This window comes from Colius striatus, chromosome 5 (assembly GCF_028858725.1).
Source record: "Colius striatus isolate bColStr4 chromosome 5, bColStr4.1.hap1, whole genome shotgun sequence".
Taxonomy (NCBI): Eukaryota; Metazoa; Chordata; class Aves; order Coliiformes; family Coliidae; genus Colius; species Colius striatus.
The window spans coordinates 56,799,166-56,942,174 of NC_084763.1; the positions used below are offsets into that span (position 1 = coordinate 56,799,166).

The window sequence follows — 143,009 nt, forward strand, 5'->3', positions numbered from 1 at the left end:
TGGCTTTACTCAGAGGAGCTATTTTGATAGCACTCCTGTACTTAAGAAGAGAAACCTTTGCAGGAGCAGAGTGTAACTCAGGAAAGGCATCCATGGAAGCAGGAGGCAAAAATCTATGGTTTTAGGTGATTTAAAAACAGTTTTGCCAGCTCTTGGGAACATCAATTAAAAGAGATGTCCTTTGCTGCCAGAGAAAACTGCCTGCACCTGAAGAGAAGCATTTACTGGGCTTTGTATGAGTGGGAGACGTTTCAGTTTTTTAATGATGGAGAGCAACTGAAAAACCAAAAGGTTTGGAAAGGTTTTATCTCACACATGCACATGTGTAACATCAGCAAGCCCTGAGGCTTTGGGTTCAGGCCCGTCAAAGCCTTTTGAGGGAGCATCACTGAGTCATCTTCCCCTTCCCCCCTCACTGCAAGGCCTCGTTGCCCTTGGGGCTGCAGCCCTGGCTGTGACTTGCTCATAGGTTCACCTCATCAATGGATGCAGACATCATCCTTCACCACCACAGCAACTTTGTAGCCCAGACCAGGAATCCAGAAAGCGCCCATAAATGAGAGCCATGTCTGCTGCTGAAGCCTATTAAAGCTTCTTTTGGTCAGACTTGCCCTAATTTGGGTTTATTGCAAGCCTATGTAGGTGCTGGGTTATCACTCCATTGCTCATCACTCCAAAGACCAAGAGCAAACATCCCAGGGCACCAGCAGCTCCTGTGGGTCAAGGTTTACACGTGTGCCTTGGGATGTAGGAGTGCAAAGGATGCACAAGGAAAGACCATCCACCTTTGTGCACAACTGTGTGCAATGCTCATATGCCTCCTGGGGGAAGCCTGTGCAGCCACCTCGATACAAAGAGGTGATGAACTTGGTTCTTCCTTCAGTTTAACTTGCAAGCAACAGCCTCTTAAATTAGAGGAAAAGAGGTGACTGCTCCTAAAGATCTCTCCTTGCTCTCTTCTTGCACAACATGCTTCCAGAGTATTTTAATATGGGTCTCATGAGTAACTGAGAGAGGGGATCTCTGATGGGAGAGAAGTTTAGGGAAAACTGTGGCTTGTTGAGATTAGATGTGATGGGCCCTGCTAGGGGTTGGTCCCATGGCAGCTTGTTGCCCTGGCTTGACTGCTTTTTCCATCAGATTGACTCATTTTGGGGTAGATTTACAGAGGAACAAGCAAGAATTGAACACGTGTAGCCCAGTGAGCTATGGCTCCTAGTCCAGCATGGTCCCCACATGCAGATGGATCTCAAAGCTGGTGGCCCCTGCTCCCTTCTGCAGCTGGGGACACACACACAGCCTTACGAGACCCCCACGTCCCTGCACCCAGCTCTGCCCTGGATGAGAGAAGGGAGCTCTGTGATGGACAACTGCTTGCAGGACAGTCAGGGCATCACAGGCCTTGAGCAATGCCGAAGTAAAGCATTGCAACTGGTTTCAGTGCCTCTTCCTCACTGGGAAAGGTGGGGAGACGCAGGGCAGCAGTGGGGTGATTCGCACGACGCAGAGCTCTGGGGAAGCAGGGATGCTCTCAGCCTGGCTCTCAGCAGCCCAGCTGAAAGCAATAGGCATCATTTTGACCACATGACCACATCTCTTACCCCTCAAAATCATTGCCCTTGGCCAGAGGCCTGAGTCCTGTCAGGATGGAGGGAAGGGATGGAGGGATAACCCACACACCACGCTGCCTGGAGCCCGGCGTCGTCCCCGCAGTGACACTAACTGCCTTGGAAGCCTGATGGAAAAAGAAGTGAGAATCTGGCTTCCAGCCTGCATGTGATCACTTGAAGGGAGAAAACACCCTGGAAGCCCACGTGGTGGTGAAAAAAGAGTAAGTGGAAAGGAAGGCAGCAGCAGCAGCAGCAGCAGGGGGGGAGCGAGGTGGTGGAATAAGCGGCGTCCCGTGGGCAGGGGCCGTGTCTGTTATTTCAGACGGTATCCGGAGGGCAGAGAAATGCCAGGCCCACTTCTAATTAAGGCAACTGAGGAAGGGAAATGTGAGTGGCTCGTCTCAGAGGAGATCTGTGGGGAGGAAACGCAGCTGAAGGCTTCTCAGCTATCCCAGCCCAGCCGGAGCCCGGTGAGGTCCCCACCTCTTGCTTGCTTTGCTTGAGTTACTCCCATATGGGACAGAGTGCCAAATATCTGGTGGGGAACCCATGCAGGACTGGCAAGGAGGGGTGAATGAGATGACCTCATGGGTATTTTCCTTCCCTCTTGCACTCCTGTGACTCAGTCACCCCGCTGAGCTGGAGTCGCTGCCCTGGTTTGGTTCACGCAGAGACACCTCAGCGATCTGACCTGAGGGTGCTGCTGGGAGGGCAGCAAAGAACAGCAAAGCCATAGGGAGGGAAAGGGAGCCACAGAGGTGCTGGTTTCCCTGCAGAAAACCCCCATGATGAAGGTGGTGGTGAGGGTTGCTCTGTGTGGGGAAGCCTCTGGGGCGATGCCAGTAGGCTGAGCCCGGCTCTCCACAGCTGAGTCATGGGGAAGGAAAACTTGAAGTCACCCTCCAGATCCCCCATGGTCCAACGTGCCTGGGAAGAGCCTGATGGGGTGGCTGCAGCCTGAGGATGTCCCATTGACTGCTCTTTGGCTGGCATGGGTCAGTGTCACCCGTGGGGCTGGGAGGAAGGGTGAGCCCTGGCAGTGGGTGCAGGATGCCAGAGCCCTTTACTGAAATCATAGAAGCATTTTGATTGGAAAAGACCATTAAGCTCATTGAGTCCAACCCCTCACCTCACCCTGCCAAACCCACCACTACCCCATGGCCCACAGTTCCATGGCTTTGGGGTCCCTCTAGGGCTGGGCACTCCCCCAGCTCCCTGGGCAGCCTGGCACAGGGGCTGACACCCCTCTCTGGGGAAAAAGTTCTTCCTCAGTTCCAACCCCAACCTCCCCTGGGGCAACTTGAGGCCATTTCCCCTTGTCTTGTCATTCATTACTGGAGAGATCGACCCCCACCTCACTACAACCCCTTTTCAGGTGCTTCTAGAGAGTGATCATGTCCCCTCTCAGCCTACTCCAAGCCCTTGCAGGTCACTCACCACTGTTCTGGGTGCAGGAGCAGGATAGAGAAGCACAACAGTGGGGTGAGGGTTAGGGGGAAGATGCAGGATTTCTGCTGACAACCACCCTGGGGCTCCTTGCCCAGCTTTAGCATTGCACCCTGGCATCTTTTCTTGATCCTAAAGAAAACAGCATGGTTCTGGCAGTGGCACCATTCCCTGGCGAGGTTATAGCCCTTTGCAATTGTCACTCCAGACTTCTTGGCCGTTTAACTCTGGCCATGGTGTGTCCCCTCCACCCTGGATATGAGACACCTTGCTCAAAACCATCCACCTAAAAAGCAGAGCAGAGGCCAGCGGGTCCACACAGCATTGAACAAGGCAACCCTGTGCCTGTGTGCCACTGCCCTCTGCTGTCAGTGGCCGTGGGGACGCTGGTGGGGACACCCTGGCTTGTGTCACCCTGGGGACTGCTGAAGGACCTGCAAAGAGCTGCTGAGGGAAGGATGCTGTGCCCAGGATGTGTGCCTAGTCCCCAGGAACGCCAAGCCCTGGAGGAGTCAGCTCCTGCCCAGGCTTCCCCTTCTCCCTGGCTGAAAGCAGAAGTGGTGACTATTTTTGGTGCTGTCTCACTTTGGAAAGAGTGGTGCAGGGCCCCAGAGCATCAGAGCATCACCCTGGCTACAGCACCTCGCTGAGGGCAGAGGAAATGAGTCACGGTGAGGGTCGTGCTGCCTTTCCATGACCTGGCTGTGTGCCCCAGACCTCTGCCCTGGGACTGCCTGGTAACTGGAGTTTCCTTCCACATGCTGGGCATACCAGCTGCTTGGGGATGTGCATGAAGAATGACTCTTAAACTGCCTTTTTCCAGCAGAGAAACACTCAGGCAAAGCCTCCCAATGATACATACAGAACTTTCCTTGTCTTCCATCCACAGTCCTTTAGTGCATTACTTTTCAGGCTGGGAGAGCTCAGTGGGAGGATAAGGGCAACCAACGACCCCAGAGCTGGTCCTCATCTCCTGAAGTCTCCTCAATAAAAGGCCTCTAGATGGGGCTTTAATGCAATACTGCTGCTGGCCTCTACCAGGCTTTGATTGCCTGAAGAGCCCTGGAGGAAACCACTTGCTGGATTGGATTTGACAGCTTCTCCCAGCATGTTCCAGCCCCCACCCCAAAGGGTGCTGAGGTTTGTGATACAGAGCTGCAGTGGGAGCCTCTAAACCCCATGTACCTCTGTGGGCATCTGGATGAGCAAAGCTTTAAAAAGCTTTGCAGGCTGCTCTTCCACAAGCTCATTTTGCAAAAGAGTCAGTCAGGGACTGGGCTGGGATGTTTTACACAGGAAAAATTGAAGCAGCTTCTCCCCTGCCTGCCTCCCTCCTCCAGCTTTTGGTCTGAAAATAAGCAAAACCCAAACAGCTTGCACAGTGCTGGGAAGGCTGGAATGCATGGTGAGCAGTGAGAATGCATTCACTGAGCTCCCAGTGTCTCTCCAGGAGCTATTCCAGGGCAAAAGGTTCATCCCCATTAACCTACCCCTTGGGTGGTTCCTGAATCTCTTTGCCTGCAGACCGCAGGGGTTAGAAACACAGATAGGGATTACCCGAGGGACTTGCCATCTTGTATGGACCCAATTGTCATCTGCTGGGCACAGCTCTGGGAGCTGAACACCTTGAACCCCTGGGGATGGTGGGATTAAAGCCCAGTGCTTGTGTGTCCTCCTGGCTCTGTCCCCATGGTGACATGGGGCTGTTCAGCAGCATCACACACACACACCCAGGAGGGAAAACCTTTTTGCTCTTGGTGCAGAAATTACCTGGAGGATGATGACAAGAGTGACACTGGAAGTATAACAAGGCTGCCACTGAGCACCAACCCCAGGGGCTGACATTTAGGGTATTAACTACTTCCCAGCTGGGGTGTTCATTGCCATTGTCCATAGGCTGGGGTCTCTGTGCTCCTCAGCACCACACCACTGATCACTGGGGTGCACTGCTCTCACACAGGCTGGGAGTGTGTGTGCCTCTGCCTTTCCATGTCCTTTCCTCCACACCACAGGTCAGCTCCTGCATGCTGCATCATCAGCCCTTCCCCATCCAGCCCTTGAGCAGCAGGTTTAACCCTTGAACAACCGTCCAGCCCAGTTCTTGCATGATGGAGCAGCACTTGCAACTGCAGCCCTTGTATGACCACTCATGCTTAGCATTTGCATGGCCCTTGCACATCTGGTCCGTGCACAGCTGATCAGCCCTCTCACATCCAACCCTCATCTGCCCAGTGCTGGTGTGGCAGTTCAGCCCCTGAATGCCTGGCCCTTGCACACACAGCCTTTCCATGACTGCCCAGCCCTCGCTCAGGTCCCCAGCTGTGGCACATCCATCCCTTGCACATCTGACCCTCCCTGGCACACCCACTCCATCCCTAGCAAATCCACCCCTTGCACATCCAGACCTTGTACAACCTCTTGACTCTTGCCCAGCTGCCTGGATGTGCCACATTTACCCCTTGCACATTCACTCCTTGAAATCACAGCCCTTGCCCACTCACCCCTGGCACATCCATCCCTTACACACCCATCCCTTGCACACTCACCTATTGCATGCCCAACCCTTACACATCCGGTTTGCATGCCCACTCCTTGCACACCCACCCATTGAACACATACCCCCTGCACACCGTCCTTACACATCTAGTCCTTGCATGCCCACTCCTTGCACACCCAGCCCTTACACATCCAGTCCTTGCATGTCCACCCCTTGCACACCTACCCTCTGCACACCCAACCCTTACATATCCAGTCCTTGCATGCCCACTCCTTGCACACCTACCCTCTGCATGTCCAGCCCTTACACATCCAGTCCTTGCATGCCCACCCCTTGCACACCTACCCCCTGCATGTCCAGCCCTTACACATCCAGTCCTTGCATGCCCACCCCTTGCACACCTACTCCCTGCACACCCAGCCCTTACATATCCAGTCCTTGCATGCCCACCCCTTGCACACTTACCCCTTGCATTCCCAACCCTTACATATCCAGTCCTTGCATGCCCACCCCTTGCACACCTACCCCCTGCATGGCCAGCCCTTACACATCCAGTCCTTGCATGCCCACCCCTTGCACACTTACCCCTTGCATACCCAACCCTTATATGTCCAGTCCTTGCATGCCAACCCCTTGCACACCTACCCCCTGCACACCCAACCCTTACATATCCAGTCCTTGCATGCCCACCCCTTGCACACCTACTCCCTGCACACCCAGCCCTTACATATCTAGTCCTTGCATGCCCACTCTTTGCACACTTACCCCCTGCACGCCCAGCCCTTACACATCCAGTCCTTGCATGCCCACCCCTTGCACACCTACCACCTGCACGCCCAGCCCTTACACATCCAGTCCTTGCACACCCAGCCCTTACATACCCCTTGCACACCTACCCCCTGCACACCCAGCCCTTACACATCCAGTCCTTGCATGCCCACCCCTTGCACACCTACCACCTGCACGCCCACCCCTTACACATCCAGTCCTTGCACACCCAGCCCTTACATACCCCTTGCACACCTACCCCCTGCACACCCAGCCCTTACACATCCAGTCCTTGCATGTCCAGCCCTTACACATCCAGTCCTTGCATGCCCACCCCTTGCACACCTACCCCCTGCACACCCAGCCCTTACACATCCAGTCCTTGCATGTCCAGCCCTTACACATCCAGTCCTTGCATGCCCACCCCTTGCACACCTACCCCCTGCATGTACAGCCCTTACACATCCAGTCCTTGCATGTCCAGCCCTTACACATCCAGTCCTTGCATGCCCACCCCTTGCACACCTACCCCCTGCACACCCAGCCCTTACACATCCAGTCCTTGCACACCCAACCCTTACATACCCCCTGCACACCTACCACCTGCACGCTCCCCTCGCACATCCATCTCCTGCACACCCACCCACTGCACACCCACCTTTTGCACACTCATCACCTCGCACACCCAGCCCTTGCCCCTCGCACACCCAGTCACACACCCACCCCTCGCACACCGCACTCCTCACGCACACCCACTCGCGCCCCGTCGGGCCGTGCCACCCGTGCCAGAGCCTCCCCCCCCGCGCTCCCGCTGCCGTTCCCGTCCCCGCGCGCTCTCCCCGCCCCCGCCCGCGCCGTTCCCCGGCTCCGCCCCCGGGGGCGTGTCCCGCGCCGGCCCCGCCCCGCGCCGTCCCGCCCCGCCCCGTCCCGCCGCGGCGCGCGCTGGAGCCGCGCTATAAGAAGCGGTGCGGGCGGCGGGGCCGCAGCGGGCGCGGCGCGGGAACGAGATGAGCAGCGCCGGCGCCGCTGCAAGATGCTGGATGGACACGTCCTGCTGGGATGGCTCTCCTCCTGCGCGCTCCTAGGGCTGCTCGCCTGCGCCCCGCGGCCCTCCGCCGCCTACTTCGGGTAGGTGCCCCGCACTCCTCCCGCTTACTTTTATAGCTTACTTTGGTTTTCGCTCGGTTCGGTTTGCACCTTGGCCGCTCGTCCCACCCGAAGTGCAGATGCTGCCGGCAGCCTCCTTTCTCTCAGTGGGCGCGGACATCCCCTGCGCCGGCTCTGGCAGAGGGAGGGGTACCGGGGACGGACAGTCCCTGTGCCCGCGTCTCCTCCCCTGCCCTGCTGCTCGCAGCCGGGGTCCCAGCTCCTCTGGGCCCGCTGCCCGCCGCGGCCGGGCTCGCCGGGAGCTGCAGGTTGCAGCCTGCCAGGGGCTGCTGCTCTTCTCGCTCAGAACTCTGCGGGCGAAGAAGCGTTTCCTTCTGCCCTTCCCCGACGGAGCGGCGGCGGTGCTCCGCACGGACGGCACCCGGAGCGAGGCAGCCGGGGAGTTTAGCCCCAGGTGCGTGCTTTAACCTCCACCAGCATGACACAACACCCCCCCTCAAAACCTCCCCTTTCGCCCCAATTTAAGCGCATGCTTCAGCACCAGGCGCTGCCACAGCGGCTCCCGACATCCCCCCGTCGGCCTCGCTCGGGGTTGTTTTTCTCGGGGGGGCGGTGGTGGGGGTACGTGCCGCTGTTTTCAGCTTGGGGCGGTGTGAGGCTCGTTGGTGCGGAGGGGTGCCGGTGCCGTCGGGGCTGTGCGGGGCTTGGTGCGGAGCCGCCGCATCCCCACGGCGCTCACCTGTGCGCGGTGCCGGGGCGCGGCCGCCAGGGGGCGCCACAGACCCGACGCGCGCCTCGCAGGTGGCTCCCGCTGCCTCCCATCCCCTTCCCCACCCTCGCTTTTTGGGGGGATTGAGCTGGAGGAACCAAATAACACCCTCCCTCACCCTCTTTCCTTCTTCACAAAGCCCCTCCCGTCCCGCAGGCGCGTTGCAAACTGCAGGGTCCCGCCGGCTTTCCAGCTGTGCAGCTCCCCACCCGCCCCCCTCCCCCCAACTTTTTGGGGTGTCCCTGGAGCTACCATCATCTTATTTATAAAGGCTTGCCCCAAAATGGGGTCGTTTTGCGAGGGGAACGGGGTGTGAGCACCTGGGGGAGAAGTTTCGGTGGAAGTTGACTCGGGAGTGATGGCTCTTGCTGCTTTTTTGGGGGATGTTGGGTTGTGACCGCTGGTAGGAGCCACTGGACCAGCCCTGGAGAATGTTTTAGCAGACTTCAGGGTTTTTTTTTTTTTTCCTCCCCCCACCTCTCCTCTTTCCAGTAAAACAAATCCTGGTGTTGAGGCTTGTCCATTGCTTGTGGTCTGGCAAAGTTTTCCAAACAGTGCTACTTAAATCTTGTGTTTCCAGCTCAGAACCGTTTAACTTCCTGCTGCTGGGGCTGCTTTTCTGAGGAAACAGCCTGTCCTGTGTGTGCAGCTTTTTAGGAGAAGCCCTCTTCTCCCCCAGCAGCACGCAGAAGGCTGTACTGAGCCCATTAGCTCACATGTCTGCCCAAGACCACCAGCACAGTGCAGTTGTACTGTGCCTCAGGGACTGACAGGGCTTGGAAAGAGGCTTGGCTGTAGCTCTCCTGTTAATCCAAGCAGTGCTTGGTATCTGCTGTAGTGGCAGCAGGTAACTCATTCCAGTTGCTTGCTTCTGGGGTTGCTCCCCCTGTCCTCGTGTGGCTGGTGTAGATCTGAATTGAAGCATGTGCATGTTGAGCCAAGGGAGGTGTGCTGCTAGGTCTGTCCTGACCACTTTAGGTTATCCTGTCTTGGTACAGCTGCTGTTTCTGATTTGAGACTCCCTCTCTGGCAACAAGGAGGGGAGGGGAGTTGCTGCCAGATGTGCACCCAGCCAGATGTGCACTCCAAGTGCTCCAGGGCTGCTGTGCTGCACAGTGAAGTTTGCTTATGCAAAGCATCCTGCTTTCTGGTTAAAGCCATGGTGAAGCAGCAGCATCTGCTGCTAATCTCCTCTTTGTTCTTCCAAGAGGCCTAAAGCAGAGGTTGCACTTGCTGAGCTTCCAGGGGGAATAGTCAGTGCTGAGGTCCAGGGTCCCTGCTAATCCCCAGTGATATGTGATCTAACAAGTGTGTGAGGAGAGCTGAGCCCTCCTTGATTTGGGCTTGTGTATATTGGTAAGGAAAGAAGTCTTTGTATGTTCCTGCAGAACTCTCAGGGCCTCTGCAAGTTGCCCTGAAAGCTGGAATCAGCCCTTGATGCCAGAAAGGTAGCCACATGTTCAGAGAAACTTCTCCAGGTGAGGAAGACCTTGATGCCTCACCCTTTGCTCAGGAGCCCAGTTGAAATAGGCTTAGTTAACACAACCCCCTTTCCAGCCAGGGGAAGGGAATGCTCCTTCCCAGCCCCAAGGCATCATCAAAGCCTCCATGACACCTTTTGGGTGGGCTGTTAGACCTTCTGCTGTGGGTGCTACCCTCCCTGTCAGAGGTGGTGAGGAGCAGAGTGTAGCAGGCGGCTGTGTTAAGCAGATGTCGTGCTGCAGCTGAAGTTTAGCTGCTCCATTCTGTCTGGTGGGGGATAGGGACAGCTGTGCATGATCTCTTCCCCCTCCTCAACCAGCTCCCCCCTCCCCAATCCCCAATGTCTTATTTCAAGGAAAGAATTCAGTGTCTCCAAATGTGTGGCCTGGCAGGGAATTAGTGCATGGGGACAGAAATCAGGCATGGTTACATGATAACAAGGTTGTGTCAGCATGTAGTTATGTCTGTGGCTGTCCCACTGGGAAGCCAGTGAGCAGGAGGGGATGCTGGGGTGGGCAAGGTCATGGCTGGCGGCTGCTGCTTCTCTGGATGTCTGGTTCTGGCCCTTTCAGAGGGAAGCATAAGCAACCAGAACTGATAAGTGCCCTCAAGAAGCAGAGTGTATGTGAGGATGCACTGGGAGCACTTGCTGTCTTGCTCCATCCCCAAGCTGCCTGGTTAGGACACGTGCTGAAGGTAACAAGTTCATTGTTGGGCTGAAGGGAGGCACAGGCTTGTCCCTCACTGAGAGTTGCACTGGCAGCCTCAGTGCTGCTCCTTGCATGTTGCTGACCTCAACGATGCTGGAGAGAAGCAGGAGCTTTGGTACACAGCAAAGGCAGGACCTGAAATGATGCAGAAGTAGCAATGAGCAGAACTGAATCCCTCCAGGCACCTGCTCAGTAGGGGTTTGCCAGCCCTGTTTCCTGGGAAGCAGCTGGAAGAGGCTGGCTCCAGGGGGCTGTGGTGATGGTCTTCCAGCTCCTAAGCCTCATCTGCAGCTCTAGCTGAAATGCTAGAGGGGAGAGAGCATGCCTGCAAAGCTGAGCATGGCTTGTGGGTAGGTTTAGAGTTGCCCATTGGGATGTGTGATGATGATGATGGCTGTGTTTTTTGGGTAGGAGTACATATGGGAGACTGTTACTGGCTGAGCCCACACCAGAGGGGGAAGCATTGCCTTGAGATAAACCTCAGCTGAGAGGCAGTGGCTGCTCTAGCAGTGAGGCTGCTTTTATGTTCAGCTGTCTCCCCTGCAGCTGGGCTGTCTGAAAACTAATTTGCACCGTATTACAACTGGCTGATGGGGATAGTTTGGAGCAGTCCCAGGCTGCCAGGATCCCTGAGAAAGCATTGCATTTCACTTTTCTTCCCTGCTCCCATTTTTCCTGTGCCCTACAAGCTTTTGGGTGTGGGTACCTCCCCTCCTTCCCTTTCCTTTCTGAAATGTGGCTGGGGGTGGTGGAAATCCCATGGTAGCAGCTGGGGAATTGTGCTTGGTCTTGCACTACTGGGCTTTGGAAGTGGTGGGTGACAAGATGAACCATGCTAGGAGGACAGGCAGCCTGATTAACTTCAGTCCTGGTGCTAGTGGGAAGGCAAATCAGCCTGGAGGAGCTTGCTGCTTTCCAGAGCTGCCTGGTCTCTGGATCTGAGGCTGAAACCTGTGCAGACCATAAATCAACCCCCCTCTATTTCTGGATGTTCTGATTTATAGTCCCATTCAGTTTTGATGCACTTTATTTCCTTGCTGGATGAAGTATTGGTTTCTCTGCAAGTTGGGATTTGCTCTCCTTTCCTCCAGCAGGGGCCAAGCAGCTCTGCCCCCTCTCCAAACACTTGTCAAGACAGTAGTAATGTTACAAGTGGCTCATGCTTACATAGTGTTTATATTGACAGATTGCAATGTTCTTCATAAATGTAACTGATCTGGCCACTGCACGCAGGCAACAGGAACCCTGAAATGCTTGGGTGGAGGAGAGGGAGGGAGGGGAAGCATAGCTTGCCCTAATTTACCAACACACTGCTGGGGAGGGCAGCTTGGGGTGGGTTTGATTTTAGTGTGGGAAACACACTACAGAACACAATCCATTTGGTGTTCCTGCTTGCAGATGCAGGATAGTTGCTCTGCTGTGCTTTAGGTGCTGCTGGGGTAGATGCTTTGCAATTCAGGGTGTGTTTGTTAGCATTTAGGTGGAAAGTACCTGGACACAAGACTTTGATGTTGAGAGGTTGTGACCACCCTGGTGGGGTGGGCTCTGAAAGGGATTGAGTTAGCACGAGGGTCGGAACTCCTGGTGCCACGAGCGTGTGGCATCAGCTTGAATGTCACCTCCACTAAAAGCAAACCCCACTGGCAGGCTTTTGCTGCATGGTTTCCCCACTCCCCCATCCTGCTAGGACAGGCTAGGTGGGCTGTGGCACATCAGGAATTTCTGTACCTGTCACTTGATGGTGATGTGGGGAGGGGGCACACGCTCCTGTTTGCAAGCTGCCCCCAGGAGCTGCTGTGTTGTCAGGCTTGTTGGCTTCCCTGACTGCTCTGGTGTGTGTATGTGTGTGAGATGGAGCAGCTGGTGCTCAGCACAACCCTAAAAACCAAAACCTGGGCTTGGGTGGTGAGGGAGGAATGTGGCATGCAGGCAAACACAGCTGGAGCGTGAGGAGGCAGCTCCTGGAGCTGGCAGGGTGGCTTTGCCAGCCCACCTGCTACTCTGCTGCCTGTTCCACACAGTGATGCTGCTCTGTAAGGTGCTGGAGCTCCTGGTTTGCCTTGCAATAGGGTGTGCCCAGCTTGGTTGGTTTCTTGTTTCCTACTCTTCCTTGCTTCTCTGGAGCTGGGTGAATTGTCATGCAGAGACTGGTGTGTTTGAGTCCTGGCTCAAGTCATGGTTATAGAATCGTTTTGCTTGGGCTTAAGATCATTGAATCTTAAAAGCCTGAGTCTTGGAAGCTCCTTCAGCCTGTGGTGTAATCAGAGGATGGAGCAAAACACTCCACAGACAGGGATTAGTATGCTTTATGTCCTGGATTGACCATGTTGTCTGAGACTTGGCAACTGTTACCTCGTGCCTCAGTTTCCTTGGAAAGACACTGGGGCTGTTTCTCTCTAAGCTCAGCTTAGTGGTGAGCACTGTATGCAGCCAAGTATTGTGCTACAGATGACTCCCTGAGGGAGAAGATGGCTTGTTAGGAGAATATTGAGTGTCTACTTAGCAAAGCAGGAGGCCAGTGACTTTCTTTAGTGTGACTGGTGATGCAAAACTAGAGACCAGGAATCTATAGGACTCTGGTCTCCTGGTGAAAGGCCTGGTCAATGATTAACTTGCTTTCTGGAAGCTGCTGACGACAATAAAAGGGAGCCCAGCTCCACAACCCCACCACAAAAAGCCTAGGAGTGTTTAATAATTAAAGGCCCTGTGCTTTATCATGGGTTAATGAGAATCACCTTCAGGCTTATTCAGTGGTCGATAATTGAATTAGGTGATGAGACTGGGAAGGTTTAAGTGGAAGACTGCAGGGAGAAGCTGGTGGGATGCTGCTCAGGTGGAGTCTTTCTGACTGGGCTGGGCTTTGTGTCTTTGCCACTTCATTCTTTCTGTCTGTTTAATCTGCTGTGCTGGCAGATGTGCTCTGAGGTTCCTGTCCCAGGGATGCTGCACTCCATCCCCTTTATTTGGGGAGATGCTGACAATGGTTTTATTCCTGGTGTTTTCAAGGGGGGAAATATTGATATTCAGAGGCTCCTTGAGAGTGTTTTTTGGTGAAAAAGCCAAGCCAGAAGACAGTGCTGAGCTATGATGCCTGTGTTGATGGAGTCTGTCTAGCCAGAGGAGGCACTGAACCAGTGAGCATCTGCAGTGCTTCCACTGTGAGGCAGTTTCTGATGCAGAGCTGCCCCAGGGGTGGACAAACCTGGGAAGCTCATCTCAGAATGGGTGAAGACTGGATTTGCTTCCCTTGTGTGCCTCATGTCCCTGTGCATTGCCACTTCCTAAGAGGGACTCAATGTTGGAAAGGGGGTTTGAAGCTGTGTTTTGAGTCTGAGGAGATGCTACCTTGGGATATGCCATGGGGGAGACTGTCTTGAACGTGATCTCAAGGCACTGGAGGTGGAAGGAGTTCTGCCAGAAGCCTGCTGTTGATCCTCTGCTCCAGTTTGTGTGGTACTTCAGGTTCTCTGGACTACAAACGGGACAGCTCATCCCAGTGTTTGCTTTCTGAAGGCATCTGAGAGAAGGAGGCTCAAAGCACTGAAAGAGTCTTGACCTGGTGTGTGTGAAGGCTCTCTCTACACCTAACCATGCAGCTTAACAGCTGTCTGCTGGAGCAAGCACACTCCTGGGTGGGATGGCACTTGTGTTGTCCACACTAAAAGCCCATGTTGGACACAAACTTCTTTACCTCAAATTCCTTTGCTGTCCTGGTAGCAACCTGCCAGCTTCCCAGTGCTTCTCTGAGGGTGTGTTGAGGCAATCCAAGAAATCTCATGTACCTGGCTCTCTGGACTGCAAACACGCTGAGCCTCTGGCTTCCCTCCATAACAAAGCAGCCTTTCTCTGGGCAGCCAAATAAAAACTCTCCAGTGGCTCATAGTGTGTTAATGCAATTGGTTTTCCCCATCTGAGCAGCCCTCAAGCAGAAGGCCTGTTGCTTGTGCTGGTAAATGATGATGGGAGGCTCTGCTCCTGCTGCAGAATGTGACTGCAGGAAGCTTGGTGCTGCAGGTCCTGCATCAGCACAAGGTCTGTCTGGCAACACAGGTAGGGGATATGCTTTCCTAGCTTACTGGACCCAGAGCTGGGGAGCCAGCTCAGGTCAAGCTGAGTAGGAGCTAGAAACTCTTATGATGCTGGGTGGAAAGAGTTAACCCTTTAGAAGCTGGTCTTTGATGTTGAATCTCAAGTTTCTTTCCTCTTCCCCCTGCTTTTTTTTTTTCCAACTGTGCATTTTAAGGTTCCCTCAATCATGGCTTTAAGTGCTAATGAGTCTTATCTCTTGAGATACTGTCATAAAACACACTTATGGAGTTTATCAGCTCGGTAAGCTTTACATTTGATTGTAACAGTGTGTTTGCACTGTGCTAAGTGGAACAGGGAGTATTTTGACTACATGGATAAACACAGCAGTTGTGGAATTTGCTTCAGCTGATAGAAAAAAATCTATCCTGGCTCTTTTTTCCTCCCCTTAGCAGTTGCAGAGAGCTCTGTTTCAAATGGCTCAAGCAGCTCCTGCATATGCTACGTGGTCTTCCATTCTGCTTGTGACCTTAAATCATTTTCCTTCAGTTGCTGGAGGATTTCTTTTGGGAGAAAGGGAAGTGACAGGTTAGAAAAACTTGAACTCTTCCTTTGCAAAGAACACAGAGCAAAACAGCTCTTCTATATATCCACTAGAATGAGTGAATTCAACAGGATCTGACATTAATGCTGAGCCTGTGCTGGCTTGGGAGGCAGCATGGTGTGTGCACTTGATGCTGATGGGATGTCAGGCTGCATGGCAGTTGGCATAAAGTGGTTTTTTTTTGAGCATATTCACTTGGCCCAGCTCATTAAAACAGCATTAATTGGATAGCCAGATGCTCAAGGAGCTTGGAAAAAAAACCCCAAAACCCTAGCTCGCTGTGACTTCTGCATTTGCTGTCCCCTGGATGGACAAGTTTCACAACTGTAGCAAAAGTTTCCTTTCTTGGAAAAACTGCTCTGAGCCTTCCAGAGACTGAAGCAGCAGGATAATTGTCCATTCACTGGGCATAGCAGGAGGTAGCTGCTTGTGCTGTGGAGCAACATGTGATTTCCCCTAGATGTGAATGAAGCACTGAGATGCCCATAGGAATATCTGAGCGTTGCTTTAAAAAAACCAAACCCTGTCAAATGGCCTTGGCTGGCTGAGGCAGTCCTGGGGGGAATGGGCACAACTTTAGCCCACAGCCTTGGTCTGCTGTTGGGAAAGCTCTCAAACCAAGCTAGAGCAGCATCCCCAAGCGAGTTGGGTCAAGCAGCTTGCTTTCAAGGCCAAGTCCTTTTGGAAGAGGTCAGCTGATGAGCACAAGAATTAGCTTCCATTGCCTCTTAGTACTTATTTCTTTCCTCTATATTTTACAGTCTAGGGAAACTAACAGCTTACTTTGGTACAGAGTCTGATCCCTGGGTGATGCCTTCATCATGCAGGTAGGTGAGCTGCCAAGATTAATTGCTTTGCACAGAGTCCATGTCTTGACACTGGGTTTCTTGCTTCTATCACTTAAGCACATCTTAACTTCTCAAAAGGGACTGGTCATGACTTGGCTCTGAAATCACCAGTCCTGCTAGATGAGCATCTGCTGAGGTGGACTTACACTTGTCTTCAAGGATACCTGTTCTGACTTCCACCCTGAGCAAGTTATTACCCTTTAAATGCCACCTGCACAAAATGCCTTATGTTCCCTGCTGTCATCAATCAGCTGTATGTGACAGCTTCCCCAGCTCTGAAGGAGAGCACTGCTGTTATCTGACCCCTCAGAAGGTTTGGCTGGAGGGGATATTGGTGGGAGACTGCAGGATCACCAAGTGCCTGGGTTAGAGGAGCCCATCTGCTGAGCTCTGCTGTGCACAGCCTGGCATGACTTGCTGTTTTCTTTGTAGGCTTCTTCACCTGGTTGCTTCAAAGAAACTGCACAGAGGCATTGCCATGCCCTGCTCGTGCCTACAGTTAACTCTGACTGTAGCTCTTGCTGTGTGAACCTCTGCTGAGTTGGGTGCATTGAGCTCAGACCTTTAGATATCCTCATTGTGTTGTCTTCTCTGCAGGCTGATTAGGGTTTTAAAGGAATGGTGATCTTAAGCTTGGTGTTGCAACAGAAGAAAGCCAGGGAGTCCTGAGGGGCATAAACACTACTGAGAGACATGGCAGCTGCAGATGGGAGGTGAAGCTGGTTCTGCATGTTGCTGAGCACCTACTGTGGGGCTTTCCAGCTCAACCTTTTAGCATTACCCATAAAGAAACACCTTGCTCTCAAGTTGCCAAGATGAAGTGTTCAATCTTTTGGGTGTTGAGAGTGGCTCCTTGGCTATGCCTGAAGCTGAGCTTCACTTCTTAACAATACAACCCCTTGCTTTTGATCGCTGGACACCTCTGGTAGCTGGCTGCTGTAGGTGGGTGTATTTTGGTGGACATCTCACCCTGCTTGCCTGTAACACCCAAGCCTCTCAATCTGCTTGTGGGAAAGGTGTCTTGCCTGCAGGAGATCTGCCAGATCCCTTCCCAGATGACTTGCTTCCTCCTGACCTGGGAGTGATCAGCCTGGGAAAGAGGAGGCTGAGGGGAGACATGAGCACTCTCTGCAACTCCCTGACAGGAGGCTGTAGGGAGGGTTGGTCTCTTCTCCCAGGTCATGAGTGGTAGGACAAGAGGTGAGGTTGGAGCTGAGGCAGAACTGTTTCCCTGAGAGGGGTGCCAGGCTGCCCAGGGAGCTGGGGGAGTGCCCAGCCCTGGAGGGAGCCCAAAGCTGAGGTGCTGATGGCCATGGGTTAGTGCTGGGCTTGGCAGGGTGAGGGAAGGGCTTGGACTTGATGAGCTTAAAGGTCTTTTCCAGCCAAAATGAGTGTGTGATTCTATGAGGACCCAGCTTGGGCAGATCCTTTTGGGCTGGATCCAGGGATGTTGTCTGCAGGAGCCCATGATGGCTTCAATGGAGCTTGCCTAGCCTAGAGACACTGACTGCAGCTTACTGCTCTGCTGCAAGCCCTGCTGTGCTGCAGCTCTCCAGGGCAGCCCATCTCCTCTGACCAGAAACCCAATCCTGGAGCCCAAACCCCTCTGGGGACAGTTCACCAGAACTGATACTTTATTTAAAAGAACTGACTTGTTTTGCTTAATCTTGACAAAGTTCTTTTCTAGCCCTAATCCTCTCCCAGTGTAAGGTGAGATCTTGAAATACCTGGCAAACTTAGAGCATGGTTCTCTTTCTGCACCTCTGGGCCTCTGTAATCAAAGGTGAGGGGGGGTACAGGGATGTTTTCAACCCCTGCCAAAGAGCAGTATCCTGCTGGGAGCTAGCAGGGAGCTATTTCCCAGTCTGTGGTTAGCAAGTTGATCTGACAGGCCAGAGGTGAAACAGCCACTTGAGCTAAATTACAGGGTCTAACCCAAGATCCAACACTTCCTTTGGCTTATTAGCACAGCTGTCTTGCATCCCTGGTGACTATTTCTATCTTCTGGCTTGTCCCATGTTGACTCTGGAAATCCAGAGGCTTAGCATGGGTTTGAGGAGAGGGCTGAAGCTGAGGAGCTGCTCTTGGGAGAGCGTGAACTGGACCAAACAAGGTTTTGAGCAGTCCCTGTGGCCAGTGTTGCCAGCCATAATCTCCAGGCTGGGTTTTGTAGCTGATGAAGATGTGTTTGTAGGCAGAGATGTGTCTCTGCAGGGTGCAGGATGCTGAGCCAACGAGATGGTGGCATTTGGAGGGGAGCAGGACCAGGCATAACCTTGTATTTGTCTCCTGAGCTTGCAGAGGGATCGACAGCCATGCAGAAGCCTCTCACTTATTGTAGTGCAGAGACCTGCAGTTGCTGTCTGGGAGGCTTGTGGTCCCAGTCTTCTCCAGGGCATGGACTGGGATTCCTGTGAGGGAGGTACCAGAATGCACTGGTAGAAAGCCCTCCTTTCCAGTGCTTTCAGTTGAAGTGGCTCTAGAGCTGGTGTGTGATCTGCCTGGATGTGTTCAGGAGCCCCAGGCTAAGTTTTTACCTTGTTGCTTCATGGGAGTGAAGGGAGCAAAGAGATTGCCAGGCACCTGCATGGCTTTGGGCATGTTCCTTACCCTTGGGATACTTCAGCTTGTAAAACAGCTGTTTCCAGGGGGAACAGGCTGTGAGCTGAGCTGGGGACTTGATGCCTGTACCTTGGCTCTTCTCAGGACCCCCAAGGGCTGCTAGAATATGGTTCAAGGCTGAAAGTGTCTTCCATAGGTGCCTGATGAAGCAGAGCCATCTGGCTTGCAGTTCCTGCCCTTGTTGCAGCAATAAAGGGGAGGGTTCACAGACAAATGCATGGCTGATGGCTCAGTGATCTCTGAAATGCTAGTGAGCAGGAAACCCTTAACTTCATCCTGCAAGATCTGGCTGCAAAAGAAGCTTCATCTTAGGAGTGCAGCGTTGCACTTGCTGTCCTTTCCCAGAGCCTTGCTGGGAGATACAGGGCTGGATTTCCTGATGCTGCTCTTGCACAAAGCACCAGCCACACATTGCTCATGCTACTGTCAGCTGCTCAAGTGCCTCTGTTTATATATCTAAATCTTGAAGGCTGGAGAAGGGAGAAATCTGACCAGTGCAATGGAAACCTTCAATTCCCTGCGGTCCCAGGAGGAGAAGAGTAACTTCAGGCTGGAGCTAGGAATGAACTCCATTTGTACACTGCCTTTTCGCCTCTCCAGGGGGATCCAGCCAGGAAAAATATCAACAGTTCCATTAAAAAGTCTGCTGGTTTGCTTAAAGTAGTGGAATAAACATACCTGTAGGCACAACAGCCCCAACCACACAGGAAACATTAACTGGAATGAACACACACAGGCTTGCTCCCTCTCCCCCTGTATCTCTAACAGATAAAAAACACTGTGCATCCATGGTAATGTGTAAATCAAACAGCAGCTGGGGGGATTATTCTTAGCTGGGGAAGCAATGGCTTAGATCAGAGGAGCTTGGTGCTTTCCTAGAAAGGCAAAACCTGTTCTGAGACTGGGCTGGGCAGGGCTGGAGGGAGCTGCAGTGGGAACTGGGGCAGGATGGGGTTTGGGGTGCTTCTTAGCCTTCAATTCATCTTTCCCTTTCTTAGCTGCTTTTTCTGTGGGATCTGTGTGGGGCTGAACTGGTTTTTTTCTTGCTCTGACAGGTTGAAAAGCTGGGAGATGGAGACTGGTGGGAAGTGGGTCTAACACCCAGGGAGCTGGCAGAAAAGGGAGGGTTGGATGTGATAGTACTCAACAGAGAAACCAACCACCCCCAGCCATCGATGTAGGGTAGAGATGATCCCTTCAGTCCTCCACTGAGCCCATAATACATCTCCTGACCTCTCTGGGAGGGGAGAGTGGAGATGTGCAAACCTGCAGCACCTATTTCAGTGAGGGGATGTGTGTTTAAAGCCTGGCTCAGAGGGGAGTTGCTGCCAGCACTTCTTTGGAGCAGCAGCTCAGCCCCTGAGCTGCCCATAATATCCAGAGCCAGCCTATATGGCATGTATAGAAAATACAAGTGCAAAATGCCTTCAGTTGCAACCAGATGGCACCTGTCAAGCACAAGTAGACATTTCTATTAGTGCTCTTATTTTTGAGGGTCTTGGCCCTCTCCCAGCCTCTGGATAGCAAACTAGCTCTGTGTGAGCTGTCCTCCCAGAGTAGCTCCAGAGGCAGATTGATGTGATTATTGCATGCTGGAGACAGTCCCCCCAGTGCTCCCAGGCCCCATCTGCACAGCCACTTAGCACAACTAATCTGAACTGACTTTTAAAGTGGATTAGTTCAATTACTCTTAACTAGCCCTGGTAGAAACACTCTCCTTGGGGATTAAAGATCCTTAATTCACTTCAACATACTTGATTTCGATGCAAATCAGGCTGAACTGAATTAAGGGCACTTCAGAGCCCTGTGGGGGAGGCACTCCTTCCAAACTGATGTGGTTTAACCACCCCATCTTGCATTCCTGGGCTGGGTTCATTGCAGTTAGCACTGCTGCAGTGTCCCCTTACAGATGACTAATAGAGGCAGCCTCTCAGATAGAAAGCTCCAAACATATTACCTAGGCTTCATGTGTGAAGTAGTTCCTGTGAGGAGCTGCATCTGCTGGTTCAGTGTGCCCAGCTGGAGCGTTTTAGAGGTGTTTTCTCTCTTTTGGGTGGGTTTTTATTTCCACATCTTGTTGTTTGGATTCTCCACACCAAGCTTTTTGGCCTTTTTTTTCTTTGTTTTCTTTTTTTCCACTTGAAACTGCAGGGCAGTGACTCACACACCAGCTTCATATTTTCTCTGCTGTCCTTAACTCGCTGGATGAAATGGGAGCACTTCAGCAGTGCCCTCATCCTCTTAGCTCAGTCATTGAACCCTCCAAGGGAAGATGGGATGTGGTGGTTTGGTTTGTTTTTTTGAAAGAGATTGGCTCCTGTTTGCCTGAAGCTTGAGTGAAAAACAGTCATCACATGAGATGCCCTGGGCAACCAGGAAGGGATAACACATGTTTTGGAGAGAGCTGGGTGGGACAGGGGTTTTCTGCTGCGTGTTAAGTGTCGGATGATGTGTGTCTTGGAGAAGAGGGGAATCCTGACTGCAGAGAGGGAAGGGAAGATCCCTGGGCTGGGGTGGAGAAGTGGAAATGGTCCCAGCCTGTTTTTTTTCCTTCCAGCTGACCCTGTTTTGTCTCTGCTTTCTGAAGGGGAGAGGAGGTACCACTGCTCCCTCTGCAGATGAAAGTCTCCATCCCCCTGCCTGTATCCCTGCAGTCCATTAACTGACTTAACGACCATCCTGAGACCCCTGTTTTGCTGCTCTGAGCTTAAATTCAAACCCTGCTGAGCAGCTGCCAGCAGACTGGGGAGGAGATGGCTGTTTGGCACAGCTTTGCCATCTTTCCCAGGGATGGTGGCCAAGGAAAGGAAGAGTTAAACCCACTGAGTGTCGACTCAGTGGTACTGCTGCTTCAGCCTGCCAGAGCAAAGGTTTATTTTGCTAATAGCCCTGTGTAACTTCACTCTCCCTCTGCTTATAATATGTCAGCTTCTCTTAGTTTAGCATCATTTGAGAAATAGGTGAGCAGTTTGGATGGTGAGAGTTGAATCTGGCAGCTACATGAACTTTTTTTTTTGAGGGGGGAAACAAACTTTCAGTTCCTTTAGCTTCAGTTTTTCATGGCTCTCACCAAGTCCCTTGCTGCCCAGTGGGATGTAGAGAAGGGAAGAGTCATTGCACACAAGTGAGATGTGGATGCTGCTGCTGCACTGAGGCTGTGAGACTGCTCTGTGCTGTAATGCTGCAGCTCTGAAATCCCTCAGAGGACCCACTGTGCTGCCTTGCAAAGTCTGCATCTTGCTTATTCCAATCTCAAGGGCTGGAAGGGAGCTGGAAAGCTCATCCACTGCAACTCCCTTGCCAGGGCAGGACCACCTAGAGTAGGTCACATACGAACTCTGGAATGTCTCCAGAGAAGGAGCCTCCACAGCCCGTCTGGGCAGCCCCTGCCAGGGCTCCCTCACCTCAACAGGGAAGAAATGGCCATGGGAAAGGTGGAGGAAAGCCATGCCCAAAGCTACTGGCAGCCTCTTTCTAACCAGGTGTCTGGAGATGATGTTTGAGGTCTGGGTTTTATTTTGGGGAGGTTACAGCATCCTGCTGCAGATGAATTAAAAAGAGAGTCTGGAAGGGCCCCTGTTCTGAGCAATCCCTGCAGGTACTTTCCCACACCAAGCTTTCAACTGCACAATGAAAGATGCTCTGCTGGGAGCCTGGCTGCTTTCTTCAGTGCTTCACTTCCTAGCAATAAAGCTTTTTCACCTCACAGGTGATGGAGGTTTCTTTGTCTGAATGATGGTTTGATTTCTTTCTCACCACTGAGGAGCTCCTCTCTCTCTGTAGCATCTTGTGCATGGCTGAAGAACATCACTGTATTACTCTTCCGTTCCAAGATGACTCCTTTGGGCTTGATTATGAAGTGGACACACACACATACAACATGGATGTTTGCTGATGAAGTTAAGCACTAAATCTGGTTTCTCTGGATAAGTTTCCTGGAACAACAATATAAATCAGTGCCCAGGTTTTGTGAGGGTTTTGTCCTCTCAATCTTGCTCAAAGTATATCCTCAAAGGAGTACTCAAGAAGATTCTCTACCTGCATAGGAAAAAAGCCCAGCCCTATAAATTTATCATATCCTTAGGGTTTTAATTGCCTGAGGCAAGATCTCTGTCTTGCTAGGTTTTGGTGGCAAGCCCTGATGAGCTTAGCACCATGAGGTGTTGATATTTCCTTCTCTTAAGACATGAGGCTGATCTTTACCATCTCCCAAGGATTTTCTGGAGCCTATTGCTCTGGGCAGTACTGCAAGCAATATGCTGAGTGAGAACACCTCACTGTGAGTAAGCAGCCAGCTTTGTAATTTCACTACTGAGAACACCAAGGTCTTGCTGAGAGGCAGAGTCTCACCTGGTGCAGATTTCCCCTTGGGATTGATTCTGCCTCTCAACCTCATGGTTTATGTAAAGGTGCATTAATTCATCCTGCCAAACTGCCATCTGCAAAGCTTTCTCCTCTCCTAGAGAGGCCCTGACAGACCTGAGGGACCCTTCTAGGATAGATCTTTGAGGTCATGCTTGTATGAAGTAGGCTTTTCAGTGTAAGCTGACAAATAAGGGTGCAGGTATTGGAGAAAAGGTACCCCAATAGAAAAGAGAGGCCACTCTGTTGTGTTGGAGCAGCCTGGAGCTGAGGGTCTGCTTTGGCTAATTATTGTTGTTCCCCAGTCTCAAGGATATAAACTTTTACCCAAAGCTTGTGGCCTAAAGACCTCAGAGCTCAGTGGCTGAAGGCAGCTGGCATTTGAGTTTGTATCATCTAAAAGGATGCAAACGAGCTGCCTTTGTGCAGCAGGACTTGCTCACATCAGAGTCACCCAGAGTGTGTTTTTAACATCCCTCGTGGCTTCCTAAAGCCACAACTTGCCTGTAGGGTTGGAAAGGATGTGCTGTAGAAGATGCCCAACTCAAAAAAGGCACAAAAGTGTCAAAATTGACAGGAATGGATCCAAGGGTTTATTGGTGTAAGGGTTTCAGGGCTTTTCGTGATTCCACAAGTACAAACCTGAAGCTGAATTCTTGCTGTAATGAGGTGATAAGTAGGAAGAGGGCTGGATGGAGGAGCTGAGCAGAGCTAAATCTGGAGCAGTATTGAGGCTGCTACCAAGCCCTGTCTCTGTGGCTACAAGGTCTGGTTTACAGGGTATGCAAACAAGGGAGTTATTTGCAGCATCATCTCTTGTCTGGTTAAGATAAGGAGGCTGACATCTTATCTGCTACTTAGAAATGTGACTTTAGCAGAAAGATGGTGTAACATCACTGACAACTCTTAACATCAGGTAAAAGCAAATCTCTGTTGTGGGATTTTTATGCATCCTGCTTAAATGGGTTGAGCCTGGAACACTTCTTCATCTCCCATTGCCCTGTGTTCAGCAGCCTCTGGGGGCTGTTGCATTTAGATGCCAATGTAATTCCTTAAGGATTTGGCCTTTCTAACAGTTTCTTTCCCACCTCACTTTCTAAAGCTACTCTAATTCCACATTGCCCTAATTGTGATACACAAGTTTGAAAAAGGAAAGTTGCAGCCAGTGTGTTTTAGGATCCTTATGGGCAAGCAGCCCCCTGCTTAATGTGATGAATTTGGGCAGCTTTTCTCTCTAAGGAAAACAAAAAGCCTTCCAAATCGAGGAAATTATGTAAGCAAATCCGATGAGTGCTCTCTAAAATTAAACCTGCCTTGCACAAACTCTGGGGCTTTTCAGTGGGAAGGCAGTGAAGGTTAGCTGGGGGAGGCTGTAAAGCCTTGCCTGGGTGTCCTGAAACTTTCTTCCTCTCTCAGTCCACTCACCCATTTCTTTCTCGTGGCCAAGTGTGTGGGAATACAAAACCCTCAGGGACCATCCTTGCCCAGGACCAGCTCTCCCCATCATCCTAAATGAGCCACAAAAGGTACTGAGCTGAGGAACTTCACAGAAGCAGTGGATAACTTGTCCCCTGTCCTCATGCAGCTCTTGCCAGGCAGCATCCTACTCAAAGGCACGGTTGTAGCTCAGCGTGACTTTGCCATGGTGAAGCAAAGTGATGTCTCACCTGTGACCAAAGGTATCTGGTGTGAGCTTCCTCACCCTGGAGTCTGTGAGCTGTGCTGTGTTTACTCTGCAAATTACAGTTATCCTGTGATGAAGGTGGCAAGCTGAGTTAAAAAGGCTTTTCCTTGTCTTGCCATAAACCCCTGTCCTCCCCACTCCACGTGCCTGGTGAGGGATGCCTTTTGCTGCTGTATCTGCATCCTCCATCCTTTTTGTGTTACCTAAACTCTTCTCTGCCTTGTGGTCACACCAAACACGTTTTTCTGTGGTCCATGGCTGATGATGAAACCCTCATCCTCATGCTGCAAGCTGTGCTTGGACAAGGTCAGTTATCCTTCAGGGATTTGAATGTTTCCCCATGGGGACTCTGGAGCCAAACTCCACTCCGGTTTGGGGTGGGAGAAAGGAAGAGCCTTGTCTCTCTGCGTGTGGTTGCTAGCACAGTATCTCCAGACACAGTGGGAGTGAGTTGACCTCCTTGGTGTTTATGCTGAGACAGCTTTGGGCTGTTAATAGGTTGGGGTGATCTTAAGGGGTTCATGGCACTTCTCCTGCCTGAAACCAGGTAGAAAACCGCTTGGGAAGTCTTAACAGCGAACAGCTCTCCCATTGTGCTCTTAGTTCTCATCGTGCCTAATAGATCTGTCAACTCAGCCTCACGAGGTATTTCCATCTGGGGCAAAATCTCCTCTGACTTTGTTTGACTCTTCTTTGCAGCCTGATGACAGGTTTCTAGCAAACATACAAAGCATTTGTTAGCGTTGCTCTCCTTCCCCTTTGCCTGAGATGTTCTCTTTCTTCCTTGGCCCTTGGTCCTCCCAAGCTCTTGCAGCCAGGAGACACTGCAATCACAAATGTGCAGAAATACAGGATGGATAAACATCTTAATCTCTCAGATACTTGAATCTAAATGTTTTCTGAGGCCCTCCTTCGAGCAGGATTAGCTGGTAACAACGCCTGAAAGGTCGCAGCCTTGCTTTGACTCGAGACGCTGAATGTGTGTGAAAGCTTCAGCAAAAAAGCCTGAGATGCCATCACTGTTCTCTTAAGGCTCCAGGGAGCATCTGTGTGTCCTCTTGGGCTTTGGACATTCGTCTTGGAGCTCTGCCTGTTTGTATAAGCCATTGTGATAGCGTTGCCTGGAGCGCCCAAATGTGACACGTATCAACTGGCATTTTGGCTGCACAAAGTGTAAGATTTTTCCAGTGTAGGTTTATATCTGTTTTGGTGAAGGGGTTTTTTTTTTTGGTCTCTCAAGTGTGTGCATATTACTGTTGTGATTTATTCTCGGGCTGTAACATTGGTTTTATCACTTGAAATACTTTGGAAACTTGGAGGGCTTTCTTTTCATTAGTTGCAAGCCCTTTCTAACTTGGAGGGAAATTCCAGCGTGAGGAATGCTCTGGGTTCATAAAGAAATTGTTACAGAGCTCTGGCAGAAAGGTTTCCTTTCATCTTTGTGTTGTTTAGGCCTTACTTTCCTCCTTGCTTTGATGAAGTCGACTTTGCTTCTCCACAGTTCCTCAATAGAGCAGTTTGTTATTGTAATGTCAGTACCAACGTGGGTATCCTTTGATTGAGAGCTGGGTGGGAAATCATGAGCTTGGGACATCAGTCTTGAGTACTTGCTTAAATCCTTTGATACAGGGTGGAAGAAATTATTACAACTAGAGTTGTTTTGGTAAGCAAGAGCAATAGCTGTGTGGTAGGATGGGTTTTACTTGCTCCCTTCTCTCCTGAGATCTGCTTAGAAGAGCAAAACCAAAAGTGAAGGTCTCCTGGTTGTTCCTTTGCTATAAAATGTCCTTCCCTGATTTCAGTTTCAGTATTGCTCCAGCTGCTTATGCAAGTTAGATGCTGTTTGGGACCTTTCAACCGTGGCTATTTTGGGGCTGGAGAGGGGTAAACGAAAGGGATTCCTTTCTTCATCGCCACCGAGGAAAACAGATGTCACTCTGGGGACTGCGGTGGGGAGAAAGCTGGCAGAGCAAGGAGAGCTCCTGCCACTCTTGTTCCTGTGGTTCAGCCTGCGGGACTGCAAGTGGAACCCGCGCTCGCCGGGGTTTCAAGGAAGTGAGATGTGAGACTTGTGGGTTAGTGTCCCTTGGGGATGCTGGTCAGGGGATGCTGGATGCCTCTGTAACCTCAGGGAGGGCTGGAGGCAGCAGGGGAGGTGGGTGGAAGGAAGGCTTGGCAGAAGGCACGTGCTCTTTGCAGGGATGAGACACCAAGGCTGGGGGTGGGACAGTTTTCTTGACACGAGGCCAACTGGAAAGTCTCAAGTGCAGACGAAGGAAGGGGATGGGGAATGTGATCCCATCTACCAGGGAAGGACGTAAAACCTAAGAGAAGGCCGTAGCCAAGTTTTCTCGCAGCGCTATAGGGTTTCAGCTGCTGCTTCAGCAACACTGGCGCGCAGTGATTTGATTAAAAGGCTGGCAACTCTAGCTCAGTTTGTACAAGAAGCCAGAGAGAGAACTCATCTTGGTGTATGCATCTGTTTAAACTTCAGCTTCCTTGAATCTCCTGATCACTTCCCCTCAGCTTGCACTCACACCCTTCCTTTCCAGCACGTTCTGCCACCAGATTGAAAGGAAAGCATAGCTCGCTCTACATCAGGTACAGTCAGTGGTCCAAGAACAGCTTTTCATTTCTTCTGTGCTTATTTTTGTCCTCTGCATGATAATCTAGTATGGAGCAGACAGCTCTGGTCCTGCCTACCTCCTATGGTGAGAGAACCTGCTGCAGAGACTTTTCTTGGAAGCATGAGTCTGTGCTCTTGCTCCAGCATCACGATTCATTTGGGAGGTTTTTGCTGTAGAGCTGAGTGTCTTCGTGACACATGGAACCTAACTTAAATCCTTATGGTTTTTATTTGTGAGGGGTTTTTGGTTTTAGTCCACAGGCTCTAATCCTGATAGCTTCCATGTGGCTGTGCCCTGTATCGTCCTGGGGCTGATGACTCAGTCTCTAGACCCACTGAAAGAGGTGGGATGTGGGAATTGTAAAGCGAGCCCACGTGCGTTTTGAGGACAGATGGAAACTCCATCTCAGGCTGGAGCTGCTCTGGTTGTGATTAGCTCTAATGAGCATCTGTTGATGGAGTAGTGCAGGGAGGGGGTCCTCGGTGTTCTTACAGCAAGGATTTGGAGGACTAAGCTGAAAAGGGAAGATACAGGTTGTGTCTGTGAAGACTCACAGCAAAGCTGTCTTATGGAATACGCCCAATGTGGGTTTTAATCTTCCTTTTCCCTGCTTCTTCCACCTGCACTGAAACATCATCACAAATAGATCTGTCCTTTGTTTCTGTATGTCGCAGGATTTCCCTGATGTGTCTACACCCCCCAGGTATAGGCTGGAATTTGCTTGTCCTTTGTAGTGCTGCACTCAGTTTCTTGCAAATGCCCGTGAAAACTGAGCATAATTAGTCAAGTGCATCTGCAGGTGAATCCAGAAGTGGTGTGGTTTAATGCTAGCACCTCAAGTACCTGGAGGTATCTCTTAATACTTGATTACTGCTAATGGAAAGCTTCAGAGTTTAACTGGGGATCCTTCAGAGCCCCTTCAGACCCTGGATCACCTCCTTTGTTCATGCACACTGCAAGGGAATCTTGTTTCGTGGCTGCACACAAGTTTGTTCTGCAAAATCCTTGCCTCTTTCAGTGAATGGGCAATTACTGAATGTTTCTCTTTACTGTTCTTATTAACTGTGTGGCCCCAAGGCTTATTTAGAACACATTACCCAGGTTCTGTACTCAATGAAAACCACATTTGGTTCCTCATGGGTGTTTTTAAGGATGCTGTCTGAGACACAGCTCAAAGAGAAAGCTATCAAGAGCCCACTTACCTACATCATTCCTCCTGATGCTGAAAGTCAGCTTCCTTTTCATTACTTCTGAGTACTTGGAGTTATTATAGGTCATCCCATGTCTAGTTGTTGCACTGGGGAAACTCAAGGAAAATGAGGCATGCTGATGATTTGTGAACAACTGTAAGAGCTCTTTTACTGAATTCACCTTCTATTGGGGCCCTGCTAGAAAGAACTTTAATGCTCAGAAATGATACTCATAAGATCAATCTGCTCCCTCCATGGTCCCCACTGCCTCCTTTGCATCTAAGTGTCCTGCAGTAAAAGAGACAAGATGGGAATCTGGAAAAGAATCTCTCTCTCTTGCAGTGCTCCTTTGCAGCCACATAAGCTTTTCAGAGAGAACTGATTGCCTAGTGCATTGCCATAATTATTCTGATGCTTCCTCGAGTGCCTGGATTGCAAATCATTTGGAAATAACAGCTTTATTCCTTTTGTTTCTTCTACTTGTAGCTCTCAAAGGAGTTCACAAGGAATAGTCTTGGTGCACAGCTTTCAAATGTCTTCGTCTCTGTTTTGCAGATGGGCTCTAAAGCATTCTGAATTCACCAGGAGTTTAGGGTTGTAGGTCATAATTACCTCAAACGACACGCCAGAGAAATGCCCTTGTGAATCTGGGGAAAACCGATCATCCAGCTCTGGCCTGAGAGATGGATTTTCAGACCATGCAAACAATTCATGTTGCAACCCCCAAAATGTCAACCTTGGGTCATTCTTGTAGCGTTGAGTGCAGAAAGTGCAGCCCCTGTCCTTCCCTGTTTGGATGTGTAGGGTGACAGGGCATCTCTCAGTTGGAGAGACCTTGCTGTGGTTTCTCACAGTCAGCTGGAACTTTTTGCCATTCATGCAGTTGCTACTTGATAGCTGTTGTGTTTTAAAAGCAGAGATTCAAATCCTACACTGTAGATTTGTTGAAGGGAGTGGACTTCATGACGTTTTGAGGGGCTAAGGAGTAAAACATGGGGCATGGTTTAGCGATGGATGTGCTGGTGCTGGGATGGTGGTTTGACTTGATGATCTTAAAGGTCTTTTCCAACCTGAATTAGTCTATGGAACTATTAGGGCAATCAGAAACAGGAAGCATTTTCCTTTTTGTCATGTTCTTCAGGGCTGTATACTGCGTTACCCACCTGGACATGTTCCTATGTGACCTGATCTAGGTGAACCTGCTTCTGCAGGAGAGTTGGACTAGATGATCTCTAAAAGTCCCTTCCAACCCCTACCATTCTATGATTAGGCACATGGTCACTGTTTTCCCCTTCACTCCTTGGAAATGACCATTATGTGGAGTATTGAAATGCTACACCGTGGCAGTTTTATATGTCTCCTGATGATATTCAGTAGGTGAAGACAGGACATCACACACAAGCCAGTTGGCCTTGTTAAAGCAACTGAATGAGGTTCAACAAGGCCAAGGGCTGGGTCCTGCACTTGGGCCACCCGAGCCCAGGCAGTGCCACAGATTGGGGCAGGAGGGGCTGGAAACTGCCTAAGGGGAAAGGGTCTGGGGGAGTTGGTGCCAGCAGCTGGTTGTCAGCCCCTGTGCCAGGCTGCCCAGAGAGGTGGGGGAGTCCCCAGCCCTGGAGGGGGCCCAAAGCCATGGGGCTGAGGTGCTGAGGGCCATGGGGTAGTGCTGGGATTGACAGGGTGAGGAGAGGGCTTGGACTTGATAATCTTAAAAGATCTTTTCCAACCAAACAATTCAATGATTCTAACCCATTGAGCTCGTAGCTTACCTGCACAATGTCTGTCAGTAACCAATGATTTAAGGACTGTCTTTCTGCTCTTGCCTGCTTTGCTACCTGTTGCTGAGTGTTTCAGAAAATGGGAACTTGCACAAAGTGGTTGACGGTGTCCTGGATGATGTTTGTGTATCGGGATAACTCTGAGCCTTTGGATCCTCTTTCCATGAGATAGTTGTCCCTCAGGATGCTTTCTAAGCATGTTTTCTTCAAGTTAGAAATCAAACAGCTTCCTTACCTCTTAGGTCATGTTTTATAGGCTGTAGTTGTAACTCAAGGCTTGCTCTGAGCTGCTGCTTGGAATTGAGGTGAAACTCCCAGCTTCAGGAAGCGTGTCCCGTGGAGCTGGGGAGCAGTTCCCTGCTAAATGAATGTGGATACAGCTGTGGCATCCCATGGTACTGCATCTTTGCATCCAGTCTTAAAATGAGTCTCTGACCCTTCAAAAGTAATTAGAAACCTGTCAAAATGCTGTGAAGAGCAGCTTTCACATTTGTTGAGGATAAACCTACTGTAGGGGTGAGGGAGCCTTGGCCCAGGCTGCCCAGGCAGGGTGTGGAGGTTCCTTCTTGTGGGGTTTCCAAACCCACCTGGACATGTTCCTGTGCCCCCTGAGCGAGGGGAACCTGCTTTAGCAGGGGCTGGATGAGCTCTGGAGGTCCCTTCCAACCCCCACCATTCTGTGATTCTGTGATTGGGCTGGCAAGGTGCAGTGTGACATAATATGTCTTTGCCCTCCATAATCTTTTACCCCTTCCAACATCCAGGCACACAAGAGCCGATTCAATTCTTAATCTTGGTGTAACGAAACCACCTCGTGGTTTCTGTATTTGAGTTGCTCTAAATTGGGATGGCAGGAGTTCTTGAATCCAACAGCTTTAGGCTATTTTAGGTGGTGAAAATCTGCCATTGGCACTATGGAAGGCATTTATAAGTAACAAGCTAATTATGTAAAATGCACACTGTCCACTTGTTAAGATCTTCTTAAAGTTTCATAATCTAATCAGAATTTGCTATGTATAACACTTGGCTTGTTGTCCTCCCCCTGCCTTTTTAATGCAACTTAGTTGGGTGGATGGATGATCAATACAGGAAGGAAATGCTTTCCTTAATACTGGTTGGTTGAGTGTGCCCCACAATGCCTTTTTAATACAGTGCACAAAGGGTTTTCCTTTGAATTGCTGAGCACAAATGCGTTGCTTTGAAGGCGAGTGATGCACCGTCTTGTCTGCTCAGCAGCTCTCATAAAGACAGCCCTGGCTCTCCCAGGACTGTTGTATTTTGGTTAATACGACTCTTCTTCATGTAGCTTCTATATATCATCATAAAAAAGATGCATATTGAAGTCACCAAGTGTTCTGAGGGTATTTACCCACAGTGTTGGCAAAGGTAGGTCTGGATGAGGTCCTTGCAGATATTCTGTAGTCCAGTCACCTTCAGAAGGTGAGGGTCCTGCCAGCAGCACGTGTCTGCTAAAGACATCATGGCAATAAATATCACTTTGTTAATCAGCTGTGATTAGCCACTGTTAGCTGTGCTTCCCTTCCACAAAACTGCATGGATTCAGTCCTTTGATTGATGGTGTGAGACCTAAGCCTTTCTTTGATGGTGGTGAGTGGACATCAGGAGACTGATGTCAGATGTTCACATTGTTCTTTCCCTGTTTCCACTGTTGTTCAGTGGATGGCAGTGAGAGAAGGACCATGCAGTGCCCTCTTTGCATGTGGAGCAGAGGACAGCAAGGTTTGTGACGTTTGGCTTCGTGGGAACCTGTTCTAGGACACATCAGCAAGAGCACAGTCTCTTGCACTGGTGGTTTATGCTTACCTGATGAGTTTGAAACCTTGCCCAGGGCTAGTTTGTTTAGCTGGAGATCTGATCATTGAAGTTTCATTTGAGGCTTGTAAAACCTCAGGACTGCAAATCTCCTTCAGAGAGACATTCACAAGGCACCTTTCCTCACGATGTTCACGCAGAGCCTTTGAGTTACTCCTGTTGAGTTCTCCAAGGAAACAGCCTCTACATCCATCCCCACAATCTATAGGGCTCAGAACAAGGATGAACTTCTCCAGTCCCATCACCACAGTGTCTCATGCATCCTGCTCTCTCCAGTGCCCAGAAAGTTTGTTTTTTCACCTGTTTAGTTTTTAAACCTGCCACGAGGATAATATGACATTAGAGTGGAAAAGCTATCGCTGCTGTGCAGGGGAGGAATTGCAGAGCCGTAAACTGCTCCCAAAATAGACCAGATGAGGTGTCAAACCGCCCAACCATCTAAATACTCCACGAGCTGACCTCCCTGCGATATATAATAGGGGCTGGGTAAAATGTTTGGAGGGGAAGGGGGAGGTGAGAGCCTTCTTCTGCCTGAATCTGCATGGATGTTGTCATATGTCCAGAAGTTAGTCAGAAGCCGGTCTGCAGCCAGCTGGGACCTTCAGCTCCTGAATAGAAAAGCTGGGGCAGTAGTTTTCTTCTGTCCCAATGAACTCGAGGAGCTCTTTGCATTCAAAGGTTCAATCTCAAAGCTGCAGCTTCTGAGATTTGTGTTGTCTGAAAAGCAACCTTTGTTTTCTCTTTAGCCGTCGTGCTACTTGTATATATGTGTGTGTGTGTGTGTGTGCGCACAGGGATATCTGCAGGCAGCAAGGGAAGCTGCAGTGTTGGCTACAAGGAGTTTCTTCCCTGGCTGCCAATATCTGTGGTCTGGGCAAGGACAGCTATGTAACTGCAGCATCTGCTGAGAACAGACCGTGCAGTGTTCGGGAGGGACAGCACGATTTATCCCACAGACGGGGGGGAAAGGGAGGAGGGGGGAAAAGGCACAGGCCAAGTCCTGCTGTCTGATGTGTGCTACGGAGCTGTTAAGCCTTTATCTCCCAAATTTAACAAAAGGGGCTGGCTGAGGTGTTAGGGAGACAAATGGGCGATTCATTACAAAGTCAGATGCGTTCCCTGGCAGGGGCGGGTGGGAGAGACTGACACGGACACATGGCTGCTGGCCTGGCCACGTCCCGGGGCTGCTGCGGGGGAGAGGATTGCTGGGGAGGTGGGAGGATGGCTGGGGAGGTGGGAGGATGGCTACTGGGACCACAGAGGTGGGGGTTGCTGAAAGCCAATGCAGCAGCAATAGCTTCTCGGAGGAAGGAGAGGGGTGCTCTGGATGTACGAACCCATCAGCCCGGTGCTGCAGCGTGCTGGCGTGTGGCATGTGCTTGGCACTGCTGGGCTGGGACTTGCTGTCATCCTGAGGGTTGGTTGCTGTCACTTCACTGATCCCTACTTCACTACATCCTCCTGTGAGGGAGTGTCAGAGTGCTGTTGTCTCCCCTCAGGCTCTTCTTCTCCAGGCTCAACACCCCCATTCCCTCAGCCCCTCCCCAGCCCCTTGTGCTCCAGCCCCTTCCCCAGCTCTGTGCCCGGCTCTGGCCACGCTGCAGCCCCTCAGTGTCCCTGTGGCAGGGAGTGAGGGGCCCAGCACTGACACAGCCCTGGAGCTGCAGCCCCTCAGTGTCCCTGTGGCAGTGAGTGAGGGGCCCAGCACTGACACAGCCCTGGAGCTGCAGCCCCTCAGTGTCCCTGTGGCAGTGAGTGAGGGGCCCAGCACTGAGCACAGCCCTGGAGCTGCAGCCCCTCAGTGTCCCTGTGGCAGGGAGTGAGGGGCCCAGCACTGACACAGCCCTGGAGCTGCAGCCCCTCAGTGTCCCTGTGGCAGTGAGTGAGGGGCCCAGCACTGAGCACAGCCCTGGAGCTGCAGCCCCTCAGTGTCCCTGTGGCAGGGAGTGAGGGGCCCAGCACTGACACAGCCCTGGAGCTGCAGCCCCTCAGTGTCCCTGTGGCAGTGAGTGAGGGGCTCAGCACTGACACAGCCCTGGAGCTGCAGCCTCCCCAGCGCCCAGCACAGGGGACAATCCCTGCCCTGCTCCTGCTGCCACCCCACTGCTGGTCCCAGCCAGGCTGCCACTGGCCTTCTTGCCCCCCTGGGCACGCTGCTGCCTCATCTTCAGCCTCTGTCAATCAACACACCCAGGTTCTCTTCCACCAGATGTCTGTCTTGGTGCTGAGAATATAAGTGCCACACAGGATTGAACCAAAGGTTTGTTCAGCCAGGCATGGGCATCTGGGGAAGCCAAGGAGAAGTGGGACAAGTGATGTATCTCCTGGCATGTTCTGCATGCTCTGGGCAGTCACTGGTTTAGAGGCTTCCTGAGCCAGAGGCCACGTTCAAGCCCTCATGTTTCATCACCCACCTGGGTGAACCTCCCTTTCCTGAATTTGTCTAATCCCTTCTGGAATCTATTCATAGCTTGTGGGCTTCACAGCACCCAGGGGTGATGAGCCTTGCAGTTTAACCACGTGCTCTTTGGAGAAAAGGCTCCATTCTCAGAGTGGCTAGCATTTCTTTTTCCTTGTGCTCTGCTGGGCCTGAGTCAAAAGGTTTGATCCATGCACTGCCCTGCGAAGCTCCCAGCCTTGGGCAGATCTGCAGCTCTTGGGGAGGTGTCATGTCAGTAGCTTGAGCTGTAGAGAAGACAGAAGGAGGGATGAGAGGTGTTTCTGGGAGCTGTAACCACCTTTGTCAATGAGTATCCTTACCCAATGAATGATGCTTTCTGATGCCTTCAGAAACCTCCTGGAATAAATACAAAGCATCAGCAGCATCTTTGTTTAGATTTCAAATGCTAAATATCCTTTGTGTGAAGCACCCCTCAGATAAAGACCCTGAAATTGGAACTAAAGCTATTTACTGCAGGGTTATGGCACAGGTGACTTGAGGCTTCATGGTAGGAGCAGATGCAACAGAGTTTGTTTGTGGCTCAGTTCTTTGTTGAAAGAAAATCGTGCCATTGAGCACCTGGCCCGTTGCTTTTGGTCTGCTGGCTTCAAAAAATGATATCAGTCCTTTTTCTGTAATCTTTGTGTGGAGGCTCCTTCCTTGGAGGTCTTCAAGACCTGCTTGGACACATTCCTATGAGACCTGATCTAGGTTGACCTGCTTCTGCAGGGGGGTTGGACCAATGATCTCTAAAGGTCCAATCCAACCCCTTCCATTCTATGAGTCTATGATCTGTTACATCTGGGGTCTTCTTGTCCTCAATCCCACCAAAGACTGTTCAAAAGAAAGGCAGGAGGAGGGATGATTATCTGTATTTTCTGCCACATGATGTAGAAATGTCCCTTTTTTCTGTGCTGTGTGGAACTATTAGACCCAATTCTAGATGGAACCAAACTAACCCCATGTCAGGGATGGAGCTGAGCTGGTTTTTACTGCAGCAGGGATGTGAGATCCTGGGGCAGCAGGATTTGTAGTGGTATAAAAGAAATCAACCCCCCCCCCAAACACCAACCCACCAAAAAACCCCACAATGATCAAACCAACCACTGTACCTTCTGGTAGCTTTGTCTTTTTGCTGCAAGGAGTTACTGTGGAGCACAGATATGTTGTGCCTGAGCACATCTCTCTCACCAATTCATCCTAGCATGGAAAATACTTGGAAAACCTCTTCCCTCCTTCCATACCACGTGGAGCTAAATGGGTTAAAACAAACCTTTTTCTTCTCTGGGCTTATGTTTTCACCCTCTTCCACTGCATTGCACTCCACTGAACTGCTTCCTTGCACCAGAACTCCCAGCTCTACGTTGCCTTGGGACTGGTGGGACTCGTGCCAAAAGAAACGACGTGAAGCTAAAAAGCAATGAAGAAACATAAGCAGTGGGTGAGATAAGGAGCAGTGGTGGGGTGGGGGGGTCTGGTTGGGGGTCCAGGAGGTGTCCAGGCAGAGATTGAGGTGCTGGTGGGGGAGATAAATCCTGGCACAGGCTGCTAAGGGCAAAGCTAATGCCGTCTTAAATGGGGAGTGAAAGCCCCTGTTGCTGCCTGGCCCGTGCATTCCACTGGCACCAAGCTTCACCACCCGGCTTTAAGTTGGGTTGAAAATCCTTTGTAAGTCTTGCTGATTGCTGTTTCATTCTTGAGAGGATGAAGGGGAGAGGAAACAACCTTCCCCTCCTCTTCCCCCTCCTCCACACCCACCCTCCACCCCACCTCCCTTCTCCACCTCCGCTCTATTACAGACAAAATGGGTCGTTCTGATGGAATTAGGTCTCTGGCAAGCTCTTGGGGCTGAGCTACTTGGGACCTCTCAGCCAAGGGCAGTTTAAATAGTCACTGAGTTGTAAAATCTGAGCACTCCCTCCTCAACAACCCAGCAGTGTTTTCTGAAGGTGGGTTGGTGCTGGGAACCGTTCAGCACAAGCCGTGGAGATTGCAAGGGAGTGCTGCAAATGCCTGTAGAGCTGGTCATGGTGTTTGCCCTTTCATTGGAACATGTCCATGCTGGTGATTCTTAACGCTGCAACTGAGATAGTTACCTAAACTGAAACTGTCTTTTGCTGTGATGGGCTGGAAGCTCCCTGAGTAAGGTTTGTTGTAAAGAGAGGGATGGAAGGAGGAGAGGGTAGTTCAGCAGGCTCAGGCATACCACCAAGTGCTGAAAGACCCAAGTTTTGATTCCCTCCTGTGCTCTGGGGTTTCTCTGGGATTGCTGATGCCTTCCTCGCTGGGGGAAGGGAGGCAGAAGGGAAGGCAATGCTTTCTTGCTTCAGTGGAGTGCTATTAGCTGTAATTCCTAACCTGTGTGCAGGTCTTCTCCCATGCATGTGTGGGAAATGCTGCTGCAGCAGCTTGAAGTGTTTGCTTGTGGTGCTTCTGATTGCCACAGGGCAAAAAATAGCTGTTCCTCGTGGCACCTGGATCCCATAGGTCCCAGCAGGAATGCACCAGAACATCTCCACATCTGAGCAGAGTCACGTATTCCCTGCTCGTTCGCTCGAGTATTTTTCCTTTGGTTGCTAATTTCTGCCCTCATATACTGTGTGCCAGACTTGTGTTTTTTTGGTGATCTGTACAGGAGAAGTTGAGGGCATGTTTTGGCAGGAAATGACAAGGAAGCTTATTTATACATGTTGCAACCATCCTATATCTGGGATGCAACCATCAGGCTCGTTCAGAGGAAAGAACCCTTCTGAACTGATGTGGCAACTCCTTTGGAAGGGTGTTGGGGTCCAGCTCTCTTCTCAATGCAGGACAGCAGGCCTGGGGAGATCTCACTTGCTTGGATTGCTGCCTTCAGCAGCCAGAGAGAAGCCCTCTGACTTGTGCTGAACTTTAGCAAAGGCTAAAATGGGGAGCTCAGGCAGAAATTATCTCTCTGGTAATACCTGGCCTGAAAGGAACTTCATGATTTGGGATCAGGGTATGCTGAAGGTATCCAGAAAAGTGCTGGAAAACAAAGAGCAGCAAATTCCTTCTTGGAAGCAGCTGTTAAATTGTCTTTTTGCTGAAAGCTGGAAGTAGCTGCTGGTAACACCCTGGGCAGGGATGTGTAGCAGGATCCTTGTATGCCCATTCCTCCATTGCTTTGCCCAAGATGCTCAGAGGAAACCACTGTATAGCTCTATCCAGGCAGAGGGGTGGCTGAGGACAATTTGACTGAAGCCTCCAGGAATCTGCACCTTTGTCTCTGAAAAAAGGAAAGTCAGAGCACACTTCATCAGGAGTCTGATGGAGACTGGTGCTCTTTCCTGGTGAGTGAGATCTGTTGGAAACACCCTCATGCTGTAGCTTTCCTCTAATTCCCACCACTCAGGAGCAGATCCAAGGACTGGAAGGCATTTCTCTCTGTGAAACACACGCTGTCTGTTGGAACGTGAGTGTAAGGTCTGGCTGCATGCATGCAGGGAGGCTGCAAGGTCCTGTTGCTCCTACCATGTGTTGTTGGAAGCATGAAATGATCTGGTCTTTGAGGTGGGGGCTCGTTTATTGCAGGTAGAAGCTGCAAGTGGGAGTTGGGCACTATTGACCAATGAAAAGCCTGTGTTTGAGGGGTCACTACCTAAAGAAAAGCTCTGGGTATGTGTACCACGCTATTGAGAGGAAGACTGAGGATCAAAGTAGCAATTAGGACGTAACTGTGAGGGGCTGTATTGGTTTCTTGAGTTTCCAGATGCTTGGGGTTTGTTTTCCTTTGTTTAATGGTCTCCAAATGCAAGCCACCATTGTTTGTGGAGAATGACATGGAGAGCAATAAGGAGAGGTCAGCACAAAGCAGAGTTTGTTGGGAATGCCATTGAAGGAAAAGAAGTAGCACATCCGTGAGGGGCAGTGGCCTGGGGATGATGACAAGGGGAGGAAGCCTTGCAAAGTGTCAGGTTAGATGGAGTTTTAGCAAAGCTGCTTTTGATTTCTAGGTAGAGTGTAGGCTGTTTAGCTCTGCCCTGGATGGTCTACATTTGCGCAGGCTTGGAGAAACACTCTTCCTCCTGTCATCCTTTTAAAGCCCCACAATGTCACAGTACTATGCCAGAGGAGATGGGTAGAACAAGCACACTGAGGAAGGGTTGAGCTGGAAGTGAGTAATGCCAGCAGAGCAATCTTCATGAAGGAACTTGGCACTTACTGAGATGGCAGAATATTGTGGAGGCCAAGAAATCCTTGCTGGGGTTTGGAGAATACCTCGTGTTACTTCTTTTTTGTAAGGACTTGGGGGATTTGGGGACTTTTTGCATGTGTGTGTATCCACCCAAGCAGGAAACCTTTGGCATTGTAGATCAGGAAATGGCAAGAGAGCTTTGAAACTAGTGTGTGTGGCCTTGGATTTTGTGGTCTAAGCAAGGCAGCAGTAGACATGAATGCCTGAAGGTGGGGGTGAGCAATCCCATCTTGGGTTCAAAAATGCTTATTTCTGACTTGGAAGGGTAGAAAGAAATAGAGAACTTAATTATTTAGCAGCAAAGAGAAGAGAGCCTTCTGACAACTGTGGAAAGTGAGGTTGGCGAGAGCTCTCCAGTTCTTCCAAAGGAGATTGAGTCAGTGTGAGCACAATGGTGACACCTGTATGTAAAACCAAAGCAACACAGTGCTGAATGAGGTAGCTGATTCTTCAATGGCCAACTCTTGCTCCAGATACCAAGTCTTCCTCACTCCCTGTGCAATTCAGAGTTTGCTTTGACTTTTGGCTCCTTATACTCAAAGAGCAATTAGCCTTTGTGGGATGAGGGGGACCATGGTAAATCAATTTGGGAAGGCTTCTTTGCAGTGTGGGAGTGTGATGGTGGGAGAGAGGGCAACTGAAGGCTGTTGGACTCAAAAAATAATATAGGCCTGGTGTTCAGCATAACTCAGTCTGACTTATTGGGCTGTGGAGTCATTAGTTTGGGTATTGCAGTGAAGAAGGTTACTGTTCATGCTGTCAACTTTTCAGAGACTCTTTTTCATTATTAAAAGAAAATAAAGAGTGGTGGAAGGAAGGAAAAAAGTGTTGGGACAGCAGCAATACTGCAGGAGAAAGTACTGCAAACATTGGAAATAGAATCAATTTGGTCATTGTACAGATGCACCAAAGAGAAATCTCCTGACAGGGAAAGAGGAACACAAGGATAGGAATGCAATATTTCAGCAGGCCTGTCATTCCAGGCGGGTACAGCGAGGCATTTCCTTGCAGGAAAGCAGCTCACCTTGGCTCCTGTCTCTGGCAGCACTTGCAAAGGAAACTCTTGAGCATGTCAGAAATGAGAGTGCACTCACAGGTCTCTGCAGGCGCCTCGCTTGTGTCTCATCCTCCTCAAGCTCATGTGGGGAAGACCCCCAGTTAAGGGACAGTGCAAGGAGTGAGCTGCTGAGGCAATAAAAACTCTTGACTTCTGAGGTGAGCTGAAAGCAGGACCCATAATTATGTCTCTGGAAGGGCAATAATTTCATGGGTGTACAGATTAAACTTGTCTGTCCAGCTGCCAGTGTAATTTGTGCAGTGTCAGGGGATGTCTTTGGGATCTGTCCCAAACCTGGGTGACTGGAATCTGAACTCCAGGAGAGCAAAGCAGTTAGCAACGTTGGACATGAAGTTCACAACCAAGGCAGGCGAATGCCACTGGTGTTGTATGTGCAAACAAGACAGGTCTTGTTGTTTGCACCTGGTGATAATAAACCTTCTGGTGTCCTGCCTTCTAACTTGGAGACAGAGGGAAATGAAAGGGGGAATAGTGCCAATGATGTTGCAAAGGTTCCTCTCAGGCAGGTGAGTGTGGCACTGAGCAACCAGGTCCTTCCTGAGGTCTGGACAGTGCAAGTGTGCCACTCAGAGCTGAACCCAGGTGAGGTGCACAGAAGATTAGGCTGAGGTCAGAAGCAGTCTCTTGACTTTGTAGGTTCACACTGCTCTCATAGAGGCCAGGGTTGATTTCCAGAGAGTTAAAGCTTCCTGGGTTGTGTGCAATGAGCTGTTTGGTCTCTCTTCAGGTTCCTCCTGGACAAACACAGTTTGATCTCGCTCTCAGCCCCTCTTGATACAAAACAATGCAATTGAACAGAGTTCAGTCATAAGTGTGTGGATTGTGTGTGTGTGTATAGAATAAAAAAACCCACACCCTCCCTTCCTGAAAAATGTCCTGGGGAGGAACAGCTTGGTCTTTGTGAGGAGCTGAGAAAGCATCAGTCTGACACCGTTGCCTTACGGGACCTCACTCAGCCTACGTTGCATAAAAGGGCTTTATAGGATTATAAAGGTTCCATGCAGTGGCAGCTCCAAGGCAGCATTTCAGGTGGGGGCACCGGCTCTCTCTGGCTCTGCTTCTACTTATTATTGATGCCATGCTCTGAAAAGTGTCACCTCGTGCCTCTTCTGCCCTGGAATGTGTGCTGCATCAATCCCCCCTTGCTGAAACGGGCACACATCCAGCCCTGGGGAGGGACAACAGATGTGTGCTTGCACGTGAGCTGCTTTTGCCCACGGAGATCTTCACCTGGAAGAACTCCTTTCCCCTTAAACTTACCCTTGTCTTGTTTTGGAGATGCTTTCCTCATTCACTTTTGCTCTGATTCAGAGCAAGCCAGTGAAATGAACCTGTGAGCAACACAGCAGGCAGGGATGGATGGGTCTGCATTCAGAATGGCTTGTGTGTCGCCAGTTTGGACTTTCACGTCCCCCTTTCTCTGGTGGGTGAGGACTGAGCAGAGCTGAGCCAGGAAACAGGAGGTGGGAAAAGGAGGGGCTGTCCCCTCTCTGTAGGACATCATGTTGGCATCTTGTCTTTTGAGCTGTTTCCTTGGGAAGGGGTGAAGTGAGTATCTGCATGCTGGCCCAGCTTTCTCAGCTCCCCGAGGCTGTTACCCACGTCCCAAATGTCAGAGCCACTGAACTCCTACTTTAGCCTTTTGCACAGAGCAATGAAAATGGACGTTGCTGACAGTCAGTCCACTTAATGCTTCAGTTTTCTCTTGTTTCCCAGGACTTTCCATCCCCTACCTGTAACTGGCTGCTGGAGGCCTGTCCTCTGGCACTGTGCAGCACTGAAAATCCTATTTTCTACCTTCTCCCTATCCCTGGCTCTTCATTTTAGGGAGTTTTTAAACGGGGTTTTTACTGGAGATACACACAATTGGGTTGTGCCAGCAGCAAGTTTGGCAAGGCTGATCTATGGGAAACTGTAGTTTGAAGCATCTCAGAGCCAAGCACCTAAGGAGGAGGATGGGGAATGTGTTTAAAGTCACCAATTACTCTGCAGAAGGCAGTGGGATCGATTTCTGGATCCCTCCTCGTTGTGATAGCCATCTGCTACATGATACTGGGAGCTTATGTTTTCTAGAGTGTTTAGATGAACAGTGCCTGCTCAGTTGGAAAGGTAAATTGGGGAGGGGGAGCTGAGGAAAATGCTTTCATGCCTCCCTCTCGTCTTTGCCAGCTGAGGATATCTCTTGTGCCAACCGTGGAAGCTTGCAGGAATGAACCTTCAGAGCACAAGTATGGATGATGAAGGCCAGGAATTCATGTCCTGGAGATTTTGTTACAGGTCTTTACTCCTGTGAAGTTCAGACCAAGCCATCTCTCTCACAAACAAGCCTGCTCAGAGCTCTGCTTAACAAGGCACCAGAACTGGGTGATGTCCTGTGTCTCTGGGGAGCAGTCAAGACCAAATCCACACTCTGTTCCAGTTGAGACAGAACAAAAACACAACGGCTGACATTAGTCAGAGCTTGCTCTTCAGTCTCTTGGTTGTTTTCATCACCTTGGAAGAGCAGAGTTTGACTATTTATTTGGGAAATTTACACAGGGTTCCACTAGTTCTCCACAAATCACTCTGAGCCTTCATTTTTACAATTGCAGGGGTTTTTTCCCCCTGGAAATCTTAATGATCTTGAAGATAGCTGAAGGAGAACATTCAAGACCCTCCTGTACATGTTCAACCTGATCTAGGTTGACCTGCTTCTGCAGAGGGGTTGGACAGCATGATCTCTAAAGGTCCCTTCCAACCCCTACCATTCTATGATTCCCTTTATTTCTTTGTCCTCCTAAAACATCCAAACCCCACCGTCTTTTCCCCCTCCTTTACACATCTGCTGTTAAATCACCTTCTCAAATAATCTATAATGCCTGGATCTGTTACTGGATGTTGGTGGCTGTGGCTCTCAGGTCAGGATTTTGTGTGAGGAGGTTTGGGAGTTTAAAGCATCCTCACTGCTTGGCCTTGGGAACTGTGCTCCTGGCAGGATGCATCCCACTGATTAGAGAGAAATCCTCATTAAGAAAAGAAACAATAAATCACTGTTCCTGCAGGACAGGTGGGGTTTTAAAGGGTTTGCAGGATTTGTCTACATTCAGTGAAGGGGGCTGAGTGAGTGCTTCCCTCCCTGTGCCCATTGCTCCATTGCTGCAGGACCGCTGAGGGAAATCATAGAAACATAGAATGGTGGGGTTTGGGAAGGCCCTGCAGAGCTCATCCAGCCCCAAACACCTGCTAAAGCAGCTTCCCCTGGCTCAGGGGGCACAGGAACATTTTGGAAGCCTCCCGAGAAGGAGCCTCCACAGCCTCCCTGGGCAGCCTGGGCCAGGGCTCCCTTACCTCAGCACCAAAGGAGCTTCTCCTGTGCTAGTGGCACTGCTTGTGTTCCAGCTTCTGTCCATTTTGTCCCTTGTCCTGTCACTGAGCACTGCAGAAAGAAGTGTCACCCCATCCTCCTGACACCCACCCTTTAAGCACTTGTAAGTGTTGATGAGGTCACACCTCAGCCTTCTCTCCTCCAGGCTGAACAGCCCCAGGTCCCACAGCCTTTCCTCATAAGAAAGATGCTCCAGCCCCCTGATCATCTTGGGAGCCCAGCGCTGGCCTCTCTCCAGCAGTTCCCCATCCCTCATGAGCTGAGGAGCCCAGCACTGGACACAGGACTCCAGATGAGACCTCACCAGGGCAGAGCAGAGCGGGAGGAAAACCTCCCTCAACCTGCTGCCCACGCTCTTAGTGGAGATGCCTGAGCCTGTGCAGTGATTGCAGTGTTCCAGCATATGTTCAATCCTGGCTTTAAGCAATTCTTCCTTTTTGGCTGGGGAAACACATCTTAGGTCCTTTGCAAAGCCTGCATAGTGATTCCCATTGACTGCGTGGACTGGCACCTGGCCGGAAAAGGGCAGAGCCAGGAGAGTAGGGTGCAGGCAGCCTGGCCAACCAACAGCTCATGAGCCCAGCAGATGTTCCTGCAGCCTCTCTGTTCCCCGGGGCTGATGCCAGCCCGCTCCTTTTCCAGCAGTCACTTGACACCGGGAACAGTGCTCTGGTTTCTTTTGTTGCACGTTGTATGAGTCAAGGACCTTGTGTGCAGAGAAGGGAGGGGAGAATGCAATGGGACTTGCGTTTCTTCTGGTCTTTTTGGGGTTTTTTTGGTGGTTGTTCATTAGGTTTTAGGCTGATTTTGCCTTGTAAAAGCTTTTGGCAGTGTTGCCTGGAAAGTGTGTTCTGCACTCAAGCCTCAGGCTGTGGCTGGCTGAGGTTTGTGTCAGGATCCCTTCTGCTGAAGGGCAGAGTGGCTGTACGTACTTTCTTGGTGTGTCTCTCGGGGTCTGGTGGGACAAATCATCCTCTGTCCCTTCCCATGGTGGTTCTGGCTCTGCATGATGTGCTAAAATGATATATTTCTTTGTTTATGTGTGTGAGTGACTGTGGTGCTCTTGTATTTATCCTAATTTCCCAAGCTCATACAGTTGGGTACCTTCAATTATTTCTTCCCCATTTCAGTTTTCAACACAGTCCTGTGGTGGAGATTGCCAAGGTCTTGTGTCTAAAGCAGCTTTGTGACAACTAGCAGAGAGCATAAATCCATATTGCTTCTCACCCTTCTACTCTTGCTCCCACACACTGCAAGGAGCCTCTCTGTAAAATAACTCCTGGCACAGAGGTCGGTAAATACTGTGTCCAGTTCTGGGCCCCTGACTACCAGAAGGACATTGAGGTGCTGGAGCTTGTCCAGAGATGGCAACAAAGCTGGAGAAGGGTCTGGAGAACAGGGGTTATGTGGAGTGGCTGAGGGAGCTGGGGATGTTTAGCCTAGAGAAGAGGAGACCTGAGCACTCTCTACAGTGACCTCAAGGGGAACTGTAGTGAGGTGAGGGTTGATGTCTAGTAACCAATGACAGGACACAAAGAAAAGGGTTCAAGTTGTACCAGGGGACGTTTAGGTTGGACATTAGGAAGACTAGGTGATCTCTAAAGGTCCCTTCCAACCCTACCATTCTATGGTTCTATGAGCTTCTTCACTGAGAGGGTTGTTAAGCATTGGAACGGGCTGCCCAGGGAGGTGGTGGAGTCAGCATCCCTGGAGATGTTCAAAAGACACAGAGGTGAGATGCTGAGGGATGTGGTTTAGTTTAGTGATGGGCTCAGCAGTGTGAGGTGAGTGGTTGGACTTGATCTTTTCCGTCCATAATGACCCTGTGAAATCCCACATGGCTGCTCACCCCACCGCGACCCCTATTTCCCCCATGGACCGATTTCTCTCTCCTCACCACCGTACCCATCCTTTCCTCTGCAGGCTGACGGGGAATGAACCCCTGACCATCCTCCCTCTGACCTCAGAAATGGAGGAAGCTGCCGTCAAAGCCCACTACAAAGTCTGTGACCGCCTGAAGCTGGAGAAGAAGCAGCGCAGGATGTGCCGGCGGGACCCCGGCGTGGCTGAGACCCTGATGGAAGCCATCAGCATGAGTGCACTGGAGTGCCAGTACCAGTTTCGCTTCGAGCGCTGGAACTGCACCCTCGAGGGTCGCTACAGGGCCAGCTTGCTCAAGAGAGGTGAGCAGGGTGGGGGTCTCTGCCTGGAGGGTGCTGGCACCCCCTGCGCCCGTTGGTCTTTTGCAGAGTGGGCATCCCGGTGCATCTTTTGCCCAGTTGGGGAGGTCCCCACTTCCCCAGAGATCCAAACAGAGCTTGGTAGGTGTTAAACACTCCAGCCAGGCTCAGCTCATGCACATCAGGCAAAGGATGTGCTGTGTACGGTGGTAATTGATGTGCTTGTACTAGTGAAGCAGCTCCTATCTGCTTCCCCTTGCTGGCTGTGGCTCCTGGACGTCCCAGGGACGTGGGTTAGTGGTGGGCTTGGCAGTGGGAGGTTGACAGTTGGACTCGATGATCTTAAAGGTCTCTTCCAGCCAAAATGAAACCTCCTTGGAGGCTGGAGATGCTGGTGCATGTGTCTGCAGGCAGTACCTATGGCTTCCCCTCTCCTCTGCTGGAAGCTGAGCTGTTGCTGAAGAGGAAGGTGCTGAAGTTCCCAAAGCTGTCTCCTCTTTTTATTACTTTGTGGGTTTTTTTTCCTATTTATGTCAACCTGTCAGGAAAAAAAACACTGAGAAAGTGCCTTGTTAGAGGAAATGAAGCAAAAGGGACTGTTCAGTGCTGCCCTGTTAGTGAGGGCAAGAGGAACCCTATCACAGTGCAGGGCAAAACGTGCAGATGTTTGTGTCCCGGTCTTGCTCTGCTTGGGGAAACGCTCCTTTGGATGTGAGCAGTGGGTAATTCCCACACCCCTTCCCAGCAGCTCAAGTGGAGATGACCTGAAGCTGAGAAGAGAGCACTGGAGGAGCAGGTGGTATTTCTTCCTTTATGCTCCTCCTAGCTAGACTCTTAGCAGCAGTCTAGAAATAAGAACTGGATTTTACCAACAGTGCAGCCAGGACCATTTTACAGATAGCTTGCCTCAGTGACTTCCAGCAAACCCCACGCTCAGCAGTGGAACCTGGACCTAGAAACTCAGGGTCTGACACGCTCAAAGATAAGTGCAGAGGTTTGCAAGTTGCCCTTGCTGGCTGATTAGCAAGGAGGGGTAATTCAGAAGCACTAGAGCTTAACTAGTGCACTGTCACTGTGGTGGAAACAAGGAAGGTTCTTATGAAATTCAAGAGGTCTAGCCAGGGCTGCAAGACATTTAAAAATATCCTTGCGTGCCAGAGGAGTCCCTGGGTTGCTGGTGCCTTGGGAAAGCCAAGCACTTTCTCTTGCTGACACCTGGAGGCCACAGCTTGTTCCTTCAGATGTGCCTGTCCCCATGGGCAGCCCTCAGCAAGGGGCATTTCACAGCAGCCTGAAGCTGAGCTGCCTTAAAACACCATGGAGAACTGCCCCACGCCCGCCCCCGCCGTGTCAAGACCCATTGTGATAAATGGTAGCTCTGAGGGTTGCAAGGCTCTGCCTGCTGTCTCATTCTTCCATGTTTTATGCCCCTGCAACATCTCTGCCCTCCACCGCTGCTGTAAATCCTTCAGATGTTGTCCTGCAGCATAACAACGCTGCCCTGTAAATCTTTCTCCTCCTCTCCGGGAGCTGCTGGTTCCTGGTTCAGCATTGCAGCAAGTGATACCCCAGGGCAAAGAGGCACATGTATCACCCACTGAGACACAACTGTTCAAAGGCATCAGTGTGGGCTCGCTTCCTCCCCTCCAGGACCACAGCAGCTTTTCAAGCAGGGGAGTGGGGAAGAGACTCACTCCCCTCGCTTCCCATTTCGTTTAAGGAACGTTTCTCCCTCTATCTTTCCACTTGTTCCCCAGAACAACCTGGCTGCTGGTTTGCAACTTGGGCTGATTTGCAGCCTGTGTCTTAAAATAACGGGGGATTGTTTAAGGGACTCGTTATCCTCTCTGGATCCTCACGAGCAATTTTGGAAATGGCTGAAACTGGATAGCTGCGGACGGCAGGCTGTCGATGCACCGGAGGGGTTAGAATGCCTGCATTGATTTAAAGCTCATTATCTTGTTACAAAATATCTTGGTGCAATCAAATAGTGCGTGGCAGAGATGGTTTTAAACCTGGCCAGAGCCAAATGTCACATGGACTGGGTTGGAAGCCGCCTGAGCTGCCTGTGGGAGAGATGATACCCGTGCTGATGGGCACCGGGAGACTGTGGAGCTTTTGGGGATGGGGAATGAGGAGGAATAGAGCTGAAGCTGATGGGGAGATTGACAGAGAGTGGAGGGAGGATTTGGCAAACGAAGTGTTCTTTCTCCCTGGCTTGCTGTCAAAGCCTTGTGGTTGCACAGCACTGGCTCCCTTCTGGGACTTCACGACTGCTCAGTGCTCCAGACCAGGAGCACTTCAAGCAGGTTGTAGATCTGAGCTGTCTCCTAGACCAGACCACATCAGGCTCTTTGCTGCTAGATGCGGTGCCTCAGAGTCTCAGAGGAGGGTTTACACACCCTCATCCATCGAGGACTTTCTGCAAGAGACAAATTGTACGGTCTTACATCAAATTATATCTCCATCAGGAAGCACAGGGACTTGGAGCATCTGTCTGTAGCAGAAGCATCCCTCTCATAGGTGTTTGGGCAGTTTGACCTGGGGAGGAACCTAGAAAAACCTGAACTAGCCTAGAGAAAATGAAAGCTGCTTACAAGGCATTTTCTACCCAGAGGGGTTCAGTGGTCTGCACACCCATAAGTTCTGGCTGTGGGAATTAGGTAAAGAATTCTCTTACCACTCCCAGTGAAAGAGTTTGCAATGCTGGAGGTGTTTCTGGACTAACAGAGGATATGGTCTAACATCAAGGAGACCAAATTTGGTTTCTCAACCTTGACCACTCTTTGTGCTGTCCTCAGTGAGTGCAGAGTTGAGCCCTTTTTTATTTCACCCTTCCTTCCAGTAAAGGAAAAGTTCCTGCTCTTCTTTTCCAGGTGAGCAGCAGATCAGTTGGACAATTCCTACCACAACCTGGTTTGAGTCAGCCCCCTTGAGAGGACCAAACCTCAATCTCCTGGACTGGATTGTCATTGTTTTTCTGCTGAAGTCCAGCATCCTGCAGCTGGGAGTGCTTTGGGGAAGGCAGGCTCTGAGGATGGGCCAGGGCTCGCTTGGGCTACCATGAGCCTCCCAAGGAACAGTTCCAAAAATGACCTGGCAGTGTCTCTGCATGTCCTTGCTTGACACACCAGCTTACAGATATATCCACTACTGTCACCATCCACTTGAGTTATTTTTGAGTGGGGGATTTCTTGAGTCTGGTCCAAAGCTGTTCTGGAATTGCATCCCAAATATGCAGTCGTTTACAGCTTCCATAGCCAGAGAATGAGGGGCTATAAATACAGCCATGTTTGCTTTTTGTTTCTGACTTGTATCATTTGGATTAAAATCGTGGGTCTCTCTGGGCCTCAGTTTACCTCTTGGGGTAACAGATGCTGTCACATCCCTGTAGGTGAGGATGGAGGTGTAAAAAAGGGTTGTGTGTGGAAGGTTTGAAGCACGAGCTGTGTTTTGAGGCGTTTGAGTGAGATGCTGTAGGTGATGGGCTGGCTGCTGTGTGCTTCCCAGTGCTCAGGTGCCTCCTGTTAACAGTCCTGTTGGACTGGAGTACGACCCAGTGATTTACTCTCTTTTAGGGGGAGAGGGAAGAACAAGGGGCACTCATGGTTTTTACACCAATCATCAAACTGGAAGTCTGTGCTGGGTTCCTGCTGTTTGGTGTCTTCTTGGTAGCAGTGTTTCTGTACTATGGTAACGGTTCCTTCATGGCCTGTCCAGCCCTTGCTCACCTCTGTGTTTGTGAGCAGAGGCTGCCTTCAGAGTGACAGACACAGAGATGGCCAGATTTTATTTGCATTCTTTGAATCATGGAATGGTTTTGGCTGGAAGAGCCCTTTAAGCTCATGGAGCCTCTGTCCCAGCCCTATCAACCACCAGCCCAGTGCAACACCCACCCTGCTCTGAAACCCCTCCAGGGACAGTGACTCCAGCAGCTCCCTGGGCAGCTGTTCCAATGCCTGACAGCCCTGGCAGCAAAGAAATTCCTCCTCACATCCAGCCTGAACATCCCTGGCACAACTTGATGCTGTTTCCTCCTGTTCTGCTGCTTGTCACCAGGGAGAACAGACCCACTCCCACCTCACTACAGCTTCCCTTCAGGTAGTTGTAGAGAGCAAGAAGGTCTCCCCTGAGCCTTCTTTTCTCCAGGCTCAACAGCCCCAGATCCCTCAGCCCTTCCTCCTTTGAGTGCTGGCTCGACCCATCATTCCTTGGTCTCCCCTGCACCCTCCCCACCGTCAGTGCTGCGCATGGAGCTTTTGACGTTGCTCAAACTCTTCCCACGGTGGGTTTTGCCTGAATTCCTTCAAGCCTGTCGCTCCTGTCTTGCAGGTTTTAAGGAGACAGCGTTTTTGTACGCGATATCCTCGGCGGGGCTGACACACGCCATGGCCAAGGCGTGCAGCGCGGGCCGGATGGAGCGTTGCACCTGCGACGAGGCCCCCGACCTGGAGAACCGTGAGGCTTGGCAGTGGGGTGGCTGTGGGGACAACCTCAAGTACAGCAACAAGTTTGTCAAGGAGTTCCTGGGGAGGAAACCCAACAAGGACCTACGAGCCAGAGTAGACTTCCATAACAACCTCGTGGGCATGAAGGTACAGAGGGAAGACTTCTTGGGGTTGGTGGGTGGGAGTTTCGTGCTGTGGGGAGGGTTTGTGGGGGCAATAAGGTGCTGTTGCACTAGGAGCGTTGGATGGAAAATGCACAGAGTGATTCTTCTGCTGGAAGGGTGAAGTCTCAGTTATAGGATCATACCCTGATTTTGTCGCTGTGCTTCAAGAGTTGTGCAAAACTATTGGAGGGAGAACGGAGGGGAAAGAAACAGGGCTGACCAGGTCCAGAAGGCATGAGGTGGGGACAAAGATTGCTGGCTTTCCACAGGGAGGAGAGGGTCTTGCACTATAAAGAGCTGGGAAGACAGGCTCTTCAGGCTTACCTGAGGTAAGACAAGGAGGAAGGGATTCCTGCTGCCCCAACACAGGTTGAGGAATGCTTTTGTTGCAGCAGTTCAGTGGAGTAGGGACAGTAGCATCTCCATAGCTGGGCTTCTTTAAAACTGTCTGGACAAACAGCTGGTGAAGAACCAGGGAGTAGATGTTACTGTCTGACTGATCTCTGTCCTAAAAGTCCCTTTAACCTCGTTTCCTGACAGAAGCCTTCCATATCACCCAGAGCTGATGGATCCAGAGCTGACAGTGCTTGGGTGTATAGTCCTTATTTGTTTCTCGTGTTTTTCCCCATCCTTATCCTCTCTGCTGAAGGACTTTTTGCTCTATTCCTCACATCCTTCTCACAAGGCTTTGCCCTCCTGCCTGGGGGCCTCCCTGCAGGACTGATGTAAAGGACAAAGTGTCTGCAATTGCTGGGTCATCTCAGCAAGGGAGGGTAACGGAAGGGGCTTTCCACCTTCTGCCATAATCTGCTTGGCTGTACCTAGCCTAGAGTTGCTCAAACATGAAAATCCCTCAGATTGGCCAGCACAGGTGCTTAGGATCAGTGTTTCATTGCACCAACCTCGAAGGGGGACATACTGTAAGGCTATAAATAGCCTTTGAGCCTTGTTATTGTCCGTGTGATTGGATGGAGGGTTGAGGCTGGGATGGGGGGACCTGAGTCTCCAGTTTCCCAGGCAAATGCAGCCCAGCCAGTTGTGCATTCTAGGAATCACCACCCCAGCTCAGTTGTTCCTGTGTGTATGCATAAAATGTCATTCCCCATGACAGAGTCAGGGCATTGGAGAATGCCACCAGTGCTGGCCAGCAAAAAAGTCTCCCCCACTCCCCACCACCAGATGCTCCTAAACAGCACTGAGATCAGGATTAGAAATATCCTGGGTTTAGTTGGTGTCTGGCTTTGAGAGCTTTTCTGCCTCTGTGTTAAAAGGCTCAGTGCCTCTGAACTCCCGTTGCAGCTCTTTGGCGCGTGAAACAGGCTTTGCAGGGTGATGAAACTTGTTTAAATCCTCATGGCTGGTTCTTCCCAAGGGCCTGTCACAACTCTCTGGAGCTATGAAGCAGGTGGGACTGAAAATGGAGAGAGAAAGTGGTCCATGGAGACTGTGATTTCCTGCTGGAGATCGCTATGAGATGTCTCAGCTCTCCTTCCTTTCCAGAGTCATAGAAAACAGTCTTGTCAAAACTTACAAGGCTGAGGCTTTAGGTGCCATTGACATATTCTTCTAACTACATGACTATCTTCCAACAGTGGTGTGGCTAAAAGGGTTGCCCAAGGGATTGAACCTACCTCCCAGTGCTCTCCACCCCAGTAGCTGCAGTCAGGATGCCCATGTGGCTGATAGGTCTTGTATCTTGCCTTTAGGTTAGGTGTCCTTCTTCATCTCTGCTCTATACTGTCTCTGTGACTTTGAGCTAAATGAACTCCGAGGATGAGAAGGAGGGATTTCCCTTTTCTTCCTGCCCTTTCTTGTCCTGATCTCATTGTGAGTTAGTTCTCAGGGGAAGGGGAGATGTCACGGACTCTCCTTTGCCTCCACTTTGCTTGGCACAGCCAGGCTCTGGTCATCAGCAGCCCTTTCTAAGCAGCAGTAGTGTAATATCTGCAGCTAAACAGCTGAGTAACAGTTGTGACGGTTGCCCAGACAGAACCCTCATGGCAATCCAAGTCCAAGACCTTTGCTGCAGGTCAGTGATCCAGTGTTCCTATTTTTGTCCACCCACGCCGTGTCTGTCGAGTCGGTATTGCTGTCTGACAGCTTTCCTTGCCTATTTGCAGCATCAGTTGAAATGGTCTCTTGGTTTATGCTCCTGGAATAATTGTGCCCTAGTCTGAAGGAAAAGTCAGACAAGCAGCCCACGGGATTCACAACAATGCCACAAAGGCAGGCAGGGAGCAAGGGAAGTGCACGCTGAGAGGAAGCTTTTAGGAGGATGCTGGTTCAAGATTGGGAGAACAGACATCCATATAGTCAAGGTATTTGGTCCTAAAGCACTGGCACAATGTGATGTCATGAAGATGATGACCAGAGATGTTCAAGTCAGAGATGGCTTGAGTATCAAGGTCTTGTTTCGATATTTTGGAATCTGAAGCTGTTTTAAAGCCTGAGCATTGACCTTCTTTGTGTGACTGATGGGTTGTCTCTGGCACCGCACACACTTGACCCTGATGTTAACCTACACCCAGTCTGCCCCTTTCCTCCTGGTCCCCCTGCAAGCACAGTATTGGTGGAGGGGGATGTTTCCCTTGATGTTTTCCTTGGTGAAAGTGGGTTAAACATAAAATTTGGCTTGTTTCCTCTACCTTCTCCAAAGCAGCTGCCCATCAACTAACTGCTGTTGTGTGGACTTCCCAACCACTGAGAAATGGGATGCCAACCTAGTATCTGTGACAGTCTGAACTAACCTGGTTTGGTTACTTAATCACAGAATCTTAAGGGTTGGAAGGGACCTGGAAAGCTCATCCAGTGCAACCCCCCTGCCAGAGCAGCACCACCTAGAGCAGGGCACACAGGGACTCATCCAGCTGGGTCTGGGATGTCTCCAGAGAAGGAGCCTCCACAGCCCATCTGGGCAGCCCCTGCCAGGGCTCCCTCACCTCAACAGGGAAGAAGCTTTTCCTTGTGTTTCTTTGGAAGCTCTTCTGTTCCAGCTTGTCCCCATTGCCCCTTGTCCTATTGTTGGACATAATGGAGAACAGCCTGGCTCCATCCTCCTGACACAATAACTCATATGTATTTGATTTGATGTGAAGCAAAGTCAATACAGAGGTCCAGATAGCCTTAGTTTGTGCCATTTGGGAACTGAACCATTTTGAACTGGATTGCTCATAAAACTAAGATGCTCTTATGTCTTCTAATGTGTTAAAATGCTCCTGTGGGTTCCAAAAAAAGTGCTGGCCATTTCAAGCAGCAGCTACAATGCAAACTGAATACCTTCCCCAAGGTCATACAGCAAGCTGGTGATGGAGCAGGAGGCTGGAGCCAGCCCTCCTGAATTCCTGCTCAGCACCCACTGTGGTTTTCGCCCCTAACCAACAAGCAGATTCTATGTCTGTTAGCGAAGCCATACATGCACGACCCAAAACCTTTGCTGCACCACAGGCTGCTTTTTGGACTGGGCTGAGAATGGACAAAAGATACTTTCTTTTCCGTACTTTGTTTTGCCACAGGAGCTTGCTGCAGTGCCAGCCTATCTTGGTTTACTTACAGTCTACGTATGGATGTGCCATGTGGAGAACTGCTATAAAAGACACAGCACAAGCTTGGTGGTCTCTCCCTGATTCTTAACGACACATAATCCTTCCTGTCTCGTTACTCCCAACCATGACAGAATGTATAAACAGTCCCTTGAGGCCCAGCAAAAGAAGGACCTTTGCTTAATTGACTGGTTTGGCAGCCACTAGGCTGTATCCCTCTGGTCAACACGGCAGTTTCTCCATGGTGTCACAGGAGCAAGCAATCTGCGTGGCTCAGCGAGGGTGACATTATCCCATCCCGCCTAGTTTTAATGTCTCTTGGTAGACTTTCTCATTTAATTATGATTTTACTTCTGGGTTGTGTGGTGGTTTTTTTTTTTACAACCTTGATGGGCTGACTGTAATTTTGCTGCCACCAATGAAATAAGCCCTGAACATGTTGTGCCTGTGATGGCTCACAAAGTTATATGATATGACCTCAATCGTTAATGAAAGGGTGAGCTTGTCTGGTGTGAGGATGGGGTAATTAGACCAGGACTTCTCCAGCCTTCTCTTTATTGAAAAGTAGGAGCTCTGAATAGACCACTTATTAAAAAAGCAATTTCCCTTCCTTTGCCAAATCTACTCTTACTCATTCAGCTATTCTTTTAGAGAGGGGTCTTGGGTGGAGAGGGTGTGTGTTGGGGGTGGGGGGAGATGTGTGTTTGTGTCAAGGGGATGGGGGCGGTGGTGGTGGTGAGAGAAGTCAACTGTATTAAAGCTCTGTTGCCAGCAATGAAGTTTCCTGGTTATATTAAATGAAGCACAGGCAGCCTTGCTAAAGCTCCCTCTTCTCTGTTTCCTCCCCCCTTTTTTCCCCCCTGAACACACAAGTGCAGCCCTCTTTTGTAACCCATTAATGAAAAGTCGGAATATTAGAGCACTCAATTAGTTCCACTGGGCTTGAGTAAGTGATGTTTTAATTAAATTTGCCCAGTTTCTCAGCAAAGTATCATTAAACATGACTTTCCAACTCCCTCTCTGGAGCGTTGCTAAGTTTCTTAATCCCAGGAGTGCTGACCTCTTCCAGAGGTATGTCTGGTCAAGCATGTCTTACAGATCCAAGGGGCACTATTAAAGGGGGCTGCTCCTACCCAAGAAGATGAAAAAAACCCAGTCATGCTCTCATTCCCTTTTCCCTTTATCCTTCCAGAAGGACAGACACAAGCTTTTACCTTCAGGACTTTGAAGTCAGGGGTATAACCACAGTCTTCATGAGCGTTTAGTGCAAAACTATTGGAGAGCAGATATGGAGAACAAGAACATTTTCTCCCCTGAAAGGCCTCTCTTTAGGCATTATAACTGGTTGCCTTCAGGAGGCTTAGCAGTTTTGGCACAACATTAACCCATAAGTTTTGGTCTGTGCAGGCTGTGTGCATGTTCCTGAAGAATCCTTGTCACCCTTGTTGCTGCAGGGTTCAAATGCAGAGACACCTTATGCCTGCATCTCTGAAACCACGTGGGATGCTCTGGAGAGGATGGTGGGAGGGTTGTGGACTTTTCCTTGCTGTTGACTTGCTTGCTTTGGAAGCCCATGCAAGGAGTGGCTTTTCCCCTTAGGTGCTGCTGACAGGGATCTATCTCAAGGCTTGAGCGTGCCTCCTGTGCTGTGGCTCTCCATGTCAGGTAGATGCTTGCCCAGCTATCATCTGTCTGAGGAACTCTGGGAGCTATCACATAACATGTTACCAGAGCATACCACCCCTCTCCGTTTTACAGTGAGGAAACTGAGACCCAGCAAGATTAAGTGACTTTACTAAAGGTCACACACAGGCGTAGCAAAGCAGAGACTTGCCCCCTGGTCTCCCTTTGCAGAGACAGTGTTTACAAGCACTGCCCATCCTGTCTGGGACAATTCCTCCCATCAAACGTGATTCCAGTCCAACTCCAGGGTTTGTCAAACTTAAATGCCAAACCCCTCTGTTTTTCTACACTCTCAAAACCAGTAATAATTGCTCTTTTGGAGACAAGTCCATATGAGCTTCCTAATGCAGTTGGGGAGGGAAAAAAGAGCGCTAATGCATCCTTTAAGCAGTTTCTTTAGGAGTGTGTTTGGAGCAAGAAATCTAGCATCACACTTCTACCAAAGTACAAGTCAACTCTAGCAAACAGCCTCGCTGAGACTATCTGTTTCCACGCAGACATGAACTTGCAGGCTCACCACTAGTGTTGGTCACTCCAGGTTATGATGGGTAGGAATTGCATAAGCATGCTCCCTGGATTTCCTCCCCACCTTTCAGGCTGAGATTGGCTCAGCCCAAAGTCTTTCTAAGACCTGGAAATGATCACTGTGGAAAAAATTGCTTGCTGTGTCCCATGATTACAGTTAGTTGTTTGTGTGGAGCTTTCTTTGCATGTGGAGCACACGAGGAATATTGGAAGTGGAGGGGAGGGGAACACTTCTGAGGCTCTCAGTTTAAAGTAGGGTTATGTTATTCTGTTTTATCTTAATGCCCGTTTCACTAAGATACGAGTGTTCATGTTTTTGAAGAAGGAAAGGAGAACTTCTGGAAGAAAGGCTCCAAAGAAGAGGGTTTTTTCTAAAGACAGAAAAAGGGAAGGGAAGGAAGAAAGAAAAACTTAAATCTGTGAAAATTGGGTAATTCAAGTAATGGCCCATGTTAAGGGACAAGTCTGGTCTTCCAGTTGTTTGGGCAGTCTGATGGAATGGGGACTGTGGCTGCTGTCCAAACAGACATTAATCCTGGGGCTGAGAGAATAGCCGAGCCTGTTTAAATGGAGAGAGGGTAATGCATATGGAGGATGGAAGAGATTTGACCTGCAAAGAAGCGCCCTCAAACCTTCTGAAGAAAGAGAAGACGAGGGCAGGCTTTTTCCTGGATGAGCTGACTCTAAGGAGGCTCATCTGCTCCCTCCTCTCCCCCAAACCATAGCGAATGGTTTGAGGCCTTGGAGCCTCAGACCAGCCATGACGACAGCGCGGCTCTAACCGAGGAATTCCCACGGCTGAGCGTCCGCTTCGGGCTGCTGCTGCCCAGACAAGAGTTGTCTGAAATAACCACTGCCAGAGCCCCGTGACCCAGCTGGGAATGAATGGGAATCTGTCCTCGGCGTTTCAGCTAAAACACTGAGAAATTGTGTGTTGCAGCATGTCTGAGACCGATCATTACGGGGGCACTTAGTCTGAGCTTCGTAGCAAACCATTGTTGTGAGGAAGGATTACGTGTTGCATAGCAATGCTCTGCTGTGATCCCTTTTCCCTGTGGCTCTTGTAAAGCTATTTGGGCAGGCGGTCCTGCAGTGCTATCTAATTTCCCCTTAGCAGCAAGCACTGATAAAGACAGTTCAGGCTTGCCTCCATCGTAATTGTTTCCCTTCTTGTGCCTTGGTCGGTATTTGTTGTTCTCACGACAACATCAATGGCAGTTTGTGTTCCTGAGTCAAACTAGTTTGCTCAAAACTCGATATTCCTCTCAAACTGCCATTCCTATTTGTGGCACTACCACAATTTCAAGGTGTGATGCTGTCCCCGAGCACCGATTGTCATCATTCAGTGTTACTTTCATGGGAGAAGCTCTCAACAAGGATTCAACTGCACACTTGTTCTTACTCCTGAGTTACTATGAGTCTGATGTGTGGTAGCTATGGCATTTAGCCCCTGGGGAGCATGGAAGGTGCTTTACATTTCAGCTAATAGGTTTTGCTTCATGGCTGTGACAACATAGAAGCGTGCACGTGGTTGCTTTGCCATAGTGTAGATGAAATATGGTTGTTTAATAATTGGTGAGGCTGTGTGTGTGTGATCAAGTCTATGTAGGATGGTGGCAGATGAGGCTCTGAACTGCATGATGTGCCTGGAAAAACCAACCAAGAGCTACCTGTCTCTCTTGACAGGACAAGCTTGTGTTAAAAGTCTTATTCTCCTCTAGAGTGTTTTTGATTTATAAAAGCTAAGTTACTCTAGCTTGGAAGTTCTTCCAGGTCTGAAAGCATGATCTAGACATTTAGCCATTTGTCTCAGGGCCCAGCCAGGAGAGGTTTCTCCAACACTGCTCCAAGCAACCTGCTGACTTGGATAAGTCTCGCTCCGTTTCCTGAAGGAATGGATTTAAGAGTCTGACAGGAGCCTGCAACAAGAGGAGGAGAGTTCTCCTGGAAGAATGGGGGATGAAACAGAAGGTGTTTGGCAGGATTCATTTTGGCTCATGGGTGGTTAGGGGCATGCAGGCAGCAGTTCTCCATCACACATCACCTTGAGTTGCTGCATCGTGACTGACAGCAGCAGGGGAGGCTGCCTGGGGAAGAAGTTTCTCTAGGATTTTTACTAGAGCTGCCTCATAACATTCTTGAGCCCTTCCTGGCCCTCCAAGGAGAATGTTTATGAGGTGGTTGGGGTGCACCACACATGCAGTGGCCAGAAGAAAATCCACATGCTGGATTTTGTGAGCTAGTGTGTTCATGAGAACAGGGACAAGGGAAACCTTTTGTGCTTTGGTCCACAGGTACATGACATCAAAGCTGTCCTAGGCACTGCTTAACGAGGAGTTAGACTGACTCAGGAAAAAGACAGGGATTCCTTATGGGCTTTATTCACCACATATTAAACTCAGGGAGAGTGGGATTAGTACCAACTGAGAGACCTCTGTGCACCTGGAAGGGCAGCTGGTAACAAAGAGCAATATCTTACAATGTTGGAAGGGACCTCTAGAGATCATCCAGTCCAACTCCCCTGCCAAAGCAGGTCCACCTAGATCAGGTCACACAGCAACGTGTCCTTCCCTCCAAGGAAGGAGCCTCCACACCCTCCCTGGGCAGCCTGAGCCAGGGCTCCCCCACTGAAACAGCTTTTCTTTATGTTTAAATAAGGCTTTTTGTGTTCCAGCTTCATCCCATCACCCCTTGTCCTAGCATTAGGTACAATAGGAAAAAGTGCTGCCCCAACCTCCTGACATCCACCGTTTATACACTTATAAGCATTAACGAGATCCCTCAGTGTCCTCCAGACTGAGCAGCACCAGTTCCCACAGCCTTTCCTCATCAGGAAGACGCTCCAGTCTGAGATCTGGATGATCTTCCCCAGCTTGCTGATGGTCTGGGCGTGAAATCAGGTGTCAGAGCTTTGTTTCGCATGACCACTCTCACTTGTGGCTAACCAGTGAAACGAGACTTTCCAGAAGGGATGGTTTGGGTGAGGTTGTCTGGGTTGGTTTTTGTCCCTTCCCCCCTGTCAGTATTGAAATGTGTTCTGTAGGCTCTTGTCTAACAGTGTTGGCTAGACACTTTGGCACACAAAGCGTGACAGCCCCTAACCAAGCCGGCCCAGCTGAGTACTATAAGCAGCAACACATCCCTCTCTGTAACCCGTCACTTGTTTGAACGCTACTGTGTATTATTGGATTGCATTTGGAAAGGTCTTGGCTGTCACAGGAATGAAGTGTGACCATTGGCTGGGCTTTGCTGAAGGCTGTATTATGCTCACTGTCGTTCTAAAAACGTCTCCGTAATATCAGGATTGGGCCAGACCCCAATTCTGAGCCCGTGACCTATTGAACATTTGCACATGGTGCTCAGCAGGACTCATGCAGCCAAATCACTCAGAACCGGATGGTCAGGGAATGGACTGGAGCCAGTCCTCTGCTGTCATGGGACTGTAATGTAGGCAGATGCCATCATGGGCAGAGGGAGGAGATTGTTTTTCTTTTTCAGCTACCATAGATGCCCAAAGGAAGGGCACTTCCAGTAGTACCTTGACAGGAGGCACCTCTATAAAACAAACTCTGTTCTAACTTGCTGTTTTAAAGGGAGAATAGAATAGAATAGAATAGAATAGAATAGAATAGAATAGAATAGAACAGAATAGAATGGTAGGGGTTGGAAAGGACCTTTAGAGATCATCCAGTCCAACCCCCCTGCAGAAGCAGGTTCACCTAGATCAGGTCAAACAGGAACATGTCCAGGCAGGTCTTGAAGCCCTCCAAGGAAGGAGACTCCACAACCCCTCTGGGCAGCCTGTGCCAGGGCTCCCTCACTGAAACAGTGAAATAGTTTCTTCTTATGTTTAAGTGGAATGTTTTGTGTTCCAGCTTCATCCCATCACCTCTTGTCCTGTTGCTATCTACTATAGAAAAAAGGGATGTCCCAACCTCCTGACACCCACCCTTTAGATATTTATAAATGTCAATAAGATCCCCCCTCAGTCTCCTCTTCTCCAGACTAAACAGCCCCAGATCCCACAGCCTTTTCTTGTATGGAAGATGTTCCAGTCCCCTGATCATCTTGGTGGCCCTGTGCTGGCCTCTCTCCAGCACTTCCCTGTCCCTCTTGAGCTGAGGAGCCCAGAACTGGACACAGGACTCCAGATGAGGCCTCACCAGGGCAAAGCAGAGAGGGAGAAGAACCTCCCTCAACCTGCTGCCCACACTCTTCTTGCTGCCCCCAGACTGCCATTGGCTTCTTGCCCACGAGGGCACATTGCTGGCTCATATTTAGCTTATTATCAACCAGCACTCCCAGGTCTCTCTCTGCAGAGCTGCTCTCCAGCAGGTCACCCCCAGCCTGTGCTGGTGCGTGGGATGGTTATACCTTTCCCATTTACAGTCAAAGTGTAACTTATTTCAGGGAGTGAGGAGGGAGAACTAAAACTGCAAGTATCTGTTTCTAATCTATGGACAAAAGGCAGAGTAAATCCTGGGGCTGCTTTAAAGCACCTGGAACTCCTGAGCCCCTCACACAGGGGTTTGTGTTCCATTTCTTCATCTCTTAGCTTTTCAGAGAAAGGGAAGGCAGAGAAGACTTAGGTGGCAGCCTTGTGCTTCACCCTGTGTGAAAATGTGCTTCATTAAGCACGTGTTTGGCCAGCAGGCAATGGCACTCAGTTTCTGAAAGCACCTACAGGCTGCCTCATTGCTAGCAGAACAAAACTTGTCCTTTTGAACTCACTACCACGCTCTGGAATAGGATCCTGAAGACAAGTTGGCCAGGAGGATGTTGTCTGGGTGTTTTTGGGAGCTGCTGGTTTCAGTCATGGTGATTCAAACAGCACAGTTTAACCATGTTTCCACTGAGCCTGTGCTGCTAACTGGGAGCTCTGCAAGTCTACGGTGGTATGGAGAAAGTTCCTGCTGTCCACGCTCACGTTCTGGAGCATGTACCTCACCATCTGTGTGCTTTTGTGTGTGTTAGAGCAGCACTCTCCCTCTTCCCTCCACTAGACTTATTCCTTCTGCTTTTGTTACATCTTATGTCTTTGTTCTTATTGGATAAATAGGTGTTAAATGATGTGTTAATCTCTTAGTTGCATCACAGCTTCAGACCTTTGTCTGCAGAGATGAATACCAGCACCAAACAGCCGTTGCACACCTTACTGGTATCATTAACTAGCCAGTAAAGCAATATTGTGGCACACAAATGTCATATTCCTGGAAAACAGGCCCTGTTGACACAAGTATTTCCTGCAATATGTGTTTTCTGTCCTCGTCCAGCGGTTAAATGTTTGTGTTGTCATCCACTTTGTGTTCCAGAGGTGTCTCCTAGCGAGTGGGGTTTGTGGTGGTTGTTTTGCCGTGGCTTGATTTCTTCCCCCATAACTGATTTATCTCTTGGGGCTCTGTGTGTGTCTGCAGGTCATCAAAGCCGGAGTGGAGACAACCTGTAAGTGCCACGGGGTGTCTGGATCCTGTACTGTCCGCACATGCTGGAGGCAGCTCTCTCCATTCCACGAAATAGGGAAGCAGCTGAAGCAGAAGTACGAGACGTCGCTCAAAGTGGGCAGCACCACCAACGAGGCCACGGGGGAAGGAGACATCTCCCCACCCAAGAAGTCAACCCCTGGTCACAGCGATCAGATCCCAAGGACTACGGATCTCGTCTACATTGACGATTCCCCGAGCTTCTGTATGATGAGTAGGTACTCGCCTGGGACCTCGGGAAGGAAATGTTACAAGGACAAGAACTGCGACAGCATCTGCTGCGGCCGAGGGCACAACACGCAGAGCCGGGTGGTCACCCGGCCGTGCCAGTGCCAGGTCCGTTGGTGCTGCTACGTGGAGTGCAAGCAGTGCACCCAGAGAGAAGAGGTTTACACCTGCAAAGACTGAGCGATGGGCGCCTGCTCTGCTCGATGGCAACCCTCGGTGACGGGCGACGTATGGAGACAAACAGGGTTTGATTGACCTTCTGGGATCTGGAAGCTATGTTGAGACATAAGCACTTTGTAGGGTACAGGTGACCCAGCTGTGTTGCTGTTTTTTCTTTGTTTTGTTTTCTTTTAGACTGAGTTTGAATGAGGTCCAACCACGTGGAAATAAGTGCCTGTCACACTGGGGTTAGACACCAGTTGACCTTCACCTTAGTCGTCTGCACAGTCCGACGGATCGTTTGTCCTCGGAAACGTCTCGATCGTTTCACCAATCCTCCATGAACTCCCGGGCTAATGTATTCTCTTTGGCATAAATAACCTGTGCTACTCTATCCCTGCAGCTTACCCAACTGCTTAGAGAGCTAAGCAGCTATGAAAGAAAGATCTTCCTGCTTTGAAAGCGATGGCAGGGGAAGCCAAGTCGTTGATTTCCCCTCCTCAGAATGAAGGGAGGTGTGTAGGGTGGGTGGGAGCAGCCCTGATGCTTCCTCCAGTGGAGTTTCTGCACGTTGAGCAAACAAAGCTCTGACAAAGAGACCCCCTGGGAGGGGTGAGCTTCTGATTGACAGCTCCGTGTCCGTGTGCTTTGATCACCAAGTACAGCTCGGAAAGCCTTGGGTCCACCGTGTTGGGAAGACAGTAGAAAACCAGATGTGCCTGTCCCAGTCCAATCATATGTTCCTTTTCAATCACTTTCTTCTGATGCAGTTCCTTTAGCACTACCCCTGTCTTAATTTTGATGATGTTCTTTAACAAACAACCACTAGACCCTTTTGTTTTCACTTGGTGTGCATGATTCATTTTTTTCTCTCTCCTCTTCCCCCCTCTTGTCGATCCAAAACATTCACCCTGTGGTAGCTGCTTCAGAAATCTGAACTGGAACTTGTGGGTCTTTTGCCAGCTGAATTTGGACGTGTGTTTCTGAGGAAGGAGAAGAGAAACTCGAGTGCACCCAGGAATGCAGTGCTGTCGTGCATTGCATAGCAGGTGCTTTGGACTGGGTCAGACCTCTGGAGGAGTTGACTTTTTCTTTTTACTAGGTCATCATTCCATTTACTCTAAACCATGGCAGTGGTGCACGATACAAGCTGTATGCAAACCCCTATGACCTTACGATTTAATTCAGTTTTATTGTTTTTAACCACTAGATTGAGAACTGTACCTTAAAAATACAACTGGTCACCAGCTGTTGGATTCGGAACAACCAGAGACGGGCTCTCAAGTGGCCAAAGAAGCCAGGAATTGACTGCAGTGGTAGATTGCTCTGATGCTGTGAAATAGATGGCAACCTTCAGCATTTCTTCTTTATTTTTCCTCTGAAGAGGATCCTTATGACCCAGGACTTGTTGCAGCAATATCCTTCAGTCGTGGCAAAGTGGATTGGAAGCAGCTGGTGAATGCCTCAACGAAGCTTTCTAAGGAGACGCTGCAGAGAGCTGAGGGCATTCGAGTTTCTTTTTGGTAGTAGTTTTTGGTTGTCCGGTAGTAATAATTCCCACCTGGTTTTATATAAAGCCATTGGTCTGATTCTCAAAAAGAGGAAAGGTGGCTGGAGTTTTTCAAGTAGGAGTAGATGTTAACCAAGCAAAAAGAGAGCAGTTTGCCAAGATGGACCATTGCTTTTCAAGGTCATTTAACTTTTTTACATCTTTTATCTTTTTTCCTCTCTTTTCTCTTTTCTCTTTTCTCTCTCTTTTCTCTTTTCTCTTTTCTCTTTTCTCTTTTCTCTCTCTTTTCTCTTTTCTCCTTTCTCTTTTCTCTTTTTTCTTTTCTCTTTTCTCCTTTCTCTTTTCTTCTCTCTTCTCTCTTCTCTCTTCTCTCTTCTCTCTTCTCTCTTCTCTCTTCTCTCTTCTCTCTTTTGTCTCTTCTTTTGTCTCTTCTTTTTTCTCTTCTCTTCCCTTTTGCCTCTCCTCTTCCCTTTTGCCTCTCCTCTTCCCTTTTGCCTCTCCTCTCCCCTTTTGCCTCTCCTCTCCTCTCCTCTCCTCTCCTCTCCTCTCCTCTCCTCTCCTCTCCTCTCCTCTCCTCTCCTCTCCTCTCCTCTCCTCTCCTCTCCTCTCCTCTCCTCTCCTCCTTTTTATTATTATTTTCCCCCCAAATAGTAGACACAAATATTTAAACCTGTTCATGTGCATCTACTGGGAGGAGAAAGGATTTCTTTTTCTTGGTAACAAATAGCTGCAGTCCAGCATTGGCATCGTTGGCATCACATCTTGAGGTGGGAGCATAGGGAGGGACGGGATGTTACTGTTAACAGCTCTGTGGTTCTGCCAAGTGAAGTGTGCTGTCTCTTTTTGGTTTAGTTGGGTTGTGGGGTTTGTTTGCTTGTTTGCTGTGGAATTCTCGAGGTTGGGGTGGTGCTGCAGAAGGAGGAATCCACACAGGGTGTTTGCCCCTTCCGCCGTGGGAGGTTGTTGGGAAGGTGTCGCAGCTTCTGGGAGATGCACTGCTTTGAAAAGTCACCCACCAGCAGTTTATCTAATGGTTTAAAGAAACCAAACTGACTAGAAACCTAATCTTCAGCGTGTGCATATGTGTGTGTGTGTCTATACACACACACGTGCTGACACGTAAATATATATATAGAAATATTGAACGAACATTTATTTATTGTAAAGCCCTTCAGAAGGACCTTCTTATGGTTTCAATGTGGTATTATGTTAAATTCTCCCCCTGTGTCTCCTCTCTCTCTCTCACACATATGTGCAAACTCACTGTTACATTTTTGTGTGTGTGCTAGAATAGCTCTTCCCCTCCCAAGTAAGGCTTGATCCAAACCTGCTCGAAACAGGAGGATTTTTTGGGTCAGAATTACTATTTCTGGCTCTGTTCTTTTTTTTTCCCCCCGCCTCTGGATTAAAGATTGGGCCACAATTTATGTGCATTATTATTATTATTATTAATTATTATTATTATTATTGTTATATTTAAACCATGGGCCTCATTTTCCTTCTTTTCACTGGTGTCTCTGTCTCCATTGACCTCGCTGGAGTAACTCCACATTGCACTGGTGTGAGAGGAGAATGAGTCCCTAGATGCAGAAGAGAAGGGGCAGTGTTGGCATAGACATGATGGCAGTGAAAATGCCCGGGTCAGATGGGATAGGATGCCTTGGTGTGTTTGGCAATGGGAGGAAGATAGAGTTGGGTGGGTAGGAAGGCAGACTGTCGAAGCTTGGCTAGAAGAGAGCAGCAAAGAGTGAATGAACTACTGAGTGAAAGAGCTCTTCTGTGTATTATAACTCACGCACTGAAGCCTGGATGCTTTCTGTAAGTATTTAAAAAACACAAAAAGAGAAAAAAAAACCCCACAAAAAATGGTATTTATGTTAATGTGGATATAGTACTTGCCTGTTATATATTGTAAATAGCAAGGTTTATTCTCCTGTGGTTAAAAAAAACAAAGTTATAAATAACTAAATAGTAGAGAGGCACATGTGTTAAATGTATAGGCAGTGTATAAAATATACTAACACTCTGAAATCAGGAGAACTTGTCTTCTTGGCCTTTGGACCTAGGGTGGTAACACATATGTGGGTTATTTTCCTTCTTCCTCTCACCACGCTGGGTGTGCTTTGGGTGGTGGGGGGGGTTTAGTTCCAGAGTTTTCCAGTGTTTTGATCTTTAAAGAAAGAATTGTGGGGGGAAAAAGCCTCATTTTGGAAAAATCCAGTGGAGCTTGAACAGGATTAAAAGAGCAGCTGGTAGAAAAGGTGTCAGAACCTCTCAAGTGCCTGACCTGGGTTTTCTGCTGGTGACAGATGTTGGAGTTCAATGAACCCATGGAGAGGGAGCTTCTGCTTGTGCTACTCCATACATGAGTTCAGATAATCCTAGGTGGGAGAGACCCTGTGAATTCATCTCTAAAACTTTGGGTGGTGTCCTGTAAACCCCTTTTTTTCTGGTGTTCCAGCTGTGTGCAATTGGATTTTTCCAGAGGGGCTGATTCTTCCACCACACCACTGGATCTCCAGTGCAATTCCATGACAATTGTATCATGTAAAAACTACTACTACGAGAGAGAATTTGGGTCCCTGAATATTTCATGGTGTCATTTCATATTTTATATATATATATAAAAAAAGAGAAGTGCAAAGCAACTTTTACCCTTTTTCTTACCCCCAGACAAACAGGTTTTTTTTTGCAGTAGATGTAACTGGAGAAGGATGGATGGGTGTAGGGGGGGGGTCTCTGGTTTCTCACCCCCTATCACCCCTTTGTTCCCCCCTTAAAAGTGTCAAAGTGTTGGTTCTCCTAAGCTGATCCAGCAAGACTTGCCAGATCAGGTTTTGGGGGGGTGGGCTGGGGGTTGGGGGGGGTGCAACCATTATTTATATAACTTTTTTATCGATTTTCTTTTTTAAAGGAAAGAGAAGTTAGCTGATGGAAGAATATTTTTATTGAATAGTGCATTTAGTTATGTCAGAAATATAAGAAGCAAAGATGATATTTTTGTAAACGAGGCAGACTGAGACACGTTTGCTGTTTTATATCAGAATTTTCTATTAAAAAGAAAAGAAACAAAAAACCCACACAAATAATTGTTGCACCCATCATCTGTTTTTTTTTAGAACAAAGCTTGTGTTCTGTGGGACTCGCTCGTATGATGCCAGATGTGGGGACATGCAAAACAAGTCCTAAACGTTATGTTCTCGTTGTCTTCCAGCTCTTGCAGTTAGTGAAACAAGCAGTGTTTAATCAAAGGGGCTTCTCTTTCTTGTTTTCTTTGAGTCTTGACACTAAAAATGAGTTATGAAGTAGCTTGGAATTAAAATACAACCCCTTCTCCCCTTCCCCTAAACTTCAAGCTTACCCTTTCTCAGTGTTGCATCTTGGCTCTAGATGGAGGAAAGCCAAAAGCTATTTGCAATAACTACATGTTTGCCATTGATCTAGGTGAACCTGCTTCTGCAGGGGGGTTGGACTACACCTCTGAAGGTCCCTTCCAACCCCTACCATTCTATGATTCTATGATCTCAGTTGGTCTTAGAAGAATGACTCTTGAAAAGGTGGCTGGGGAAAAAAAAAACACAGGGGAGTTGATCTAGATGATCTCTAAAGGTCCCTTCCAACCCTTGCCAAACTGTGATCCTGGGGAAAATACATGTCACCTGAGCACATGGGAAGGTTAAATGAAGAGGACCAAATTCCAGGCTTGATCTTAACACAAGCAATTTCTGTCTGAGCAGTGTAAAACTGAGGAGGTGGGAACTTGGTCTGCTGTGGTTCAGGAAGCCTATCATTCACCTTTGGAAGCAGGGGATGAGGTATGGAGCCATCTGCTTTAAAAAAGAGCTTTTTTTTGGGTGAGACCTGAGCAGAGACAGCATAATTGTTAGGGATTTTGTTCTTCTTGTTGTGGCTGGCCAGCTCATGCACATCTGCCTTCCTTCATCCCAGGTCTTGGCTTTCTTTGTCGATCGTTTTTCAGCTGCCCCACTTTAGGCAACGTGGATTTAGGTTGGTTTGGCTGTAGCGTAGGGTTGGTTGGATGAGAACCCAGATGAAGGGGCAGATTTCTCAAGGGTACTTTCATGGAGTAGAGGCTGCTTAAGGTGATTTTCTGGTGGATTACAGTGCCTGTGAAAAATTCCTCAGTGGATGTTGCAATGAAATTAGGTCTGTTCTGTGCTCAATAAAACAGGTGCAGCAAAGCTCTTGGTTCCCAGTTTATTTGGTCTGAGTGCACATCTGTTGGGTTGAGTCTGGCTTCCATGGCCAGCTCATCCTAGCTATGTTCTCAAGATGCTAACTAGGTGATGACTTTTTGGAGAGCAACGTTGTCCTGCAAGGGGAATAGTGTGTTTTATGACCATTGCTGCTGTTGGAACTTGAAGGAGAGGTCTCAGTACAGAGCTAGAGCCGTGGATATGGCCATGGAGCAGCTTTTAGCTCTGTTTGTCACTGATGAATATTGGATTTGACCAAGCTATTCACACATTCCACGAAATGGAAAGATTGAACGTGCAAAAAGGGAATCTCTAGTATTTGTGGGTGAGGAAGAGCAGCAAATGGCTATTGCAAGCATCATGGTAGGCTTCCTGTAACTACATGTCTTCAGGAGCAGGGAGTGAGTAGAGTGTAAGTTCAGACCACAAACCATTCAGACACACAACATATTCATCAGGCTATCAGGGGATAACACGTTTTTCTCAGTTGTTGCTGAATGTTATCAGAAATGGGCAAAACCCTCCTCAGTAGCACTGGGCAAGGTGACCCAAAGGAACAGGAGAATCATCCCTCTCATCACAGGGTTGCTCAGGAAAGGTGGGAGAGATGTTGCCCTGCTTGGCATTTGCAGTGGGTGAGCCTGGAGTCATCCTGCCTTAGATAAGGAGCCTGTGGTCTCCAGTCGATGTAGCTACCACTAGAAAGTGTTTTGGCCCAAGGTGGCGATGCCAGTTTCTTCCTGCTGGACAATATAAGGGGATAAAGACATAGCCACTGAGGTTGATAGAGGTGGGGATGAATCCAGGACTAATCAAGGCACGTGTGGATAACCCTGCCAGCTCCCCTTGGCCATGGACCCACCTACAAACAGCAACCACCAAACAAGCCCAGAAATCTTCCCTCGTTCCACTCCAGCCTCTGACCGTGCCCTTTGAGGCCTGAATGTAAAGTCTAGGATTTGTTTTGCACACTTGGGATGGCATTTCCTTTTAAAGGGAGGTGGGAATACTAACATGAAGGATTAGTATTTTTCTTTTGGGGTTGGTTTTTTTTTAGTTTGTTTTGTTTTCCAATGTCTTATGGGAGCCTAAGTTATTTTTCTCTACCTCATATGTACAGCTTGTAGGTATAAATCTGATTCTGAGTGACTGTTGAGAATGTATTTAAGTTATTTAACATCTTTGTATAACAAAAAAAAAAAAGAGAAAAAAGCCAGAACAAATGAAACAATAAATGTATTTTAAATTATACTTGAAGTCTGCTTCTCTTTCTTCACACCTGCTTGAAAAAGGGCTGTGTTTAGTGGTTGTGGGAGCTCCTGGGGCTCCCTCGGCACTGCTCTGGACCTCTGGTCCTGCAGCCAGCCTGTCCCTGTGGCTAATGGAAGCCTGAAAAGCCCTCAAAGCCTCCTAAAGTGTTGCCTAGATGAGTAGAATGGTGTGTTTTCAGCCTGAGGTCATGGCATGCCTTGAGAGAGGTGAAATGATCCTCACTGATTGGTTGGGTGGTGGAGATGCTCATCCCTTTTGGGCTCATTGCAGTCTTTCCCTGTTTGAAAGCCACCAGGCTTTCAGGGGAAGGGGTGCTCACAACCTTTGTAGGAGAAAGTGTTCTCCTTTCTTTAGTCATTATACTTGCAGAAAACAGGCAACAGCTCAGATAACAGGTCCTTAACAAACCCAGCTTTGGCAACAATTAAACCTTGCCAAGTGAACTGTGAGGGTGCAGTATAGGGGAGTTATCTCCCTCAATGGCCAAGTAATGTTAACACAAAGCATGTCCATGGTGTGGGGTAAGGAAAAGCACGTAACCAGTAACAGCAGTTCAGGGGGTAACTCCCTACCCTGCAGTGACTCCATGGCTATCATCAATGTGCCCAGGTACCTCTTTCTCATCACTTTGGCACCCTGTTGATCCAAATGATTCAAACAAGCACACAGCCAACCCATGTTGCTTGGCAGGCTGACTGGGCATGTGATGGCAAAAACGAGCTTGGAAAGAGCTTTAGCTTCAACTGTCCTTTCAGTGTACCCTCAATAGACATCTGTACATCCCAAGTTAGACTGTTAGGCAAGGGCTACTGTGTTCTTGATGGTGTGCTGGAGGACTTTGAGAGCTCAGGCTTGTGTCTCCAAAGTGCTTCACAAAGTCAGAGTTGGTTATCCAGTTCTTCCTGTGCATCTGAATTTCTTGCACTTTATCTTACCTCCAAACTCATTTCCTGCTGTGTGGCACCAACTGCACCCAGGCCATCAGCCAACCCTTTCAGGTGTAGCTCCTCAGTGTGTTCCACACAGAATCACCACTGTCCAGCCTCAAACAGAGATGGGGGTATCTTCATCCAGTGTTGTGCTGATGTTGGTGACATATCACACTGTTGCACTCCTCTCAATATCTGCAGCATCCCCCTAGGGGAATGTTTACTAAATGAGATGCCTGCACCAGTGCACATCCTGCTTTTGGTTTGCTTTGCCCCTTCTTATAAATCCTTAAAGGGTGGGTGTCCAGAGGATGGGGCCAGTCTTTTTTCTGCAGTGCCCAGTGAGAGGACAAGGGAAGAAGCTGGAACATGGGAAGTTCCACTGGCACAGGAGGAGAAAGTCCTTTGGTGCTGAGGTGAGGGAGCCCTGGCCCAGGCTGCCCAGGGAGGGTGTGGAGGCTCCTTCTCGGGAGGTTTCCAACCCCACCTGGACACGTTCCTGTGCCCCCTGAGCCAGGGGAAGCTGCTTGAGCAGGGGGTTGGGCTGGATGAGCTCTGCAGGGCCCTTCCAACCCCCGCCATTCTGGGATTCCATGATTCTTCTGATATAAATGTCACGTCCAAGACCCTTGAGGAATCAGACAGATACTTTGGTTGATGTTTGAGTAGTTTTAAGCAGGAAGGTGATGAGACTGGAGATGGGGATCCGCAGAGCTACCGCTAGTCTACCTCCCATCTAACCTTGCAGCATACCTCCCTGCCTTCTTCAGCTTCCCAACTGGCCTTGCATTACAGTCCCTGGCAGTTGGGTAATGAGAAGTGGCAGGCTTGAAACCTCACAGCCAACCTTCGCCAGACCCTTAAAGAGCTGCTAATGTGAGTCGTAAAGCCGCAGCAGCCTGAGATGGAGCAGCGTTTTGACAGCTGTTCCCACAGAGGAAGTGGGGGAAGCTAGAATGTACATTGTAAGGGTTTGGGAGTAAGAAAAACAAGAAGTATCAAAGGAGAGACTGCACCTTCAGAAAAATAAAGTAGGTTTCCTTCTCCCTTCTCTCCCATTGCTTCCCTCAGGGCTACTGCTGAAGGTGTATCTGTGGATGGGCTGAGCATCAGAGGAGCGTGGGAACTAAGGAAGATCCAATAAGTAGAGATGTCTTTTGCCTAGAAAGAAGCAAGGACTTGCCTGAACCTCTTACAAGCTTCTAGCTACACATCTGAGAGTTGTGTTTTGTGTGGAACTGTGTGTGATCCATCTTAGAAGCTAATGACTGAGCACAGGTCAATGTGCAAGAGCATGTGTGTGAGTGAGAAGAGCATGTGTGTGAGTGAGAAAAAAACCACCACCACCAAAACAGAATGAGGAGGAAGAGAGATAAAATAATGAAGGGATGCATTTATATACAGAGCTTCCTCTTAAATAGCCATGAAAGATGAAAATCTGATGGTTACATGGACATGAGTTAATTGCCTAAAGATGAGATGAAAGAGTCAAGTCAAGATATTAGGTCATCACTGTAATTAAAATAGCTGAAGCTGTGTATGTTCTCTTAACCATCTCATTGTAGCGCTCCCAACTGAGTTATTCAAGAGGCAGATGCAATGCCTACTCTCTTTCAGTCTAAACAGAAGTATGGACAGAGTCCTTCACTTCTGCCAATTACCAGTGTTGCAGTGGGAATCCAAGCTGGCTGGAGATGATGCTGAACTATGAATCCCTCGTGCACCGTTGGCTACAGAACCGGTGGGATGCAGCCAGGATGATGAAAGTTGCTGTGAAATGCAAAAGACAACGTTTTCCTCAGGACCTGGGTTACAGAGATAATGAGAGGAGATGCTGCCAGTTGCTTGGAAAGAGGAGGAGCCATTTCACACTCTACATCCTCTCACGGGTTATCTCTGCTCCTTCTTCCAAGACTCCCAATGCCACTATAGGGAGTGGATTAGACTTTCTGGCCACATCTCCACTAGTTAATTAAATGTAGCTCTCATACTGATGCCACTTGTCATAAAACAGCCCACATCCTACCTATTAAAGCTTCTTGCCTTCCAAACCGAGGTGGCTCTGTGCAAATGTTGGACCAAGTTCCAATGCACAGGAATGTTTCCTTGCTGCTCTTTAAATCTGGGAGATTAGATGCAGGGATCCAAGTGCTCTGCAAATAGTTCTCACACAGTAAACCATTGGTCAGCTGTCTCATTCTGTTAGTGGGGATGCCACACCTCAGCAAAGGCTGGCCAGGACTAAAGTAAGGAATAAGGCCATCACAGCTGCTTCAGTACATCAGCCTCCAGGTACCCCTGAAATGATCTCTGGAGTGATAGCTATAATCAAGCCTCCTCACAAAACTCATCACTTTTTGGGTAAACCACAGCCAGATCTTGACAAAGACCTTGTGCCAAAAAGCATCTAAAGTGGGGGCGATACATTTGTGTGTTTATCACTGTCTGTAAGCCTTGCATGGTCTTCTCCTGCTCCACTCAACATGTGCAAGCACTGAATAGCCACAGCTTGCTTTAATTATTTACCAAGGTACCTATATAAGGAGTGTAGGTTGTACATCTTCCACCTGTAGCTAATGGGGAGGTAGTCACACCTAGAGAATTGCAGAGAAGGTAAGTGGTGTCTCTCAGCTCAGTGTTTGTGCCTTGGGTTATCTATATGGTCGTGTATATTTGTCTGTGCTTGTGGGCGTAGTTTTATATCCACATGCCCTATAAATTGACTGGCTGACAGCATTTGTATCCAGCAGGAATTGCCTACTCAAGGCACTGATACAAAACCTTCTGGAGTCAGTAGAAAGACCCCAATGGGCTCTGAGCAGTGTGAAATCCCACAGTCACATAACTGATGTTGGAATATCAGTTATGAGTGGTACAACTCGAGTTCAGAGCTTGTGCTTCAGTCTGTTCTCCACTTCTCCTTCCATGAGGAACTACCCATACTAAATCTTTGGTACTAGCCCTGCTTTGCTGGGTGTACACTCCTCAGTATCTCCTGCCTTAAAGATCTTGACATTGCATCAGATAAAGCAAAGGAGGAAGAGTTTGAGAGCACAGAGGGGCCTTCCTCACGTCCCTAGGCTATGCTATCCCTGTCTTCCACCAGCTCCTGCTGACTTTAATAAGAATTTAGACTTAGCATCAGAATGACCCTTCTGTCCTGGCTACTCTTTCGTTTCTGGCCTTCTCAGCTTCCCTAGGCAGAGTTATTTTCCAAGGTGCTAATTACAAGGGCACTTATCATAAATTATCACTCGCTTCTCCTTCCCCTCCATTTGCATAGAAGAATCCCTCAAGGGATTATGTTCATTACAGCAGGACCAGGCTCCCTGTGAGCCATGTCCCAGGAGAGCTGGCAGCCTGCTGAGAGAATAAAAACAAACCAGAGTTGGTTGGCCACTGAGGTGTAAACTGGAGGGACCTAGGAAATGCCCCAACATCTGCTGAGGAAGTCTACCAGCTGACTCTACTTGATGATTTAGACAGAGGACTTGGCATGTGTGAGATTTGCAAGGGTTAAAGATGAAAAAATGAGCTTAGTTGCTTCTGACAAGGCAGCACTTCAGTTGAAATACTGGACATAGCTTATAAAGGGGCCAAAAGAAGATTCTGAGGCACCAGTGAGTGACTTTTACCTGCCTTGGTGCCTTAATTTGCAAGTTTGGAAGACTAACTGTCCCAAACATTGAGGCTACTCGTGTTTTCCACAAGCAATCTCTCTCTTATTCTTTGGTTTATTGTCTCCTGAGGCAAAGAAACTTCATCAAACCCAAAGTTTTCTCTTCCTCAGGTGTGGATGACCTCCCTTGTGCCTGTGTTAGCCTGTCTTTCTTCCTTGTGACAGGTCACTGGGCTATGTACCCAGCTCAGGAGCACAGGCTGGTTTTACAAGGATGCAGCAAAGAGGGTGGATGTTTATAACAGACTTTTATTCCTGGATTGCATTGGCTATTAACTTTGAATTTGTTCTCTGTTAGAAAACTCTCACCAGCCAACATTTGATAAAAACGACCACCCAAAAACCACAAATAAACAAGTTTTAGCATATTTTGATGCACTGAGCAGCACATTTCAAAGCCTTGGTGTGATTGTGGTCTTGCTCAAATCATGCTTGGTCAAGTCTTCCCTGCTGGGCTGGCTCATCTCAGTTACCATGACTGAAATGTCACTGAAGTGTAATTAGTCACCTATCATCAAGAGAAATTACTTTACAGGCAGTTAAATCATTTGTTTCCTAATGTCAAAGCCTGCATGGAGGCTGCATGCAAGTAACAGCACACATGAGGATGCTTGTCCTCAATTGCCTCTCCATTGTGGCAATCTTCAACCAAGCAATCCTATGACTGTGAATCCTGTGAACTCTTCCCTTGTCTTTGTTGAACCTCATGCAGATAACAGGATCCTCAGAGAAGATCACCAGTGTAACACTGAAGTCTCTTGATTCCATCTCTTGGCTTCTGTTGCCAAGATCAACCCAAGTCTGACCCTACCCTACACCACCTCAGTTTCACACCTGGTATCATTTGACACAGGGATGTGCCAGAGCTCCCTCAGGAAGTGAAGGCTGTTTCCATGTGAACCCCTAGTTCAGTTTTGCTTTGGGATTCCTGATTGCTGAATCCTGCCAGAGCCCATTCTGCCAGGTTATGCTCATTTGAGGTGTGAAACAAGCAGTTGTGTCAAAGGCCTTACAATCTAAACACTTGAGTTACAAATTGAAGGTATTCTCCATCTTTTAGGGATTATTTATTGTTAAACAAGTAATTCATTGCCTTAAAAAAGCATCTTGGGTTTTTTTCCCCCCCCCCAAATAAGCAGTTGATTCCCAAATAAGCAATTTGGAATGATTTTGCTTTTGACAAAGCTCTCACTTCACTGTTTAAAAGTATCTGTCTGGTACATTTGCTGTAGGAGCTGCCAACAGAAGGAAACAGATGCTGTGATGTACAGTTAGTCCTGATCACTTTGAGGACAAAGTTCTGCCCTTGTGAAAAGCATAAAGTGTGAGTAGGCAGCTAAATGCAATGATGCTAAATGCTCTCCACCCCTAAATGCTCTGTCAGGTCTGGCTCCCACCTGAGCTGGAGCTCCATTAGAGCTTATGGCAATTATGGAACAGCCAAAGGTGCTTTGGAATGAATGAGCAAAGGCTGACTCCACCTTGGTTGCTTCCAAGCACATTGACTGATTCTGGTGTTAGGGGACACAGTGTGGCTCTCATCATTGCCTTTTGGGGTTGGTTCTGGGGACAGCTTGATTCAACATCTTCATCAGTCACCTGGATGAGGGGACAGAGGGACCAAACTGGGAGGACTGGCCGATTCACCAGAGATTGAGCTTGCCCAGTCAGTGAGAGGTGACCAGGCAGAGAGGAACCTGCTGAGGGTCACCAAGGGCAAGGGCAGAGTCTTTCCCTTCCAACCCCTACCATTCTGTGATTCTATGACATCACCTTGTCTTCTGTCCCAAAAGTGTGGATTTGGTGTTGCATCCCCAGGGCTTTGCTGCTGCTCACACCAGCACCTCTCCCTGCCCAGAAGGACCTGCCCCAGGGGGTGGAGGACACTGAGGCACAGCAAACTGCCCTTTGGGTGGAGATTAGACTGAGACATCTGCTCTACTGGTCTCCATATGGCTTTAGCTTAATACATGCTCAGGAGGTTTACAGAATAAGCAGGATTCCAGTGAGATCCAGCCTTTTTTGAAGTGTTGGCAGCATGGCTTTGCTTCCCCTTTCCCCCTTTCTCCCTTGTGCTGTATTGTCTCCATACAGCTTCATCACTGTTTCTCAACCCAGCATTAGCTCTCTAAAGCTCCTGTAACTGCCCTACAAAGCCTTCACTTCTCACACCCTGTGTTCTCACAGCAGTGACCTCAGCTCCTGGCATGTGCAAGCCAGGCCTGTTACTTGTAAGCTAGGGGAAGATCCCTAAAGGATACACACAGCCTTCCCCAGAGCATCTTCAGCAACCATAAATAACAGCATTTGCAATCTGCTTTTGTGTCAGAAGCCAAAATCTCATATGCTTGGGTCTGTAGCATCTTAATTAGCTATGATCCAGTCTCAGGACATTTTTTTGCCAGATCATGAGTTTTGGTAATTTTTAATGTTTAGAAATTGGAGGTTTAATTTTAAGGGGGGAAAAAAAAGACTTTTTAGTCTTCATTCTTTTTTTCTCTCTGTTTTCCCAGGAAATATATTCATTGCTGTGTTTTAAATATCAAATTGCTAGCATTTGGGACAGCTGTAATGAATTCCTGCTTTTAGGGGAAGGATGCTCTGCATTTGGTCTGGAACTGCTGGGATTCTCTTTGTTTTCTTCTTCCCCTCTCCTCCTTGGTTTCTCTCAGAAGATGACATAGCCAAAACCAAACCAGGCCATGATGTTGATACTCTGATTGTTATAGCTGGAGAAACCTGTGGTAAGGCCTGGCCTGAGCTGTATTTTGAACCAGGAGGTGGCCAAATCCTGGAGCTATCTTGATCAAGAATTGCTATGAGACTCATCCAAAGGGTCAAAGCTTTGAATGGTCCTGGACTAATATAGTGCAATGTGGGGATGTCTGTATCTGATCTTCATTCATCATTATGGCCAGGTCAAGCATAATGATGGAGCTGAAGGTATCTCTACCAGCATAAGGTAGCAGGGAAACTTCCAGTCCTTCATGTGAGAAGGAAAGCAGGACAGGTGAGACACTCCAGGTCATCTCAAAGGTCATGAGATGCCTGTGACTGGGCAGCTGAGTTTGGCTTTAGACCTCCTAAATGCCAAGAGTGAAGATATGTCTCTTACAACCATGCTCAGAGAAGGTTCCTGGCTGTCTTTTGTGATCTTTGACATCCAGGAGTGGTTCAGCCACAATGCAAACACTGCAAGTGGCTGTCAGCAGTGCCTGGCTGATAGATGAAGGCTCCCTCAGCCTTCTTACCTCGTGCCTTCCTCCCAGCTGGGATTCCCCCACTGCATCCCACGTGCAGGAGGCTGAGTTGGCTTACCTGTGCAGCCAAGGGCTGTCCCCAGCTCAAGAGAGGAGACAACCACACATCACTCAGGACAGGGAGCACTCGTGCAAAATGAACCAAATTCCTGTCCTCTTGGAGACCTGATGCCCACAGCAATAGCCCAAAGGTCCTCTTTGCCAGCAGGTGGAGCTGGGGGAGAGCTCCTTGGAAGAAGCCAGCTGGCAACACCCTGGGACATTGCACAAACCCCGTGGCTTACCAAAAAGAGGCATTTTTCTTGGGTTGTTTAGTTGTGTTTCCCCATCCTCCCAGCCCAGGACAGTCATGTCTTTCTCACAGAGAAATTTCCCTCCTGACAATCCAAGAAGGGAGAAGCGTGTGTGGTTTCATTTTCAATGAATGAACTCCTGCTGAGAGGTGAATGCAGCCAGTGTAGTCATTCCTTGGCTTGGCTGACACTTGGCTGGGAGGAACACCCAAGGCAATGCTGTTGTTGCTGTTTATCTCATGTGTGGCTCTTAGGCTGGCTCAATCACTCCTGGCTGTGGGCACTTTGCAGCTTGGGCTGGCCACCCAGCATTGCTGGGAGCAAGGATGTGTTCAAGTTAGTCTGAGTCAAGCTCATCTGCTGGAGCGTGTCCAGAGCTGGGGAAGGGTCTGGAGCACGAGTCTGATGGGAAGCAGCTGAGGGAATTGAGAAGAGGAGGCTGAGGGGAGACAGGAGCACTCTCTGCAGCTCCCTGGCAGGAGGCTGTAGTGAGATGAGGGTCAGTCTCTTCTCCTCAAGTAATGAATGACAGGACAAGAGAAAACAGCCTCAAGTTGCCCCAGAGGAGGCTGAGATTGGAGCTGAGGCAGAACTGTTTCCCTGAGAGGGGTGTCAGCCCCTGTGCCAGGCTGCCCAGGGAGCTGGGGCAGTGCCCAGCCCTGGAGGGATCCCAAAGCCTTGGGGCTGAGGGTCATGGGTTAGTGGTAGGCTTGGCAGTGTGAGGGGAGGGGTTGGACCTGGTGATCCTGAAGGTCTTTTTCCAACCAAAATGACTCTATGATGGAGCTTTTGCCCTCAGCAGCTGCTCAGGTGAAGGCTCCAGCATTGCTGATGATGTCTGTTATTTCAGCCCCAAGCCAAAGCGTGTGGAAATGCTCTTCTGATGCACTTCTGCCATCTGCAAGAGGCTCTTAGCCACAGTAGACACTGAGACAGCTTCTCCCACTTCACAGCTTATAGGAGCTGCTTCAAGTGCTGAGCCTCTCCTTTCTCTTTGCTGTGTGTTTTGCCCTCTGTCCACACCTATACCACTGTGCTTGTCTTCAGTCTGACGTTCACACACAGGCTCCATTTGCAGGAACAAAATCTATTCTCTATTGACCTTGTGGCATTGAGGAACCTTAATGAGACTTAGTACCAATGTGCATTATTAGCAGCAGAGGTGTATTGCAGGAGGTTTGCCAGGTCTCCACAGGTGAAGTCAGCTCATATCTATCTGCCCCAGCAATGTGCTTGGGGAGGTCAGATGGTAATGAGCTGAAAGCTATTTGAACAGGTGAACATAATGCTGCATCTCTGCTAATATGAGCCTCTGAACAAGGCTCATTCCACAAGTCACATGTGTTGTAATGTGATTATTTAGGGCCCAGAAAGGACCTGATTCACCTGCAGCAGGTCAGAACGTGGGTCCATTGCTTGTATGTGCTGTTAGGTGTTCATTGGATGGATGAGGGCAAGCAGCTCAGCAGGTTTGACTGGTGTTTGGAGCCAGGATTGTGGTGCTGTGTTCAAGGCCATTCATGAGCTGGAGCTGGAGGAACCAAGGGTGAAACCAAATGAAGGTTCAGGGCAGGTGGATGGGTCTAGTTAAATGTCAGGAAATAATGGAAGGGGATAATAAAGGGGAAAGACAACAAAAGTTCCTGGTCCTGGGATGGACTAAAGGTCAGCAAATACATTACCCAAGGTCAGGAGCAGGACGTGGTGCAGGGGTGGCTGAGGCAGGGTCAGGTATTGGAGATCATTCAGAGAGCCACTCTCCTCTTACCCAGCTTCTGGCCAGGCAAACCTCCATTCCTCTCTGGGTAAAGCAGTGGCAGGTTCCTCAGCTGATGGAGAAGTGATGCACAGACACTTGCATGGGTCTGATGTGCATTCTCAGACAGGGGAGACCTCACCCTGACCAAATGCCATTTGTCTGTCTGGCACATGGGGCACGACATCCCACCTGCCTCTCATGGGTTTTGATTTGGGCTCCATGTGAAACAATAACACAAGTGACTTGTTGCTGAACTGATTCCTGTGTGTTCTTTGCTCCAGGAGCAGGCAGAGCCTCTGCTCTTGTAACACAGGGAATGAGACGAGTCATCTGATGGCTGGTTTTATTGTTTTAAACTGGACTGACTCTGAGATCTCTTGACTTCCCCTCACCCTGGTCTGTTCCCCTCCCTGCTCTTTTAGTTTCTAAACCTTTTTATTTTCATGCCAGTGGGATTTTCTTGCCTTCTGTTACAGTTCTTTTAGTGCTGTTGAGCTTCAGTGCTCGCTTCATGAGCTCTCATTTGAGCTCATAGGTGATCTTAGTGCAAAGAGGTGGAGAAGATGAGCTCTAATGTGGAGATGAGCTCAGGGGAATAGCTGTTGGAGCTTGCCTGGGCTGCAGACCACCAGGTTTTGTGTTTCACACCTTATGGTCGTATCTTGGGCACAGCCAAGTGTCCAAATTTTGCAGGGATAAAAACACTCAGCTTTGAATTTGGCTGAATGCCATTTGTGGGACTGTATCCTCTGATGGCACTGCAGGATGGTACTTCACCAAAAAGAACCATAGCATATCCCACATGAGCTGGCTGACAGGCTCTGCTTCACAGTGGCCTGACCCTCAATTTCTAGGGGAGCTCACACATGAAGCAGGGCTGGTGACCTTCACCCATACGCAGTGCTGGCAGTGGCTGTCATGATTGCTCCTGGAGCAGAAGCTGTGCTGATCCTTCAGAGGAGCCTCTCTAGCTGAGAACTTCCCACTCTGCAGCCTGGTCCCAGGTTCTTTCCCATTAACACATCTCCATCTGCCAATGCTCAAACAAGTCTGTGGTGCACACATTGTAAGGGAGAAGTGGGAGGTCTCTCTGCACCTTCCTCATCACCAGTTCAAATGACACTGCTCAGAGGAGGGAAACATTTCCTCCCAGGCTGTCCACTCAGTTTTGCTTACACCCAACCTGTGTGCTTCTAGCCTGTGTGCTTTGGGAGTTTTTTTCATGTTTCACCCAGCTGTGCCATTCTTTCCTCAAGCTGGTTTATTTCTTTTCCATACTCTGGGAAGGCTTTGCAAGCTACCACGGAGGTATCATAGGTAATAAAATACACGTTACCAAATGCTGTGCAAACAAGTGAGGTCACCATGTTTAGTAAATCTGTTTTTCCTCTGACTTGTTCACTCAGAATGCTGGAAAGTCTAATGCTTTCTCTTTTTTTTCCTTCCCCCTCCTCTCCCTTTTTTTTCCCTCCTTCCTTTACTCACTTTTTATTTCCCTCTTTCAGTTCCCCTTGTGAGTATCCCACCTATTTACCCACTGCTTGTTATTGTTGTTAGGTAACTGGCAAAGACCAGTGTTTTGGTGAGCAGCCCACAATACTGCCTTTTTCTCAGCCCCAGCAAAGAAGCTGAGGACCACTAATACTACCTCTATTTTCATTGGCACTTTGCAGAGCTGGAGCCACCCAGTCTTTCCTTGCAGAGTGCTTCTTAATCAATACGAAATGGCTGACAGTGCAAGCAGCTTCCCTCTACAAACAGTTATTAATCAATGCTGAGGGACTCAGTGAAGGGTGTGCAACAGGCTCGGGGATGGGAGTGAAGGAGAGGTTGCACAAATGGAGTTTTGGCAGAGGGGATCCGTGTTTATGTCAGGTATGGGCTCACACCATCTCGAGAGCAGCAGAACTGCCTCGTGTTGGTCTCCAGGATCTGCTGTCACTTGTGCCAATGTTGAATAGGAAAGATTCCTGTTGGGTTTGGGGTTTTATGGTTTGTTTTCTTTTGTGGTGATGTGTTTTTTTTCTTCTTCCTCTCCCTTCCCCCCCTCCCTTTTTTTTTTTCTCTTTCCCTTCAATCCACATCAAGCTCAGAGTTGATTTTAAGTTCTGGAGTAGCTCAAGTTGTGTGTTGACACGTTCATTAATTTAAGGAGCGTTTAAGTTCTTAAACTGGATGTACACACTCGGAAAACAACGGCTGCAAGGATTAAACTTCTGAGGAAAGCAGAAAGAGTTGGCTCTACCTAAGCACTGTTTGAATTGAACCTGAAGGCACTGATGAAAGCAATCAAACTCCCTCCATTTCAATGGAATCCTTCAATTGCACTTTAATCATTTTCTGTGAAATGCATCTTCTGGGAAAGGAGTAGTTGGGCAGTTTAAATTCTTGGAGAGCAGAAACAAAAGCGCCCTCTTTTCTGACCTTGATATTGCAGAGGCCTGTCTGAAAGCCAATGGGAAAGCTTTCTGAGGGAACGTTTTCCTGTTGGAAAAAGACAATTGGATAGAACTGAGGTGGTTTGCAAAACATTCATTCTGATGAGCTTCCATTTCTCTTTCCAGTTTCAGAACGTGTTTTCACTTCTCTGCTCAGTTTGAGGCGCTGCAGCATCTCGGTTGTACAGAAGCAATAAACCTCAAACTCACCCCCAAAAAACTCGATGTGAATGTTTTTATCAACTGCAAGTGTCCTTTTCTCTCAGAACTGTGTTTGTGCAGGAAAGTTTGAAAGTATTTCGCTTCACTTTGCATCCAGATATTTGAAAGCATGGGATTTACCACAGGATGGAAAACACAGTTCCTCTCCAGCTACGGTGCTTGCAGGTAACAAGCCCTTGGTGATGCTTTTTAAGAAGGATATGTGAACAAACTGTGGAATAGTCTTTCCAGGAACATGGTAGAACCCCCCCCCCCCCACCCTGTTGTTTGAGGAATGCTGAAGCTGATTTGAAAAAGCCCTGGAGAATATGTTCTTGAGGGCAATTTGGTATTGGCAGGCAAGTGGATGGGTTGACTTAAAACATTCTTTATGCTTCCATGAAGGGAGGACAAAATGTTTATTTTGGTTTCAGGGTTTAATAGGTTTGGAGACATTTCAAGCTACTGGAGTCTTCAAAATTGAAGTATTCAGCCCAGAGACTTCTGTTTTTTTTTTTTTTCCCCCTCTTTTCAGGAGAACCAAGAGCAATCTGGGCAGTTAAAAAAACACCCTACAGTTATCTACACCAAACCTTTCTCCTGTTACACTTGGAGCCACAAAGTGCTTTTCCACCTGAAGAACGAGATTTTTACAGGGGAATGTTTTCTCCTCTCCACAACCACACTGTTGAATTCTCCTTCAGCCTCCACTCAGATTGCCATGGGAAAAGTCTAATCAGGGGGAAAGGAAATATCTCAAATGAGTATTAATCCACCAGTTGTTTTCTACAGTAGGGATGGTGTCTCATGGCTTCCTCGTCTCCGTTTCCATTGGCTGTTGGCACGTCCCTGGGGCTGTGTTTTCTTCACAAGGTGAAGACTTCCCTGCCTTTGGGTTTCTGTCAGGAAGCCAAAGTCCTTGGAAATGTCGACTCAAAGGGGAAACAGGTGATGTTGAACTCGCCATGAGTAAGGCTGGAGGGTGGCTGCAGGACTGTGGTGTTCCAAGAGCTCTCTATATAAATACCCACTTGCTGGAGCATGAAATTACCCTGCTGCTCTTTTGCTTTTTTCCCCTTTCCTTTCCTGCCTCTTTTAATTGTGTGTGTCCATGTTGCTGCCCAGTGTGGGTTGTGTGTTTTGGATAAGGAGACACCTCCCGCTCTCTCATGTGATGGGATTCAAGGAAAGGTCCACCAAGAGCATGAGGAGAGCAGATAAAACCTCGGGAAACCTCCGAATCCAAGTGTGAGTCATCAGAGGAGTTGATCTGAAAGGGACAGCTGTACTAACATTGACTAAGATGCCTATTAAAAATATTGGCAGCCAAAGGAGGATCACTCAGTGTTGGATCATCCAGTTTGGAAATTAACAAAACAATCTGCAGAGATCCTGAATAACATTTTCATGTCAAGATAAGGGCTTTTCATTTGGGGCTGTTTCCTTGCAGTTTACGATTTCCTCCCAATTTCACTCAGGAAACGGCAGAAACACAAAATATCCCTTCTTTGGTAGGACTGATATTTGAAACAAAACCAGAAGCCTAGGGTATGTTTTGTAAGCCTAATTATGATTTTCCCCTATGATCCGTTATTCTTTTTATTAGCCTGTGACAAACTGCCTGAGGGTGCTGGGAAATGAGCAGTTAACTCCACGTCCTCTGGGGCTCAATTTGTGTGTGTGGTTTTAGTGCCTGGGTAATGCACAGGGCTTTTGGGGGCAGTTTGTAGCCTTTCTGGGAAAACCCTCGGTGAGGAAGACCTCTTTCTCATGGCACTGAGTGGATATTGCAAGGTGTGTCCCATCTCCAAAAAGCTCCATGTTCAGGTATGTTTTACAGGATCACCTCACGAGGTTTGAGCTTGTCCTGTTGGCTGGTTCTAAACTCACATGTGTTTTACTCAATGCCAAGTCAGCTACAGTGTCCTTTCATTCAGAGCATTATTATAGCCAAGGTATGGGGCAATGTTAAACTTCAAACCCTTGGAAACAGGAGGCTGTTTTCCTATATCCATTCCATGGTGGGATGAGTGTGGTCTCTCCCATACTCAAAGACAGGTAGAAATGCAGAGCAGAGGGTCAGGATGACTTTGGTGAGGAAGGACCTGCAGCCAGATGCCTGGGAGCAGGGTGAGCTTCAGGCAAGGGATTTTCCCTGGGTTTCCTTCCAAGGAATCCCAGCCTTCAACCTCTGTCAGTTGATCCTTTCTACTTTTCCCCCTTAATGCATCACCCTTGCCAGAGTGGGATGCAGCAGCACAGAGGCTTTGCTCACTGCAGAGATGTGGGAGGTGTCAGGGCTGGAGAACTCTTGGGATGTATAGATGTAGCATTTCTATGCTGGCTCGTATTTCCTGACACATCTCCTGTATTCAGGGCTTATTGGACATGAGAGTTGCTTTTGTTGTTTGTTTGAAGACAAATGAACTTTACCTCTGCTCTTGTAAAGACCTGGTCCCAGCATTTCCTTCACTGAATGCATTAAAAAGAATGAGTGTATTTTTCCTGTGACTCTCTAGTCCATCCTTTCCAATTCATTTTCATCCTTTCTAGTTCATCCTTTTCATTTTTCCTGTGATTCTCTAGCCCATCCTTTTCATTCACCATCATGTAAACAAAAGTGTAAGGAAGAAGGTTCTCTAGACCTGTCATGTTATGACAGCCAGCCTTGCTTATACTTTGTCAACGATCTTACAGTAGCTCAGCTTTCTGATGCAAAAATAACCTGGATGGGCTGAGCTCTGCTCAGTGCATGGAAAACTCAGCAGAAAGAGGAGCACAGGTAACATTTCTTTGAGCTCAGTGCCATCAAGACCTGGCCTGCATGTTTGTGTGAGGCTGTGTGCAAATGAGAACAGAGCGAGTTTAAATCACATGAGCAGGAAAATTGTCGTCTTCTTTTCGAGTGCCATAGGTGTGCTGCTTCTTTGTGAGATGTCCTGTGTTTTTCTTAACAAAAACTGGAGCTGGAGTGTGTCCAGAGATGAGTAACAAAGCTGCTGAAGGGTCTAGAGAACAGGTCTGATGAGCAGTGGCTCAAGGAGTTGGGGATATTCAGCCTGGAGAAGAGGAGGCTGAGAGGAGACAGGATCCCTCTCTACAGCTACCTGAAGGAGAGTTGTAGTGGGGTGGGGGTTGATCTCTCCAGTAATGAGTGATAGGACACAAGGAAAACGGGTTCAAGTTGCTTCAGGGGAGACTGAGAGTGGACATTAGGAGGAACATTTTCATTGAGAGGGTTATTGGAACAGGCTGCCCAGGGAGATGGAGGAGTCACCATCCCTGGAGAGATTGCAAAGCCATGGAGCTGAGGGATATGGGTTAGTGATGGGCTTGGCAGGGTGAGGTCAGTGGTTGGACTTGATCTTAAAGGTATTTTCCAGCTGTAACGATTCTATGATTCTGTGAACATCAAGACAAAGCTGAGCTCCCTGAGCACTTGCCACAACAGAGATATGTCAGCCCATGGCAGAACAGCCAAAGCCCTTCTACATTTAGGAGTGATCAAGACATTTGAATTTAGACCTCCCACGTCCAAGACAAGGTGCAGCCCCACACATGAGAGCTGCTGGGGAGAGGGTGACAGTTTGATATTGCTCGTGCCCTGGCAGCTAAGCCTTTGCTTCCCTCTCCTAAGTTATCTTCCAAACAGATCCTCAGTGTCTGTATGTAAATGCTGGATCAAAATGGTCCTGGTGTAGTTCTTTCTCCCTGTTCTGGAGGAGAGGAGCAAGGGGCAGGAAAGATCTGTATCCATTCATTGCCTGTGCTAATGCTTAAGGAAATACACTTTATATTCTCTGTCTCAAGCCAGGCTTTAAAAACCTCTCCCCATCCATCCATGTGTTGCAAAAACCAGGAGGTTGTTCTCCTTTTCCAACCTTTGAGGGAAACAGGAAGAGCTGAATGATTGGTGAGGGAAACCATCAAAAGAGAAGCAGCATTTCATTCCTCCCCAAGGCACATTCTCTCAGCAGAAGTCACCCTCCCCCTTGGCACTGTGGTACCAGATGCCATTCAGGTCTGTGCTCCTCTCTGATGAAAATCCATTTTCCCATAGTGCTCGTGTTGACAGTCTGCCAGCAAAGGTTATTAGATACCATCCATGCAGCCTGTGGCACATTAACCTGTTCTGAGAGAGTCAAGTGAAAGCCTATCCCCTCCCCAGCCAAAGCCCACCCAGTGAGAAGCAGGGGCTGGTGGGTTGGCTAAACTCACGTTATTGTGTCCAGAAAGCGACGTTTTTAATGGACTGAACATCTCTGTGCTTTGTGGTCTCCTTCTTAAGAAGGAAAACCATCACCAGAGGAAAATATATTATATATTTCATCTTTTGATCCAGGGTAATTTTTCTTCCTTCCCTGCTTTCCCTCTCTTATGCTGTTCTGCACATGGAGGAGTAAATTTTGTGTCCGTGATGTTTCTTTGGCTGAACGTGGTTCGGCGACTCTGATGCTCTAAACTGAGCTAATCAAAACAACCATGTTCTTTTAATCCATCCACTGGTCCCAGCCCTGGGTACTACATCTATTTGTCTTTTTCCTAAGGTTTGGCTCTGATGTCACTGAACTACTCCAGCAAAACATCAAGGCTGATGTCAGGGGTAAACCAGCATCCTCAGCTCCTCTTTTCATCCAAAGCCAAACACCTGTAGCTCTCCACAGACCTCAAAGAAGACCTTGCTACCTCAGAAATGCCCAAACAAGATTCCTTCTCCAATGTTGTGAAGTGGGTTTGTTAAGAGGAAAAATTAAAGTCACAGATTCCAGGAGAATTGCAAAGAGGAAGAAACCAAAGTCACAGCTCCTCAGCTGATGTCAGTTGGGAGAGCTCTGTGATTGTCAAAAGATATCCCTTATTGACTCCAGCTGAAGGTTTGACCCAGGGTTTTCAACTTGAGGTTCTCAGTTGGTGTGTGAGGATGTGATGTCAGCCCTGCCTCTTCTCATGAAGACCTAAAAATGGGCTCCTGCATTGATTCCTTTTTCCACATCCACTGAGCTCTGCACCGAGATCTGCTCAGCAGAAAGCAATGTGCTCACCCTCCCCTCTTCCAGCCCACCCAGCCTGCTACACTTTGCTTCCACCGGTGGCAATGGTGGTGGTGCAATAGACTTGCCTCCTGAGAGACTGAGAGGCTGATAAGGAGTATGGGAACTGCAGCAGGAAAATGGGTGGTATCAGATATCCGAGACTTTGGTGAGGCCTGAGCAAAGTTTGCCTGTGCTCTAAATCTGCTGTTTGCTGTCTGAGTAGCTTTATTCTATTGCTTCCCTCGCTCTGCACCAGCTAAACTTACTGGAAAGTGGAAAGTTTCAGCTCAGGTAAGGTATTTAATACCATAATCATCCAATCTGTTGCTTAAAGAACTAAACTATCACATCTATGTGGTGCCTGACTGGATTATATCAGGAGACTGGCTGGAACTATCAGTGCAAGACCCTACACTATGCTCCACAGCTGAATCAAAATGTTCCCTCACTTTGGAGCTTCTCATGTAGAAAGGAAAAAACCTGCTGATGCTCTGTATGACCCCTGTAGGTGATTATCACTGTGAAAAATAGCAGCTTTGGTGCCTAAATCTTGATACACAGGGCATTGCTTATATAGATGTACCTGAAAACCCAGGCAGCTTTTCTTCCTGCATACATGTGTCGTTGGGAATCTGAGGTCTGGGAATCAGCATTACCGGTTAGATTTTACACCCAAGGCTCTGTAGGCTGGTGTCAGGGAGGCTGCATCAACACCCTGTTTGAAACGTTGGCTTTAGGAGATCATTAGAAGTCCCTGGTATGTAACCAACTTGAAACTTCAAGGAATCTCCCTGAGAGGCTGGGACTAACAGAAGAAAACAAAGGCCAAAAGCTGCCTTTCCAGCTAAGCATTTCTGTTCCCAGAGAAGGCCCTTATTAGTTTTTATGGTGCATAAATACCTGAAACTCAGACAATTAGTGACAGGTTTTGGTCTTTATCCTCAGTCCAGTTCAATGCAAGCCAAACTGGGCTATTTATTTATTCTGCTTAATTTTAGAGAGAAGTACAAATGTGGATGGGTTGATTTTGTAGTTTCTTTAATCTCCTGAGCAAGTCTGAGCATAATTCAAGTTCCTGCAGCTCTATTGTAATTCCAATGGCTGCGACCATTTATGTCAAAGTGATCTTCACATCCACCCCATGTACTCTGTTGGAAGCTGATGCATGCCACAGTGCTTTATGATAGGATACAGGATCTTGAGGAGTGAAGAGCATCCGTTTCAGATCTTGAACCAACATCTACTGGCTCAACAGATGCTCTTGCACTGACTTCACTGGGCGCAAGCGAGAGTCCCTTTGCGAAGTGCATTGCTGAGATAGACACACTGCTGGAGCTCAGTCCCTCTCAGCCAGCTCTTCAGCTCCAAAAGCAGGAAAAGAAAATCAGGAGACAACAGATGCACAGCAGATCCCTGCCCCAGGTCTGCACAGAGGGCTCCAGCAGCAGCAAACACTTTGGCTGCACCAACATGCTCTTCCTTTCCTAGAGGAGTCCTTGGACATGACCTTCATCCCTCATGCCTCACAGTGGCTGTTAGCAACAGGGTGGATTTGGATGGGCCCCATTCCTTTGAGCAAGGGTTATCACAGGAAGCAGATTCTCTTGACCCTTGTTACTTGTTGTTTGGAGAAGGCATGTCTGACAGATATGGTGACCATCAGGGACTAACCTGCAGTTTATCTCTTTGCTGTCGGTTGCTGACAGGTTTCTCCCTCATGTAAAGTTTGTTTTAAGGCTCATGTGGCAGGCCTATCCTTTAAAAAAAATAGCAGAAAAAACCCACCAAGAATCTGATCTATGAAACTCTTGAACCCGAGAGGATTTGAATGTGATGAGTTATTGGCCATTGGGACGGGTAAGGGATGACATTTCTCCGAGTACTGCGTCTGCCAGTAAATCAGGCACAAGCCTAACCCTGAATCTCATTGTATGTTAAAAGCATGCCTTGGGTATTGTGTTAACCCTTTGGTCACCTGGCTGAGCACATGAAGTGGTGGATTTAAGTCTAGGTCTTATTGCAGACCCAACATCTCTGTCGCAATTCCCACAAAGGCAGGGGAAGGAATCCACCTTACAAGGTGGTTTTCTGTATCCCATCCTGTCAGGTTTGCTGATAGTTCAGATTGGTTCCACCTCGTGCTGGTCTGAGGTGTAAAATTCATGAAAAGCTCTCCAGTCATCTGGAATGGATTTGCTTTGTTTATGGAGAGGGTATTGATGGCATGTGACTAGCTGCAGCTGACAGATGATCCCGTTACACTAGTCACGGTGCATATGGTGACTAATGACTGACAATAGACAATTGACAAGTTCACCTCCAAAATAACCAATTCCTCCCTTTTTAATGACATGAATGATGTCTTTGGTAGAGCTGCTCAACCTCTGGTAGCTAGGGGAGTGTATATGGTTAGCTTGAAGAGATGGGTTTGGCTAGGGCTGAAAGTTGCAGGCTTCTTCACCCACAAAAGGAGGAGGCAGAGAGGAGGTAGAGTGCAACGTTTTCTGCTTCTATTGTGTGATTCTTTCATCTCCAGCTCTCAGTGTCCCACTTCATTCTCACTCCCTGATGTTGTGCAGTAAAGCCATCGAGTCGATCAATCCACCCAGGTAGGTTTGGTTGGTTGTTTTCACAACTCTCTACTTAGCAGTTGTTAAAGGAGCCAATTCCAGAAGCCAGTGTAAGCCAGAGCACAGAGATGCAGTGGACTGAAAGCATTTGCCCACAGGCACTGCCAAATCTTTTGACTGAGAAGACAAAGTGAAAATGGGAGATCTGTGTGTTTAGACCACAGAGCTGGGGAAAAAAAAATGGAGTTGACTGAATGCATGTTGGTGAGGAATGGTGTGAAAATTACATGTCTTCCAGACTCAGAGCACAGCTGTAGAGCACCCAAGGGTATGCACTGCTCTGGGTTTCTGCTATTCTTGGCTCTCTTAGTACCTCTTAAGTGGCAGATGACATCTTGAGAGTCTCCATACGTGACATGATCCGTGTGCTCTGCGAAAACTCCGTGTGGGATTAACGTGCTGTTTGCTTAGGAGAGAAAATCTCGAGGTCTTGGAGAGACTGAATCTCAGTGTCTTTCAGGGGAATTCACTCCCTCGCATCAGTTGCCTGAGCGGAGCACGCGGTCGTTTCAGAGCCTTGGGAATGGCTTGGTCTGACACAGTACATCCACAGCAGATGAGCAGATTGTGCAAGGAGAGCTCTGCACACTTTTAGTGGGTTGGTTATTACAGGGAGGTAAATGGTCTCTCTGGGAACAGCCTACCTTGCTTTCCTGTTGTACACCAGTGATGAATAGTACTTGTGTGGGCACAGAGAGCTCTGCAGAGGTTGGTTTACAGCCCAGTGACTTTACCAGTAATACCACTCTCTTTTATTTTCTGATGTTTGCCTGAGATCTCTGTTGACATTACAGTTCAGCTGAAGGCTTGTGGCTTCAGAGATCTAGGTGCAAGTCCCAAGTGGGGCTCTGCACAAGCTGCTTTAACCTCTCCATGCCTTGGCTTTCCTCTCAGCTGTGAACTATTTTACTTTTAAACAAAACTTCTCCCTCCCCACCCCCTAAACATGTTTTTTTCCCCTCTAGATTTTATACCCTAGATGGAAATGTTCTAATAGTTGATGGTTTGGGTTTTGTTTTGGGTTTGTTTGGTTTTTTCCCCCCTTGTTCAAGTTCCTGTTGGAAAACATCTTTTAATTGTGGAAAACAACTTTTCCCACGAAGTGAACTCCACCAAAGGGAAGAGCAATGTGAGATCTGTTATTCTTGTGGTGCACTGTGATGCATTCATTGGTCACGTAGCCTTTCCCAGGGTGCTCTCCTGCAACGAGAGTGCTGATGGGAGAGAAACCCTCAAGGACATGGGGTTGGGTGGGTTTTTTCTTTAGTCTATTTGTTTTTTAAACCTTTTAACCTCTCTTTAAATGCAGGCTTTTTAAAATTGTCAACTGTTTCCAAAGGGAGGGATCCCAAATCCATTCCTCAGGGCTACTGTTTTCTATGTGCAAGTACCACACACAGCTCTTATTACCCTCCTTTACCTCATCCCCCTCCCCACTCTTCATCTCCTCCCTCAGATCTCCTCCAAACACTTGGGTTTGGCTCATTCCTGAAGCCAGTTTGGTTTTCCTTCGAGAAGCCTTTCCTCAGCTCTTGTTGCAAACCACACATTAGGAAGGCAATGAGCTTCTCCAGCTCTCTTTGCTGTTGTGAATCCAGGAAAGGAAAAGTTCATCAGGGCAGTGTCCCTGAAGTCTGCAGCATGATGTTGGTTTGTAAGGAGCTGTGTAACCGAGTGCCACACGCTGAACTCTTTTACCTGCTCTTTGGTGGATTCGTTGCCTGGTTTGGAGGAGAACCCATGACCTGGATAAGAATGTTTAGATTAAAAGGGAACTAATTGTCCTTTGGTTTTGGCTGTGCTGTAAGCAAAGCCCTGGTTTTGTGTCTTGCAGAAAGGCAGCAAACCCAAAGCTAGTCAGGGCTGGTTTAGTTTGGTTTGTTTTGTTTAACTGGCATGAAGGTAAACCGAGAGGAAAATGGTTTAAAAGTGGGGTGTCTGAGCAGAGAAGCAAGAATGTGATCGAGGAACGTGAATAGAGAGTAATTGTACAGCAGCTGGCAGTGATAGCTCAGTGTATGCTTGTACCCAGCTCTCAGATCTCAGTCCAGGACCTCTGTTTTCTCCCTTGCCATCAGCCGTGATGGGGAGTCAGGGCTTGAAAGAAGATGGGAGGAGCTTTCTTGAGACTGCAGTAATGGAACCTAATTATTAGTTAGATGTCTGGGTTTATAGATTGGTATGTAGCAGTGCATGCATCTGCAGACAGGCAGAATGGAAGGCATGCAAAATGTGTGGGATCTGACTTCAGCTTTGAAGAGAATTCTGTCATTTGAAAAACTCTGTAAACTTGACCGAGAAGCCAATCCCCTTCCTTACCCTCTCTCCTCCAGATTGCTCCAATAACATGAGTCATTCCACCCTGCACATGGCAGGGAAGGACATTTTCATCCCAAAGCATTATTCTCTTTGTTTTTCTGGAGCAAAATGTCATCAAAATCAATTTATTCATAGAATCATAGAAAGGTGGAGGTTGGAAGGGACCTTTAGAGATCATCCAGTGCAACTCCCCTGCTAAAGCAGGTCTCACTTAGACCAGATCACACACAGGAACGTGTCCAGGTGGGTCTTGAAAACCTCCAAGGAAGAAGAATCCCCAGCCCTCCTGGGCAGCAATGAGCAGGCAGCTTTTGGGAAGGCAGGAGGATTGGTGTGAAGCCAAGGAGAGGAGATGAAATTACCATTTCAATAAATCACTCAAGAGTGTGTCCCCCCATCCCCTTCTCTGCTCTTTGCAGAAAAATCCACCCAAATCTATTTTGATTCCTTTTTTTATCACCCTGTCTCTTTACCCCTCTTGCAACAACCTCTGTTTCCTTTGCACTGAATGCATTTTCAACAATGGCTGATATTTTCTCTCTTCTGCCCATCCTTTCCTCATTTTTCAGGCTGCCCTGGAATGCAGGATTAGACGTTGTAATGTGGCATTAGGAGCCATAAAGGTTAATATCCTGCCTTCCAAAGTCACTCTTAGGCTCACAGGCTTTGCTAATGAAAGAACCCCATACCCCTCTCTTATTCCCCCCTCCTCCTCCCCCCCCCAGAAAAAAGAGGGATTTAGGAAATAGGTCAGGGTCTTGTCATGTCAAGAGTGAGAAAGGAGGAGGGAAATAATAATGACAACTAAGTCAAATAAAGACCAAGCCCTGTCCTGCTGTACACAGGAGTCAGGAGCCCTTTTGCATCTGAGACACCCAGCAATTACTGGCTAATCCATTTGGCAAATGCAAGATGGTGCAGAGATCAATTGTTCCCAGCCCAGGGTTTTTTTTTTTCTTGTGTGGGGAATGTTTGCTGACTGAATTAAGGAGCAAGCAAAGAAAATACCCTCCTTGTTTCCCCCCAAGGCAGCAGAGTAGCCGGACAAAGCCACTGGCTCCTTGGGCTGTAGCCTTGGGAGATGGAGGCTGCTGAGCCTCTGGGTGTCTGGGAAGGCTGGAGGGGTAATGGCACTTTTGGGGAACATTCCTGTCTGGACCTTGGTGCTGTGTTTGCCCCCTCCCTGCCAGAGGAAACTAATCCTCTACCATTTCATCTATCATTGGCCACAGTTCAATGCAGGCTTATGCAGAAGGCTAAGGTGGGGAGGAAGGAGATCGTGTTCTAAAAGAGGAGGGTGGGAAAGCCTGAGATGCCACACCATTGAAGCCATCCTGCACTGTAACTCAGGGACTTGATTCTGGCAAGGATAGGTGTTGGTGTGAGGAGGTGAGTCTTAGCTGGCCAGGTTCATTTTCCTATTCCCTGGGAGTCCTGGGAAGGCTAAAGCTCTCCAGAACACCAATGAGAGATACTTGGTCTCATGCTTCTTTGCTGCAGCTGCAACTTATTGCACCTAAGGAGGGAATGACACCCTTAGCCTTGCTCTGCTTAGGGCAAGGAGCCCTCTCTTAGGACTGAGGACTATAGTTGCATATGTCCTCTGGGAAGCAGCACACTTCATGGCCCTGTGTGAGCCACATGTTGAAATGAAGCAGGATGAGTTTGGAGTGAGTGTGCTGGAAATACAGGGATGTACAGGACTGAGTTTAGCCTTTTCCTTAAAGTCTCTCGCTGTCAAATAGAAGCTTTTGGTGTGTTTCTGTTTCCTGCCACTAGAAATAAAGGGTTATTTATTTCTTTGGCTAAGGAGCTGGTCAGCTGAACCTTGCAGGAGGTGAAAGACTTGCACAAGCCAGAGGGTAGGAAGGAGAGATGGTTATGGAATGTGATCACAGAATCAGAGAATCATTACAGTTGGAAAAGACCTTTGAGATCATCAAGTCCAACCACTCACCTCACACTGCCAAGCCCATCACTGAACTAAACCATATCCTTCAGCATCTCATCTGTGCATCTTTTGAATACCTCTAGGGATGGAGACTCCACCACCTCCCTGGGCAGCCTGTTGCAATGCTTAACAAGCCTCTCAGGGAAAGAGTTCTCCCTCCTGCTCTGGACTAGATAGTCCTTTTTTCCTGTGTGATTATTGCAATTCTTGTCATTTTCTCAGAAATGTAGATCTAAATGATCCACATCAATCCAAGCATGTCCAGTAAAGTGTGGGAATGAGTAACTGTAAGGGTCTGGAAGAACTTTAAACTGATATTTCAGGCTTATTTGTTTGTTTCTTTTACATCAACACAGAGAATGTCCCCTGAGGTTATAGCCAGCAACCTCAGCACTGATTTCTAGAGCTAAGTGATGGATAAATCAGTAGACAGACAAATCAATATCCTTAAAAGTGGGTGAGGTGTTAGCACCATGCCCCACACACTCCCATCTGTCACTGCCCTGGCTTTTTGTGCAATATGTACATACATTCCTCCATCAGAAAGACTCTACAGTCCCACTTGCTACATGAGTCCCATTCCAGCAGGCACCAGGACAGTTAGTTTTACATTAAAGCTGGATTGAGCTGGAATATTTGAGAGGGGTTGGTGGGGTTTTTATTTTCATTCTCAGGTTTCCCCCATCCTCATCAGGAATCTGCTGGAGGCTCCACTTTGGGTATTAAAAATAAGTTAGCACCCAGCTCAGCAACTGCAGTAAGCTGCAGTGATCTGGTGGGAGTGCCAGCACTTCTCCTTCACAGCCATGGGAAGTGCCATAAAAAGTAGGGAGGGTTTGAAATGAAAACCCATGATTGATGGTGCTCACGAGGGCCATATAGCCAGAATTACTCCAGTGTTCATAAACTTAGGACATTCCACTCAACAGCTCAGAGGAAAGGTGTCCCTTTGACACCTTGGCTATCCTCCAGCTTAAACTCTAGAAAGACCTCACACAGGGCCACAAAGAAGCCAAATGAACATGAAATAACCTGAGCCTGAGGCCACGGCATGTCAGGACCCAAAGGGATGATGGAATGGTTATTAGTCTGGGAGAATTACTTGTTTCCACAAACCTTGTGTACAAAGTACAGTTGTGAGTTTGATGCTGTTTGTAGTGTGAGGTTATAGTCCTGTACTGATGACTTGGAGACCTTAAACCCCCTGATTAGCCAGAGGACTAATAGGCCATAGCAACAGCAAAGGAGTTCTCCCTCATCCTTCCCTGCTGTGGCTGATTCAATCCTGCCAGAGGACCTGAACTGCAGGCAAAAAAGCACGTTGCTGTTTCTTAGTTTGTTCTCCTGTTGCCCATCTACTTGGATTCTCTGGCAAAGGCACTACTCAAACCCTGTCAGGATTACTAATTGGGATGCTAGTAACTAAAAGGTTACCTCTTAGAGAGCAAAGGTTTCCCCCATATACTTCATCTATCTGGGTCCTGTGTTTAACATCAGACCTGACACAGATTACTGACTGGTTTCCCTTATCTAGCTCCTGCATTTAACATCAGACCTAATACAGATTATTGACTGGTTTCCTCTATCTAGCTCCTGCATTTAACATCAGACTTGATACAGATTACTGACTGGTTTCCTCTATCTAGCTCCTGCATTTAACATCAGACCTGACACAGATTACTGACTGGTTTCCCTTATCTAGCTCCTGCATTTAACATCAGACCTAATACAGATTATTGACTGGTTTCCTCTATCTAGCTCCTGCATTTAACATCAGACCTGACACAGATTACTGACTGGTTTCCCTTATCTAGCTCCTGCATTTAACATCAGACCTGACACAGATTACTGACTGGTTTCCCTTATCTAGCTCCTGCATTTAACATCAGACCTAATACAGATTATTGACTGGTTTTCTCTATCTAGCTCCTGCATTTAACATCAGACCTGACACAGATTACTGACTGGTTTCCCTTATCTAGCTCCTGCATTTAACATCAGACCTGACACAGATTACTGACTGGTTTCCTCCCTGGGAATTCATTGGCTCATTTGACAGGGGCTGCTGAAGACACATGCAAATAGTTTTGCCTGGGACAGGTTCTGGAATCACAGAATCATTTTGATTGGAAGTGACCTTTAAGATCAAAGGACCAAGGTGAGTCCTGCAAAGGAAGTCAAGAGAATACACCATGTTTTGTCTTTGCATCAGATTTTGCAGTGTGTTTTTTCTTTCTGAACGTGGTTTATGCATTTTAAGGGGACATTTGTGAACCTGGAATTGATTCTCATAAAAACCACAGCACACAGGAATTGCATAGGATTGTAAAGATGAGGAAAGATCCTGAATGGGGATGGAAAGGAGGGTTAAAATGAAATGTGAGCAGAAATGGTTTATCAGGCATGGCTTCTATCAAGGGGCTTCTTCTGTTTCTGCATTCTCCAGATTGGCTCCCAACTCCTTTGGATAAATGGACTTGATCACACGTGCAAAGTCAGTGAGCTGGGGACCTGGCTGTGGATTGGAGGGGTGAACCTGACCATGATGAAAATTCCCTCTAGCCTGCTGCATGTGCCTTGGAGAGATGGCTGTGAAAGCAATGCATGGAGTCCAGCAAGCAAATAAGTTCTGTCATCTGTCTGGATTACAACTGGCCAGAAAATAAAGGTCAGCATTTACTCCTATTCCACGTGTAGAGCTTCTGAGAAAGGATCTCAATGTTAACATCCAGCATGTACCACCTAAGGGCATGGATCTGCTTCTCTTATGGAAAATGTAAGGTAAAACACCCCTCTCTTATTTCTTCTAAATGGCTAGTTGGACAGTAGTCTGTTTTGGCTGTGGTGGTCAAAGGCTCTCATGTGCTAGCAGTGACTGACATGAAGTAAATTTGTGGTCTCAGCCCATTTCTCAGTACACTCAGGGGCTGTGTCATCCTTAACAGCTGGCATTAATTGTCAGGTATTCAGCAGAGAAGCCAAACCTTGCTCTGTGTAGGGGGTTAATTAACAGTCTTTGCAAAAGAAGATGCAGCGGTTGGGAAGTGGGGAGAGATACATTGCTCTGACCCTGATGAAGTGTGGGTTTGTGGGTAAAGCCATCTCCATTTCTCAACCTCCAGGGAAACCACAGCAAAACAAAGCACAGAGAGTCATAAATTGTCAAACCATTTAGGTTGGAAGAGACCTTGGAGATCGAGTCCAGCCGTTAGCCCAGCACAGCCACAGCCACCACTAACCCACATCCCTCAGCCCCACAGCTACACGGCTTTGCAATATCTCCAGGGATGGGGACTCAACCACTGCCTTGGTCAGTCTGTGCCAGGTCTTGACAACCCTTTAGGGGAACAAATTGTCCCTAATGTCCAAACTAAACCTCCCCTGACACAACTTGAAGCCATTTCCTCTTGTCCTGTCACTTGGGAGGAGATAGCGACCTCCTCCACGCACAGCCTCCTGTCAGGGGGTTGCAGAGAGCCCAAGATTAGGTGGTCACTAACCCAGAAGCAGCAGAGAGCCGAAGATTAGGTGGTCACTAACCCAGAAGCAGCAGAAACTGAATCTCTGCTTGTCCATCAACCTGTGCTCAGCTCATCCTATGTCTTCCATCCATTAAAGCCCATGGACACTCAGTCTTCTGCCAAGCTCATTAAAGTCAATGATCCGCTCTCTAATGTCAAAGGCCTTGGAAGTATAAAGCCTGTGGCTTAGGATCCCTAGGCAGGAACTGCTTCTTTTTGTGCTCCATAAGGCTTTAAAGTGACTGATAGTCAAGTCAAAGATTGGAAAGGTGTTTATTGTCGTGCACTATCTCTTTCTTATACCTACATCAGTGCCTAAGTACATTTCCCTTCCCCTTTTTCCATCTTTTCCATCCCCACTTAGAGGCTAACCCAGATGTGTGACAGCTTTGTCACAACTTTGATCATTAACTGAAGCCAGAGTGACCAAGGTCTGATTCTGAAAGGAATGCTCCAAAATGCTCAGGTCATCTAGGAGCTAAAGGCTGATCTGGTGCAAGTGTTAGAGTCATGGACTGAATTAAACACTGGTATTGGGAGGATGGAGTTTGGAGCTACCCTGCTGTACATCATGCTGAGAGATGGCCATCACGCTGATTCCTTCCTTGGCTCTTCCACCCTACCAATGGAATAGCTGGATAGAGGTGGAACACAGCTGTTATTTCGGTTCTCAGCCCAGCCTGGAGTGAGTCTTGTGTGTCATCAGCAAGATTTACCCTAAATTTACCTCCAAGACAGCTCAGGTGAAACTTTAGCCCCTGATGCTCTGGATGGGTGATGTAGATTACAGTGGATATGCTCAGGTCACTCCTAGACTGTGGTCCACAAGACTAAGAGGACCTTTCTGCATTGCATTCGTTTGTACACCTCAACCTTGTAAAGGCTGAGGTTGGGAGCATCTTTTCTCTAGCTCAGACTTTCCCCAGGGCTTTCCTAATGGTTAATTTAGAAGTTAATGTTAGCAACATCCCTTCTCATCTGTTTATTATTTGTTCTGTAAGGAAGTTGAAGGGTTTAGTGCCCTGGACAGATATTTAGCTTCTCAAACTAGCACCACATCCTTCTGACAAGTGAATTATCTTGCCTCAGTTTCCCCAACATGAAAAGAAAGGCATGCTCTGTCACCCTTGCTATGCAATATTGCCCTTAGCATCTTTCATGGTGAGGCAGGAGGCACAAAGTGCTCAGCACTCCACACTTCACAGTGACAAACACATCTAACAAGGTGGACAAGAGCACTAGAAATGCCAACAACTGAGCTGACTGCCTGTCCCATCATTTCAGCTCTCAGGAGTTATTGGTTGGCTGTTTATCACTTCTATACTGTCTGCTCCATTGGATGCCAAAGGCTTCCAGGCAGTGATTTCCAGTGCAAAGGAAGGAGATAGTCTGACTAGGAAGACCCAAATCAAACCAGTGACTCAGTCCAAAATACAATCATATCTATCTTGAGACTTTGATTTCTAGTTTAATTAAGGCAATCTTTGTGCTGTCCAACAGCCCTGTGGCTCTGTAGCAAGTAAAGGAGGCTCTTGACTCAGGGGTTGGAGACCTGACCCCTTGCTCTATGACATGGTGGTGGGATGAGGATCCTTTCATTAGAGAATTCATCTGCACATCCTGGGGAAGCTGTTTTAATGGGCTGGCTCTGACCACCAGCAGCTGACTGTGAGGAGAATGGTTTCTGGGATGGTGTCTGGAGCTGGGAGGCTGACAAGCCTGTTGTGACTTGCATGGGGAAAGTGATTTGCCAGAGCTTTAGAGAAAAGGGATAGTTGATAGGGATCCTTTGTACAGTTAAATACCAGCTGAGCTTTTCCTCAGAGGGGGAGGTATTCCACTTGGGAGGGAACCCAACAGCGTTAGTAAGTATATGACAGTATACACAAATCATCTGCTTCTGGTTTGAATGGTCCTGCAACCCATGACAGCAAGTTGCTGCTGTATTTGGAAACGATCTCACTCATGCAGATGATACAACTCCTGGCTCCCTGTCCCCTCATCCCCTTACACTGCACAGGGCCAGAGGCCAGGGCCATGCTGTGCCACTGCCCTATGGGGACAAAGTGACAAGCAGCACCGGGAGTGGCCGAGGACGTGATGTGAAGGCAACAGCATGTGCAAGCAGTGCCAGTGCCAGCTGTGGCTGAGGTGGATGCACAGGGCAGCCAGCTGTTGCTGTGCTCAGGAATGCAGCCTCCTTTCCTTCCAGATGTTCCTGCTCACCGGCACGGACAAACCCCAGCCCTTACCCTCCAAACAGATCAATATTCCCTGGCTCCAATCCTCAGTTCTCAGGGCCCCTTTTTGCCAAGGTGGCAACTGGGAAATTAGCTGGGTGGATGTTTTGTTTGAAGAATTAAGATGTATATGTGTAATAATACGATCAGATCTCAAATAATGAGCTCAGATTCTTTCCCCCTTATCCTTGCTTTCCAGGGAATGCTGGCAGGTTTGGCTCTGTGCATCATACCACAAAAATCTCACTCCTCCAGAGGAGGGCTAATACACGAAGGAGCTTTCTACCAGGCTGATGTATCACACATGCTTTATATATCAGCTTGGATTTCTCCAGCCCAGACAAAAGGATCAAAGACCCAAGGAGGGGCAGGGGTTTGAGGGGGGGAGCTTTAGTTCTTGCAGACGTGGAGGGCAGGGTAGAGCATGGCTAGAAAGGCTCAGGCACAGCCAAATGTAAGGAATGGTATTTATGAGCTGTGCTTAGAAATCGCCTCTGAAGCTCGTAGAGCAGCTGGCGTCGCTTGAAGCTGACATTCAGTACGACTGGAACACATACAGCACAGGCAGGAGCAGAAATACAAACCATGGGTGAAAGTTTGGTGGATGCAGGACCAGGAAATACGTGTTGTGTGGTCCAGGTTGCAGATTTATGTCGTATTATCTACACAAAGCTAAGGCAGGTACTGATCCTGAGGCCGAAATGCTGCTGAGGATGAGTGTAAATCTAAACACCTTCAGCTGAGCTGTTCTTCAAAAAGCCACTGTTACAGGCTCTGGCAGAGGTGAACACCTTTCAACAGGTAAACATCTGTGATCCTGCCATTCTTCTCCAGCTTTGAAGGTGTCCTACAGCCACCCAGTCAACTTGGAGAAGTTACCCGTGAAGGAGCACTCGTCTGTACTTAACAGCAACAGAAAGGTGGATGTCTGCAGGAGAAGCTGCTCATTGGTAGCCATTTAAAACATAGTGCAAGTCCCAAAAATTCAAGGGGTTTTTCTAGACATGATTTATAAGGTTTTCTATGCTTGCTAAATGTTTGTGAAGGAGCTGCGCTGTGCCTTGTCTTTGAGTTTTGACCAGGAATCGTTAACACCCACACATACTTTCACATCCTGAGCTCTGGATTTCAAGCCAGTTTCATACATTCAGGAGAGTCTAGGGAAGAACAGACCTGCAGCCTGGTGTCAGCTAAGCTAGTGGCAAATGAGCACTATCCTGGTGACACACGTGCCTGTCGCCTGCTGGCTGTCCTCCAGTGAGGAAAGTCTTCCCCCTGGCCTCTCAGAAAGACAATTAAACAGCTTTGTGTTGTGAGGTGTGGTGTGAGGATGAAAGATCATAGGGTCACAGAATTGTTTTGGTTGGAAAAGACCTTTAAGATCATTGAGTCCCAGCCCTCCCCTCACCCTGCCACGTCCATCACTACCCCACGGCCCTCAGCTCCACAGCTTTGGGATCCCTCCAGGGATGGGCACTCCCCCACCTCCCTGGGCAGCCTGGGATAGTGTTTAACAACCCTCTCAGGGAAAAATCTCTTCCTAATCTCCAACCTAAACCTTCCTTGGTGCAACTTGAGGCCATTTCCTCTTCTTCTGTCACTTGTTACTTGGGGAAAAAAGATCACCCCTCATCTCACTACAACTTCTTGTCAGGTAGCTGTAGAGAATGCTCATGTCTCCCCTCAGCCTTCTCTTCTCCAGACTCAACAAACCCCAGCAATGCACAGCAACTCAGCAGTGGCTCCCAAGGCTGTTATAACATGGTCCATTGTAGCCTTTGGCCTCAGGATCTATTAATCCCCTGGCCCTGAGAGCAATAAACTCTCTCTATGCCAAATGGCCACGTTCCCCCTTGCTGGGACACCCTTGATCTAAATAGGGTCAGAAAGGACAGCACATGTCTGGAAAAATCCTGTAGATCTCTTAATTTTGGAGCTCTCAGTTTATCTGTCTATCTATCTATTTATCTATCTATCCATGCCAGCTTTAAGTGGGGACACGAGTCTCAGTGGAACCCAAATAAGCCTTTCCAAGTGCAAGAAGACAGGCTTTCTGCTAGTGGTGTGGAAAGAGGGGTGAGAGGTCTCGCTCTGCCTGATCCTCATCAGTCCAACACAGGTTTTACTGTTCCTTGATGACATAATTTCACTGCAGGAATAGCTGGAGAGCACAGTGCACATTTTTGCTCTCTCTGCCCCTGCCTGGGCTGGCAGGAGGCGTTGCTAAGCACTCATTGTGAGTGTTTGTGTACACTCAGCACCAGGTTACCATGAAAATTTGGGAAAGACCCACTCTGGAGGTGATGTTCTCATCACCACAAGGTGACTCCTGAGTAGTTTTCCACAGGTGCAGGGAAATTGTTCCTCTTTGCAAACATTCATCTGATTTGTCTTAAAACAGTGCCAAATATTTTGTTGCTCTTGTAGCTTACCTTATAATGGAAAGGTGATGTATCAGCAAGGATAGTGGCAGCCCTGCTTGGAGCAAACAAGGGAAGGAGCCATGCTGTCAAATGCTACAGCATCATTCATGGCATCACCCAGGGACAGGGAGTGTGCATGGAGTAACTTTATCCCTACCATTTGTTTGGAAGTTGGGAGTGGATGCAAACACAGCTCTTCTCCCGGGTGCTTTCAGGATGGAAGGAACCAAGCACCCCCTGCTCCTCCAAATCTGACTCAACTGTTAGTTTTCAGGAGTGTCTTAGCAGATGATGAAAATCATAATACCACTGCCTTCAGAGGCTTGAACTGGGAGTTGGGAGGGGATTCTTAAAACACAGTCTCCTGGACCCACGACAGGACTGAGTGTGAGAGCAGTTCAAGGGAAGTCTTAACCAGCAGGAGAGCAGAACAACAGTCCTGGTGCTGTATCCTGATCTTGCTTCAGTGGATTTACAGCTGGTTCCTTTCCTGGAATGAAAAGATTAGAATCACTGGAGCTGCGTGTGCGTCTTCCAGCGAGGAGAACTAGGTATGCAGCAGCTGTAAAAATAAAGAGCCCTCTCAGGCCATCATAGTAAAAAGGTTTGGAAACTGTTGAAAGTGGGGTGGGGTGGGAAAATCCTCAAATTTCCTCTTCTTTTTCTTTCTTTCTTTCTTTCTTTCTTTCTTTCTTTCTTTCTTTCTTTCTTTCTTTCTTTCTTTCTTTCTGCAATCTGTATTTCAGCAGGTCAGTTTGTTAACTTGGTTTGAATGCAAAGGAAGCTGTTGGTGTGGAATTTGGGGGAGAGGGGAGAGATTGTTAAGATTAAAAAAAAGAGAAAAGTTTCAAAACTTCCTTGAAAACTGGAAAAAAAATCTGGTTTGGTTTTGTCTCTTTTGTCCTGTTGCTGTCCTTCCCAAAAACCCTACTGATGTTGGAGAGCCTGGCTGCAGGAAATTAGAGATAGAAGACCTGGTGAGAGCAAGTTCAGAGACCTTGATAAGATTACACTCTGTGTTTACTGACGCAGATAGCTCAGCTTATGCTCATGCCCTGGGACTTCAGCTGGAGACCTGTAGGGAATCAAGAAGGGAGTGTGCAACTATGTACCTGCAGGTGAATAGAGATTTGCCTGTGACATTGAGCTTGTGAATCCCAGCATCGTGGGGGTTGGAAGGAACTCCCAGAGCTCATCCAGCCCAACTATCTGCTAAAGCAGGTTCCCCTAGCTCAGGGGGCACAGGAATGTGTCCAGGGGGGGTTTGGAAACCTCCTGAGAAGGAGCCTCCCCTCCCTCCCTGGGCAGCCTGGGCCAGGGCTCCCTCACTCTTACAGTAAAGGAGTTTTTCCTTATGTTTAAGTTGAATTCTTTATGCCCCAGCTTTTACCCACTGAAGTATCAATCACTGAAGGAAACAGAGTAGAAGAGAAGTTAGAAAAACAGTGGCTTAACCAAGGAGCTGGAAAAGTGAATCTCAACTGTTTCTTGTGATAAAACTCCTTAAGATGGGTTGAATGGAACAGCAAAGGGCTGATGGGCTGTTCCATACATGTTACCACAAAGCTTCTCATTTGCTTCACTGTCTGGAGATTATCACAAATGGTGATGTTTAGCACAGTACTTGAGTGAAACTAGTGTGGGAAAACTCTCTTTTGCTCCCTCCTTTCTCTGACCTCACCTGGAGTGTGGGAACTGTTCAGAATAGCTTTCACCTCACAGTGATGGCATTGGAGAGAGATAGTGCTGGGAGCTATGAGGCTCCTTTTCCTTTCCCTTGTCTATGGGTCTGGATGACCAGTAACCCAGCATCACAATAGACTTTACCTTCTAGACTTAACCTGGCTGCACTCTCTCCTGACACTGTCATGGGCAGAAGAAGGAAAGCCACTACCTGGGGAAGTTCACAGCTCATGGTGCAGGTAGAATTAGCTCCATGGAACATGATGGTGCCTTGATGGAACTGTAAATCAATGGAGGCTGATTGGATAATAACACCATTAAATTCTTTTGATGATGTCAGTCATTAGTAGGGTGATTTGTTTGGTGAAAGAAGGCTTGATGTTTGTGGATGTGACAACCCTGCATCCAAATGCAAATGCTTAATTCCAAGCCTCTGAGTTCTCTCATCTGTCTGTGAGACCAAAATCAGGCTGGAACTATAGGGAAAATAGAGTAGACTGAAAGTGCCTGTTTCCCAGAGACCATTTTATTACAGTAATACACCTTTTGCCTACCAGTAAGTTAAATCTGTTAATGCCTTTACTCACTGAACTGAAATTGCTAATTGCAAACTTACTGGCTCGTTTATTCTGCCAGATTTGGATCCCTTGGTCTTCAGCTCCCTCTTTATCTCTAGGTTTGCCCCTTAGCTCAGCTGGCTGTGGTTTGTCCTTCTACAAAGGGTTCTGAGCCCTTCCCAGGCTCCACATGGGATTCCTCTCACCTTCGTTTTATTTGCTTCCTGGTCATGGAGACTTCTGTCCTGGCTCAGATGACAGATCCAGAACCACTCTCAAACAGTGGCAAGTGTCATCTGCTACAGGAAAAAGCACAAAAGCCTCTCAGTCAAGAATTATAAAGAACTGCCCTTGGAAAGTTTCTTCCTGACTCACATTAGCAAGAAATCAGTGTATTCTGAGAGTTTCCATGCCTCCCAAAAGCACATGCTACGATTCTCTACTAATCTTCATGCAGGGTTATTATTGATCAACACATGTTTGAAGTACAGAAGGATAACACCAGGATTTGCAGAATTATTTGTTGTGTAAAGACTCTTTTTTTTCCCACCCCCTCCCTTAATAACTTTTCACAGCCCCTCACAGAATCTGTTGAGCAACTCCTGAGATTAAAGGCTGGTTTGGATTTAGTCCTAGAAAACAAGCCAAGTATGATAAATAAAACATCTGGAGGTCCAGCCATCAGAATATCATCAGATATATGCACTGATTCCGAGGGAATGTTCTGTATGAAAGGTAATAGTCTGAAGTGTCGAGGGCTTTTCATAAAACACAACTGTCTGAGGGAATGCAGAGTGAGACAGGAAAATAACGTTGATCTGAGTTGATTGTCTAGAAGATTTACTATGGAAAATCACGAGGTCTGTAATGAATAGTTGGATCACTCCTGCAGGCCTCTGTGCCAATAAAATCTAAACATATATTTAAAAAACAAAGATAACAGAAGTCAGTCTTGCTAAGCAGAGACACAAGGAACAGCGTGGAGGATAAACACTGTTGAAAGGGGGGGAAAAAGGCAAATAAGGTTCTAATTAGTGGGAGGGACTGGGTAGATTACACAAAGGAGATAAAAGCAAGGAAATCTAATTGGAAACACATATCAAACTATCCAAAGCTTGTTATCTAGTTCAAAGGGGTTTTCAGCGATTTCCATGGGCAAATGGTGAGGGGGAAGGTTGATGTTCTTGGGGAAGGTTGATGTTCTTGGGGAAGGTTGATGTTCTTGAGGTTAGGACACAGGAAGCTGAGAGAAGGAAAAAGATATGTGTCATGATCAAAATGCCCACTTCCCAAATTGAGTAACAGGCACTTGCAACCTTTCCCCCAGAGTGAAGAGTGCAAATTCACTCTCAGCCTTCATGAGAATACACGAGCATGGGCTGATGTGAAGTGTTGAAGGAGCTCATCAAAGACCTGCTGTTTCTCCATTTCTATCTGTGTTGGTGGAAACAGAAGCCTAAGTTCATCCTGACCACTGCTACCATGCCATCCATGATCTCTCAGTAGTTGTCCCTTTAGGAAGAGTTTGTCTCTGAAGTCGCCCAACCCATTGAAGATATTAACTGTAGGCTTTGTATGGAAGCAGGAAGCTTTTGTGGGTCCTCCCCCTCACTAGCCAGAAGATGGTGTCATGGGTGCTTCTTACAGAGTTAAAATGGTTGGAGAAAGACCTCATATTCACTTAGGCACAGTGTATATTCATAGACACCTCATCAATGTCTTTGATGCTCCTTTTGGGAGTCAGCTCTAAATCCAGGTTCTGAGGAAGGCTGAGCAACTGAAGGAATAGGAAATTGCTCTGCTGTTTGTGGTGCCTGTGCCTATTTTAGTGCTGGAATATGAACATTTGTTCTCCACATGCAAGCATCCTTACTAACAAACCTCCAAAACATCAGTCCTCAGTGCTGTGTGGAGCTGCCCTCCTTGGTATCCTTGTTGACAGCCTCAGAATTGAAGGCTCAGCTGAAGTGGTCCATCTTCTCTCAAGCTCTTTGTGTTTCAAGGTAAGGGAAGAGATTAGTTCTAGGAAAATAGTCTGTGGTTAACGAGCTATTGGCTGCCTTTCATCACTTTTCTGTCTCCATGGGCTATGGTTTTCTTGAACTGATCCCCCAGCTTTGACTTTCAACACACTGAGAGTCAACCTACTTGTTGCTTATATGAGGTTCATCAGTCCCTGTGGGTGAGCTGCTTTGGTGAGGTGCACAGCAGTGGTTTCTGAGCTGCTTTGGTGAGGTGCACAGCAGTGGTTTCTGTTCTTTGAACTGACATGCACAGCTTTTGCAGGTTGCTTTGTGAGAGGAAGATCCCTTTAGCAACTGGCTCCCTCCAGCATTGCCTTGGATGCTGAGCCTTGCTTAGCAAATCCAACCCTTGCAGAGAACACGAGGGCGCCTCGCTGCAGTTGTGTGGATTTGACTGCTCCCTTTCCAACCAGCAGACTACCAGGCAGTGCCAGCTCCTCTAGAATTTAAAACACAGGCATATTTGTGGTCATTTCTACTTATTTTGTAGGGCTTTGCTCAGCAGTACTTGGAACGTGTTGGCTTCATAGATTTCTGGCAGAAGCTCGTAGTGCTGTGATCCCTTCCATGAACAAAATATCTGTCTATCCATCTGTCAATCTATTCTATCTCTAAGCAAACTCACTTATGCCTGGGGTGGGAAATCTGCCTTCCCTGCTCAGGGATCCATCTCTCAGAAGCACCTGCCCTGGTTTCCCAGATTTTGCTGTTTATTTCAGTGAACTGCTTACCACAGGACCATCTTTGCAGTGAGCTCCCTTTAACCTGCTGCCACAGACAGTTTGTTTTGCTTCTGGAGAGAAGCTGCCTTGAATTTTTGTCCTTTTTAAAGGGAAATATACTTAAAAAAATGGAACTTGGCCTTTTCCTCTGTTATGCTGTTCCCAGCAAAGGGCTCACAAATGCTTTTTGCTCCTCTCCTTTCCCTTGTTTCCCCTCTAAATCTTGATGAGTGAACAGATATAAAAAGAGGGCAGTTCTAACCTTCCGTAGTGATTAGCACTTTTAAGGGTCAGTGCATAATTAAAACCTGCCAGCACTGTTCACAACACCTTTGGTGGTGTCAGAAAAAATCACACAGCTCTGAATAACAACATGCAAATAGTTTCACAGCCTTGAGTGGTTGTTCTGTGGGCCTGATGGCACCAAGTGACCCGACTTCTCAAGCTCTGACCACGAAAGCAACAAGCCAATGGGGAAATATCTCTAAATAAGGACAGGAAAGATGGCTTAAAAACCAGAACAGTATGGATGCTTAGCATGTGGTAAACTTTTGAGGCTATTTCTGGTGGCTAAATGTGAAAAGTAGATGTGTCATATGTTGTCTTGATGAATTTTAAGCAGGCGACCTCACTGTGGTCGAGGTTTGCATCTCAGATAGGGAGTGATAGAGTAGGAGAAACATTTGGCACAGTAGCCAAAGGTCAGGAGTGATGTTGCAGACACAAGTGGAAATTGTTGAGGCAAGAGAAAGGTTATGAAGTGAGCAATGGGATCAGATAGCCACAGTAGGAAGACTCAAATGCAACGATTGGAGCGACTCATCCACACACAGTCCCTCTCTTCAGGAACTGTGATGGGGTTTGTCCCTTTGGGGTTTGGTGTCACCAAGCTGAGCTTTGCTGGGTTAGCCATGGGAGCTTGCTTGGTCTATCAAGCTCCATGCAAAATCACTGTATGAGTGAGCCTTAGTCTCCTGTGGTGTTGCTCTCCCTTTCCTCCCTGCTTCCAAGACAACCTTTCCTCTGAAAGCCCTACTGTATCATAGGCAAATTCAAGCTAGAGGAGATTGCAGGCTGCCTTGTCCAACCTTACTCAAAGAAGGGTCAGAGATGAGGACAACACACTGATAGTGAGAGGTTGGATGAGATGAATTGTCCTCTTAAGCCTTGCACTTGGGAAAGGACAATGAACCCTCTTTAGCAGCTGGCATGAAGGACAACCTTTCATGAACCAGGCAGGATGTCATGTTGCTTTTCATACCCAGCCCTGTGACGAATGGTGATGTCAATCTGGCAGCACTCCTGTTCTGACTCTTTCAACCACCAAAAAAGCCACTGATTTCAAAATGGGTCTAAATTGTGAAGAGCAGCCTTTGTTTCCCTGGTTTCTGCCATTCATCCAAATTGGGTATTGTCTGTCACTCTGCAAAAAGATGGACATCTGCGAGCAGAATGAGTGGAGGCTTCTGAAAGTCTCCACTGCCACTCCATTGTTTTTCACAGCTTGTGACTTCCCAGCACACCATCTGAAGTGTGGCAATGCCAACATCCTCACTGGACATGTGGAAAACTGGGGAGTGGTGTAAAGAATAGAACCATGGAATTGTTACAGTTGGAAAAGACCTTTAAGATCATCAAGTCCAACCACTCACCTCACACTGCCAGGCCCATCACTAAACTAAATCCCTTAGCACCATGGAAGAGGGATAATGCAAAGTGAGCTCAATACTTTAGAACATCACCTCTGATTGGAAAGATGTGCTTTGCTTGGAATTCCTTTTCCAACATTAAAGAAACAATGCATTCGCTGATAACAACTACCTGCAGCTCTACACTATTACCTTATTAATCCTTAGGCAGCCTAGGTTCTGATCTAACCCTGTTTTCCTACAAAACACGTTGAATCCTGCAATTTCTGTTCACTCCTCTTGACCACAGGCTTCTGGCTGGGGGCAGCTGAGGCTGCAGAAGTGTTTACCAGGCTAAATGTGATGGATGTCCTTAATGACCCCTGCTCAGTGGGTTTTTTTCTAGATGTCTTTAATTGTTCTTCACACCCTGACACTGTTGTACCAAAGCTGTCACATCTTCAGGATGACTTTGCAGGCTTTGCTCTCCTCAGGATCTCTTTAAAGCTGGGTTATCAGCTGCTTTTCATCCCATCTAGCTTTTTTATTATTAAGCCTTTTCCCCCTCCCCCTTCTTTCCTGTGCTTTTGTTTAGATACAGAAAAACCAATAAATATCCCAGCAAAAAGCATTCCCTGTAAGGTTAAGGAGCCACATTAACCATTAAAAGTGTCTGTGAGGCACAGTTCCCAGTCAGTAGGTGTGGGGGTGGGATTTCTCTCATTTTAATATCAGATGTCTGCAAATTATTTAAGTCTGTGCTAGTCACTCAATTCTCCTTTTATAGTAAAGGCAGCCTCCAGACACCCATTCACTCCCTTGGCCTCCAGGTTCAGCTTCATTAAAGGCCTCTATAATCCCATTTAAAACCAAGAAACAAACAAATCAGCCCCCAAAATGAGTCTTCCTTTACATCAGCACAGGTTGAACTTGAAGACTGCCAGACAGCACTGTCCCTTAGGGATTTTCTAAGTCTATTTTACTCCCAGCTGCTCTCTCCTCTCATAGGTTTTCCTCACCAGAGACTCTCTCAACCCCAATCCATTGCAGCTGACTTAAAACCCCTGCAAGTCGAATACAGAGCAGCTAAATTTTTCAGCCAAGTAGGGTCAGTTCTGGTTTCATTCCAAATGTAAATCCAGGTGCTTTAAATGCACTTTGCAAGAGAGGGTTAAGTTACAACAATAAACTTACTGGCACTGGCACTAGCTTGCCTAGAAGGAGCAACAACCACGCTCATCCAATTCTATACAGCTTGGCAGGAGATGGGAAAAGCAGAGCAGGGTTTCTAGGAAAGCACAAGGAAAGTCACTGCTCAGAAAGCTGATCTGGTGAATTTTGCTTTTTGAACTGGGTGGGTTTTTTTCCCCCCCTTTTTTTCCTGGATTCTCACAAAACCACAGAAGCCAGGAGGGATTTACTTCAGTGTCTGCCACAGTGCACGGTAACGGAGGCTGGTCCAAAAAGCAGCTTTTTACAGATGATGTTCAACGTGCTGAGTGTTTCTGTGGCTCTGCTCAATTAGATGGGAAAGAAAATCCTCAAGTGCAAAGAGCACCAAAGATGTACTTAAAAGCTTCAAGCATATAGAAAGCCAGGCTGCAGTTATGCAGTTCATGCATCTCTATCTATACTGGAGGATAAACATGTATTTAAGTGATGACCTTCAAATGAAAGTCAAGCCTCTACATATCCCTTGTAAAGATAGTCAGGAAGGAACAGCTCTGCTTGACTTGGAGCTATGAAACCCATCCTGTTCCTCTTTAGCCTCTCAGGCTCTTCTCTTCCTGCAATGTGTCTGAACCTTCTGCAGGTGTGCATGATCCTGGCACTGCTTATCCAGCAGCATTCACCAAGTTCTCTGTTTCTGCTCATCAAAAGCTTCAGGCACACATTAGTAAGCTGAGATCCTGGTGAGCTTTTGCCTCTCTTCACTGATGAGGCTGTAGCTTTTTTTGTTCTTTCCTCTGGTATAGACAATCAATCACAGCATCATTTCTGTTGGAAAAGAACTCCAAGATCATCAAGTCCAACCTTCATCCCAACGCTGGCAAGCCCACCACTAAACCATGTCCCTCAGTCACCTACAAACTGTGATCCTTTGGAATAGGTGAAAACAAAGAGGAGAAAGATTTCTTGAGCCTTTCACCTCTGTGATCCCATCAGCAAAAGAGGAAACTCGTGGAGAATTCGTTTGTGGATATTTGATATGTAGAAATAAGTACAACAGGAATTAAAGAAGAAAATGCTGAAGTTCCAAATCAAAGATTTGTGAGGGGTGTTTTGGGGATGAAAAAAGTCCTTTGTAGCTTTAGTTCAGTGACAAGATACAAAGAAAGCTTTGGGGAGACTGTAGGTGAAAGCTCATGGTGAGCACAGGTTCAGGGATTTAGGACACTCTGTGATGGAATTGACACTTTCTGTCACTATCTCATCACTTCTTTCCTTCTTTGAACGAGCTGGTTTACTGATGTCTGCCAGGGAAATATTCTCTCAATGGTTTTCTTAGAGATGTCTTTCCTGGGCTATGTTTTATCTCACTGAATTGAAATTTGATGTCTTATTTTATGTATCAGTTTTATCTGATTTCCTACCACCATATCGAAAGGAAACCTGAACATTCGTTATCTCTAGTCATGTTCTGATTTATTGCATTATTTTTCAACGATGTTTTACACTATTTCATACACAGAAGCCCATACATTAATTAAGATTGATTGATTCATCTGCAGTCTTGTCAGATGAGTTTGCCAGCGAGCTAAATGTATCATCTACTCCAAAGAAGTCTAAGAAGAGAATTCAGGGTATGTTCTTGTCATTGAAAAACAGATGGTCTGGCTCATCATGTGCTGGAGCCCTCTGATGGGGCTTGCTTCCAAAATGGCTAATGGATGGGAAATCTGTGGCAAAGCCTAGCTCTGAGCAGCCCTGAGTCTCAACAATCCAGGAGGTACTTCAATCTACGTGAAAAACAAGAAGAAGAAGAAGAAGCTATATTGGGCAAGATTAGGGAAGAAGAAAAGCAGCACATCTCGTGTTCTGTGACAAAGAGAGCATGACTATACACAACTGCACTCTGTCTGCTTAGAAAGTTATGGTTTAAGCAGTTGTCTAACACAAGCCACACCAGCAGCAGCAGAGGAGAAGCTCCCAAAGCTGTCCAAAGGGGCTTTGCAGTGTTTTCACAAATAAGAGGGAGGCATCTCTTTTGGTTTGACACGTGGAAAAGGGAGAGACAAGAGCATCAGGGAAGTTTAACAGGTCTGGAGAGACAATCATTTGGACAAAACACCATCCAATCAACCACATTTTCTTCCTGAGGGCTGAGGACTGGAAATGATTCAGTAAGTTGTCATGCTGTCCAATGCACAAGGTCACTGCAATGCAAAGTACTAATTTGCCTATTGGTGTTAATTGATGGCTAGTGCTATTCGAGGCTCTTTGGAGTCTAGATGTGGCTGGTGGACACCAGGCAGGTCTTGCAGAAGGCTTATGGTCCTCCAGGTGTTGGAGACCAGCTGATATACCCTAGAATGTCTCAGATGGCATTGGACACCTATGTTTAGGTAAGTAACAGCCCTTAATCACCATGAGCAGCTTGGAGGAAAGGGGCGTGACTCTCCATTTAAAAAGGATGAAAGCTTTCTAATTGCTCCAGCATAGACTTATGAGGGTCTGGCCATGGCCTCAATCCAATTGCCATCCCAGCTGGGAAGAGGAAACAGTAATCACAGTGTTTGCTTACCTGCATATTCCACATAATGAAGGAAAAAACCAGCTATGACCACATGGGCACAACCAGAACGGGGAAATCCGAGGACTGTGTGGTTTTGTCCCAGTCTTTACCTGGAGATGATTTGACACTCCCCCTCACTCTGCAAGGCAAGTAACTATAAGGAAAACTCAGCCTTCTTTTGAAAAGAAAATGAAGTAATAATCTTCAGAAGTGCAGAAGAACAAAATGGAAAAGTTTCCAGTCTGAGAAGGGCAAATACAAAGAGCCTACATTTATTTTTGTACAAGTCTGATGGAGCTGAAGTCGACAATGTGCCTGGGCTGGGAAGGGGGGGAGGCAGAGACAGGGCTGACTCATGGTTTTTGAATGTTTGGGGTTAGCACCAGTGTGTTTGGCAAATTCTTGTGTGTACTTAATATGTGTGAAGGAAATTATAATTGGTCCTTAGATGATTTGTTAACTAAAAATAGGGCTAAAGCTGTAAAAATATTTGTAACATAAAATGTCACCAACTCTTCATCATTCTTGGGTGCTTTTCTCCAAACACATTGCTAACTATGGGGTCTCTAAACACCTCTCCACGGGCATTTGTTTGAGAGCTGATGGCAAAGCTGAAGATGCATTTCAGCACATTGGGTGAGATCTGCAAAGCCAGTTAAACCAGATGAGAACTTACCAAGCTAATGGTGCAGCTCCTCCTTCACAACGTTGGATTCTCTCACTGACTTCAGTGCCTTTACCCTCCCAGTGCCTCTTGTCGGGTTAGAAGCTTGCTCTGGTCCGGTGTTTGCGGGTGAAGGAGCAGAAGCTGAGGTCTGGCTGCCTGAGCAGCCTGACCTTGCTGGTTCAAAATGTATCCAAAGGAAGGAACTCATCCCAGGATCTGCTGATCACCATGTTACCTTTCCAAGCCTTCATTTTGCATCTTGTCTCCGTATTTTGAATATATTCCTGCCTGTGAGAATGATTTGGCCACTTTTTCTGAGCTGACAGCAAAAGACTGTGAGGACACCCATTTTCCATGCCCTCCAACCAGGAATGTTCCCAGATGTCCTCGGTGAACTTGCTACGGGAGAGGAACCCCAAGTGAGTCACCCTTGTGTGGTCCCACTCATCACAGGACACATCACCTCACTCTCTTGGGTACGTGCAGGAAAAGTCTCAGGCTGAACCTGGGACTGATTGTAAGTCCAGTTGGAGTTGGTAGAAAACAAAATCCACTCTTGACCTCCATGAGCTTTGGCTGATGTCCAGACTCATGATGTTCACACCTCCTTAATGCAGCCTCCGGCACTTGAGTCATGTAAAGCTGGGTGGGGGAAAATGTCAGGTAATGCAGTATAAGCAGCCACCTCAGAGGAGACAAGCTGATTGGCTTTTCCCAGCTCTGACATGGTTGTGCACAGAGTTTATGAAGTGCTTCTTCTCTGAGCACATCCAAACTGAGCAGTGGCTTTTGCTGTGCCTGTGAGGAGAGACCGCAGAACATGAGCTGCCACCAACACCTCGCAGTTGACCTCAGCCTTGTTTGCCTCACTCTGCTCTCCACAAGCTCTGCCCATTCTCAGTCAGCCCCCTCTGCTTTCTCCAGTCCCATAACAGCCCCGTGGCTGGCTCCAGAAATCTGTCAGCTGGAGTTCCTACCCCCTGAAATTACAGGTGATGCTTTGCAATGCGCTGGAGGCCTGCTCAGTGTTATCTCCTGTCACTCCTCATTTCACCTTGAACAGGTAGATGAACTTGAGCAGGTCCCCCCAGTTCCTTTACTGTCCTCTTTTTGCTTTCCCTTCTCATCTCTCTTCTACTGCTCTGCACTATTCACCTCCCAACCTACTTCCTTCTCCCCCTTCCAGCCCAAGTCAAAAAGCAAGAGTAAAAGCAACGTCCTCCCCTCATGCTGTTAACCAGTTGTATATCACAGAATCTTAAGGGTTGGAAGGGATCTCAAAAAGATCACCTAGTCCAACCCCCAAGCCTTATTCACAGCATGCAATGCGAAGTGAGGAAGTGTATGTGCACACACACACACGTGCATGTGTGTGAAAACACAGCCTTCACGTCAGGGTTTGTGTCTTGTTGCAGAAGAGGTGGAGAACTTGGAAGGAACTCTGCCCAGGAGTGGGAGCAAACTGCAAGCTTTCAGTTCATTTCATTTGTAACTTCAGTCTCCACCCCAGCTCTCTGCATTCAGTGATGTGGGGGTTTTTTTTTGCCCCTTAGGGAGCAGAGTTCTGCTGCTCACAAGCACTAGATTGAATTACAGGTCACATCTCTGCTTGGTGTGAAATCAGCAGTTACATGAGTCCATATGAGCTGACAAGCCAATTTTCACTTACTTGCGTAATTAACTATCTGTTCCCTCCTCCTATTACCAGGGGATGTCTAACATCATCTGGCTTAATAGACCTGGGTGGCTGATGTCAAGGAATGGATGCCTAATTTGGAAGAGAGGAGTTGGGATCACAGTTGAGTTGGATGTATACATGGTAATACATGATAACCACAGCAGCACGGAAGGCCAGTGTCTAACAGTGCTGGAGTGGTTGCTTTCTTGAAGTTGAGCATCCCAGTAAGCAGCAAAGTCTGTCTTTTTATCCAGTAGATTGTTTGTTATGACCTCCAGGTTAACATTTACACTTAAACTCAGCACAGGAACAGGTTGTGAAGGAACAATTTCTGCATATACTGATAAACACTCTTACCCTTCACAATTGTTTGGCCCCATGGAAAGAGGCTCCTGGAAATGGTTCCTTTCCATGTTAACTCCTCAACAGCACCCAGGAGTTATTTGCAAGTTTGCTGGTTCATCTGGGCTAATATGAGCAGTGTTCACACATGAGTAGCATCAACAACCAAGTCCCAGCAGCCAGAGACAGTCCTGTAACTCTTTTGCTGGTGGTGCAAGTCTGAGCTATTTGTTACTAAAGCCTTGTGTAAGTGATAGCTCTTTCAGTCAAAGTTGTGACTTTTTCACGTTTAGGGCTAAAGGAACAGAGCTGGAGGTTTGGACTCAGAACAAATGGACAGTTTATGAGATGAAAAAGATTGTCAGCTGGGGATTTCTCACACTCAGGTCCTATGGTTTGGCACATTTTTTCACCAGTCGCTCCCCTCTGTGCATTTGACTGACATGAAATAAGATTTCATCTTTTCCTTTAGGAAAGGAACATCACCCAGCCATCAGCATCACTGTTGACAGGGCCTCAATCATCTGTGCTCCTCTCCATAATGACTGGGCAAAGCTGGGCTTCTTTTGACAGATCCCTGTGATTAGAGCTCAAAAACCAAGTTTCACTGGAGGTGACCAGAGCTGTTGCTCACTTTGCCTTCTGGAAGACATTTACCTCCCATTCTGACAGATTCACCTTGGCTGTCAGCATTCTCCTGTGTTGTGGAGCTGGTGGTGAAGTGTGGTCAACTTTAACATAAATATTGCGCTTGCTCTCTGGAGATGATCCCTTGGAGGGAGACCCTGATGTCTGGTAGACCACTGTGAACAAAGAGCTCCCACCTGTCTGAGGGTGTTAGGAGACAAGCTATTGTCAGCTGTGCTGCTGGAATGCAGGAAGCATGCTTTTCTCTGGGAAGAAAACATGCAGCAAACACCCTGGACAGTGGTGTTTTCCCTCTACTTCTTTCCAAGTGGTGTGTGAGTGCCAGATTTGTGCCAATTCAGGTCACTGCACGCAGCACAGCAGAACAAACAAAACCAAAGCCCCGAGGAACTCAGCACGCTGGAGTAGTCCAGGCTTCAGTAGCTGCAGCAGCAGGTGGGCAGTGTTAACTGGCCTTGGCCCTCTTCAGCTGTTCTCTACACTTGCTGGTGGAAGGAGATGATCAGAGGTCATGTCTGTGGCACAAGGGAGCACCGCTTCCACTTTGGGATATTCATCACTAATTAAGAGCAGGTGTTGGTTGTCTAGACAACTCTGCCAGAAAAAGAAGTGGGTTTCAAGGTGATTATTGGCATAAGATGGGGAATTAACCACTTAACAACCTTAGTTTGGTTTAGCTTGCCATGTTTAGTCACAGAGAACCACTCTTTTTTTCCACAGTGAGTCAATGAATGACTTTAGAAATCCCAGCCATTATCTTCAGGATTTCTCCATGATGAAATGCAGCTCAGACCAGTACCTGGTAGGATATGACTCTATTTCAGCTTTCAAATGGAAATGTTATGCTTTAGCTTGATCTTCTCTGCTTGGTTATAAGTTTTTCTGGGCATGGATGTGACATTGATGAGTTTATGCTCGTTTTTCCCTACAGAGCTGCACAAGGGTGGTGTTAACAGATGAGCATCACCTAATCCCATTCTGCTTGGACATTGGTTCACATACCTGCTAAGTCTTCATCCTCTTAGAGCTATAACACCTTCTAAGCCCTCGTATCTTCTCAGCTATGATGTGTGTATGTGTGACAGTGTGGCTATGTCTGGATAGGCTCATGTATGTATATGCACACCCATATTTTTCCCCTGTATTGTTCTAAGCTAGCTGCTGTTCAAGAGGAAGAGACTGCAGGGCCTGCTGCTTTGGCCATTATTTCTGTATTCCTGCATTTTACTTTGCTGAATCAGTTTGCTCCTGTGACCCTTGAATACAAGTTTTCTTAGAAACTATAAGATGCAATTTCCAATAGGTTAAGCTGATGTCAGTGCTCTGGATTCATCTCATCCACAATTCAGTTTCCCCTTAGTGGTCTTTGCATGCTGTTTTCATATCCTTCTTCATATCCTGGCTTAATAAGGGACACAAAACCCCTTTGGCATGGAAGGTGGTTTCTAAGTACGATACTTGGTTCTGGCTTTCTGCTGTCTTGACTCGTGCAGAGCTCCCATCTCATCAAGTGCTATCAACCCTTTCCACACATAAAGGAAGGGGGAAATCCAGACCATGAAGTTTGTCCTGTTCAGCCTGTGAGAGATTGTTGTAGTTTTTGGCATGAATCTGAGCTCCTTGGACATGTGTGATGGAGGGCATCAGAAAACCCATTTGATGCTTATCATAAGGGATAACAGCTCCTCTAGATAGAAATCACTGTCTGAGTCTAAAATTGACTGTTTAATGACCCTGCTTTGGGTTTGTGTCTTCTAATCTTAGTTGTTTGAAAGACAGATATCTCAGGCTAAGCATGATCACAGCAGACTGCCCTTGTGCTGCCTCACTAGAAGACACATAAGTACAGCACCACACATAAGACCTACTAGCAAAGACCAGAAGCTACAATAAGACGGTGATTGTGAGAGCAGGAGAGAGCCTTTGCTAGATCCACCTTGGATTCTATAAGAAAGGAGCTGAAAGTTGTGATCCAGGTGCTTTCTCTGTGGAAATTGTTGTTAGTTTGAGCATCCTGGCAGATGGTCTCAAAGCTCTTAAACTTTGAGATACCAACGTCTGTTGAAGTGGGAGAGCATTGCTGAGCTACATCACTCAGTGCTTGCCCTGGGCTTAGGCTCTACAACTATGGCAGCTGTAGGAGATGTGATGCCTGGGGAAACAGCCACCTGAGCTGGGCAGGAATGGCTGTCCCTTTAGTCGTTTTCCTAACGCTCTTTTTTCCCCTCCTACACCATATGTTAACGTCCTGTAAGTGTGTGTCATTCTCACTGCACCTTTAGGCACCTCTCCATCACGTGGAAGCTGCTAAAAAAGCAGTTTTCTTACTCCAGAGCAACACCTACTTCTGGTTCTTTAGGAACAAACGTGAAGTTTTCTGCTGTAATTATGAATCCCATGTGACTTGCACGTGTGTTTTCTTTCCAGGGCTTAAGCATATGCTTAACCAGCAGCACATTTTCAGATACTTTGCTAAACACAGGCTTTGATCTCTATTATTTTGCTTCCCCTCTCCTCATTTCTCATCCCTTTTCTGATCTGCTACTTCTAATCTAGGATTGCCTTGTATAAATAAACCCTAAGGTGATGTCATTTGACTGTGGAAGGGAACACTGTTTATGTTGAACCAGGTTTGTTGTTTTGTTAGTGGGGAAAGCCACCTGAATGATCCAGGTGCAGAAGCCCAAAGCTTAGTGGCTTGAAACAAAGGTGTGGATTGATCCAGTCAAATTCTTACCCTAATTAACTGTACTTCTTAACTGTTCTCCTTCTTTTTAATCTCCTCACCCCTCAGATTCTTTGTTAAATGAAAACATGATCTTGATTCACGCAGTATAGATTTGCTTTTGATCTGACACACAACTGAAGTGGGCTTTGCTGAGCAAAGTGTGTGATCTCTATGTGGGTTTTCTTTTCCCCCCCTTCTCTTTTGTATCTTGCCCTGGCAGGTGAGATCAACATAGATCTATAAATGAGGTGTGTCCAGTTTAAACTACTGGCTGCTTTATTGGTGAGAAATTTGCTGTAACTATTTCCTGAAGATGTTTGCTTTCTTTTCCCTATTTGTGCTGAGAGTTGGGATGTTATTTTTCTATAGAAAGGCCATTTAAAAAGTCCACTTCCAGCTGAAACAGCTCTAGGGTTTTTTTTCCCTTTGCTAAAATACATATTTGTTTAAAACACTTGTACAGAAAAGAACCAATAAAAGTAACCCCTGAAAAGTACAGATCCTCCATCAGAACGTGGTTGCTCTGTCATTAACAGCTTTGCCACAAGTTTCCTCTGGAAGTTGGGCATGTGATGTTACCTCTCTAGCTAGGAGTTGGTGTAAAGTATGACAAGTGTTTCCTTTGTCTCCTCCCTTGACAGTGGCCATTGTGTGTAGCAGATTTCTTACATACTTTACAATAACTATCTGTAATTGTCACTTAAGGGTCCCTTTACAACTCTAGAATATACATTTGTAATATATAGATACATATATGCAAAACCAAGCCTTTAGTCTCTCGATGCCTTGATCTGTAATGACTATGACAATACTTGCTTTGTGCCTAAGCTCTTTGATGCAGGGTGGTTTCTAGCTCCATTGCTTTTGGGAGCCCCTTGCTGAGTGAAGACCTTGTTCTTTGTTAGACCTGCTGCAACATTCACTCTTTCCTGAGACACAGCATATGTCTAATCTCTAACTAGCATTGCAAAACCCTTTACTTGTCTGTAAGGTAGGGCTAGAACAACTCCAGGCCCGTTCAGTGTCCAAAAAATGAATGGCTCTCTCTTAGAAACTGGCTATTCAATGTTATATATTATTGACACAGTTTGGAGTTTTGCCCCTGGCTAATTTTCTGCAAGCTGCTCCTGATCTGAGACCAGAACAATCACTTTCCTTTTTGACTTCTCAGTGACACTCATATTTCACAACAGCAATGCAGTTGCTTTCAACCTTTCTGCACGTGTGGACATATGGAGGATTTCCAAGGCTGGAGCATGCTTGGACAGAAAATTTAGCTCTACTTATTTAGGAAGAAAAAGCCACATTTGACTTTGAACAGAATTTACATGCATGCTTCGGAAAGAGGAAGAAAGGTCCTCAATGGAGCAATGACGGGCTGGTTCTTAGCAGGTGGCACTACAGCCCATCACTACAAAACAGTAGGAGAAATATGACAACAGAAGTTCTGCAGACATCTCTTGTAGGTGACACTAACAGCATAGGATTAACCTCTTATCATTTGGTATATCTACAGTCTGCTTCAGCTGAGCTTCAAAAGCACACTCCAGGCTTCATCACCTCTTCTGCTTGTGCCCACATCCCTGCTGCCATCAGATCCCAAGGTTATTCAGATGATGTTGCTCTAGTGCAGGTCCATCTCTCTTTCACTCACTATAAGCAATTCCCAGCAATTCAGGATGCTGGAAAAAACTACTGTTAAAGAGAAGTATCAGTGGTGGGGGGGAATATGGAGGAGAATAAATAAGAGACCCAAGGGTGGCCAAATCTTTTCAACAGTGTGATGATTGCTTTTTGAAGGCAGCAACGCAGCGAGTGGGTGGCTCAAAGAGGACTTGACCTCTTGTGAGGTTCTTTGGTGTCTTCTACATTCAGGGAGACCTGTAGGAATGTCTCAGTGTAATGATGGGGCAGCTGATAGCAGCTTCTCTATGTGATTTTTGGACACTCCCAGAATTTGGTGAATTAATTTCTGCTGATACACAGTTCTTGAGATGTCTTTTTGGGTTGTTTTGTTTAGTGACAAAGAATTTACCCTCCACAGAGTGGTTTGAGACTATCAGCCCCAAAGAACCTCAGATAGTTTCTAAACTAGGTTACTTGAACTGGTGCCACGTGGACGTTGTGTCATTCTGCATGCCCATAGCCCAGTACCCATTTGACAGTGAGGGGCTGGTCCATCAGCCTTCTTGCAGTCCTCCTCTGTGACATTATGCTCTGAAGATCTATGCAGGCACCTTAATCATAGAATCATAGAATGGTAGGGTTGGAAGGGACCTTTAGAGATCATCTAGTCCAAGCCCCTAATCTTATATACCCTAAATCCTCAGTGGAGATACTCTTAGAGAGGAAAACCATGATTAAAATATATCAAAACAAGGAAAAGAAAAGCAGCTAAGTGGGAATTCCATCTTTCCTTGCTGTGCTTCTTGCTGGTGAAATCAGGATGCTATTTGAGAAGGGGAGGGAAAGGAAGGAGATATTTCTTCCAGTGAATTTTCACCAGCTTAAACTGATTTTTTTGAGTACTTGGGAGCATGTGACACAGCTGAAAGTTACTGTGAGAAGGAAGACACTAAACATCACTCTGCTGTGCAGATGATAGAGATTTGGCCTGTGAACATGATTTAATCCCAGTAGTCCAAGATAAAGCCCAAATAATCATATGCTAGGGCATCCTTGAAGACTATCTGGTCACAGACAAATTCATATCCCCCTGCCTTAGTGACACAAGGGAAAACAACCCTGTCTGCTGCTCCAGTTCTCTATCTCATTGTGATTTACCTTCCTCACTGGGATGTTATCAAGTTGTCTCTAACTCCTCCCAAACAGTGGTTCCTTTTCTTCTGGTGCTTATCAACCTTTCTGGGGAGAGTCTCACTTGGACTGTCCCTGTGCTGTAAGCTGATCCAGCCTCAGGCAAGAGGTTTTAGCCTGCCTGAAGAATGTGGAGGAAGGTTTTTTGTACAAACTTCTTGATGCATAAGCCATGTGAGCATATGGTCATAAATCCCATAAGCTCAGGCACTTAGTGCTGATACAATAGCATTTGATGGACTCCTCTGGATAATGCTGCTCTAATGTAAGGTGGATGCATAAGGGAGACACTGGAGCCTCAGAGTCAGCTCTACAGGCTTTGCTGTCTCAGGCAATGTGGCAAATATCCACTGTACACACAGACAGCTCCAGCATGCAGCAATACCTCTGGGCAACTGCTTCTTGAACCCTCTGACACAGACATATCACACTCTGCATCGTCTGCTAGGGAGTTTTTAGGAGAGGAGACATGATATTCTCACAACACAACTGAGAGCTTCCCTCTTGTCTCCCCCTCTTATTCCCTGGCTGAGGACTGGGGGCATCTGTTTAGCCTTCTTGTCCCTTCCCTGCTCCCCTGAAGCACAGCTCATGTTAAGGCTCTGCTTTTTGCGTTGAGTGTCACAGAATCACAGTATTGTTTTGGTTGGAAAAGACCTTTAAGCTCCTGGAGTCCCAACCCTCCCATCACCCTGCCACAGCCATCACTACCCCATAGCCCTCAGCACCTCAGCACCATGGCTTTGGGATCCCTCCAGGGCTGGGAACTCCACCACCTCCCTGTGCCTGGCACAGGGGCTGACAACCCACTCAGGGAAAGAGTTCTTCCTCAGTTCCAATCTCAACTTGTCCTGGCACAACTTGAGGCCATTTCCCTTTGTCCTATCATTTGTTAGTGGGACTGAGCCCCACCTCTACAACCTCCTTTCAGGTAGCTGTAGAGAACACTCATGTCTCCCCTCAGCCTCCTCTTCTCCAGGCAATATAACCCCAGCTCACTCAGTCTCTCCTCTAGACTCTTCACCAGCTTTGTTACCTGTGCCCTGAGCAGCAGGGTCCTGAAATGTCATCCCTTGTGCCAACAACAAGGTATTTGAAAGGCTTTTTCTGATTTGCTTCTATTTGGTTACGAGCCGATCGTGGCGATTCCTACTGGGGCTTACCGAGTAGCACCACCCCCTTCCTGCCCTCTCAGATGTCCTGGGGATGAAGGGGCTAATCCTTTACATTAACCAGCCCATTAACTATTGTGCCTGTAAAAACACCCAGCCTGTCACAATTACTTCTGGCTCTGTTCCCTCCTGCCCATCAACTTGATCGAAGATAATGTGTAACGGGATAGCGCAGCGCTGCACGCTGTTGACACTAGGAAGAAAGATCCCAGGGCTGAAGTGCCACTCAGGTTACAGATGAGCTGGAAAATCCACCCACTCATAAGAGTGGTGACAGCTTTGTATACAAACTCTTTGCTGCCCGCGATACTGAGATTGCAGAGGCTGAAAGTCTGCAAGTGCTTGACAGACAGGGCTTTGACGAGAGCCAACAGGGAGAAGGGCTGGGTGGATGTTGCTGGAGGTCAGCTGGGTCGTCTCTTTTGAAACCTTGATGCTGGAGCATAAGTGGAATGAGTTATCAGCTTAAGGCAAAAAAAAAAAACCAGAGGAGGGTATCTGGTTGCCCCACAGCTCATCCTTTTTGTCAGTCAGCACAGGGGCAGGCTGAGAGGCTGAACACACAACTGCATTGCTGTGGCCACGGGTGCAGACTTGTGCACGTCAGGCTGAGGGTGGAGGAATTCCTGCAGACCAGGACTAAGTGTGGCAGTTTGCTGCTGTAGCTGCAGCATCGAAACCATGGCACTGGGTGTTTGCAGTCACAACCAGGAGCCCTGTCTTCAAAGATTCCCAGAGTGGTGGGGGCTGGAAGGGTCCTGCAGAGCTCATTCCAGTGTCACCCCCTGCTACAGCAGGTTCCCCTGGCTCAGGGGGCACAGGAAATCGTCCAGATGGGGTTGGAAACCTCCCGAGAAGGAGCCTCCACACCCTCCCTGGGCAGCCTGGGCTCCCTCACCTCAGCACCAAAGGACTTTCTCCTGTGCCAGTGGAACTTTTTGTGTTCAGCTTGTGCCCATTACCCCTTGTCCTGTCACTGGCCACCACAGAGAAAAGGCTGGTCCCATCCTCTCAACACCTGCCCTTTAGGGATTTATAAGCATTGATGAGAACCTCCCTCAGCCTTCTCCAGGCTGAACAGCCCCAGGTCTGTAGCCTTTCCTTCTAAGAGATATTCCAGTCCCCTCAGCATCTTTGTATCCCCCTTTGTAGTCTTGTCCTCTTGCTTCTGATTTGGGCATTACACTCCCCACTGCTTTATCTCCTATCCCTAGTTTCACAAATGCTTCAAGGCAGGATTTGAATACCAACTCTTATTTGTTTTCTAACTTTCCCTCAGTATCTTTGATGATCTTAAAGGACTTTTCCAACCAAAACGATTCTGTGGTTCCATTCCATGAAAAAAACAAAGTGGGCTGTGGGTTTTATTTTCTCATGAGGAAAGGTTACAGTGTCAGCTTCCAACCTGGGGTGGCTCAGCCCAGAGCAGAACGTTTCCAGTTTTATCAGCTGTAACAAAGAGGTCTGTTTTAAATCAAGTTTTTGACAGCATATTAAGCTGCATTTCTCTCTCAGCTTGAAATTGGCCTGCTCATCAGAGCATTCCCTTGCTCTAGGAAGCAGTGTGCTTTTCTCCTTCTGACAACTGGGTAAAAGAGGTGAGGGGGTGAGTCACTGGGGCATGAACTCGTGCCAGAGGACGAAAGGAGGGACTGGGATTTTCAGGCTCTAGAACCAACAAAGGAGCAGTTTGATCTTCCCTTGACCTGAACACAGCCATTGCACCTGGGTTTGACACACAGAAGTGCAATGTTGCAGGAATCCTGAGCTTCACTTACTTCTATCAGTCATTTAGCAGCTGGCATAGCAAAGCTTCATTATTGGCTGGGACTTTACCATGAAAGTGTATCAGTAATAAACAGGAGAAAGGCTGCTGAAGTACTCTGGGCTGAGTTTGCTTCCCTAGAAGGACTGTAATGTGCTGGGATGAGATATGATTTGTACAACAGAAGCTCATACAGAAAGGTGATCCATACTGGAAGGGAAGAAATGATCCAACAGTCTTTATTTCTTTTTCACGCATAGCCCTTCATAGCTGGTGTTGCATAAGGCAGTTCCTTTCACCAAAACAATGGAAGAACAGAAAATGGTTTGTCCCTGGGTTTCTCAAGACTCTGCAGCAACCACGGAATCACAGAATGGTAGGGGGTTGGAAGGGACCTTTAGAGATCATCTCATCCAACCCCTCTGCAGAAGCAGGTTCACCTAGATCAGATCACATAGGAACATGTCCATAAAGGTTAATGCCATGATTTGGGCATTTCCATTCCTTTTTGGGGTGCCCCAAAACTCTGAGACATCTTTCTTCATGCAGCAATCCTCTCCAGCTTCTGAAGTATCCTGAGATTAAAGGGAATTCTGCAAACTAGCAGTAACAGCATGGACTGTGTTAATGGTTTCATCATGAATTAATAGTCATAGTTCCAATTGTTGGGCTGAAGCAGGATGAAAAGCAACGTTCAGCAGGGCAAAATGAGTTTATGGTGCCATGAATGATGCTTGAACTCAGAGGGGTGAGTCTGTCAATCTCCTGTTTCTGGGGTCAACTTAGGAAGAAAGTAAAGCTCAGTGCACATTTTAAAGGGAACAGCTCATCACTGAAACATCAAGGTCAACAATTCCTCACTCAACAAAGGCAGGTTCAAATGGCTGAGACTGTGCAGTCTAAACCAGATTCCATCCTCTATGCCTAAACAAGATGAAGAGCCATCAGATTTCAGGCAATATCCTTTCTGCAGAGCTTTCTCTGTTCACAATGACAGCCATATTCTGGTGATGGAAATCTTCAGGAGCACATGAGACAGAAAAGGCAGTGGATAAATAGAATGTTTAGGAAAAGTAAAATCATAAACTTTGTGCTTATTTTAAGCACTTTTGGAGGCCTCTAGGATATGGCAGTGAGTTGTAATCTATTCACTTAGTGCATGCAGACTGCAATGAAATGTGGGGACTGTTGTGACTCTGGATGTGGGAGAGATGGGGCTACAATTTGTATTGAGACCTAAGCTTCTCCAAAATTCAGGAGTGGCTTTGTATAATGATTATTATGTTGATAATTGTATTAAACCTTTTTTTTAATGATGCATATACAAATGGAAGAGACTGACAGTAGCTGCACTATTGCCTACACCAAGGTGTCTCTAGTTACTCCTAACTTTATGTCAAGAGCAGCAGCAGCAGCATTTTCTTGCTCCTGCCCATCACCTGTGAATGGTTCAGGACACAATGCCAAACGCTCCTTTTTCAGCAGTTTGGATGTGAACCAACTACTCCAATGTACTTTAGAACCCAAGCACAAACTTGCTGGTCTTGTTTCACCCTCAAAGAAGGGCTTGCCTACTGAGAAACTTGTCTGTTGTTTGCCTTTCTAGTTTTACTTCTTCCTTGGCTCTGTGTGTCTAATCTAATCTAACAAAAACAAGTCCTCTCTGCAGCCAGTTGCACTGTTGCAGCAAGGCTGCCTTTCCACAAAAGGGTGCAGATGTTGCACCATGGTGAAACATCTGGAGCTTGGTCAGCAACCATCGATGCACACAGCTGGTTTCAGCACCTTATTTCCCTCTGTAGCAGGTTGTGAGGAGAGTTAAACTCCTAGAATGAGCTTCCCAAAGCCAAAAGTGCAGGTGATGAGGTATCTACCCTTATCAGGTGGAAATAGCTGGATAGATAGGCATCCCAATAGGGATACTGGGAGGTCATTGATGCTGTTTTAGGTCTACAACTAATGAAAGACCCAACCAAAACAGGTCATAAAATATTTTCCTGCTCTAAGTATCTTTCTGGGAGATTTCTGCAAAGGGTATTTATGTTTTAGACACTAAAAGCCTTGACCAGAGACCTCTAACCAATAGATTATACAGCCAGACTCCCCTTTGCTTGGGTTCCATGGATCTTGCAAGCTTGATGGAACACTAGCAGGAGACAAGATAGGAGTTCATTTCCAGACTGCAGCTTAACTTTTAAGGTGCATCTCTAGCTTGTTTAAAAGTGAATCCAGTTTGACATTAGTTGTGGAAACATGTTGACCACAGAAGTGCTCTTTGGAACCAGATTGGTCTAAGCTGAGTTTGCCCCTGCCTGGGGAGGTACCTGGGAATATAAGTGCTGCTATGTGTCTTTTCTTGCCCTGAAGTGGGAAGTAGGTGCTGATCAGTCTGTTAATATTTGCTGTTATCACTTGTAATTTCTAATTCAGTGAGCTAAGGACACTGGGCAGTGCATGCATGTGCATTAACACCAGTTTAGCTTGAAAGACCTCAGTGTGCAAGCTTGGGAGAAGGAAGAATGACTTGGGGTGAGTGTGAGATGAGGGGAGATGGCTTTGGAAGAATGCAATAACACAGAAAGCAGCAGCATTGCATTAGAAGACATTCAGTCTGGAGTCACTAGGAAAAAAAAAATGAGCCTTTTGCTTTTTAGCTGCTGGAATTTTGCTTTATTGTTGCTCACTTCTATTTCTTTAACAAGGAATCCTGAGTTGAACTCCTTGCATGCTTACTGCACTCTGCCTTTGGCTGGCTTACCCGGGCTTTCCCTTGCAAACCCTGGAGTGAATCGTTTAATCCTCTGGACTGGAGTTAGAGAAAATCCAGAGCAGCTTGTTCATTCACTGTAGAGGCTGTGCTTGTGCAGTGTGGTGTCTGGGACAGCCTCTGAGTGTTCCTGGACTCGGTGAGCTATCCATTTCACCCGCTGGTTCCAGCCGCGTGCTCCTTGCATTCCTTTGGTCACAGGGGCGTAGGAAACTGGTCTTACCACTCAACTTATATAATGAAACAGCCTGGCAAAGCTAGCCACGATTTTGTCATTAAACTTCAATGCCTCCTCTCTCAGCCCTCCCCTTTCCTGCCTCCAATCTACACTTGCAAAACCGGCAACGAGTCTGCCACAGCAACCATAAACCCTGAGCGAGGTGGGGAGGGCTGTATGCGTGACATGGGCTTCTACCAGGGTGTTTGCATGGCTCTGCAAGCTTGGGCTTTCCCCTTAAGGGCTTGGGACTGAGTGGTGGTGGACACAGGCAAGGACTTGGCTCGACAAAACGTAGGATGTTGTGTTTCCAGTAACCACTGTCTCCAAGCAAAGACAGAGAGCTGGGGGGGAAGCAGCAGAGTGAAGAAGGAATTTGTGCCACAGAGCACGATGTTGGCTTTGTGAGTCAACACAATCAACATGTGGGTTTCTTTCTTTCTTCTTCTTCTCTTTCTGTCTTGGAAGAAAATGGAGGTGGTCACTTTATAACAGAGAGCAAGATCACTCTGCAGAGCCAAAGGCAAACTGTGAGGAAGCTCCAACCTGTCACAGCAGGAAAAGGAGAAGGTCCCTTCCAACCCTTGAGGTTCTGTGACATCAGAGACTTAGAGCACGGCTGCAGCCAAGCTCAGCATTGCTCAATAAATGCACCCCACTTGTACAGCAGAACCAGCAAAACCATGGGCTGAAGCAACAGGTAGGCTCCCTTTTCTCTAACACCAAGGTGTTGATGGTAGATTCCTACAGAAAAGCTATGGAGAAGCTGTAGCTTCACATGTTACTTTGCCTGTCCATACTTAGTCCAGAGTACCTAGAGTTCTGGGTTAGTTTACACCATCCAGAACATTACCTCATAGCATGGTGGCTTTACAGAACAATCAGGTTTACTTTTCTACCAGTGGACACACTTGTGGCTGGAAGCTTTTTGAAAAGACTGTTTTATGTGCTCAAAGTAGGAGTTTTAACTTCAAATATTTCCATTTTTTTTCAAGAATAAAACCTTCAGGAATCCAAAAAAAAAGGTGTCTCAGCAGGCTGAGTTTTGCAAACACGTGTGTGTGTGTGTGTGTGCATATGCAAATGTAGCATTCTGTAGGATGGAAACATTCTGCCTTGCTCTTGGCAGAAAAAAGAACTGCCAGTTTGCATCTCGTCGTGACTTTGGGTTTTGGGGACTGTTTTATGTGCTGTGACAGCCATAGTGATCTTTTCAATTGTTATCACAGTCTGTGTCTGTTTCATGCATCTGAAAGGGTTTCTTATTTTAATCTAGATTGTTGCATTTTGTCTCCTCAAAAAATAACTGTTGGGTTACATTGGTAGCACTGACAGGGGTTATTTCTCCTAATATTTTGCATTGTTATAGAAAATCAAAGTTCATATCCTTATGCAGACCTAGAAACATCTCAGATACAGACAAGATACACATCCCATCTCTGCTCATGGTGACCATCTGAACCTCATTACCAGCTGGGTGGAAATTACTCCCCATGACTAAAGAATGTGAAATCTTGCCTTATGTGCAATAAAAGCCTTATGTGAATAATGGTGATATCAAACCTGTGAGCTATGAGGTCTTTCTAATGTAGTAGTAGAGTCAAGGGCCAGCAGTTGTCCCATTCTACAAAGAATATGCAATAGCAAGTCAGCTTTTACTTAATGGCAGTACATTACTAGAGCTGTAGGATCTGCAGGGTAAGGTCATAGGGTATGGAGAAGGAACAGAGTCACACAGGGTTGTGGCATATGGGAATCCTGGTCTTGTTAAGGCACCAGAAGCAAGGTGATTAACTGAAAACGTCTTTCTGCCATAGTGAACTTCTTCACTGTGTCCCAGATCTCCCAGTTTCCTGGAGAATGGCAAAATCAGGACTCAGGGTCAATGAGGGACTGTGAGAGTGAAGCATCTGAAGAACTAAATGCCACTTGATCGTGTGTGAATACTGTTTCGTGCCTTCTGGGACACGCCACGCTATGGGAAAAAGCTCTCTGGTGTCTGATGGCTCTGGAATGGTGTATTGTGCATCTGTAAGGAAATTACTGTGGATATCAGGAGTGTTGTGTTGCAATAGGAGATGTCTGGTGGACGAGGCTGAATGGTAGAAAGGGCATGGGGAATATGGTGGGAAGGGAGCAAAGGACTTGTCAGTGCAGGAGGATGCTTGAAGGGAGGTGAAGATCATCTATAATGTACATGTCTGAGGGAGACACACCAAGGTCTTGTAATTAGCAGAGAACTAGTGAGTACACTGGTAGCATCTAGAGTGCAATTCATCCCCCAAAAGAAATCAAATGAATCATGTTCTGAAAGTACCTTTTTTTCCCCCAAGACCACAAAATCAGTTGAAGGAGACTAATTCAGAGGGAGAAGTAAACACTGAAAGCGAAGTGAGGAAAGCTCTTGTTCTCATGTTTCTCACAGATAAAACAGAGAGATAATTAAGCAGCAGACAGACACAGGAATGAAATACCCAGAATAAGCCAGAGCAGAGGTGGCTTTGGGAGACATGGAAAGGTAAGGGAGATAAGAAGTCAGGACACAGGAACAGTGATGTTGGTAGATCTCTAGATGGAACAGAATTGGAATAGACATTTGTATTCCAGCTCCAGCAGTTGCTGAAATGCCATTTTAGGCAAAATGCAATTTTAGCTGAAATGCTGAAGATTCACTGAGCTCTTAATAGTGCTGGTGAGACTAAAGAGGACAGGGAATCTGAGGGCTGAGTCTCTCATTTGCTTGAAACCATCCCACTGCTGTGATTCAAGTCAGTACCTATAACCTCTCTGATGTCAGGCTTGAACTCGCTCTCCTTAAAGCTCTCCAAGGAGGGGTTAGATACCCTCTATGATCTACTGAGACCTTGCAGAAAACAAACCCTTTATCTTGGCAGGCAGTTGCAAGAAAACAGCTCTTAATAACATCTCTGATAGACGATGGTTCCCCTTTTCACTGACAATTTCTGTCTGAGACACAAATACGGGGCTTTTATAAGCAAATAATATCCCACTGTCTTCTGTTACTTCTTGTGGTACATTGCTACTCATGAGAAGAGATTTGACCATAAAAAGTGACATTATGGGCCAGATTAGTGACTGGTATAAACTGAAATCACCAGAGACATGCTGATTCACTGAAAACTTCCTTCTATTTTCTGCTTGGAAAAATCAGACAAACGATGATGTGCGTGAAGGTCCAGCCCTGTCTGGAAATGCCATCTGGTAAAGGTATGGTGGTGCACATGGCCATAGCTCAGTGCAGAATCACAACCACACAGTGACTGCCAAAGGGGAAAGAGGTGGCCTTCTCTCTGCAAGGATCTCCTGTTGAGTTTTGAAAGTGCTGCTTTGCTGCAGAGGAAAATGACTGTGAAAGAAAACATTCGTGGGTACGTTTGTTTGCTCATCTTTTCAGGTAAACAATTATCTCCCAGTTTTTCAGCCTGCAAAGTGTTTCCAAGTAGTCTAACAGCAGCCAAGCCTGTTTGTGGAAACTGGGCTTGTTTTTCTACTGCTCCTTCCCAGAAGCACTCACAAATCCTGATTTCCCAAACTGCCACGGCCGTGAGCCTGGATTGCAGCGTTGCTAAGCCTCCCGTTCCTATCGGCACCTGACTGGGAGCCCAGGCAGCCAGAAAGCTTTCCTCCTGCTGCAGATCTGAGCACACGATGGGTACAGGCTCAGCAGTGACAGGGTCCTCCTAGCATCCCCTTTCCTACCCCCCCTGACCACAGTTGGTACGGGATTTACCTCTTTTCCTCCTAACAGCAGTGTACAGGCTTGCACCATCCTGCGGCGAGCTGTCCCGTAAACAACAACAAAATGAGCTTATAACTTTAAGCCTCCAAATGAAATAAGAAGCTAATTTGCCCCATCTCAGGGCTTGCCATCTGTAAGAATTAGTCCCAGGGGGAAATGAATGGAGCCATTATTCCTACTGTGCTCTTGGCTGCGTAATTCCTACAGTGGTGAAACAGTAGACAGCGAGAGGAAAAACATAATACTTGTGTGACCAGGCTGCCATTGGCTAGAACGGGGTTTGTGTGTATCTTGTTCATGAAATGAAGAGTCGGGGCACACAGCTTAAGGGGTGACAGACTTCAATGTCCCAAATGCTTCTTAGGCACCGAGTAATTAAAGGGCTGTGGGGAATGGAGAACGGAGCTAGGAGGCAAGTTAAAGGTTCATTTATTGATGCCTGGGGCTTGTGAATGACTCTGCTGCAAAGCATGGAAAATACCGGCCTCTGACTGCAGTTCTATTTACGCTCCCTCAGAAGATCTCTCGCTCCTTTTCTATGTGTCCTGTGTTCTCCTTTTGTTAGAGATGATGGTAAAAGCGAAGCATGACGGCCCGTTAACCCTCGCTGGTCGATCCCAGCAGCCTTGTTCTTGCCAGTGGAGGTTGGATTCTCCCTTGGTGGAAACTGGCCTGATTCCTGCTTTACACTACGTGGGGATGTGGCCTCTAATTTTTTCAGCTGAGCCGAGCCCAAGCCATGAAGTAAAACGTTCATAAAGTAAGATTTTCCAGTCTTAAGTAAACGTTACTTTATCTGAGAGGAATGAGCAAGGAGGAGTGCAAGCACAAGGAGCAGGAGAGCGGTGTGTGAGACTCCTCTGCAGGGTGAAACATGGTCCCAAGGAATCAAATAGCCCATGGATGCTGTCACTAAGCACAAGCAAGCAAACGCTGCCTCCTGGGAAGGTAAATGTTATATCCAGGAGTGCATCTAGGAACTCAGCTGCAATCAAAGCTCAATATCCAAACAAATAGAAATGCCTTTCACAGAATCACAGAATCTCAAGAGCTGGAAGGGAGAGATCATCCAGTCCAACTCCCCTGCCAGAGCAGGACTATGCCTTATGCCTAAGTCAAGGAGTGAGGTGCAGTTAGAATAACTCATTACACGTGTCAAAGATCTGTCCAATATCAAACAAGTCCCAGTACAGGGACTTTGCCCCCAGACCATTTGGTTTTCTTTGTCCCATTGATGCTTTTTCAATTTTACCAGTGAAGAACCAGGTGAGTGTGCTCGTGACAGGACTTTTCTGAGTTGGATTAGGTGCAGCTCTGCATTCCAACCAGAGAATCATTGAGCCTGGAGGGGGGAAATAAGGAGAAAAATCAGCATGGGAATGTCACCCTTTCAGCTGAGAGAAAGGCTGCTGTAGGAGGAGTGAAATTTGAGGGCCATGTAAGTGATTCTGCATGATAAGCAGCTTTTCTTGTGCAGCCCAGCACCACTCAGTGCAGGCACTGGGTCCTGCCAGCTTTCTGCTGTCGACACAACTTTCATCGTTTCTGATCTTTTTTCTCTGTCTAGAGGCAGCCTGTGTCTGTCCAAAGACAACAACATCTCTATCAATACTCTTGACCTGTCCTACACTTCTGTTTGTCTCTTTCCTCTTCTATTCTCTTTGGCTTCATGCCTTATTCTGTCCTACAACTGGAATTGTCCCTTTTCCCTCCTTTCTCGTCACCCTAAATCAAAACCTTTCAGTGTTATACATTCATCCCAGTCTTTCTTTCCCAATACAAAGCCTGAAGCTCTGTGCATTGTGTCCTTGGTATTTGCTGTGATGTTGGCCTATTTTTTTTTTTTCCTTTTCTATTCCAACAAAAAAAGCACTGGGAGCATCAAATCAGCTCAGCCACCTTGAGGGTCTGAGCAAGAAGATGCAACAGAGACTATGTGCCCTTAAAGTGCTTCACCTTGCCTCGTTTCATTCCCTTCCCTTTCTCCTAGTTTGCTTGCATCATCCTTTGAAGCTCATCTTGGAGACTCTGTTTTATTCATTGTTACAGGGTTATTTTTGTCATATGGAGCCTCTTTTTACATAGGACCTCTCAGTACTTCTGTAATACAAGTTGCAATACTCCTGAGGGATTGCAAAAGATGGGAAAGAGTATGTCTGAATGAGGATAACCCAGCTACCAAGCTCCCAGTGGCTTTCTGGTGGAGCAAGCAGACAGGCTGAGCCTTAGTGTGCCCTGCATCTACAGTGCAGTTTGAGTACATGAACACTTTAGACACTGAAATAAAGAGGAGCCCAGAACTTGCAGTAAGGTGAAGCAGGAGCCCTGGGCAGGAATTTAGCGCCCCTGGCTGTGTTTTACTGAGCTGTAACACAATTCAGTGTTTTCTTTTTAGCCTGTGGACAGAAAGAGGATTTGAATCACTATGGAAATGGATCTACAGTGTTATGACTTCTCAGAAAAGGGCCTTGTAGGGTAGGGTCCAAATCACCTGCTTACCCAAATCTTTTCTTGCTCTGAAAATCAGTGGAAGAAGCATTTTTGATGCAGAAAAGGCTTCTCAGATATAGTGGGCAAGTTCAGTAGGCTTCAGGCAAGCTCAACAGCTGCTCTCACATCACTTGGATCTTAATGTCCAAGAGGCAAGGTGGTGGTGCTCTGCTTGAATGATCTGGTACAGGGGAGAGCATATTTAACATCTCCAAGATGAGCAACTCTAACAGCTTGAGCTCCTAAAAAAAGGGAAGCCTCAGCCAAACTAATTGCTTATCACATTGGGAGCTGGTAAGGAGCTGTTTGGAAGGTGCAAGTGTATGTTGGATGTCTGGAGAAAGAAAAAGTATTGTGTTACTGACTAAAGCAAAGCACTTTCCAGCCAATTTGCACAGTTTGAGCTCGTTGCCATGGTGTTCCTGCAGGAGTGGGAGTAGATAGGAACTTGCTGTGGGATTTGCAAGTGCTGAAGCCCTGAGGTCTCTTTCTCCCTCCGCCCCACAAGCTCATCCAGCTATTAATTGTACAGGAGGAGGTTACCAGATCCAGTCAGGGTGAGCCAATAGTTTACTGGGAAGGGACCAAGACAAAGCATGGGTTTCATAAGAGGCAGCAGCAGTCGTATCGATGACGTGCCGGCGGGCGCAAGCGCCGGGCTGCGCGTGTGCACACGCACTGGAAAACGCAGAGGCTGGCTTGCTCTGAGCTGCCATGACCTTAACAAGATGGCTGCTCCCAAACCTGTGACCCAAACTCATATGTTCCTGCTGGGAATATCACAGCACAGAAGGTTACGTCAGCCCCACGCAGTGTTCTCTGAGAGCAGCACTGCCTTTCCGCTCTGCGCTATATGTTCCTCCCTTTTTGTGTCCTGGAGAGTTACCAGAACCACTAGTTCCAGGCACTTGGAATCTGCTGCCAGATCCTAAAGCCAGCTAACACATCCCACAGAACACTTGTGTTCAGATGGTTGGACAACATCATAGGTCAAGGAAGCCTGTCTTGTGTTGCCTCCTCTATGCCGACCTGGCGTGGTGACAGCGACCTTCTCTGCTGGAGAGAAGGTCACCATCAGCACAGTGGTGACATGAAAAGGAGGTCAAGGCAAACAAAAGCTTGGGGCAGAGAAAGCTTCTTGCAAGAGAGTCTGATTACAAGGACAGAAATGTCCCCAGAGATGCTCTGTAGGCAGGGCTGTAATGCCTGTATGATTGTGCAGACCTGCTCTGCCAGGGTGGTAGATGATCCTTAGGGTCCCTTCCAACCCCTTCCCGTTCTGTGACTCCATGATTAAGAGATAGGCTGGCTGTAGCATGTGAATCATAAGGCTGATGGTGCCAGAAAAAGGGAATCTTGTATAATCCCTTTCTTCATGTTGAGGAAGGCCTTACCCTGACTTGTACAACGTTCCCAGGTGGATGGTGTGAGTCCATCCAGCCCGTGTGTGTCTCAGCATCAGTCTCCTGGGCTACATTGCTCCTGAGTCACAGCATATTTTCCTGCCTCAGACCTGTCTGTGACAAACCCTTGCCAAATGCACTCTTGTGCCCCAGCAAACACAGTCAGATTCAAAATGTGTGACACAATGATTTGCTGGATGAGGACCTGGGTCTTTATTACTCACCATCCACATGCTGTCTGCACTCACCGTGAGGTCTAGATGTACACATTGCAAACCCTGAGGACTGAAGCCAGGACAAGGTGCCCACTTCTACCCCTCAGGAGAAAGTTTTCTGTTCCAAGATAGTTGTTTGCATCACACACATGAGGAAGGGATTACATACAAACCACCTATTAAGGTGCCTGAGTGGATGAAGATTCCCCCAGATGCTATTTTATTACCTGAGAGTGACAAATAATTCACACCACACACTCTCAAGGCTCCTAGGTGATGCCCCTGGGCCCATGGAATGAAGCAGTCACAACAAAAGGATTAGGCTCCACGAGTAGGTGGGTGAAAGAGAGTCTCATCTTCTCTCCATTCACAGGGGAAGGAGACAGTGCCTGGTGGCCCTGGCTGCTGGGTCATTTGGGTTCTCATCACACTTTTAATTTCCAGATTTGGAGCCTGTATCTATGAAAGGCACCAGGGTGAGCTGAAGAAGTGTCATCCCTGAGGGAAGCTTCTCTGCCACCTCTGATTTTCTCTCTCAGGCCAATGATGGTGGTGACATTTGTCAGCCAGCACAGGTAGAAATTCAGCCATTAGACACCCTGTGATGAGGGCCTCTCATTATTTTAATGTTGTTTTTCAAGTGAGACAAGCTGGCAGCCTTGTGCTGTGCTTGGCACTGCAGAACAGTTTAATAATCACCTCATAAAACTTTTCATCTGGCTTCCCACATCCCCTCCCTTTCCCAGGTCCCTGCCCTTCCCTGCACTGTCTATCTGGGATAGGAGGGTCTGGCACAACACATCACTGCTGTACCAACCTTCTCACTTGCAGGTGTCAAGTATTTGTAGATATTGTCCTGCACAACCAGCTCCCTGACAGAGGGAAGCCAGTAGGACAGATACTCTGTGTAGCACTATGAAAGGCATTGTAGAGTGGTGGAAGGTAAGTGGAAAGTAACTTTGGCCAGGCCATTTGGGGTGAATATCCCCAGTGTTGTGCAAAGTGTGCCAAGTCTCCAACAGACAAGAAGTCAGGAGGACATGGGTTTGACCCATTCCTCACAACAGCTCCAGCTGTTCCCAGCTCTTGCAATAATCTTTGACTGGAAAAGTAGTTGGTTGGCAACTGATGAAATAGCACCATTTTTGATTGACAGTGGAGTTTTCACTAAGAGGAATCTCATCCAACCTCTGCCCTGGGCTGGCCTCGCTCCGTTGGTGAAATCGGAGAGGATCCCAGACCGAGGTGGCCCAGCGTGTGTTCAAGTGCACTTGAGGAATGCCAGCAGGCAGATAAGCTGGGTAAAAGTCTAATAAGGCAAAGTTTCCTACTCTGCTCTTGTTAAAAACACATCTATAGGATCCTTTTTTACGTTTTTTTTTTCTTTAAGAGGTCATTTTGATTTGTTTCCCATGTGCTTTTTTCTTTTAACAAGTCAGTGTTTGGCATCTGATACCTTGTGCAATGTATAATCCCTGTGGTCCAGAGAGCTTTAGAGAGCCAGGAAATCCAGAATCTTGGCATGAAAGTGGGGCCAGCTCCCATAACACATGGCTGCATGACTTTTCTCTGTTTGTGGTATCTTTGTGACACTATGGTACGTGGTGTACTCGGGAATCAGCTGTGGGCTTTGCCTCGGAGACCCTGTGAGAGAATCCCCCTCCCCACCCCTCCCATCCACTGCAACTTGTAGGAGCCCCAAACAAAGAAGGCTTGTTCTTTCAAAAGAAATAAATGATGACTGGAAAGAACAAAACACAGAATGTTGCTCCCCTGAGGGAAAGGGAAGAGAGGTGGTGGCCAGAGGAGTGATTGATTGGCCTCAACCCTTTGACACCTAAATGCATTCTCTACAGTGGTATGTGTGTGCACTGATGCACCGTGCAGAGAGACAGGCAGCCCTGGAGGGTCAGCCTCATGCAGACTGTGCATCCAGGGATGAATTGCATTTATTATGCAGCTTCACTTACATGAGTTCACTTAATCCATCTTCTCTAGACTGACAAGCCCTCTTACACCTCAGCCTCTGAGCAGCACATTGGCTGGGGGAGTACTGAAGTTACTGTTCTTTTCTCTCAGCTTCCCCAGATAAAGCCCTCTTCACCTTTTCCTTCCCAGAGTGACCTGAAGCTCAGGGTGAGATGCACAGCCTTGAACAGATTGCATCCATGTGTGAGTAGTAGCTGCACCATACAGGTAGCACTGAGCAGGATTACTTTTGCTTTAAGGGATACAGACATAGTGCCCACATACAAGTTGTTTAAATCAAAGTCCCCGTTGGGTAGAGGATAGAATATTGCAACTAACTGAGCAGCTCTTATCTCCTGCTCTAAAGCAATCATAAATTCAACTGCCAATATTCAATGATCCTGTAGGAGCAGAAAATGGGCTTTGGACAGGTGACAGAACTTCTGGTTCCCATCAGCTGAGGGATTGATCCCTGGAAGTTTCTACTGAAGACTAACTGTGAAGGAATCTGTCTCAGTACAGTCCTCTGTGAGTCCCAACATAAACTCCTTGATGGACCTAGAATGCCTCCAAATACTCAAGGATGGGCATCATGCTGCAGTCCACTTGAATACCTGTAGCAGCCTTCCATAAAAACAACACAAAGATGTCACTGGCTTCCATCTGTGTTTGAGATTATTCTTTTCTTACTCTAATAGGCTATATTAACTTCTACATGTTTACCTCCCACCCCTCCCTTTCTTTTCCCAATGGAATATTAGCAACAAAATGAAGTCAGAATCCCAAACTACTAATTACATCCTTCCTCCAGAAAACTTTCTTGTAAGCATGTACGAAGGAACACTCAAAGGAGCAATGCTATTGAAAGAAAGGAAGTATTACTGAACTGGAGGAATGGTCTTTTTAATGGTTCTCTGAGTGATATGCTCGTCAGAAACCTCACACATAAATTCTGTCACTCTAACTAGAATTAGAGAGAGGTGGCTTTCATGGACCAGAAGAGATTGGCAGCTGCCAATCCTGACAAGAAACTGCTATGTGATAACAAAGCCAATCAATGAGTGAGAAGCAATTCTTCTCCCCTAGCCAGTTAAAACTGGCAACCTGTGAAGAAATGTAAGTCTAAAGTCTTGTTTTGAGAGAGTGAAGATGCTATTGAAGAGCAATGAAAGCCATTTTTGCTTTAAGCTAGAAAATGGTCAGAGGCCAGTATTTCTGCAAATATTCATCTTGATATGTGATGTTTAAATGAAACACATCCTTGATTTATGTTGTGAATGGGACCCTAAATGTGGGATCAACCTTCTCTGACTCAACTATTCATGTTAGCTAGTTAACTAAGCTTCACTTGCTAGTGGGACATGTAAAGGGTAAAACACCTCTAGAAGGTGTTTCTGCCTTTCTGGAGTTGCTTGTTTCTTTCCATAGATTAAGAAGAAAGCCAGGAGTGACTATCTAAGATTTAAATGTCTCATCTAGATTGCATGAATAACAGCTCAAATGGCTTTTACTAGAAATGGCAGGGCAATAGTCTCACTCTATGCAAAAAACTGGAGAGAATCTGGTGAGTAGTAAATGGCAGGAGCTGGGATGCAATTACAAGAAACCAAGACGTTGCAGCAAAGAAACGTCTTGTTTGTATCAGCACAATTCTGGTTTGTCAGCCCTGCTGCTGAAGAAGCAGCACCACTGGTTTATGTTAACATGGATTGCTTCTGAGCTGAGGTAGCAAAAGAATGTGTGTGTAGTTATGTCTCAGTTCAGCTGCTCACACTTAGGTGCATCACATCTGTTAAGATGGCCTGAGGTGTCTTAGATATAGCACAGGATTACTGGGAGGCTTGTAGGTTCTGGAGTGACAGTTAAAGGTTGGACTCAAAGGAGGCAGGAAAAATGTTTAATTAAGCTGGTGAGTTACAAATGAGGTCCCTGATAAAGCCTTATGTTAGGGGCACCACCTCTTTGTGTTTGTTTTGAGACAGGGCAAAATGAAGCAGTAAGGAATGATCATCAAAAAACCAAGGAAGTGAGCATCTTCAGCTTTAGCAAAGATCCAAACCAACTAGCTCTGCATAAACACCACCTGCTCCAAACTCTTACCTGCCTTAATTCTGTAAGGCTGCCCCAAAGCAGTCTCCTTAGCAAGCTCCTTGTTGCAGGTCTTTCCCCTGATTTGCACATTGCATTTTAATTAGAAGTGCACCTGTGGTCAGAGACCAGCTGATTGCAATAGGGTCATTTTGCAAGGATTAAAGTGAGCCCTCAGAGAGGATTTCAGTGCACCCTTAAGAAGCAAATGTAGTTCCAAGCCTTCCTGATGTGTCTGCTGCATTGCTAAGGTAAGATTTGTATATGGCAACCAACTCAAGAGACACATGATTTGTGCTTTCAGGAAACTTTCTTTAGGCTATGGGAGAGTCTTCTTCTGCCTATGGACTTTCCAAGAGATGGTTTTGTGTGCTGAGACAGGTTTGGAATAACTAAACCCAAATCCTGGAGGAACACCACTGAATCCTCCATAGCCTGTTTCTTCTGTCCTGAAGGAGAGACACTGTGTTTGGCAGGACTCGATATCCTGGCTTTATGGAGTGTTGAGGCTGATCTTGTCTTGCTGACTATCCATACCCCCTTGGAAGACTTGGTTACAGGTTCCTCACTCCTATGAAGCATCTATTCCAGACCAAACCTCCCAGCTTTTCCTGTTCCTCTGACAATTGAGTTTCCTCACTGGTAGCACTTGCAATGAGATTCTTTTAGCCCAGGGCTGGGATGATAACATTTCATTGCCAAATGTTTAGAAGTTGGAGTGTCAGGTTCCAGCCTCCTGCCTCCCATCCCCTGTTTGTCATCAACTTTGTTATCAACTGTGAAGGGGAATACAGAAGGTAAATATCTTAGGAAAGGCCATCCCAACAACATTTCCTGCATCTTGGTAAGGAGAGACCTGTCTAACCAGGTTTTTCAGTTGTTGCCAGTAATCACCATGGAAGGTTCTTAGGTCACCTCCAAATGAGTGGCTTTCCATGGTATTCCAAGCTTTTGCAGTTCTGAGTTTTGTTTGCACCACTGAACACTCTGGAGCCTGAAGAATGGATAATAGCTCTGCCTTTCTCATGGTAGCCAGTTGTTGGTAACAGTGTGAGTCTTGTGACAATTGCCAACCTTCATTACAAAAGCTGGAGCAGCTATTTTGGGTGCTCCCAAGCTAAAGCTTATTTTGCTTGCCCAGGTATGATCAGCAACATTTTTAAGTGCAGTCAATATCTGTAGGGTCAGCTGACTTTGTGGTATCTTTCAGCTTTCCAAAAGAGAATATAAAGACCATGAGGAACCCAACAGAGGACTTTAAGGCAAAAGAACCCCAGCCTGTCCTTTTAATACCAGTTTTATTGGTTTATATATTCAGGGGAGTTGAATGTCATATTCTACAACTTAACATACTGACATAATAAGGAGAGATAGAAGTGAAATGATCCCATATTTCACATCTGGAATATCCCAGACAGGGATATGAACACACCTGCCAGGATGTACCTGTGTAGTGTACAGGATACATGACCATGTGCCTTGTGCTGAGAGCTTTTACCTGCATAGTAGGTTCAACCCTTGCATGATATGTCACATTGTGTGTGTAAAGGAATTGTTGGTGCTACATGTATGCTGTGAAAACATCACGTTCAGGCTTTGTTAAGCTTCTTTTTCCAGTGCAGCAGGGCTGGGGCTTCTCTGTCCCAGCACTGGACATTCTGCAGCTGCTACTCAGGTGGAAAGCTCAGGCTAAATGGCCAAACTCTTGTTTTCTGCTTGATGAAATTTCAGCAGCCCAAGACACCTTCATGGAAAGTGGAGCTGTTGTAGCCTTTCCAAACCAACCTGTTTATCAGGAGGCAAGGAGTGAAATAGGTGAGATGAAGGAGTATCTCTTCTCCAAGTGTAGAGCTGTTCTGTGGGATGAAGATTATGGCTTCTGACACATTTTCATCCCTGGTATGGATACCCTTTCAGGATATGTGTCTGACTACTCGTGTCTTTGGATCGTGAGACAGTGAGATTACCCCTTTAAAATGTGCCAGAATGGAGAGCAATGCAAACACCTTGATCCAGCCAAAGCATGAGAGCATGATGTCTAAGGGGGTCTGCATCACATAGCACTAAACTCCTGTGGCTGCAGCTCTGACAACAGAAAAACTGGTCTACTTCAAGCTGACCAATTCAGGAAAGAACTGGGGAAATCTTTGCAATGCAGCTCTCCCTCTGTGCTATGATTCATATGGCTGTGAATCTTCCTATGCATTCTAGGATGAGGCAGCTCTGTCAGCAATGTCAGAATTAGTAGCAGTTGCAGGAAGAAGGGATAAATGTGCTTTAGCTCAACCACAAGTCATTGGTAACATTCCTCCAGAGGAACACAGGAACCATCCCATGCTCAGCTATCACAGGCAACATGATACCCATAATCAGTTTATTAAGCTGCATCTTAGAAATGTACTCACATAGTGGGGATAATTCCTTCCATTCCAGGAATCACTGGGTAAAGTTTCTAGACTGAGTTAAGAAAGGTCAGGCTAGATGATCACAGTGTGTCTGCTGGCTTCAATGTCTCAAAATCTCTGTAGGGATTTAGAAGGAGACAACACATTTTCACTTGTAAGTTGGGATTTAAATAGAGATTTGTTAACATGCTCCTCTCTTTCTTTGTCTTTCCTCTGCAGACCAGTTAGTTAACATCAGTATAGAAATATTTCTCTTCTTTCCTTCATATAGTCCCACTCCAAACTTGTCCTCCTTCTGTCTCACGGTGCTACAGCAGCAAAAAAATCCCCCAAAAGAGCTCCCCCAGCAACACTAGGGAAAGCAATTCCATTCCACTGCCTCCTTGCCTCTGTCCCTGCCCCTAAATCCACACCTACCCAACAACTTAACATCCATTATTTCATTATGCAGTGAAGAGCAGAATATAGTAATAGTAGAGTGTTGTAGTATGTAATAGAAGAATACACTAATAGTCATGTTTACTAGTGCTTGCAGTTGCAGTGTGTACCACACCACTGTCCTACAGAGGTGGTGTGTCCCCATGGGAGGCACAGAAACCCTGGCAAGGCTGGTCAGGGGTAGAGAGTGATGCTTTTTTCTTGTGCCTTCAAGGCAGAAGAGGATTGAAGGTGCTTTGCCATTTCCCTTCTCAGTTGAAAGTGGCATCAGGCTTTGTAAAACACAGCTAAACTTCCTGTCAGCTTCAATGAATGAAGAACTGGAAGGTTCATGTACAGCAACTGAGGACTGAGGAAGGGCAAAACTGCACCAGCTTCATTCATGATGTGCAGCAGCAGCGTGCTCAAAGTCAGGGACAAACATATGGGGACATAAATGTGGGATGTTGGTAAGGCTTGTGCACTTCTCATTGATAGGATAAATGCTAAGATGCCTCTGTTGAGAACCAGGTGCCTTTAAAGGACTGGGAGTTCATTCTTTTCCTTCCTGCAATGAACTAAATTTCTAGCTCATGCTCACATCAGGAAAAACTTAATATCTTGAGTTTGATGCCAGTGACAGTATTGAGCAACTTGGCAAGGACTAGTGGAAAAATGCCAAAGCCTTCAAAAAATAACACCAGTAATGCAAGATTCCAATTAAATTGCTATGCCACTGCTGGGGAGTAATGCATTGTCCATGGGCTACTGTGAATTCATGGAGAAACTAGCTGGGCTCATCTGATTTATCCAGCAGATTAGCCACAGTCACTCTATGACTGAACACCAAGTTCTTCTTTGCTTGCCCTCAAGTTAAATTGTTATTGAGGTCAGCAGAGGTACACTGATCCAGGCCAAGTGAGAATCTGGCACAACTGTGCCTAGTGCTCCAGCTACATTTTCCATGAGCTTTTTAAGGGGTTTTTTTTTCAACAGAGAGTGAAAGTTTCAAAAGAAAATGCTACTTGCCATGAAAAACTGCTGATTCAGCATAGTAGAGGCAGACAGACAGAAAGACAGATGATACAGTTGAAGGAAGATACGTCAGCTTTGGTGGACACACGTTGGAATATTTGTCTTAAATCAGTCATTTCTTGGTCAGTATGACACAAAATTGATGAGCTGATGTCGGTGAGCTGTTTGTCTTGGAAGATAAGGAGGCTCCAGCTCCTTCTCTAGACTTTCAGGTGATTAAACACTAAGCTAAAGATTCATCCTCCTTCTTCCTGCCCCAGGTAACCTTTTCTTCTTTTTCCCTGCCCAGTTATATTCTGAATAGAAGGGGCAAAGAAATCGTTTGTCATCATTTGTTCATCTTCCTTTTGTCCAAGCCTGGTGCCAAGTCTGAAGGTCTGAATCCTCGGGACTGGTGTGAAAACTGAAGCCAGTTGTCCTGCTTTCTTTTCTGTGACATATCCAAAGACTAGGCTATGTGATGCCAGGTTCAGCTCCTCCAGTCAGTCTCTTGAGTGTATTAGTCCCTGCCATTAGATTTCACTGGTGTATCAGGCAAAGTCTGAGCTTGGATCAACTCCTCCAAGGGATTTGTTCAGAGGAACAGCTACGTTGGATAGGCCAAGAAATGACATCTGGCTCAAGGAGGAAGATTCCCGTGCAAGCAGAAAGCACTGAGAAAGTCATTTCAGTGCTATAACTTTTCATGTGGGTATCTGGAAGATTTGACCCACTCAAGGGAAAGTCCTTCCTTGGAGGGATGATTGTTTAGTGGTTATGCATGGTCATGTACTGGCCTTGTATATGAGGGGTGGTTAAACTTTGTTATGTGGTTCCCTCTTGCTTTCATTTACAAGGGAAGAGATAAAGCTGACTTGGTTTTTGTTTTCTCTGTGTCGTTGGGGATGGAGGAAGGGATGATGAACCAACCTGTGTTTGGGCTTGCCACTCTTATG

At 47.5% G+C, this 143,009-nt stretch overlaps 1 protein-coding gene across 1 annotated transcript; it reads left to right on the forward strand.

The window, feature by feature from the left end:
• Window positions 1–7,354: 7,354 nt before the first annotated feature.
• Window positions 7,355–61,488, forward strand: WNT9A (Wnt family member 9A). Its single transcript, XM_061997171.1, has 4 exons — window positions 7,355–7,449; window positions 44,985–45,244; window positions 49,574–49,836; window positions 61,015–61,488. Exons 1-4 carry the CDS (start codon window positions 7,355–7,357, stop codon window positions 61,486–61,488), a joined length of 1,092 nt encoding a protein of 363 aa, XP_061853155.1.
• The last annotated feature ends 81,521 nt before the right edge of the window (window positions 61,489–143,009 follow it).

Bases quoted from the DNA above. Each gene is read 5' to 3' on its own strand.
- WNT9A (XM_061997171.1), top strand. From the start codon at position 7,355: ATGCTGGATGGACACGTCCTGCTGGGATGGCTCTCCTCCTGCGCGCTC. The intron at 7,450-44,984 runs GTAGGTGCCCCG...TTTCCTCTGCAG, and splicing joins CCCTCCGCCGCCTACTTCGG to GCTGACGGGGAATGAACCCC. The intron at 49,837-61,014 runs GTACAGAGGGAA...GTGTGTCTGCAG, and splicing joins ACAACCTCGTGGGCATGAAG to GTCATCAAAGCCGGAGTGGA.